Source organism: Ursus arctos, unplaced genomic scaffold (genome assembly GCF_023065955.2).
Source record: "Ursus arctos isolate Adak ecotype North America unplaced genomic scaffold, UrsArc2.0 scaffold_11, whole genome shotgun sequence".
NCBI classification, from domain to species: domain Eukaryota; kingdom Metazoa; phylum Chordata; class Mammalia; order Carnivora; family Ursidae; genus Ursus; species Ursus arctos.
Window position 1 is genome coordinate 60,009,546 of NW_026622775.1, and position 144,179 is coordinate 60,153,724.

The following is a 144,179-nucleotide window of genomic DNA, read 5'->3' on the forward strand; positions in this document are numbered from 1 at the left end:
GTGACATTATGAGACCCTTGGTTCAAGGGAGATAAAAAAGTGGACCCTTTCCAGTAATCATTGTTTATAAATATATTTATGAATCTATGTATGAATATGGGATCTATTAATTCTGCACACAATATAAACACATATGTGATGGTCCTCCCTCATGGTTGCTGATAATGCTTCTTGTACAATTTCTCTCTACTTCCAACTGGTTGTTTCTTCTGTCTACAGTGATGTCTACATCTTCCATATTGGCTTCATGCAAAATAATGATTTTCAAACTGGACTTCCAAGAAGTGAAGGACACAGAGGTGCTGGGTTGCTACTGGCCCAACTTTCAGGTTATAAATCCATCACCATCCTATCAACCAAGGCAGTTATTTTAAAATTTCTTTCACATATTGGACTTCCAAGTAAAATTCCTTTCGGAGAAGGGGTTACTACTAAATTAGAGAATAACAATTCACTCGCTACTCGCTACCTCCAGGTGGCTCTGGGCCAGTGGAGCCAAAGATAGATAAGAGACTACTGTAGTTGAAAGGGCCTTTATTAGCAACCTCCCCCCAACTATCTCTCCTTGTGACAAAGCCTCCTAGAATGTCCACTTCAGGTCCCACCTCTTTTTAAGGCATTGAAAACATCAATTTTAGGAGAACTGTAATAGACTGGACAGGAGAACACATTAAGCCATCCATTAGCACTTCCATATGAATAAGTTTATCTATCAACTCTTGGGACCTAATGGGGCCTGGAGAAAACCTAATAAGTTTTGGTGGGGGAGGGGACAGAGGAATGTTTCCTAAGTCACCACCTCAGGGAACTGTAAGTTACCCTGTGGCTGGGGAGTGGAGAGGACAAGAAGAAAAGGAATGGAATCCTGAGCAAGAGAGGACAGGGAACCCAGGCTCTCAAAATTGAGGCTCCTGAGTCAAGAAAGTAGGGGGGTTGATGTCTAATAAAGGGTGCGGGGCAGTCCTCACCTGAACCTCCCTTTGGTCAGCAGAGCTCTTACCTTCAGATCAACAGACATTTTCTTTTCTGATAGGAGTTCTTCTGATCATGTCAACGATAAGAATTTTTGTTTTAACTGAATTTTACTCTAAAAGGCTTCTGTTGTCACCAATACCGGTAATAATGCCTAACATATATTCATCCTGAGTTCTGTTTCTTTCATAAAATATGTCCATTCTTCCCCAAATTCAGATAAGAAAGTCATCAAATCTGTGCACACAATTTTTTATACACACTGACATTTTGTGCCCCTATTTTTGCATTGCAAGTTGCTGATAAAGGCTCTTCCAGGGCACTAAGGTAGAACGTAATGCCATAAGCTCCCTAATTGTATTCTCCCTCCCTGCAGCAAGGTAGAGACAGAATATTTATTTAACTTCCACGATCTGTAAAAAGTAGGGAGAAAAAAAGCCTACGGGGTCTAGTTTTTACATTCCATTAAAGTGATAAGTAAAATGGAGTCATAGCGATGATTCACTCGGCGCAAATCATTAATACACATCTTCAAACGTGCACTGGAGGAATTCCCTTAAAGCACACCTCTGCACACACGGTCATTTTGTGCTTCTGAATGGAGAGTGCTCCTTGGTGAACTCTGAAGCCAAGTTTGCAGGCACCTTAACTTTACAAAGGAAGAAGGCAACAAGACTGCACGTGATAAATACTGTGTAAGGTTCCCGTAAATGTCAACTTCAGGTGAGAGTGGGAGCTAAAGCAGAGGTGGCAGAGAATATTAATGAAATGAAACCGGAACTCTGCCAAGGATTTTGTTACAGATCGTCCCCACATTTGTATATGAAATTTTCAGATGCACACAGTGATAATGCAACCTAATCCCTTTACAGTTGAAGAGGGGCTTTCGCAGGCATTTTCCCTTTTCTGCAGGCTGTGATCCCGAACACACTCGCGGACCCATCCGAGAGTCGTCCAGGATGCTATCTGAGGCTGGAGAATAAATAACCCTGGGGACCCCCACGGTCTTCAGGCACCACCTCTCTGGGAAAAGGCCCCGCCGGCGCGCCCCTTGGGCGGGAGGTCCCAGGTCTGTAGGAGCGTTGGCGCTCCGGTGTCTACTGTACGTGGCGTGGTCCAGGCACAAGGAACAGCTGTGCAGGTAAGAGCCTTTGTTTTGCACAGCCTACTGTCTGGCACGTTCAGAAAAAGCCACACGGAAAGGCAAACACTTTTCTAAAGGTCTCAGCGCTACCTAGGATGCAGACATCAATGCCTTGCTGATTTATCCATTCCTTTGATGATCAAATCAAATTAAGCCCCGCTCCCCGGCTGTGCGATGTGCCGCTCCCTCCAGGCTCTTAGGGTTGTCCGAGCCCGGGGGCGTCCGCGACTCACCCACTCCCCGCTTCCCAGTCCCCGTGCCTCTGCGAAGGTACGACGGTCGCTGGTCACGGCAGGGTTTTCCTGCGCATTGTTTCTTGTTCTAAAGCTCTATTTACGCCAATTACTTCTTCCTTTCATTAAGTAACCAGGCTTTATTTTCTTTTCTCTGTATCAACATGCACACAGTCAGTGCTGGAGAACCAGTCAAGGTTTTGTGTTATTTATTTTTATTTCTGATGAGGCAGGTTCAAATCAAACAGCAAAGTCAGAGAAAATAATCAAACAGGTCGCGGTGCGCTTTTTGCCTTTTTTTGTACTGGAGTTTTTCTTCGAGGATCGTTTTTACTTCTCTGCTTCATCAATGGGGCAATTAAATCTATACCCTTGCGCGCAGCACGAGTGCAGGAGGCCAGGCCAAACCGCTCAGGCCCTGAAAGCTTTCCTTGTCCTGGTATTAAAAAGGCAACTTTCCTCCCCACGGAAGGAAGGGGAGGCTTTCAGCTGGGAAAGAGTGAGGGACTGAAAGACCTTCCAGCAAAATCAGTCACTGTCTGCAGAAACCTGGCAAGTTCTGGCTGCCATTGAGAAGCTGCTAATTCTTCCCCAGGCAACACCTATGTCCCCTGAGGGGAGGACGAGAGTGAGATCCCGGGTAGGGAGAGGACCCAAACACGGATGCTGATGAAGAGAGAAAATCCCCTCTTTCACTGAGGAACATGGCCTGCTTTTTTGTTTTGAGGTTGGCCTGGGGTCACTGAAGATTCATGGGGCCAAGATTCCTTAGGGGACACTAAAATTATTGAATTGTTGACTGCGTGTCTTGAATAAGGGCCAACACTAGTTGAGAGTGGTGGGGAGTACCACTCCCCCCAACACCTCACACGGGAAAATGGGCTCTGTGAGGGGAAGGAGGTGGAGAGTATTATCATTATCTGCTATTTAGTGTGTTAGGCGCATTGTAGAAAGACTGGGAAGGCGGTGTGATTGAAACCTACATAATAAAGCTCTCAGGTGACAAGAAGAGAGGTTTCAACCGAGTGGCTGGGACTGTGCCTTATGCTTTTATTTAGAACCACATTCTCTCAGGGTCCAGCCCAAAGTGAGTTCTAATGTAAACTGACCCCCCCCCCCCCGCTAGAATGGCAGCTCTAGGAAAGGTTTTTGTTCTTTTTAAATTGCTGTGTCCCCATTGCCTAGACCAGCAGGCATTCAATAACTACTTGTTAATTGAATGATAGAACCTTGGACGTCCTCCCCGCCTACACACACGCCTACACACACCATAGCCACCACCAGCAGCACCACTAGGGGACAAAGGGATTTGCAAATCAAGACTAGTTAAAGAAAGACCTGGCCACCCAGGAGAATACATTCTGACCCAACATCATCACCTCTTTATAATAAAGAGAAGCACAATCGCACGTGGGATGCGGAGGGGAGTGCGGTCTCCTAAGGATCCGTCCTTGGGTTCTTAGAAGAGATCCTGCGAACCGCGGGCTCAGATGGGAGGCGGCATAAACATTAGCTTTGTAAAATCAGATTTATAAACGCAAAACTGCAGACCTTTCAAACTACTGTCTAAGTAAAAGAAATCTATTCGTTCAAAATACAGCTGATAAATGGGTTTTGGAAACGGCTCTCGCGAAGGAATTGTTGATCTTGGACCTTCCGGTTGAGACTCGTTCGGCGGACGGAAAGGGAATGGCCCGTGGCGAACCTCCGCGCTCTCTGGGTCACTCACGGACCAGACTAGACAGCGGGCTCTCTCACCGCAGCCCCGCAGGACAGGCCGGGGTTCGGTGCCGGCGGCCCCATCCACGGCCCCCCGCACCGTCATCACACCCCCTGCCCTGGCTACTGACGGAGGCCATGTGCAGCTGCCATAATGTGTATAAAAGAATCTCTGCCAGACGTTGGTTTCCTCTGTTCCTGGAATGCTTTTGGCAGAGCGTCCACGTTTTCCAGGTCTCTTGGGAAGCTGAACATACATTTTCTTTATTTCAGACTAGATTCCAAAGTGTTAACTAGATTGTGAACTTCCTACTACCTATCCTCCTCCCAGTGCAGAGCTCGTCCTTCTCCGCCGTCGGGGAGCAAGAGCGCGCGCTCTGGCAAACGGCCGCCTGTCCATGGTCCGCGGGCCCTGCCTCTTCCAGCACGAGGGCGGTCACAAACTTGGGTTGTGTGGGCCTGACACTGAAGAGGCTGATCGGGACAAAAATTAAGAGTTGCCACGGACACCAGCTTTGACCTGTCTCCGGTTCGCAGCGCGTCCAGGCTTCCCGACTGTGGTCTCGTTTTTTTTTTGTTGTTTTTTTTTGTTTTTTGTTTTTTGTTTTTTGTTTTTTGTTTTTTTTTTGTTTGTTTGTTTTGTTTTTTTTTTTAGAGCCAACAAAAGCAGCAAAAGCATCCCATTCACTGGATTTCATCCCTTCTACCGGTGGGGAGAGGAGCGGGTGAAGCAGGGCCCGAGTTGGGGGCGGGGGCGGGATTGGGGGAAGAGGAGTTGGAAAATGGGAAAACGCGTGTGCTGACCTGGGATATTCGCCTTCGATATTAATCGGGAGAGAAGTTGGGTGGTTTCGGTCCCGCAACTCACTGGCTCGGATTGATCCTGGAGCTAGTTATGGGTGTTAAACTGATACGCGGGTGGGGCAATTCATTAGGCAAGAAATGGATTAGTTGTTTATTATCTATAAACATTCCAACCACAGCGACCAATCATAAAACCGCGGAAGGGCCTATAAAGTCAAGCGGCGGCGAAGCCTCCGTGTGGGCAGTGAGGGTTTAGCAATTGTTCCAGGTGGTAAAGGGTCGCTTAGAGAAGGAGAGAAAGAAGAAGAGGGAGAGAGAGTCAACCACAAAGCGATTTGTCGGGAAATAATTTCCCAGATTGAGAATCACGGTTTCTCAAAGTTTAATGGGGTGGGGGAAAAAACTGGGGTGGCTTGGAAGCGTTTGGTGAGAGAAAGGAAGAAATGAGGAGCAGAGGGGCAATAGTGGGTCGTTAGTGAGGTTGATACCAGCAATAAAAGCTATTGATGAAGTGCGGACAGCAATTTAGTCTTTGGTTCTTGGTGAAATAATCACCAACCATGAAAGCAGCCTAATAATATTTTACCGAGGGAAAACAAGTTTACAACTGGCATCTTTCTAGCAGGAGTTCACTTTTGAGTATGGGTGAAATGCTTTTTAAATTCTCATTTGGGATAAAACATTTTCTAACAGGAGTTAGTCTCAAACAAATACTGTTTTAAAATGTGAAGTCTGGTTGTCATTGTTGTTAACGAAATAGCTATTTTATTTCTTTATGCATATCTTAAAACAAGTCTACACTCTCACTGCTTCTTTGATATTTTATATATTAGGAACAATAGTCCAATATTTATACTGGCTGCCAAGTAACTAATTCAATACTGTTGTCAATTTGATTCAGACCTTATTGCTTAGAAATCAACTTTTTGGTAAATATATTGGCTTGAAAACTTTTTAGGAATAAGTTTTAGAAGACAGTGACCCACACACACATCAAAGGTTTCCTATTTCTCAGATTTTAAAAACGTTTTTATTGAAGTATAACAATCCCCAAGGGGACACAAATCATAAGTAACAAGCTTGGAAAATATTTTTTAAAAATACTTCTCATGTAACTGCCTAAATAAATACAAAAAAAATGTGGCAGAGGGGGCATTATCAGTACCTCAGAGGTCCCCCTCATTTAAAAAATCCATTTATCAGATTTTTATTTGGGGATATGTTGCTTTTAAATTGTTGCTTATCAAATGCCCAGCTTTCTTTTCTGTTCCAGTATTGTGGATTTTTTTTCCTGGGTATTATCTTCTGGAAAATAAAAATAACATGCTTTGAGCTTTCCTGTGTTGAGGAGGGAACAAAAACAGGCTCTAAATTCATTTTTCTCCCTCTAGCAACAGGCACCCCTTCCCCCAGCTTTTCTTATTCCTCGCTGAGAGACATAACAAACAAACGATTACATGTTGAAAAACACATCTGAAAACAGAAAGGTCACGTTACTACCGAGTCCTGGGGAACATTAATCTGGTGTTTGGAAAACAGTTGACAGTTGAAGGCTGAGGTTTCTCTCTTTTCTACTCTTGCACTGGGAGGCAGAGACAGAGACAGAGAGACAGAGAGAGAATTTGAATGAGAAGAACAAGGAAGAGACCCCTACCTTTGTGGCCTCTTCAGAAATAAATGCCTTGGGGGCTACCAACATTCTAACTGAGATTTTGAAAAATAAACTAATAAGGGAAACTAGACAAAGAGAGAATCCGAAATGGCTCGTGTTCTCCTTTACTCAAAGTGTGTGTGTGTGTGTGTGTGTGTGTGTGTGTGTGTTTTCCTAAAATAATGTGAATAGTGAAAAAATAATCACGATAACGTCAAGCCCTGAACGCCTGACGGTACCGTTTGCTGGACGAAAACCAGTCCCTTTTCTAATAGCGACGAGAAGGTGAAAGTTGATTGCCTGCCCACTTGCCTCACTACAGCAAGCCCGCGCCCACCCTCCTCGACCCTCATCTCCCCCAGGGCTCCGGCCGGCCGTGCGCGGAATTCCTTCCCGAACAGGGATGGGTGCCACTAACCCTTCGCCCAGAGGCCCAGGAGTCCGGGAGCTGCCCTGGCTGTCTAGCACCCAGATATCTGAGATTGCCTAACATCCCTCTTATCTGAATTTGTGAGGTAGAATAAGAAAAGATCTCAAGTACATTCCTGAGACGATAACTGGCGGAATCACACTGAAAATTATCCTGATAATTTGCAGTGACGGTAAATAGTGAATCCTGCTTTATAGGCATGCTTAGATCTGTCATCTCTAAAACAGAATGAACCGTAGAGGCGGGACGGTGGAGGGGGTCAGGCAGTGAGAGCGGGAATCAAGAGACTTAGGATCAAGCAGCGGTTTTACTACCCCTTTGTGTGTCCTTGAGAATGTTACTTTAACCTTGCATAAATGAGATCGGATGATGTGCTCTTGCGTGCTCTGATTGTTGAACAATAATCAGGCCATCGCGAGCAGACGCGATCTATTGCTAGAACCTTCTCCCCCAGCGCCTTTCGCGCGTCTGTGCAAAGCACGTATTTGGAGCCGAGGTGACACGGCTGGAAAGGGTCCGGGCAAATACTGCGGGTCGGGAAATTTCGCGCGGAGCCCCCGGCAGTTAACCTGCCTCGGGTCAGAGTGGCCAGGGCACGCGGGATCGCTCTGCACCCTCCATCCGGGCTGACGGTGATTTATGCGCTGGTGACACAAGTCGGCCGTAAACCTGGATCGTTAGACTGTATTTGGGAGCTGCGTCGGAGTTAACACAGGACTGCTCAGCCCAGGGGAAGGATACTTCAACCTACACACCTTTCCCCAACCTCTCCACCCGGTGCCCTACAGCTCCGGGGCGAGGAGATTGAAGCTTTTCCTGCTCGGTCGGTTTCAACTTCAAACTCCTCGGTTAACTGAAAGTATATCCATTCCTTGACCTGTCTGGCCCGCGGGCCCCTAGGGACTCTAGGCTGAGGCTGGTGGGGGGTCCTGGAGGCCGCGCGCCCGCAGAGCTCTGGGCGCAGTCGGCGGAGAAGGCGCCGCGCGTCCAAGTCCCGCACGCAGTCGGCGGGAACAAAATGCCCTAGAGTTCAACCGGCAATGCCTTGATAGCGGGGGTGGGGGACGGGCCGTTTGCCTTGGGAAAGAGTTATCCCTGATCATTTATTTTAAGACGTGAACTTCTCCAGGACCCACCAGCGACTGCGCCCATAGCCCCAGAGCCAGGCAAGCGGCCAAACTGCGCTCTCGAAGAAGGAGAGAAACTGGTTCCATCCGGTTACAAATAGACTTTTTTTTTTTTTTTTTAAGCAATCAGATCCTGAAGCCCTTCGCTCGCCATTCACAATTCTCAGCAGGCTGCCTCCCCGAAGCTTGAGCCGCTCAAGGGGACGCCTCCGCCGGGCAGGCCTCGGGTGAGGGCCAGGAGAACTCTAACATGGACAGTGAACGCTGACTTGACCTTTGCAGGTTCTTTCGCGTTTGTTTCTCAACCCAGCAGTTCAAAAATTGATTTTATAACTATCTCCAAACAAAAACACACAACTAAGAAAAATGCCAAAGCATTAAACTGGCACCAATGTTTGGGATTTTCCCCCGGAGACCGACACGGGGGGACTCTCCCCCTCTGCAGTTCACGCTGTTTCTGCCAACTTTCTGGTCGACTTGGTTCCGGAAAGCTACGCAGACAAGGCCTTGAAACGGATTGGGGCGCAACAGGTTTCTGTCATTCCTTTTAGTGTAAAGTCCCCGAACCCCATCTCCACCCCCACCCCCGCCATGGGAGCGGAGACGCGGGAAAAGCTGCCGGACTCTGGGCACCAGGCCCCGCAGTAGGAAGACCGTGAGATAAGGGATACTTTAAGTGCTACTCGGAGATAAGGTCCCAGAATCTTGGAGGAATTTAGCCCTACTTCCCTCCCTACTTTCCTCCTGTTTCTATCGCCTCGTTCCCGCCCACTTCCCGTCCCCCCACCCCGTCCTCCCCCCACACCTGTAGGCAGATCTAGTGGCCGGGAGAGGCAGCTGCCCTTGACGTGCATCCCCTTGCCACCACCCCCCCCCCCATCAGAATCTTCTAAGGCACGCAGTCTGCGTGGAGGTCAATTAAGAGGCTAAGAAGATCTATCAACGGTTCAGCACAAAAAAGATGGAAAGGCGACAAGCCTCCCTTATTCATAAATATTATTCCAATTGTGTCAAAGACTTGAAGAGATTTTTTTGTTCCGTTTGGAATCTCCGGTGGAACACTTAAGATGCAGAAAAAGATTGCCTATGGTTTGTGCTAGTCACACGCCAACACACCGTTAAAGTAAAGGAAAAAGGAAAAAATGTTTTTAGGAGGACACACATAACATTTAAGATAACCATACACAAAATGCTCACATAATTTTTATGAGTTATATGAATAGTTACAATGAAGAAATTACATTTCCAATTTAATAAAATTTATTTTAGTTGTTTGCACAGATTTCCTGCATTGAGGACGCTTGGTTATAAAACTTTATTTTGCCGAAAAAATTATTGCTTCCCTATCAAGTTATAACACTATGGCAGCAAATAGTATATTGGACTTTTAAACATACCTGGTTATTTTGAAACGAAATATTGTAACTGCCAGGCAGGTACACAAATCACTAAAAATTTGGTTATACTTTAGAAATTATTATAATACATTTGCCTCAATGAAATCAGAATTTACCCCACTTAAACTAAGAAAGAACGACTAACTCTTTGAGTTAAACAATCTTTTCTTCTTAATTCCTAGACATGAATTGTCAAGTAATAAATGAATATTTGCAAGAAATCACTAAAAATCAAGATTAAAATGCTGTATAATCTTCCTTGTAAAACGTAACTTACATACATTTCTATCCGACCATATGAAACTGTCATTTATAAATTTTATACTTTTATGGAATATAATTAACTTGTGTTGTATTTATTTTGCAGCAGAAAGGAAGACTTATTGTTTTGTTTAAGCAAATATTGTTATATCACTTCTGTTGGTTTACTTTTACTTTTAAAAGCCTCCCTCCCAAAAGAGGGATGCTTTTGTTTAAACAGCAAATTTTATATAAAAAAAATCTAAAACAATTAATTATTTGACAGTATTTTGAAAACTTTAGAGATTGTATTTGTTGGCTTTTCTCTTCTCCCTGTCTCTCATAATTTACAAGTGTGAATAATTGGGTGACCTTCACTATCTTTCCCTTGACCTTTCCAGGTTCCTTTCCATTTGTTTCTCAACCCAGCAGGTCAAAAATTCATTTTATAACTACCTCCAAACAAAAACACACAACGAAGGAAGATTGCATTTAGTTAGGAATCCTGCACATTATGCAAAAAAATTAATTTTGAAACTCCTCCTTGATTTAAAAAAATGTTACATATCATCCCTGTGAGGTGAATAAACTAAATGTAGAATTTCTTTTTAGTCACAATGGTGGAGCAAATATAAGCGGCACTATATTGTTGATGTTAAAAGGTAAAAGCTTTCAGCCTGTGAAAATCACCTACCTACCTTCTATTGATGTTTAAAAAAATGTCCATTGAATTCCTTGGACAGGCTCTCTGTACAATCTGTGTCCTCACTAGTTTTTATCATAAATATTAATATTGAAATTCTAGAGGTAGCTTTATTCCAATTAAAGAGAGATTGTAAACTGCACAACCATAAAAGGAAAAGACATTTTTCCTGCATACTCACACCCTAAACTTCCTATCCCCAATGTAGCAGGAATAATCCTTTTATTCCATTAAAATGGTCACTAACCTTATAATGATAAAAGAATGTTTTAGTCTTTTACCTGCAGGAGTCTTGTCAGTGTAACAGGAACTGAAATCGGGACCTGGCCATGTTGTCTATAACAGCCCAGGGCTCTGTACTGTTTTGTCTTCATGAAGGCTAAAGTAACAATGTCTGACTATAGCCTCCTGGGACCCTTATGAAAATAAGATAGATAGCTGGTTCAAATGCATGTTATAGACCTTGACCTGGGGTATAACTGAGAAAAGCAAACAATTCCACATACACTAAAAAATAATTAAAATGTTATTCTAAACTTTGTTTTTCTTGTGCATGTCATTTTGTATGTGCTTATGAATGCTATACTCAGTTACACAGATACGTAAGAAATGATTGTACTTATACAAATGTTACTTAAGTCCTTTTTTCTCAGAAGAGCAAAAAACCTCGGAAAGCAATTGCATTGCAACTTCCATTTTCAAAGTCTTTGAAACTTGAGTATTTTAATTCATAAATTATATCTTTATCATTCTAAAAAAAATTTAGGCTTCTTCAAAGCTGTCATTCTAAAATGTCTTGGCGGTAGACTATTTATGTAAGGTTGCGTTTCCTATTGACTGGGTCAGATTAAGTCATTGCTTTGGATATAATACTTGGATGTGTGTGCATATTCGTTTAAAACTATGAACCCTGGAGAGAGTTTTAATTCTATGCAACATAAATGAGTTTTATAAAAGGAATATAGAGTTTCAGCTAAAAAAAAGATTTGTATCTCAACAATATATTATTGTGTTAGGATACTGTCAGTCTAAGAGCAGCTTGATTTGAAAAAATGATTAAGTTCTTTTAATGAACTGCTAACATACTGCCCTGTGACATATGGACACATATTTTGCTGATTTTAGAATGGAATATAATGCTTCTGAGAAAGAAATTTGAGGTAGATTACTTAATGAATTTTTTCCAGCCCAAATGCTAAAACACTGGCATACGTTTTGCTGTTTAAAATATTTCCAAAAGATGGGGCACCCGGGTGGCTCAGTCGTTAAGCGTCTGCCTTCAGCTCAAAGCGTGATCCCGGCGTTATGGGATCGAGCCCCACATCAGGCTCCTCCGCGGGAAGCCTGCTTCTTCCTCTCCCACTCCCCTGCTTGTGTTCCCTCTTTCGCTGGCTGTCTCTATCTCTGTCAAATACATAAATAAAATCTTTAAAAAAAATATTTCCAAAAGAGAGTCTCAAAAATCAAAAAGATATTAGAGGAATACTCTATTTAAAAATTACAATCATTAAAAAAATGAATAAAAATTATGATCATTATTCTGTTTTTTAAAAGCACCAGTTTTATGCCAGGAGAAATATAGTTAAGAGTCACTAACACTTTAGGCTCATTGAAGTAGAAACATGGAATGTTATTTTGAAAAAGAAATATATGTATATTCATATGTATACATATGTACTCTTTTTAAAAAGAGAGCTAAAAGGGCTTCATAATTCGGGGCAGCGGAAAAAGGGAATAGCAAACATCACAGCCCAAAGCAAGAGGAAAGTCAGCCATGGTTTTTAGAGTAAGAAGAAAGGACATTTTCCAGGCTAGATTTAGTTTTATTTGGAGCAGTAGGGGTGAAAGAGAGGTAGGTTCTCACCATCTAAATTAAATTATCTGGATTATCTGTTTACATAGAGCAATGATGACATTTCCTGTTCCTAAAGAGCTATGTAGAGATATCTCTAACCCAAAAGCATAGAACCCACCATTTACTTTGGAAATAATTTTGAACTTTCCATTTAGTTAGGAAACACATTTAGCCAATATCATACTATAACTATATTTTCTATTATATTCTCCATAAAATAGTCTTTAAACGAAGTTACCTCCAATTACTTATTGATCATCCACCAAGTACCAGGCATTGTTCTAGGAACATCAATGAACAAAACAAACAAAATCCTTGCCCTCCACAGTTGGGCAATTCTTTCTGAAGAGTATGGAAATCAATACTTGAGGGGGACACCTTGTAGTTTTCATGTTGTCCACTAGGTGGCAAAGTGTGCAAAACTGACCACTCGATGTGGAGCAAAATTTGGTGCAAAGAATAGCTTATTTCTATGAAACTTTCCACCATATTTTGCTTTAAATGTCTCTTTTTGAGCATTGCAGGTAAGAATAGATTCTGTGTTCAGTTTACAAAGCATTCCTTGCTAGGGGCTCACCATGTCAAGGAAAGAATACAGCCAGCTGCATTCCATAGAAGTCTGTCTACAAGATCTCCTAGCTTATTTTAAGAAATTTTGCTTTTTTCTTTCCCATTTTTCTCTGTACTCTCTGGTGTGTGGATTATAGAAAATTACCTAAGGGTTTTGCATAAGGTCCCACAAAGCCTTGGGTCAATTTTATTCACATTTACAGAGATAAATTTAGGTACCACACTGCGATTTCAAATTTGGGGAGTTATCGTCCAAAACGTTAACGTAGTGGAATAACATCCATGTGGATGAATAGTCAAACACATATGCCAATATAAACATACATGCAGTCATGTATATGTTTTGTTTTCAGAGGCCCCTTAAATGAGAGTCACACTTATGAAGAAATAAAATTACTTCATGTAATCAGATCTCTTCTTTGGGATAGAATTAAGATAGTCCCAAATGAAATTGGACTTTTATTCATCTTTACATTTCCTAGAGATAAAAATAATTTTCTCATTAGAAAAAGTGGTTTATACACCACGTAGAAATACTTGCAGAATTGTTTACACAGAGTTGGAGGCTGTCCTGTGCTTCTGTGTCAGGATCTTTGTTACTGACTGCTCTTTAAATAGGAAGGCGAGATGTTGCGGTATTTGTCTGTGTGAAGATGCTCTCTCCAACACACGAGGAAAGTCTCTGTGTTCTTTTTCTAAGGACAGAATTAATGGAACGCTAACATGTGAATATGGACAACTGAAAATTTTCTCATCACATCTTTCACTTTGGCCCTGGTGATTCTCAATACATTTGAAATGCATGGATCACACTTTGGGCATGAGGCTTGACAACAGTGGCAAATAAACAAACAAAAAGAGAGAGAGAGAGAGAATATTTTAATACATAAGTTGGAAATATGGGTGAGTTTCCCAGTAGATGTAATTGTTTTAGAGTTACCTGAATTCTAGGGTAACTATTGTTTGATGCAAAGTGCAAACATTCATGTGGAACTTAGTGCTTTCAACACACATCTGGGCACCGATTTATATCTGCTCTGCTTGGCCCAGGGGGCCCTCCAGCATAGCTGAATGGTAATAACTTTATTGACTGATAACAGTGATTACTTCATACAGAAATCATTTGTATAAAATTTATTTGTAGCTCTTAATGTAGTCAAGCAAGGTGTGGCACGGAATTCCTAGTGGAAGATCGATTCTTTCTTTTAATATGTATTTTTTAAGATTTTATTTATTTCAGAGAGAGCGAGGGAGCACAGAGGGAGAGGGAGAAGGTGACGCAGGGCTCGATCCCAGGACCCTGGGATCATGACCTGAGCCGTAGGCAGATGCTTAACCGACTGAGCCACCCAGGGGCCCCAAAATGTACTTATTAATATAAGTTTAAATTGTAAAAGGATTTCTTTGTATGAACAAAAGAAGGGACAATTCCAAGGGGTTCAGGTGTATAACGTGCTCCTAAACTGAAGAGAGCAGCTGGTTGTGATCCCTACTGATAGCGAAACAGGAAAAAGCCTCAGAGTCAAGCACAGGGAGACTTGGAGACCTTATGTTCGAAAAAGGTGGAAGAATTTTAAGGAAATTAGAGTTATAAATAAAGGACTGGATTGTAATGGGAGCTCATGGGATCTCCTTCACTTCCGGTCTTTACCAGTAGAATTTTATATCAATAATCTGAGTTTGATTTTATTTATTTTTATTTTTTGGTCTCTACCTCTCTTCCTTCTCCCTCAACCCCTCATTACATCTGCTCTGAATTTTAAGTCCTGAGAATACAGCTTTTAGTGGTTTTAAAGTAATCCCATCACAAAATTCTTTAATTAATTTATTACAATGAAATTGTATTCTGGGCTGCATTCATTTTAGGCTTTTCTTATGGACTTACTGTTTGCTTTTTTTTTCAACCAGAATTTTACTTTTACAATATTATAATAAACAGAGTAAAACTTTAAACTAAAATTTTTAAAAACCACAAAATCCTCAATAAATCAAAGTTTTCATTCAACCATATTTTCTACTCATGTTTTTCAGTACACAAACACAGTTTTTTCAGAGTTGTAATTACTGTATACAATTCGTAGGGGTTTCTTTTTACTTAACATTTTATCATAAACAGTTCCCTAATTCTTAGCTGGGTTTTATATTTTCCTAATGGTTAAACTCCCTTGGATTTCTTCTCTAAACATACTCCTTCCCAATGTTCCTCATCTCAAGTGAATGACACCACCATCTACCTAGTTTTTAAAGCCAAAAACCTAGCAGCATCCAGTTCTTAAGATCCCTCCGGCCACTGTTCTTTTCCAAGCCTCCCAGGCTTTCATCTGTCCAACCTCAGAAGCCTGAGAAAACTGCCCTCCTTACTTTCATTCTTGCTCCAGCCAGTTATCCATTCCTCACACAGCAGTCACAGTATTATTTCAAAAACATAAGTCACACCACATCACTCCTCCTTTAAAATCCTTCTGTAACTATCCACAGCCCTTGAATAAGATCCAAATGCCTTACCACCACCTACCAGGCCAGACAAGATAGGACCTCTGCCTTCTTCTCAAAAACTGCCTGCTTTCCTGAACGAATTTGCTCGTTCATTCATTCGTGCATGCATTTTCCAAATATTTATTGATGTTTTTTTATGTTTCGGTGACTTTTTTAAGGTGCTTGGAATAGAGAGGTGAGTGAAAGAGTGTCTTGTTTCCTGAAGCTTACATTCTATTGTACGTGAATGTTTGTGCCTCACAGCTCTTGCACTGGCTTCTCCCTCTGCTTTGGAATATTCTTGTCCGGATCTTCTCAGGGACGGTGTGTTTAGACAGACACAGACAGGCATGTACATATCTATCACTGTAGCCAGTGTATGGTGACCTCTGAAGTCGTGTTTATCTTCTGAGTGTACTTGTGAAGGCAAATGACTTAATGAAGACGAAGCCCTTAGCAGAGTAATCATGATAGAGCGGTAAGATCAAAGTTCTCTATAATTGTGATTTTATTTTTAAATATTTCCCGAATCATCCCAGAGATTTCTGAGACTAGGTTTCCTATACTGTTGACCAAACTACAAAATGAGCTTCTCTACAAGGATCCTAAGTCACAAAATACATTTCCAAGATGCTGAAAGATTATTTCCTTCCAGAGCCCGAGCTCTGCTGTGCAGCGTGGTACAAATATCCCCAGCCTAACGGTATGGTTTTTATCATGGATGCCAATTGGAAAATAATTTAGAGATGTTCTTGATTGGAAACAAATTTTGACCCTTTGGTGCGTTACATTCACAACGTTTCCACTGAAAAGTGTTTAAACTTTTATTATTGCATTTATCACATTGTATTATAGTCATGGGTAGGGTGACCATACTTCCTAGTTTATGCCTGTTGTCTTGAAGTACCATCTGGTTTAGCATTTTAGCGCTCTCAAAAGTGTCCTGGTTCAGACAATAAACTCTGTAGTCCCCCAAGTTATGAGGCAGGTGCCTGGCTGGAGAGGCTGAGAAGCACTGGGGTGGTCTGGAGCCGAGTGTGGGCCGGCTGGAGAAATTGGTGAGGCCGGTGACGAAGAGACGTCTGGCCGATTTGCGCGCTGGGAAGGGCTTTGGGGGGAGAGTTAGCCACTGGTGGCCGAAGGCAGAAGCAGAGAAGGAGTCAGGAGGGCCTCAAAGACTGTGGCTAAGCCCTGTGAGGTGGGTACTCCGCCCCCTCCCCTCTCCCCACCACCCCGTTTCTGCCAAGAACACCCATTCTAAGACAGTGAGGACTGCAGAGAACAGAACCATTTTGGCTCTCGGAGAGCTTGCAGTTATAAATGTTAGTGGGCAGCGTCCTGGTGAAGAAATGAGGGCAATGAGACATAACCTGGAAGAAGCTTTGTAACCCTTCACCCCAGGGAGGTGTGAAAACAATTAACCAGAGTTTCTAGGCATTCTGAGAAATAGTCAGGTGGGGGCGGATTTGCATGGGTCTCAGTCACCAGGGCAAGATTTAATTTGCTTTAGGATAATTATAGTTTTGAGTATTCCAATTATAGAATCAATTATAGTCTATCAATTTACAAAGAATAGTTGATATGTAGAACACCTCACATCCGAGAGGAATTTTTGCTGAACAGACAGTGTCTTGGTTACTTAGTTCTAAAATTGTACTGGGAAAGATTTTTAAATTGAAACAGGATGAATTTTTTATATCTAAGACATGTTATTAAAGCACTTAGAGATTTTTGGAGATGTGGTTTGAGAACACTTATCAATATCAAAATGTTCACTCAATGACTATGTCTTTAGATCCTACAATGTTTCATGCACCGTGCCAAGTGATCATGACAGCATATTTATCTGCTCTGCTATTTCTTCTACATTTTTATGCTGAAGACTCTCCCAAAATGGTATCTCAGCTTTCATCTCTAATCTCTGCGTTGTTATACATGTCTAAACTAACTGCTGAATAATGATTCCCATAACTGTCCTACTTGTACTTTACATCTAACTGAGAAAAGGGAGTTCATTCTCTCCTTCCATTCACCACCCTACACCCAACCCAAGTGAACTTGCCCTTCAATTGTGTCTGTCTATTGTGTTGTAATGGCAACATCTTCTTCAGACCATTGGGAGTAATTCTTAACCCCTTCCTCTTTATATCCAACAGCTGGTAGTTTGCCAAGATGGTTTACTTCCAAAATGTCTCATAGATATGTCCTCCATTTCCACGCCCAGTACCAATGCTGAAGGTCAGCTGTCCATATTTCGCTTGTGTAAGTACAGGGGCCTCTTCATTGATCTCCTTGAATGCACTACATTCTGTTGCATTTCGACTTCATGCTTTAGATTGGCTTTAGAAAGATCTTCCTAAATCACAGATCAGAAATGACACCGTTCTTCACAAAACTTTCCAATTGCCTACAAAACTAAAGTACCAAATCCCTATTTCAGCTTATGTACTCCAATCTATAGTTTCTGGTCATCTCTTCCACTAACTCATTGCTCACACCTTATCCTCCAGGTCCAGCAGATCAGTGACCATTCCACGCTCCCCCTCGGCACTGTTGCCATGACTTGGATCACGCTGTTCCCCCCGAACCAGTAATACACCTACTGAAATACCATTCATCCTTCACACTCAGCTAGTGAGTGTGTTTTGTTTCGTTTTTTAAGATTTTATTTGTCACAGAGAGAGAGAGAGAGAGAACAAGCAGGGGGATGGGCAGGCAGAGGAGAAGCAGACTCCCTGCTGAGCAAGGAGCCCATTGCAGGGCTCCATCCCAGCACCCTGGGATCATGACTTGAGCGAAGGCAGACGCTTAACCGACTGAGCCACGCAGGCATCCCTCAACTAGGGAACGTTAATTGTTCACTCCTCTAAAATGCTAGCTTTTTCTTTCCTAAGATCTTTTAGTACATTTTCTTCTGCTGTTCGTTAAGGTTAGTAATATACAAAATGTACTTGGGAGTCAGCCTCTCTCGATTCCTGTAAATGTTCATGTGAACCTCCGAAAGTCACATAACTTCTCCAGACCTCTGCAAAATTGTGGTGTTCTATATAAAGTATTATAGAACTGTATGGACTATGGTTGTCTTCCCCCCGCTGAAGCCTTTGATGGTAAGGGACAGTTTTCTTCACTTTTGTCTCTTTCACAGTTAATTCCTTCCTCACACAAAATGAGCCATCTTTAAATGCGTATTTGAATATTTAAATTAAAACATCACTGTATTGTAAAACAGTGTCCTAAGTTTATGCCATGTTATAGGTACATGGGGGTTATAGTAAACTTGAATATGTGAGAAATGAGATTTCCCTTAAATAATGAGAAAAGCACCAAATGCATTAGAATGGCTTTTAGGGAGCAGGACATGCCTGTAATATGATCTGCTATATTAAGGTTTTAAAGAAATTAATGTAATAATAATTGAAAGTCTTACAAACTAAATTCTACACCTGCAAGTAATATTACACCGTGTGTTAACTAACTGAAATTTAAATAAAAACTTGAAAAAAAAAAGTATTAGAAACTCTTCGAGTCAATGAAAAGGGAAACCACTGAGGAGGGGAAAGGCAAAGCATTGTTCCACTTAATGGTATGAAATAAAAAGAAACATGGAGCGCCTGGGTGGTTCAGTCTGTTAAGCGTCTGCCTTCGGCTCAGGTCATGAACTCGGGGTCCTGGGATCCAGTCCTACATCGGGCTCCCTGCTTAGTGGGGAGTCTCCCTCTCCCTCTGCCCCTCCCCCTGCTCTTGCTCCTGCTCTCTCTCTCACACAAAAATAAATAAATAAATCTTTAAAAAAAAAATAAAAAGAAATATGGAGCCAAGCACTGGCCATACCTAGTGCAAAGTGACTTCAGCTATCAAACTCTAAGTGTGCAAAATTCATCTCTGTTGAGAGAATGATGTATTTGGCTATGATGTTTAATACGAAACATTAAGCGTTTGATTCTGCTAACTTCCCTTGCTCTGACTCCATGATCATCAACCAACTTTCTGGATGTTGGTAAAGAGAGAGGATGTACTGATCACATTCAGTAAGTGTCCATTGTAACACTTCCTTCAGTTCTAGATTTAAAAAATCAGTGCCATGAAAAATACATTGCTTGAGGTCTATTGATAAAACCAGATTTTGAGGCTGAGAACCAGACCCAGAACCAACAAATTCATCATGATAATAAATGCTACCCTGGGAACGCTGTTCCAAGGGCATTGGATTTCTCCTAATCTAAACTGAGCTTGGCCTCAGTCAAGAGTTTTTCATTCCTCTGGCTTATTATTGACAATGGCTATATAATCTTTTTTCGGGTTGCATTTTGGAAAATCCTATGCATTATTTTCTTTGTTCCAAGATTAACTAAGGGAAGGAGAAAAAAATATATATTTTTTTGAGTTATGTAGTAAAAACAAATATCTCCAAAGTGAAATAAAATGAATAACTGAATCCCTTCATACACATGATTACCTACATTGGATACTGAAGTCCATTTTTTGGGGGGGAAACATAACAAAGTAGCTAGATTGCAACACTAAAATTGATACTTATTAAAAATAGTGTATATAATTTGAGAGTTTTAGAGATATAATAAACTATTTGATGGCCTCAGGATGGGAAATGACATTTGCCTTGACAGAAACTCACTGTGAGGCAATGTGATGGGTGGGAGAGTGCTGGTAGATACACAGAGCTATTCTGTTTTGCTCCTTTTATTGTCCTTATGGTAAGAACAGTGGCCTCGATCAACTCTTCTAGACGTTTCCACTTCTCTGTAAATCTGCAGGCAGATTCGTTGGCAGTCAGGCCCTGGCAGAGGTCTGTCTCCTGGGGTTGCACACATTCACAATTCAGAGAGAGGACTCCTCTAAAACTGTTTAACATGAAAGCGTTCTCTGTTCACATTTTGTTTGCAAAAAAATTGGCAAATATTCATTATGTTAAACTTCCACAAAGGTAGTGTAGTCTTCAGATGTCTATCCTATCCTCAAACCTTCAACAAGATTTTGTTAGAATCAATTCCTTTTGCCTGAACTCTTTCAGACAGGCTTTTAAAGAAGATGATAAACACTGGTATTGTTTTCTTTTGCAGCTTAACACCAAAGCAAAAATACATATTGCTTTAACCATCCATAACTGACCATACTCATTAATTTGGTTTTAGCTAATCACATTGATTGTTTTTAAACTTAAGTACAAGAATGAGCATAAAAGGGTGTGTTAAGTCAGATCACAATCTTTTGGCTTAATTTAAAAACCTGATAATAAAACTGGGTCATACTGACTGCTAAGACGTGTTTTCAAAAGTGAAAAACAATTTCATTTTTAAAGAATGCTTCACCTTAATTCTTAAAAAAAAAAAAAAAAAGGAAAGCAGAAAAGTAACCTGAGATCCTAGAATCCCTTTTATTTTAATTTTTAAAATAAATTAGGGAGGAGAGACATTAGTAAAGATTTTGGCTTTACATAGTTTCCTTTGGAAAGCGTCAACAACTTACATTTTCTTCCTTTCTTTCTCTTTCTTTCTTTCTTTCTTTCTTTCTTTCTTTCTTTCTTTCTTTCTTTTACCACTGAAATATTTAAAAAGTGATTAGCTACTTGCAAAGAGAGTGAAACCATTATCTTAGGTATGTGTGTCCCCAAAATTTACATATTTCTGATTCAGACATTTAAACTGTCGATACCCAGGAGACAATGCCATTGATGTGTACCTGGCACTACTTCTGCCAGTTAATTTTTTCCCCGGAGAGTGGTTTTGGGCGACAGAGTGGCGTCCGGGCTCCCCGGGTTGTTGCACTGACAAACTGCAGTGGTGGTAAAGTCAAGGAGCCTGACAAAATCTCATTAATCATTTTAAATTAAATCCAACCTTCCTGTCCAACTGCGCCAAGAAGAAAGCCATTCTTTTTTTTTCTTTTAACAAATGAAAATTTCTTCAGTAAAGATTTGGTCTCTTTCTCTTATTGGTCTTTAATTCGATGAGACAAAAATAATATAAAACAATCCACTTTTCGAAGCTTGAAAACAAAACATTTGTCCAGAAATGATTTAACAGATCAACCAAATGTCTTTTAAAAATAAAACAAATTTTGAATAAAAATACATGGAAACATTCTGAGGGGAAACTATACTGGTTAATTTAGGGACACCATTTATCTTTATTTTCTGAATAGCTCAGGGAATTTATTTAGTTCTATCTAAAATATATGATCCTTAATAATATTCGAAGGAGGAAATAAGCTCATTATCCATATCTTGGTATATTTTACTCCAGATTTTTGTGGTGTTTTATAGTAAGTTGTAATGTGTGTGTGTGCACACATACATACATATACATATATGCATAATTTCATATCCTTTTGGTATTCATAATGATTTGTAACTGCTTTCCCATATTATTCATAAACATCATAGCTTCACGGTGATACACAATGAAGACGTATTTTGGTCTACTTGACCAGTGCCTAACGTAGTGTCTGGTACATAGCGTGTACTCAAATATCTGCTAGTTATTTGTTTGAGCAGCCCCAAGTTTTGGGCATTCCAGTTATTTCCTTTTTTTTTTTTCCCTTTGAATTAAAAACAATGACAGAACTAAAATGTAAGTACTGCCTTTTCCCTATTTTGGATTATTTCCTTGGGATGGCTTCTCACAGTGGACATATTCAGTTAGGAATGCTTAAAAAGAAACTAGGCAGTTAACAGCATGATATTTAAGAAGTTCATTTTAAACACAGGAAAACAGACTCCAATTACAATAAACAAATTGTTATCTCAAATGTTAAGACTCCTGAATGCGCTTAGTCTCATCAAGCACCATATTAATCATATTGTAAAACACGTAAAAGATCAATTTAGAGAAGTAAAAATATCAACGGCTTAAATCGAGATTAAAAAAAAGACAATCTTAAAGTAGTGATTCATCTAAATATTTAAAATCAGAAGTCCTCTAGAGATGAATTTATATCAAGAATAATACACAGGTTGAATTTGTTTTTAAATATTTTTAAGAAGTTAATTAACTCTAATATGTTCCAATTTATAAACCACATACACCTGAAAGCTCCAAATATATTTTTAAAAAATGGACATATTAAAGCCATCTTCCTATGTGCTTATGTACAAACTAAACCAGATCTAAAATAATTCAGTTGGGCAAGGTCTATGTTAGGTACTGAGGGAGATATAAGAATAAAATTTCCACCTGAAAGAATTGGAACAGTTGCCCTGGAGAGGAAAGAGTCTAAGAGGACTTTGAAGGGCAAATAACACTGCAACAGGTAAGTGTGAGGGAGAGGTTACGAGCTTTCAAAAACAAAAACAAAAAAACAAAACAAAAAAAACACCAGCAAAATTAATGGAAGGATGAAAATACAGGGTTCATTGAGATTGGAGAGTGTTAGTTTTTTTTTGTTTTTTGTTTTTAAAGATTTTATTTATTTATTTGACAGAGATAGAGATAGCCAGCAAGAGAGGGAACACAAGCAGGGGGAGTGGGAGAGGAAGAAGCAGGCTCATAGCAGAGGAGCCTGATGTGAGGCTCGATCCCAGAACGCCGGGATCACGCCCTGAGCCCAAGGCAGACGCTTAACTGCTGTGCCGCCCAGGCGCCCCGGAGAGTGTTAGTTTTAACAAATGTACTTAGGAAAAATCCTGCTGATGATAAATCTGGATGACTCAAAGTTTTTGAGCACTTTTTTCCCTTGCCTTCTTTTCTTAAAAAACAAACAAACCAACCTATATATTAGAAAACCTAACTGGTAATTATGTATATAGGAAAAATGCACTAGCAGTACAGTTGGTACGGTATGTTCTGGCCCTGAAGCAGCACAGCTCTTAGTGGGGATGGAAGGTGTAGACAGGCCTGAGTTGCGGTGGACCATAAGTACTCTTGTGGGTTTCAGCAGAGCTCAGATTACCCATTGGGGAAGAGAATATTTGGTCAGAGACAATATAAAAGCCATTAGCACTACTGTAACTAAAGAACTCAGCCTTAAGTGGAAAAGGTAGACTCAAAGAAGCCTAAGTGTGGATAGGAAAAAAACCACTTGGTTGAACTGTACCAAATACAAGTTGGCATCCATCTTGAAACACCACTTCCCTAGTTCTCCAGACACCATTCTTCCCCGGTCCTTCTATGGACTTCACAAACCCTCTTTTTCTCTACCAAAACCTAAAATGCTGTGTTTCCCAAGCATTTCTTTTTACTCAACAAACTTCCTAGAGGAGTTTTCTCCAGTGCTTCACTTAACAAAATACCTTTCAAATACGAATATGACCCCCGAACTTACATATCCAGACCTGATTTTTTTCTAGCCTTACTCTCCAGCTGCAACCAATGTTCTACTGATACTTTCAGATTCAAAATATCCAAAAGGTGGGATCGTTATCTGTTCCATATCACTCCTCTGGTTGCTTCTCTTAGTAGTTCCCTTTGATAATAGGACAACCAGATCCTTACACCAAACACCTTCCTTCAAAATCACTAAATCCCATCAATTTTCAGTTTTTGTTAGTTTTTTATTCATTCCTCCTAAGTCCTCTGTCACTTACTTAGTTCAGGCCTTATAATAGAAAGGCAGACTTTGCAAGCTTTGCTGAATAAGTTATATCCGAGGTGGATCTTAGATGATGAGTAGGGCAACTTTAGATATAGAAGGGAGAGCAGGATATCACAGAAAGACGAACTTGTAAAAGACAAAGACAGATAAATCACATTTGAGGAACGCTGGAAATGAGGCTTTAAAGAAAGATAAACTGAGGCCAGATTGTACAGCCTTTTTTGTTTGATTTTAAGGATTGATTGACTGATTGATGGATTGATTTACTTATTTCAGAGAGGGAGTGTGTGTACATGGGTGGGGGTGGGGGTGGGGAAGACTTCCCACTTGAGCATAGAGCCTGACGCAGAGCTCAATCCCAGGACCCTGAGATCATGACCCAAGCCGAAATCAAGAGTCAGATGCTCAACCAACTAAGCCACTCAGCTGCCCCCAGATAGTACAGCCTTATATGCCATGCTAAGGAGGATTAATTTTGTAGAAAGGGAGACATTGAAGACTTTAAACAGATGTGTCATACGGAGCCTGTGTTTTAGAAAGATAAATTTGTTTTATCAGAAAGAAGTTCCACTGGTTTCCAACTTCAGGCAACTGGAAACATGTGGGAACATTATTTGTATGTCACAATAACTGAGGGATGCTCCTGGCATCTGGCAGGCAAAATCCAGGCATGTTGATGTTCTCTACTGTAAGGCGCAGTTTCCCATAGTGAACATCCTTCCCCGAAAGCCAGTGGGGCCTCCACTGGAAACCACTGAATTTCTAATTGAGTTAAGTGTTCAGTAAATGTTTATTATGATGGGTTTTTAAAAAATAAACATTTAAATTTATAGTCACCTAGTTTTTAAAATACCAGGAACAAATCTCTATTCAGTAAGCATAGAAAGTAGTAAAAAGAATACTGCCCAAGGAAAGAGGGTTCTACGTCAAATGATGGCCCAGTAGCTCTTTCAGACCAATCCTTGAACAGGTAAAACCACAAACTCTGGACAAAGTATAGAAATGGAAAGCAACCCAAATAAAGGCTGATTCAATAATATTTTTCAGGCTGACATTGAAAAGAATACGTGGGAGAAGAGAAAAGCGTTGGATGAATTTCCCATTTTTTGGCTTTTGCCTGAGGGCGGCCTCCAGTCTGCATCATAGCAGCTTTCATTTTACGGACCTGAAGAACCGTGGGGCAGAGTTTGGGGCAATAGTAACTGCAAGAAAATGAAGAGATAAATAATGGCAAGTAAAGAAGAGTAAGCACCCTAATTTCTGTGTATGTACTGTGCCCCAAACTCTGGCTTCTCTCTGACATATGTACACACAGAAAAAAGATTCCAGGTCAAAGAAGTGACCTGACATTTGAGCTGCTTCAGGGGAGCAAGAGCTCGCAACTGAGTTCTGCCAGTTAACTTCCAGCTTAAAAAAGAAGGCTTTGGAGAAATGTATCATAATACAGGGTTTCTACATATTTTATTTGCCGTGTCCAGGACAAAGTCTAAATTACTAACATATGAAGAAACAGGAAAATGTGATCTATTCTTAAAAGAAGAGACAATTGAAGAAGATGAAATGAGCAGATAAAGATTTAAAGCAGCTATTTAACTATGTTCAAGGTGGTAAGGGAAAATGTGCTTGCAGTAAATGAAGATAGGAAATCTCAGCAGCACAGAAATATAAATTATAAAAACTTGCAGGAATGTCTAGAACCAAAAAGTATAGTAATTAAAAAAGTTCATTGAATGAGCTTAAAAGAAGAATGATTATAGAAGAGTCAGTGACCTAGAGCAGGGATCAAGAGAAATAATCCAGCTGAAGAAGAGAGGAAAAAAAGATTTTAAAAAATCTGTAAGCTGATATCAAAAGTTCTAGCATATGTGTAAAAGGGGAGGAAAAAATGAGACTGAAGAATATTTGACAAAAGAACTGTCAGAGGAAAATGGGATTTTTATACACACAGGGAGAAAACAATTTGGATATACCGACTTCTCACTGGAAACATTGGAGGCCAAAAGACAGCGGAGGACTATCTTTAAAGTGCAAAAGGGGGAAAGAAAGTGTCAATGCAGAATTACACACGCGGCAAAAGTATTCTTCAAAAAGGAAAACAAAACAAAGATATTTTCATGTTAAAGGAAACTAGGATAATTAATTGCCAGCAGACCTGAACTGTCATAGATGTTAATATTTTTCAGGCTGTCATGAATGATACTACAAGGAAACTCGGATTTTCAGAAAGGAATAAAATCATTAGAAATGATAATGTGGGTCAATATAAACAAACGTTTTTCCTGTTGTTTAAAGTATATATGACCACTCAAAGCATATTATTCAGTGTGGAGTTTGTAATGTATGCTATCTGTAATTCATATGACAACTATAACAAATGGAGGAAGTGGGTAAACATCCCTATCTGGTTACAAGGTTTCTATATTTTAAGTGAAGTGGTGCAAATATTAACTGTAAATAGGTTTTGTCAAGTTATATATCTTGATATGGGCTTGGTTTACTCAAGTGTATGCATTTATTAAGATTCATGGATTAGTACACTTTACATTTACGTATTTCACTGAATGTAAATTTTACCTATAAAGAAAAAAAAAATTTAGGGGCGCCTGGGTAGTGCAGTCGTTAAAGCGTCTGCCTTCGGCTCAGGGCGTGATCCTGGCGATCCGGGATCGAGTCCCACATCAGGCTCTTCCGCTATGAGCCTGCTTCTTCCTCTCCCACTCCCCCTGCTGTGTTCCCTCTCTCGCTGGCTGTCTCTCTGTCACATAAATAAATAAAATCTTTAAAAAAAAAAAAAGAAAAAAAAAAAAGAAAAAAAAAATTTAAAAAGTGGATCTCTAGCTAACAATATACAAGTTGAATTCTATATAGCAAGAAAGTGTCCTGTGATGTCCGAAACCTGTATTACCTGTATTAAAACAATGATAGGTTGACTGACGGACAGAGGGATGGAAAAATATGTGCTAAAGTGAATGCAGTAATATTTTAATTGTAAAATCTACATAGTGGTTATATATGCATTCTCTGTAAAATATTTTAATTTTTATATGTTTGAGAATTTTCATAAGAAAATGTTAAAAAAAGAATACTGCCAATCTACATTTATAATCAGGTCAGGGTGGAAAAAATAAAACAGGAAAAAGGGGAAAACTGAAATGGAGGATACAAAAAAAGAAATAGAAGGAAAGAAAAGAGAGTAAAGCTAAAACAGAGGTAGAAAGAACCTAATGGATAGAAAAAAAAGAAAAAAGAAAAGGAGACAGAGAGGGCAAGATGCCTGCCATTCATGGGAAAATAAAAATGATAAAATGTTATCATTACTGTTGGTCTTCTGAAACTTTCCAATAAATTAGTTTTGAAGTTAAAAATTACAAAGAACTACTTTGTCATGGAATTCAAAATTATGCAAATATTGGGGCGCCTGGGTAGCGCAGTCGTTAAGTGTCTGCCTTCGGCTCAGGGCGTGATCCCCACGTTCTGGGATCGAGTCCCACATTGGGCTCCTCTGCTGGGAGCCTGCTTCTTCCTCTCCCGCTCCCCCTGCTTGTGTTCCCTTTCTCACTGGCTGTCTCTCTCTGTCAAATAAATAAATAAAATCTTTAAAAAAAAAATTATGCAAATGTGAAAATTTAGGTATTTTCCTCAAGATCTGAGAACTTGTTTACGTCCAGTCTAAAGTGACTTTCAAAATTGTTTGATTATCTTATGTCTTGTCATTGAAAATTCTGTAGGACATCACTTGTAGTTGTAATATGACCAACCACTATTTACTTAGGACCAGATCTGGAAAGAAGCTGGGACTGTACACTTCCAGCAAAAGTTTCTAAACCTCCAAGTTCCACCCCCTAAACTAGCGGCGCTACTCATCACATAGCGTCTCATTTCAAAGCTGAGGCTTTTCACTTAGCAGTATTTCCAGGAGACTTCTAACTTATCATATAAATATACTGTTCTTTATCATTTCGATGCTAAGTGTTTCATAATTAAAAAATTGCTAATTAAGCTATGCTTCATACATTTGCTCTCTAAGAAGCAGTATTTTTCCTTTCGTTACCAGTCATGTAACATCTCTGAAGGCAGGGCCCATGTCTAAGTATTGCTACTACCTAGCGGAGTGTTTAGTACACGGAAGGTCCTTGGTAAATATTTGAATGAATGAATGAAGAAAATTTATTCTTTCACAATACCCCTTTCTCAACTGATTCTAAACAGAAATTATCAAGGTAAGAGAATGGTAAATTTTGACTAATTACAAGAGATATGTTTTAATAACATTCTGTTCCTATGTATGGGAATGCTAGATTTTAACACATTTTGCTATCTCAAGTAGTTTAAAGGACTTATTGAGAAATGACTAACCCAGAACTTTTTTTAAAAATGGAAAGTCAAGTGACGAGTTTATTTTATAAAAATAAGTGCCTGTTTTGCTTATTACTAGTAATAACTCGATACTCTTTTCAAAGTTCAAAGGAAAGAGAAACTGGTATTGGTTTTTATCCAAGTCAGATCCAACTTTTATGAAGACAGTAATGAGCTCAGATCAGAATCAAATAAATTTCAGAACTCGGTTTGAGAGAAAAAGGAAAGGCTTTAGTTAAAATCTTTACAATAAAATAATTATGATTATAAATCTCTTTAGTTAAATATGTACACATTACATGGTATTTTAAAAAAGAATGAAAATGAGTAGTTTTTCAAGCAAATCTAATGCACAAATACACCACCTTTTAGAGTATAATGTCAGTTTAACATTCTTAAACAGCTGTGTCAGACAATGGCTCTGCTTTGTGCAAAACATGATAAGCAAAATTAAGAAAAATTCTGCAAAATTCTTTAGTTCCCCAAGGAAATTACTAAAAAAGAAAATAGTAAAAGAAAAAAAAAGGTGTACACTCGAGCTTGATTGTATACAGAGGCTAGAATGACCAGCACTAATGTAACCCCCATATCTGCTAAATAAGTCCTTGGGTAACTTTAGTTTGAAGTTAATAGTTGAAGTCCTAGCAATTGTGCTTTTATGCAGCCACATGGCCAATAAGGTAGATGTTGTCATAAAGGTGCCCTACAAAATCTTCACTAATGTTTTGAGCAGCACGACGGGTATTTCGAATAAATTCTCTTTTTGACATTTTATTCTTCACATGAGGGCTAGTGAGGTCAATGGAAAGTAGAATCAAAGAGTAGCACAGTACATAGACAGCATCTGGAATTAAAAAGAAACACCTCAAATTATTAGGTGGTTTGAAAAATGTGGTCCCAAAGGCATTATTTAACGCAAACATTTGTATAATTTAAAGAAATCAAGATTAGATCATAAACTAAACATAGAATGGCCAACTCATCCCAGTTTGCCTAGGCCTTTTCCAGCTTTAGCACTGAAAATCCCATGTCCTGGGAAACTCTTCAGTCCTGGACAAACAGGGATGCTTGATCATCCTGAATGCACACCAGTTTAGTGAGTATTTCCTTCAATTCATAAAGCATTTTAGAATAGTTTAGGAATTTATAGTGAAAGCTCATTCTAAACTTAAAAATGTCAGAACTGGTTTTATTTTCATCTTTGTTTCAAATGTGATACTCCCATTCAACTATCCATAAAATACACCTATACTGTTAGTATATTTGTCTTCCCATTAAAAAAAAAACCCACATATTTATTTACATAGAATGTTTTTTGTAAAAATCTAATTGGAAAATATTTAATGACAAAGACATGTATTAACAGTCCTTGAAAAAAAAAAGGTAAACAACTTATAAGACAATTAAATTAATATCCTCTTTTGAGATACGTATTTTTAAGGTCCATGGAATTTACGTATTAATTTCAAAAGTAAATTTTTAGGAAAAAGATTGCTAAACCTGAGCACCATGCAACAACAACAATGAAATGTCTTTATACATGCCCAAAGCAATATTTGATGTTTACTATCAAAATAGTAACAAACCTCAGGATACTTAGTATTATATGCTACAACTACTTGTTATTACAATGGGGTTTTTATTTCAGAATCCTGCAGTCTTAATAAAGCAAAGTTAAATATTATGTTATTTTATAAAAGCATTTTCAACAAATTTCATAAGATGGGTACATGTTCTTTTAATCTCCATTTAATAAACACAATAAAATTTTTGAGATGAAGAGAAAAGTAAAGCTCTGTCAAATGAAAAAATATGTAGGATACTCAGGTTATATTGCACATATATAGATATATACTCATACTCACAAATTATAAAAATTAGTTGTATTAAAAATAAATTTTAGTAGGAAAAATTCTACGTGTTACCTATGTAATATATGGACTATGAAAAGCTTTAAAAATAATTTCTCAAGTTTTTAGTTAAATTAGTAATATTCAATTCTCAATCAAGAATAATTTTAATGAATTTATAGCTAAGTCTAACTTTCTTCCAAAAACTGTGTTTTTATAAATGACAGCTATGACAAACTATTCTAAGCTCACATAAATGTATTCTACAGAATTAGTCATTGCTATAAGTAGTAAGAGAAGTATTTCTAATCACTGAAAGCATGTTTCCCCATGGTGAGAAAAAATGTCTCATACACTACTATTTTTACCTGGAGGTGGGAAGGGGGAATGGATATATATTCTTACCAGGACTAAGGCCAAGTTCTCGCATTAAATCGGGGTTACAAGCACAGAATCTATGTGAGAACTTTGTTATGAGAGTTTCAAGATACTCCCCACGCTCCTCAGGGGCATGGATATGACGAAAAAATTCTCTCAGTGCATTGGGCAAAAACTGATTTCTAAAATTATGCAATGTTACAAGGTCATCCAAGACATCTCTCCTAGTGGAAAAAGAAAAAGATACAGCTTTAGTTAACATTTCTCTACTAAATAAATGATAAGGACTCATAAATTATGTTTTTGGATGAAAATACCTTATTATTGATTCTCAGATCAGCTAATGCTATAAAGTATACATAATCCTTAAAATTAAAAAATCCAACTCTGATTAAGACATTAAATAATTTTTAAATCTTTTGTGAATAGGTGATAACAAAGCAAGGTGAAGCTAGTAATTCTAATTATAAAATGAAGAAAAAATAAATTTTGCAATATTAAAAGGGGCAGCTTCTTTTCAAGGGTCTTTTTGGCTAAATTCAAACAGCAACAGAATTCTTTATGTTTTTAACTATGAGAATAATAAGAGTTTTCACTTTCCACAGCAATCCAAACCACCAGAGGTAACAACTATTTTTGTAGACTTTTAAAAATGTCAACATACAGTACCTATTTTTCTAGTATTTGCTTTTCTTATTCCATATGGCATATGGTGAACAGCTTTTTATGTCTTTACACACAGATCTAAGTCATTCTTTTTAATGACTCAACAGCATCCCATCTTATGGATGTAACAATTCTACTTATGTACATTTGGGATATTTACAATTATATAAATATTTGTGTAAGTATATGTGTGTGCATATGTGTACAAATATTTGTGTAAGTATATGTGTATATGTATTTTTTTTATCAATGGTGATCTAATAAATCGTCATCCTTTGTTATATTATGCTTCAATTCTTGCTGAACTCAACCATGATTATATGATTATAATCTTTAATTTCTATCAATTATTTATGGTAGGGATAAGCAAATTATATCTAGTGAGCCAAATATGGCTCACTACCTAGTTTTGTAAATAAAATTTTATTAGAACACAGCCATCCTCGTTTGTTTACATACTGTTTGTCTGCTTTCAGGCTACAATGACAGTTACGAATAGCTGTGAGAAAAATTTCTTAACTAGATGACTGCTATGTGGTATAGTTTTAAAAGTAAAGCTTAACTCATTAAAAGCATTACTTAACTCATTTCTGATGAAAACTTAAAATTTGTTTTTTACCTTTCATCAAGATAGATTCTCAGTTTTTTCCAATTTAGTGTTCTTGTACAGAAGATAAACTTTGCTATTTCCTTTGATGAATCATCTAGGATACCCTTGGACATAAAGTAGTTCACTCCCTAAAGCAGAAAGACAAGTCTACATAAATAAAGTCAGTCTTTATTTATAAATTTTAACAATTAGGCGATAGCAGAACAATAGCCATAAATTCTTTCCAGCATTAATAGACTTTTTATAGCTTTAACATGCAAAATACAAGCTAGAACTTGAGCTGAAACTATTACTTGTGGTTGATAGTTTACATGCAATGAAAAGTAGGAAATTCAAAGTTAAGACTCCTAAAGAAATCCTAATTCAATTTTTTGGCTCATGTCAGTTAAAACTAACTATACAGAAATATGGCTTATATTGTGGTGGTGGCTGGGCGGGAGGGGAAACTACTATATAGACTTTAAAATAAGCCTGTAACAAACACTTCCGCTGCCTAATAGAAAACATGATTTCTTAGACATATTCTAATACATTATTCAAGGAAAAAGCTTCTTGAGAAAAAGAGATTCTCCAAATCAAAGATCAACAACTTTATTCTGTAAAGAAAAATACTTAAATTATTTAACTTAAAGTAAAGTAGGCACAGTTCCAGGTAGGTTTATGGTGTGTATATACTTTGGTTTTAAGCATCACTATATTCCATAAGAATTTAGCTTCAATTTATAGTGAGGCAAAATATAACATTTTTCATAGGATTTATCTTTGAATTTCCTTTTCCCTGCATGCAAAGTTTTCCAGAGAAGCATTATCCACAGTTTGTACCTATTTTAGATTTAAATCAACAACAACAAAACATCAACAAAAAAACTGAACACTGAAACTAATGTTTTCTCATGTATATGGAGATCACATTCAAATAAATGCCTTATGTGGATTTGAATGCGCAGTTATTGAAATAAAAGGCAGGTGTGTTTATTTCAACTCATAGTTATCCAGATACATGCATTCCCATGAATACTTATGTCTGGATAATAGCACACTGTGTGCAGTTAATTAGTAGAGAAAATGATGTATTATATACACACAACATACTGTTTTCACACATAAATTCCTTCAGCATTTCTTCCCTTTTACAAACACATATACTACTCAGAAATATTGCACCCATTAAGAATTCAAAAAGTTGGAAGAATTTTTATGAAAGACTCTTCGAGATAAAATCTCATAAAATTTTTCTATTAAAAAAATTAAAAAGCAATTTGGTACCATGAGGTAATGCCTTTGAAAGGTTATAATCATCTGTAAATTATAATTCAAAGATAAGATTTTTTAATATAAAACTAATTTTATGAGCCATGAGGATAATATCCTAATGACAATGTTATCAGTTTCTCATGTGAATTTTAATAGTACAAAAGCAGTGCTAAGGCTCTGGATTAAAAAATGTGCCTAAGAAGAGCAGAATGTGATAACATGAAACTTTCTTGTCAACTCAATTGTAAGCAGTATTTCAGACTGCGTCCTGGATACAAGGCTAGGAAATGCCACATGGTCAAGATGGAAAGCCAAAGAATTTGTTTGGAATGAGTCTCTCAGCAATTGTCTGAGGGGGCAGGGACTAAAGAAATAGTAATGCTTGTTCCATCCTTTCCTCCATTAATTTGAATAATCGAGAGTTGACTGTATGTTTTAATTCATCTACTTAGTAAAAAATTGTCAGGTTTGATTTTTTCCAAAATTCCTCCATTTAAGAGAATAACAATATTTCAAAAGTATTTGCAGTGCTTAATTTTAATCTAAGCTATTCAAACCCCAAGGAATGTCAACTAAATATTATTTAATAGGTTCTTTATTTATACCTACTTGTTAATCAATATTTAAGAGATGTAAAACTAATTCTAATCAATTTTTAAAATTATACAAAATATTAAAAAACACTAAATGATCCATTGAATAGAATATAATTCTCTAATCATATGATATATGTCTTTTAATATCATTTGATGCTCCTTAGTTACAAATTAGCATTGGTATTTGCCTCATGTAAGTATCCTAAAAGTATGCTGTTGATAATTTCCTTTTTTAAGGAATACATGTTTTAAGAATTTAATCCCTCACCTAACTTGAAGTCTCCAAAATCAATCATATACACAGGAGTAAGCAAGAACACAAACAGCTTGAAACCCAATCCTGACAACGAGGGACACAGATCGAAATAAACCAACTCTGTTGGTTTTATGAGGAAAGGAGGCATCAGTTTTCAAGCCTGGGATTTCTCTGGAAAGGAAGAATACTTCAGAAGGGCTATCAAAGTGACGGGTCAAGGGGTGTGAAATAGGAAAAGGAATGAGATCAGATTATAATTTTCTTTAATAAGCAAGGTGGCAACCATCCGAATTCCTATCTTGTTATGTAAGCAATGAACTACAAAAGAAAACATTGTATGAGATTGGTTGAATAACTCTATATTTGTTTAGTAAGTGGTATAAGTATTTTTTTAATATTTAATGTAGTTTTAGAAGAATGGTATAGAGAGAGCCCCAGACCACAGAGCACGTTACTAATCAGGACTAGAGCTTTCAGCAGAGTGAGAGTACATGTGTGGTGTCTCACAGACAAAGGAAATCATGAACATTATTATTAGTCTATACCAACAGTTTCCAGAAAAAGGGAAGGCTATAGCTCACTACTGCCCACATAATTCACGACAAAAGTGTCAGATTCTGGATGTCACATTTTGTGGGGCTATTGACAAACCAGAATTTATCTAGATAAAGGAAATCAGGACCAGATAAGATTGTTGAAGGGTCTAGAATCCCTGTTAGATAAGGAAGAGTTAAAGAATGTACTGATATTAGGCCTAAAGAAGATACTTAGGAAAGAAGTTTAAGACTTTATGACACCTGAAAGGCTTTACCATAAGGAAAAAGAACATGCATTGTGTATGGTTTTAGTGAAGATCTTAAGCTGATGAAAGCTACAGAACTTCTTCCCAGAATAATGCACATACACATTTTTAAAATACACATTAAATGCCTGAAGCCCCTCTAAGGACTGCAGGTTAGGAATCCCTATTCTAGCTGATGTAGAAGTATGGCTACTGAATGTCAGTAGTGGGGGAGGTTAGTGCCATGTAACGAAGGCCTCACTTGCAATTACAGCCAAGTTGCTCAAGGCCAATGGTTTGTCATTTATTTGATTCTTTTTTTTTTTTTTACATTTCCAAAATAAATTTGCTTAAGCTTCACATTATTACTACTTAGTCTACTTTGATTGCTTAATCTATATACATTTTAACTCCACTATGCAAACTCTACACTGTTCAACTTGCAGGTTTATCTGAATTGTTACAGTCATAGTGTAGTTCCTTTTTTTTCACATAGGAATAATTCTAAAACATTTTTGTCATATAACTCGAAGCTAAATCATGATGGTGTCAGTCCTACAATGAATTGGCTCCATAGCATAAAGGGAAGTTTTTGTCATCTAGAAGGTATTGACCAAAATGGATTTTATTTAAAAAAAATAGTTTTAAAGGAAAGTTACAGTGGGATAAATAAAATTCCTATCATGAAAATAGATTGGATGTATACATTAAGATTCATATTTTTCTGGAAAATCATAAAATAACACTCAATTACAAATCCTAAATTCCTTACTAATGTGATTTTTTTTTTTTAAAGAGACAGAGAGCATGTGCCTGAGAATGGCTGGGGCAGAGAGAGAATCTTAAGCAAGCTCCACGCTCAGTGCATACGAGGGGCTTAATCTCACAACTCTGAGATCATGACCTGAGCCGACATCAAGAGTTGGATGCTTAACAAACTGAGCCACCCAGGTGCCCGAGAAAGAGATATTCTTATAAATAATCATAAATACTAATTTGGAAAAATAATCCAAATTTTAATATCCACTCTATAACCAGACAAATGGGTTAGTCTTTCTAGCTGCTAACAACAGGATAGGTGCCCCAGTAATGTGATTTTTAAAAGAAGTATCCATTTAACTTTAGATTTAAATGTATGATGAATACCCAAAGACTAGTTCGTAAAACAGATATACGTTTGTCTGTTTATATGTGTGTGTATATATATATATATATAGAGAGAGAGAGAGAGAGAGAGAGAGAGAGAGGAATGTTATCTGCTTTAAAAGCATTTCTGAAACATTGAATCAGAACAAACACATTAAAATTATCTACATCTTCATTTAAAATGTATTAAGCGCAAGGGATATACGCAAGTTATTCAGTGACAGACATTGAGAAGTATAAAACATTTTCGCTCTAAGAAAATCTAAAGTTTGCCTGGGGAGATGAGACAGGGACACAAATAACTAGAATATGCATACATAACAAATCAATGATATAAGGCAAACAGGGCCTAAATGAACAGGTGTGGAAAATAAGCATTTCAGTAGTTCAGTGGAAGGAAAAATCACTGTGGGACAGGACATTTAGATAAGTTTTCCTGGATATCTACTTTGAAGGAATGGTAGTGGTTTAAATAGCTCCGAATGAGGGGAACACTGGAGATGAATATTTTAGTCGATGTTGTATTAGATGAGCAAAAGCATTATAAAATAAAAAAATCAGGCAATTTTCGGGAAAATAGGGAACTATCTTGGGTTTGAGAACTAGACTTGGAACTAGACTGTAGCAGGAATAGCACTGAGTTTTAAGGGAAGTAGTTTATTTTCTCCCTTATATGTAATTGGAAGTCTCTGAAGGCGTTTTAACATGATGAAACAATGGCCTACAATATAAATTTGACAGTAATATAAAGAGAAATAATTAAAGGGAAATTAGACAGTAGGCTACTACAGTTGTGCAGGCTTAATGCAACAGAAATGCAAAGGAAATAATCTATCCTAAAAACATATGAAAAAATCCACATATGTTACGTTTGTAAATGAAAATAAGAGGTGAGAGCACATGTTACCATGCTGGCAATCAATCCAAGGAATAATGAAAAGTGAAAGATAAAGGTACTGATGTTTCTGTCTTTGATGAAAAGGGAAAAGACTGACAGGGGGAAAATCTCACAGGTTACAGAGGGTGTTGATTTAAAGAAAACAGTAATGAGTTTGGACTTCAAAATGTTGACCTTCAGGTGATGATAGATAAAACTAGAAAGGCAAAGTAGGCAGTTGACAATGTAATAAGACAAAGAAAAAAGTGTGGGTTGAAGGTACAGACTAAGGATCCTGAATAAGAACAATCAGGAAAGGAGTAGGCAGAGATGGAAGAAGGCCGAGACAGAATAATGTCCCAGAGGCTAAAAGTCTTTGAAATGTAAAGAAAAGAGTACACAATGCAATTACCTAGTACAGTTGAAAGAGCATAATTTTCAGAAGAGGGACCAAATCATGGCTCTGTGATTTTGTGAACATAATTTACTCAAACTTTCCGAACCTTAGTTTCTTAATTAGTAAAAATCTTATTTAAGTGGCTACTGTGAAGATATGAAAGTGTCTAGCATAGAACATGGCTAGTTTCCTTTTTCCTTTAGGTAGCTCAAGGAGATGAAAATGGGAAAGAAGGTAATGGATTTGGTGATTTGGAGAAAAGAAAGTAGTGCCTTTCAAGGGGTCTCTTTCTACAGAGTGATGGGGGCTCAAGTCTAAGAAGAAAGCTAAGGAATAAGCTCAAGGTAAGGAAACTGAAAGCCCAGTCATTTGAAAAATTTATTAGTACAAAGGAGGAAAAAATATTAAAGAACATTAAAGGTCAAAAAGAGACACAAAAATTTTTTTTTTTTAAGACAATTTTGACCCATGCATGTCAGAAGAGGAAAGAAAGAGAACCAACAGGGAGAGGAAAAGATTGACAAAGAAGCAATAAGAGATAATGAAAGCAGCAAGGTAGAGAAAAGGGGAGCAAGTGAAGGACTGAAAACACAAGTGGAATTAAAATTCATCACACTCTGGCCAAGGTCCAAACACTCCCACTGCAGGCAAGGAAGAAACCCTGCAGAGGACTGATCTGAGGGACAGAGCAGCCATAACACAGTGGCTGAGTGCACACAGCACACACCAGAGACGCTTCCTGAAATGCCAGGCCCTAGACAGTATATGACCTCTTCTTCATAAAGCCACTACTCTCTGGAGCAGGAAACATAACTGGCCTTCCTAACACAAAGACAGAGATCTAGACAAAATGCTAAGATGGAGAAATTCACCCCAAAAGAAGGAATAAGAAAAGGTCACGACCAGGGATCTAATCAAAATAGGTACGTAATATGCCTGATCCAGACTTTATTTTTTTAAAAAGATTTTTATTTATTTGACAGAAAGAGACAGCCAGCGAGAGAGAGAACACAAGCAGGGGGAGTGGGAGAGGAAGAAGCAGGCTCCTAGTGGAGGAACCTGATGTGGGGCTCGATCCCAGAACACTGGGATCACGCCCTGAGCCAAAGGCAGACGCTTAACGACTGAGCCTCCCAGGCACCCCCTGATCCAGACTCCAAAGCAACAATCATAATGTTACCAGCTGGGCTTGAGAAACACATACAAGACTAAGCAAGGGAGTCTTTTACTGCAGGGATAAAAGAACTTAAAACCAATCAGGCCAAAATGAAAAATGCAAAAACTGGTATTTGAAACCGACTGGATGCAATGACCACAAGGATGGAAGAAGCAGAGGAACCAATTAAGTGATATAAAAGAATTCCGGAAAGTAATGAAGCTGATTAAAAGAGGGAAAGAAAAATCCTGGATCATGAATGTAGACTTAAGGACCTGATAATGCTTCCTGAGACTGGAGGACAGGACAACGGTGCTGGTTCAGGGATAGATATATTAAGAAACTGATAAAGGCAGAAAGCAGAGCGCATATTGGTTTTCTTCTTAGGGTGCATAAACCATCTAGAAAGAATTAGAAAAGAGAGCTGAATTGGATCCCACAGTGAAGTAATAAAGATTTCAATCCACAAGGGGAATCCAGGGAATCGACTAGGAATAAGTTCCTGTTCCGTTCTTAAATTCCACATGTGATACATTGGGAATCCACTAGGAATAAACAAAAGGAGTGCAAAGCAGCAGGGAGAACCCTTGTGATGTTAATGTAAATTCATCCCATCTCATTTTAAGAACAGATGTTTGCAGTAATTCAAGAAAAAAAAGAAAGAAATTTTGTAAAGCAGACTCCATAGAGTATGTTACTAAAAACTTATATAAATGATAGCTCTAAGACTTACACAATCAAATTAGAGTGGTGAACTGTTTTGATGTAATTTGTGTAGGAGGTAACAAATAATTCAAGAAATCATGAACAGATTGTTTACACCAATATCAAGAAGGAATTTAGAATCAAGAAAAAATGTGTTGGATAAAGAAGATGTGGGGTGTGTGTGCGCATGCGTGCACGCACACACACACGCACACACACATACATACACACTGGAATATTACTTAGCCATCAAAAAGATGAAATCTTACCATCTGCAACAACATGGGTGGACCTAGAGGGTATTATGCTAAGTGAAATAAGTCATTCGGAGAAAGATAATTACCATATGATTTCACTCATATGTGGAATTTAAGAAAGAAAACAGGATCACAGAAGAAGGGAGGGAAAAATAAAATAAGATGAAATCAGAGAGGGAGACAAAACCGTAAGAGACTCTTAACTATAGGAAACAAACTGAGGGTTGCTGGAGGGGAGGGGGGGTTGGGTGATGGACGCTAAGGAGAGCATGTGATGTAATGAGACTGGTGTTATAGTCAACTGATGAATCACTAAATTACCTCTGAAACTAATAATACACTATATGTTAATTAATTGAATTTAAATTTAAAAAAGAAAAAGAAAAAATGTGTTAGGGCTTAGTCATCTATTTTTTTTTTATTATTGTAAGAATGCCTCTTTTCATACAATTCATGTTTTAAGATACATCTACTTTCATTTCTTCTATTACATCAATAAACGCATTTTCTCTTCCATTTTAATAAAGCCTTATTTTTTTTTTTTTGATTCAAATCATTATTATCCACAGTGTGCTTCAAAAGCAAAATCTACTATACATATGTTCAGGACCAGAAATTATACAGTTAACACAGTGAATTCTAAAAAACTGGGTATGCAAAACCAAATGAAAAAGAACCAACTGTTATTGCAAACCTAAAACTGACTTAAAAAATATACACTGTTAATTAAAAAACAAAAAAACCAAAACCCACTGACCACTGATACTGAAAGTATTGGCTATTGGCACTGACAGTTGGCAGAAACATTATGTAGCAGTTTGTATCAATAACAGAAATCATTACTAAAACAAAATTGGGGGTACCCTTGTTTTCCTACAGAATGGCATAATAAAGATATTTTTTAAAAAACTTGGTTTAACTAATTTTGTTCAAATTTGCCTATGTATACAATGTAAAATCCAGAACCATGGTTACTATTTTTCAGGTAATAAATCTACACTTAGGAGAATTAGATAATAGAAAGCAAATTGGATGCTACATTTCATTTTTTAAAGGACATCTGAAGACTTTTAAAATAACAATCCTTAAATTTTAACAATAAATATTTATAAAACAACACAGTTCAATCTAGATTTCTACCTTTTCTTTCAGTGAGAAGTGATACAATAATATTCAAATATGTATTTTAGCCACAGTGAAATGAACAACTGAAATGTCATCTTTTCACATTAAAAATAATAACCTTAATGTAAAAATTAAGATACAAAAAATGTTATAGATATTTATTTTCTGGATAGTAAAAAATAATTAGCACATCAGAGAGAGGGCAGCCTTCTATAGGTCAAATGGAGCATCCACATTGTCTTGTTTGAAAATAGCACTGATGGTGACACTATTTCTTCTTTCTTATAGTGTTTTCAGAATCACTTAAGCAAAATGAAAAATCTATTAATTTCTGGTCAGTCAGCAGTTCTCTCCTTACGTTTTTTTTTTAACTTCATAATAATATTTTTTATTATATTATGTTAGTCACCATACAGTACATCCCTGGTTTTTGATGTAAAGTTTGATGATTCATTAGTTGCGTATAACACCCAGTGCACCATGCAATACGTGCCCTTACTACCCATCACCAGCCTATCCCATTCCCCCACCCCCTCCCCTCTGTCTGAGAAACAAACTGAGGGCTTCACTCTCCCTACGTAATCAGAGCATATGTATTCTATAGTTAAGGGAAAAAACACATAGAACTTGAACAGGTGAAATTCATCTGGGGATATATACACTGTGCAAGTAATAAATTAACACCTTGCTTTTTAGTTGCAAAGTAAATGCAGAAGATTACTTAATGAGCAAGTTTTAAGACTAAGTATGGAAGCTTTTCTTCTGTCATTTCATTTCATTCTACCCACTAGCTTTTGCAGCCTTTTCTTCTGTAAGTTTCCATACCATTCTCCTCTGTTGTAACACTGACCTTCAGCATACTGTAGAAATGTCAGATATTGCTTTTTCATGCTAATTTAAGCTGTTTATACATAGTATAATTTTTTTTTAAGATTTTATTTATTTATTTGACAGAGAGAGAGAGAGAGGCAGTGAGAGAGGGAACACAAGCAGGGTGAGTGGGAGAGGGAGAAGCAGGCTTCCTGCTGAGCAGGGAGCCCGATGCAGGGCTTGATCCTGGAACGCTGGGATCATGACCTGAGCCAAAGGCAAGACGCTTAACGACTGAGCCACCCAGGCGCACCTACATAGTATAATTGTTATTCCTTATCTAGTCACTAGAATCCAAGACTAAAGTAAAAACTATGCCAAAGTTTTTAAAGTTGTCCCATCTGAAAAGATTATAAGAATGACAAGAAAAGTTTTCCTCTTATTGAGGTGCCTATAAGTAGTCAGTGGAAGCTTCTGTGTGACTTAGTTATAATTAAGAGGAAAGGACGTCATGACAATTGGGACAGAAATGTGAAGATGATTTTGATGTCAGTTTGAAATCTGAACTGCAGATTCCACTCGTCTCTTCCCTAGGAAGAACAGAGAGCACATACTGTCCATGCTCATGTGGGGGAAGTGACAGCTGGGGAGAGACAGTGCTAATATACTGCAGCCAATTCTTTTCTTTTCTTTTCTTTTCTTTTCTTTTCTTTTCTTTTCTTTTCTTTTCTTTTCTTTTCTTTTCATTAATAGATTTTATTTCTTAGAGCCGTTTCAGTTTTGCAGAAAGATTGAACAAAAGTGTAAAGAGTTCCCATATTGGCTCCACTCCCCCAATTTGCTCACCCCATCCAATTTCCCCTATTATAAACATTTTGCATTGGTGTATTGGTCAGCCAATTTCCTCTTATACAGTTACTGAAAGTGGCCAGAATTAAACATTCTGGAGGATAATGAAGAATCATATTATTCAGTTTTGAGTATGAAATATGGAATGAAACAGCTTATTTATAGACCTTGTTTAAAGTGGCAAGGATTTCAGCTTTCCAAAACAATATATGGAGGAATCTTCCATACAGCAGAGTGTACAATGTTGATCAACTATTAAGAATAGGCACACATACACCCTAAATCATTTCCAGCCAGAACACGTCAATGGGAAATCTCACATAAAGGAGGGATAGTTCAAAGAAGATCTAAAGAAAAATGGAAAATCTTTCTAATGGAGTCCAGGGGAAATGGAGGAGAAATGTAAGACAGATGATTGTGCTTCTTTTTTCATAGGAGAGAAAGCAATGACATCAGACAAAATCATATAAATGTCATTATCCAGGTTTTAAATAACAAAAGCTAGTTCCTATTAATTAGTTTTCATAGAGTCAAACAGAAAAAGAGTCACGCTTTGAGTTCTAATAGTCCCCAAAAGTGTTAATCTGCTGACTGGGATAGATCAATAAGATGAAGAACATGAAAGCAATTCTTAATGATAAATCACTACTACTACTATTATTGACAAGTTGCTGGTAGCTAAAGTAAACTTCTTGGAAAGGCCCCTTCTTATCTAAACTGTCTGTAAATCAGAAAAAGAAAACATTCTAGTCAAAATCTGGAAATAAAACTCTATTAGGTTAAGGTACAATTAATAATAATTCAAACTAATGAGAAAGTGACACATTTGAATATAATATTTGCTAATTTCGAATTCCTGCTTTATAAAAATCACATGCAAACAGAACTATTTAAATGATCGACTTGACTTTGATAAATAAAAATTAATTTTCTCATTCTAGATTCTAATATGTACATTTATAAATACATTTTAACAGCTCTGAAACAATTTTGAAATAAACAACACTAAGAAAAACTACAAACCTTAATGGTAGACAAGCAGAGAAGCAAGCTGGAATTTAAACAGTAGTTTCACTGCTAGCCCATGTGTATACTTATTCAGGTAATTAAAGTATCTGTTCGTCCCACCACCATATTCAGCCATGACACAGGTTTTTTGAACATAATTTTGGACACCTAATTACTGTTTAAAATGTCCTCAAAAAGATAAAAAATAAGCATCACCACTGACACAAAAGGTTACTGTATATGCAAAAGGTTGTTCATCACATGCTAGACAATGAAATTAAAAACAAAGGGTGTCATCATTTAAAGCTAGCAGATGTTGGTGTGACCGATACATGCATTATGAAGGAACATTACGCAGGTGTCAAATATTTATCTACTAGAATCTGAAAGTTCCGAGAGAGGATGAACCCCAATGCCTACAGCAGTGCTTGGCTCTTGATAGTCTAAGTTGTTATAGTTGTACTTCTAGTATAAATATAAAGCTACATTTGGGGAGCGCTTAGAGGCACTAAGCATTTAACATACACTATTTCATTTAATATTCACAGTAACATATATTGTGAATCACAAATATTATTGTCCCCATTTTATAGACGGGGAAACTGAAGCCCAGAGGTTAAATAATTTGCCAAGGTTTAAGTCATATAATTAGTAAGTGGAGAGATACTTAATAAATATTTGTTGAATTGAATGAATCTGTACAAAGCCTCCAGGTGGCTTTCAAGAGAAGCTATCGGCTTTTAAGGATTACATAATTAAACTAAGGGGTAAAAAAAGAACAGAAAATAACCACAACAAAAACCTATGAGTTGGATCAAAATTCCAGTGTACTTTGAAATACCTCAAATTATAAACTCTCCAAAGTTGGAGGTCCCAGTACAAATAATAAAAAAGCAATGGGTCACTCTGATGCTATCTTTACCTGCTAATGGCCAAAGTGATTCACAAAGATCTTAACGTTTTTATTATAAAGAAGGCATCTTAAAAATCTTTATGACATGAAAGAAAATGTTATATAATATTAGGGATAAATGTATACTATAGTTAGTTGGTAAAAAATTTGCATTTACTGTAGTGTTTCCTTCATACTTCCATATTTCAAAAGCTGCAGTTAATTTGATGGATGCTGTACAACTGATGACATCCAAGAACTGAGGAAATACTATTTAGATTTCTGATAAAGAATTCATCTTTAAGACTGACATTTACTGTGACATTGGTATTAGCAATTGCTACATTCAGACAAGATGTGTAGGACAGAAAACTGCTTTGGACATTAAAATTGAGAACTTAGGTCTAGAAAGTGCTGTCAAGTTTCATTGAAACTGTGGTCACATCAGATAATAAAGAACATGGACGTATTAAGATGGTCAGGATATGGTAAGGAAATAAAAGATAAACAGATTTTTCTTTGAAATGTACTTAAAATATTACCACAATATTGTAAACTCACCAGGTGTATTTATCTAAATTGGCAACAAAAGTAAAATTCAAACAAAGAAAAAATCTTGCTCATTTCAGCACTGCACATTTTAAAATTTGTAGTATGGGTGCTGTGGTGCTAAAATATTCTAACTTTATTCTTTCTTCTAGTTGAAAGTCCTAGATTAATACATTGTCCACTAATTTCTATTTACCCTAGATAATTCACATTAAATGAGATAACAGTATCTCCCATGACATACTGGGGAAAACAAAAGCAAAATGCATCCGGTGGTTTGACTGATCAACAAGCTATAGAATATTCTATGTCTGAATCTCTTTTTCAATTAGATTAAGACGAAAGAGGGCCTGGGAAATTTGTTTCCCTTTGAAGCTTCTAAAAGGTTTACCCCGAGTCCAAATACTTCTGTTGGGTCATTGTATACCACATACTGGAATGACTCTTGGTGACAAGGGAAGGGGAGGGTAGTCAAGATCTATTATGGTCACGGCAGGGTGTAAAATAAAGTTAACCTAAAAGACACAGGATAAAGTTACCTACTTAAACATAAAATTAACACATGATGGATCAGATTAAAAAGAGATAAGATATATCCATACACACCTATACACATACCATGTTGCCCTCAAAAAAGTGAATGGCCTCCAGTTTAGTATGACCTGACTAGTCATAACCAGACTGAAAATATTGAATTATCTAGTGAGAGGATAATATTCAGTGTCTGAGAGGCACAGTTTTTCACTTTGACTCTAATTTTAATCAAGGGAAAGGGGTTTTGACAATCAACTTGAGTATTTTTGCTCTTTTGAGTAAATAATTCCAATAGAGGAGAAAGCTTTTTAAGCTATATATAATGAGGGACTCCTTTCAGTGTCAACTAGCTCCTTTGCTCTGACTAGATTCTCATCAGCAAATTGGGGATAAAATTAATTTGTTAATGAAAATGAGCACTGTTTATTCTTATAAAAATAATTTGTGTTCAGGATTACATATCAAATTCTTAATGAGTTTGGGTAATAAATAATGATGATAGTGATGACAATGCATTAGTACGCTCTTGATTGCAAACAACAGGAACCCCTATCCAAAAAAGTAAAGGTATTTAATTTCTAATATAAAAAGAAATTTCAAAGTATTTTGGCTCCAGGGTTGTTAGGCTCATGGACCCTATTCTTCCTTCCTAATGCTCTATTTTCCCTGTGTTATTAATAGCCGTCATGGCTGCAACATGGCCGCACCTGTTCCTGTCATTATATGCTCATACATTAGTTCCAGAAGTATATACACATACAGGTGTGTACACATACACATAGATATAGTATTACCTTCTTTTGTCTCTTTTTGAGACTTAAAATTTTCTCTGCACATGTTTCCTCCAATCTTACAGGTGGATTGCAGTGGATGCCAAGCCAAAAGGAATAAAATTAGCATGATTATGTTGGAATACTCTGTGTACAACTCCTGAGGCTGGGAATGGAGCTATCTTTTCAGCTGTTTGAAGTTCTTTACCTAGTGAGTAGTCTAAGTGATGTGATTTAAACCCTGCCTGATGTACTGTATGGTGACTAACATAATATAATAAAAAATCATTAAAAAATAATAAATAATATAATATAATATAATATAATATAATATAATATAATATAATATAAAAAAATAAACCCTGCCCACATAGGGCTATGTGATTTTTTAAAAATTTATTTTTATGATAGGATATAGTGGTACTAGAAGAACCTTGAAGACAGCTCCTGAGTTCCACTTCTATCTTTCTGTTTTCCCCACATTGTGGGAAAAACTATTTTCCACTGATAACTGGGCTTTGTTACTTCAACCACAGTGTAATTATCGACCTTTATCCTTTTTTTTTTTTTTTTTGGTCATTTTTGCTCAGTGGCAGGAAGACCTAAAACTCCAAGAAGGTAGTCTCAGCAACCAATCTGAATTGTTGTGCCACTTATCAATATTCCTCCTTTTGGTAGGCTTCTAAACCAGTAGAGCCCAGAAATAATAGAAGCAGAATAACAAATTTTGTAAGTGGCTCACTAGTAAAACTACTGTTGCAGATGCTTGGGCCTGCCTCAAAGCCATTTCACTCTTTTTATTGCTTATAGCATCTCAGCCACAGTTGCTAAATCACGGTAACTCTATGTCAATCAGGTAATCCCTTCTTTTCTGTTCTCAATAGGTCTAGGGATGTTCATGTGATTCAGTCTGTGGATTAGAAATCAGCAGAAGTACACTGAAGGCTCCTGAAAAGATATTTTTCTTCCTATTAAGCATAAGGAATTAGAGGAGAGTTTCTTTGTTTTGCCCCATCTTTGTGCTGAGGATACTTTCATACGAGGATGTGATATTTTGGGTGGCGGTGGCCAACTTATTACCAAAAGAAGGCAGAAGTCAACACACCTTGAGAGTCTGTGATGAGATCAGTCTATCACTGAAATAACTCTGGGATACCCACCTCTGGGTCTCTTTGGAGTAAATAAATATATACGGTTAAGCCACTATTAAACTGTCTGTTCGTTCCAGCCAAAATACCCTAGGTGATACATAAAGGGAAAAGTGGGCAGTACACTTGCCAAACTTAAAAGCATCTTAGTGGCCTGTCAGTCTTCGCTGAAAATATCTGTGTTGCAAGAGATAACAGAGTTAGTATAGAGAATGAAATATCAAGGATGTAATGATAAATGATCTGTATAAATTACTTAATACGAATACTTGTATCAATGTCTAAAGGTAATTATTTGAATTCAATATCTCTATAAGGTTTTATTTTACAAAGTAACATTTTCCTTAACATATTAGATGATAATCAAAATATAGAACATGGATAAATCTCTCAGTCTTTCAAGGCACAACTCTCAGTTTTAATTTATTTTTTATAATACTATCAGACAAAAGGAAAGAAAACAAATATAAATTCATAGACTTTCAAAAGAAAAAAGATTACTGGTAAAATAGGCATCAGATAACTGTCAGTGAACACGAAGGTATTCAAGCTAGGTGTTTATCCATTTAGGAACTCATATTTATTTACACATAGTAAGATACGGATAATCTATACTAACATATCACAGAATGTGTCTGCTGGAATGTTACTTTACCAAAGGAAAAAAAAGGACACTGTCAAATAAATTTAACGCTATGTCAAATAAATTTGAATAATACTGCACACAACACGTATTCACAATGTGCATCAATGTATTAAAGACTTTGAAAGTTATTTTTTAAATAAGCCAACTAATCATAACCTATCATGGTCAAATTTATTAGACTTGAGGACTCCTTTGACTATGTCCATTATCCTGTGGAATAATTATTCCACAGAATATATTTGGAAAATGCTTATCTGTATATTCTGATGATACCAATCAGGGTTTTCTAGCCCCAGGAATAAAAATAAAAATTATTTTTCATCACTGTTGCTATGCTATGAAGTAATGGTAATGAACATTTTACTGCTGTATACTGGAGCAAAAAGTCAGTAAGATTTAATGTCTGAGGATAAACTCCTGAGTTCCTTTTTAAAATGGAGAACTACAAATTCCCCGTTTATATTTTAGCTGGTCCAACAGCAAAAAGAATACATTATCATGAACATAAATTGCTTATGCACGTCCATCTAAAATGTGTGCACAGGTCCAATTTAAAATATTTCTCATAATAGAGTCTATCCCAGATCATTCTAATAATTATGCATAAATTGTATGCATGCATGTGGGTCTTCCTTTATGAAGGCAAGAAAATTGTGCTTATATAGTTAAAAGACTGTTTTTACCTGACCCCAATGGGAATTTTTTTTTTTTTTAAGATTTATTTGAGAGAGAGAGGGGCACGGGTGTGGGGGCAGAGGAAGACTCTCTAGCAGACTTCCCGCTGAGGGGCTCCATCCCACAGAGCCTGAGATCATGACCTGTGCTGAAACCAAGAGTCCAATGTTCAACTGACTGAGCCACCCAGGCCTCCCAAGAATATTATTTAAAAAATTTTTTTAAAAAACATATTTACACAAACAAAAATAAAACCTATAACATACTGAAATTAAACCATGTTTGCTCCCAATTTTTCAGATTCCAAATTTAAAAATAACTAAGTCAAGAAACTGTTTCATACTAAATGGAGATCAAGGAATATAGCTAGTTGGTTGAGAAGTTGAATTACTTTATTATAATACTGCTAGCAGAATAAAATCAACACACGTAACTTGTACATGCAGGGGAAATACAGCCTAATGTAAACAGATGGTTTTTAGCACATTCCTTTACTAGAATGTGGTCACCTGCCACAAAGTACACAAGCTCATGCACAAGATCAAGACTTTACATACAGCTGAGATCACAACATCATGCAGATAACAACAGCGTGCTAGATAATCGTACCACAAATTGTGCGGATGTTCTCCCCCACCCCATGAGCCACTGCCAGCAGTTGCTGTGGAGTTTGGTTACCCATATCCGTGACATGAACGATGTCCTTTGGAGAATCTTGTTCCCTGTGGCTGTAAGTATTCTTATTTTTATAATATTTTAATGATGCTTGCTATCAAAATGATAAGTACAGAACTAGAAATTACGGAAAAGTAGACTTTTTATAATACTGAACAATTATACACATCTTACCTCAGGTACTTACAATAAACAACACTTATATTTACACATATCATCAAAACTAATTTACTTCTCAGGCTTAAAAGAACCCAAAATAACACATCTGATGATAGTGCCCCAATAAGGGGGGGAAATCAACCTCCAAAAAGTACTTCCTGATTTCTAGCACTCAAAAAACTTGGTAAGAGTCATTCTAAGACCTGGCTAAAGTATGACTCATACAGATAAGTTCTATATAAAAACATCTATTAGGATAACTCTTTCAATTACATGATTTTAATTCTGAAGGCTTGACTTGGATAAACAACCAAGCTGATTTTATTTATATTAGTCAATGAAATAAAGTACAGAATATAGTTATTAAAATGCTTTTCCTCATTCTCAGCATCTACAGGTGTATTTATTTCAATGTCCTTCTTTGCCTATTTATAACACAGGTACATTCTGGTAAAGATAGATTCTATTTTGTTATCAGGTAACACCTGTGAAGCTACTGATGTTCATAAAAGCATAGAATCAGAATTCTGGAACCACAAGTCACTCTGAAAGGTTCAGCTGTATGCCTCTTGACAGCACTATGCCCCTTTCAGAATAGTGAATTCAACGCTTTTGGAATGCTCCAGGATATCTTTTAAGTCAGGCAAGGGGGTGAAGAAAAAGAAAATACAGCCAACTCTCAATAACAATGGAAGGTAGGATGGATAAGTATAATCTGAAGATCTAAAAATCTTATTTTAATTAATAACTTCAATCCTCTCTCTTAGCAAACATTCAACTTAAAAAAAATTTTTTTTAAGTTTTGTTAAAGAGAGGTCTTTTAATTTTACCTTTTTTCTCTGCCCACCCCTCCAAACACAGTAGAGGAGGTGTAACAAGAACTCTATAGTCTGATATGTGCAGCTGCAAAGATGGAAACATATTTTGACATCTAGCTTTTCCTATTTAGATATTTAAAACTATCCATATCATATCCTGGTATATGAGGGCCTATCTATGGTTTCATCTTTGCATAAAAATGATGACTTTATAATTTGTTTTAAAAATTGGTACTCCTTTAGCAAGGAATGACTACTTACCATAATCAATATCAGCAGTTACATCCAACTTTTCTGACTTTGTAAATCTACAACTCAGTACTTACCAAGTTATACTTTCCTTAGAATGTAACATTTGCAAGTGATATGAATTAAACATGACAGTTTTACTCATTATCAGTATAATTCATGACAGGAACCAGAATCCCTTGATAAATTGGGCATAATAAGACTGGGGCTTGTAATAGCTGCCTTTCCTGATTCTTATGTATCTGAAGTAAAATACTGTACTATTCTGCCAAGGTTCTCCAGTAATCATCATTTGACTAACTTAAGAGACTAATGCAAAATATGTATCTTATTATAAAGTTTGTCATATGAACTATTTTAATTAGCTACAAGTAATGTCAAATTCTAATAAACAGAATAATGAAGTCTTTGAAACCATGCCATTCTTCAAATATGTAGGTGTAAAAGAATCCCTTGTACAGAGTAGCTATGCCACAGTACAAGATCAAAAAGTGACATGCTTACTGTTGTCATATATTTAGAAGGAACGGAACTTGGATTTGACCAAAAATAAAGTAAAAAGAAGTGGATTTTATGACAAAATGCATCAGAAAAAATTTCCAATCAAGTGATAAGTTACAAAACCTAAATTTATGAGTTTATCCATTCATTTGCCTTCTAAATTAAGTATCAGTCCTCTATTCAATCGGAACATCAAAACTCTTAAACAGCAGTGAGAGAACAGATTTCTTAAATATTTATATCAGGCTTTATAATATATATATATTATATATATATATTTATATATATAAAATAGAAGCAATTTATCACTAAGAAACTATATATATATATATATATATTTACATTTGTGGGGCTAAGACTTAACTGATAATGTATGGTGTATCAGTAAAGCTTTGCAATGGTGTTATATTTTTTTATTTGTATACAAGGGAAATTTAAGAAATCATATGTAATAAGTAAAAATCAACCTAATTTTTAAAATGTCATTTGTATTATATGCATATTTATAAAATCAGTATTTTTGTTTAATATTCAAATATTTTGCATGGGGGAAACAGATTTCTAATTATGACACAGCAAAAGTTAAGATATTTTTAAAAAATATTCGACTGCCTAATTTAAATAGTCCTTAATACCGCTACAACAAATGAAAAAAAGTTGGGTTTTTGAAAATTAAATTAAAATAACTGCCAGTTAAATTTTTCCACAGAAAAGAATTCACCTAGAAGTAGTAGTTCTGAGTGCTGTATAATTTCTGTTAGATTTCTAAGAATAAGTCTAGTAGGCATTTAAACATTTCTGAGGAAAAAAGAAAAACATTTCTGAGAATCTGAACCTTTCCAGAATATATATTAAAATGAGAATGGGGGGAAAAATCAGTGAAAGAATGGTCTTCACATTTTGATCATTCTTACATTATAGTAAGAAATAATTAGTTAATACAAAATTGTTCAATTTTATGACAATCTATAAGCAGTTTCTATGGCAACATGGACTGTTAAAGGCATTAAGAAGACAACATTTTGATGTGTCACAAATGAACAATGTTCTTTGTGACTGTCTCTGATAAAAGTAGCATCATTACTAAACAGAAAAATAAAACAGGAAGAAAATGCTGCAGATAAAATTTGATGAACATATTGTGCTCTCCACATATACTGTAGTCACATTTTAATCATTTTCGATAGAGGACCGCATATATGTCATGGAAGCTGCCACACAACATGAGCAGGTAGAAAGATTTAAAATGTGAGTTGGTAAGGTAAAGAGAAATGACTATGTTATACAGCATTAACTTTACTTAGTGGTCTTCTCAGTGATTTCCTCCTTGAAAGGGAATATTCAATGACTTGTTACTTTACTTGCAAGTTTACTATATTGGAAAGCTGCAGTAAGGTGGTAATAAAGTTCAACTATTACAAATATTCAAGTTCTTCACTTACCTCCTCTGGGTTAGCATTAAAGGTGAGGCTGCCTTCATCCAGCTGCATATACAATTTTCTGAAAGAAAATCCTAGAGGTGGGTTCTTATTATATATGGAACAGTGACCCCAAGTGGATTTACACAACCTATAAAAGATAAAATCAAACAAGAAAACGTTACTATATTTAATTTCCTAAGTTAAACATGTATACACATGATAAAATAGTAACATGAAATTTATAGCTCTAAAGTTGAAAATGTTTAATTCTGTGCTTATTTGTTTACTAGAGTATGATCGACAAATGCCTTCAATTTAGCAATTCTGACAGTACTTAATAAACATGAGTTAAAGATTAATAATATTCATGAGTACTATCTGAAGTTAAATAGAAACTATTACTAATAATGGCAATGACAGCTATTTGTAACATTTACCCAGCGTTTACTAGACGTCAGGCACTATTTAAAACATTATACTAGTATTAACCTGCTTAATCTTTCCAACAACACTATGATGTTGGTGCTAAAGATAAAGAAACACAGACACGATAAAAGATAAAAAAATTGACTTGAACCCAAGGAGTCTTACTCCAGAGCTAGAAATCCTAACCAAGAAGCTAAACAGGATTAAGTAACTATGCTCTATTGCAAAGTAGATTTGAATGGGGGTAAAGATTGCTAGGTAGAGGGAGACCTTTATTTTTTTTAACAATATTTATATTGTTAACAGGCAATATAAACATAGAAATTATAATGCTATCACTTCAGTACATACATCAAAAGCTGGATATAACATGAAGCATAGCTGCTTTTAAGATGCTGCTTCAAACCACTGTTTTTTTTTTTTTACCATCACAGTATACACGATTGTTTTAAAATTCTATGAAACCTAAAATGCTAATAGTTCATATCAAAACATATTATTTTTTCAGCTTGGGATGGTTGTGTCCAACTCCATACAAAGGCATTAGCTACTGGTTATTATTCAAAAGCTAAAGTTTTATCTCATTTTATCTTATTACAATGCCTAGAAATTCTGGATCATTAGATCATAGATATTAAATATAAGTGCATTACTCTAGAGACACAGAGAATACTGCAATTATATTTTAGTGCACTTTTAATGACTCTATCTCAAAATTACCTGATTTTTGTGTGTTCAAAAACACCTACTTGTAGTGATAGATATTAAAATAGTTTCATTTTCTGATATTCATTATTGATTGACTCAAATTTCTTGTCACACACATACAATGCATAGGGTAACAAGAAAAAGTTACTGTCTCAGCCTGTAACTTCAAAAATTGTGAGGGTAGTGAGTAAAATATGTGATTTAATGAGAATATCTTCTTAATAGTTATTTATATCCATGCATTATTTTTACCAACCAAATGAAATTCCTGATTCTAAAATAGTGAGTGTAGGAGCTTGTTTAGAAAATTATCAGTATTTTAGCAGAACCTTTAGTCTTATAGCTTTTGACTTTTATTACCGAGCTATGTGAAAGTAACAGAACCTCGCAACATTAATAAGTATTCGACACATCCAAAGTTAAAATAAAAACTAAGCTGGCCTTCAATTTAAAATAGAAGCAATTTATCACTAAGAAAAAAAAAAACACAAAAGTCATAAAAATAGGCATATTATGTGGTAACAATAAAGGAAGCATTTCTTTTGAAATGAACATGCAGATTTAAATCCCAGATAAAGAGGACATTCTGATTGAGTTCAGATAAGCTTAGAAATTAACTTTTTTTTTCCAGAGTTCAAATATAGGATTACAAATTAAGTTTTCTGGGAATACTAAAATGCAGACAAGAAATTCTAAATAAAGAATGAACCAGTTTTAAAGTATTTTTATTTCTTTTACTGATTAAGAAATTAATAACCATAAACACCACTAGTTAATAGAATTTCCTCTCACTTCCACAGCACCTTCACTATAACAAGACAATGAGAGAGTAACAGGGTGATACTGATGATTTTTATCTATTTAGAGGTTGATAAATTAACTATATAATTAATACTATAATTCTGTAGCATCAGAAAGCCTGAGTTAGAAATGTCATTGTTGGTAATGCATTTTTACTAAAGTTTGGTTATTTGGATAATTTATTAATTCTATCAATTAGATTTTCATTTAGAAATTATTTAAAGTCACAAAAAGACCTTTGTTTTTAGACATGTTTTACATCACTAGAAATAATGAGATTTAAAAAAACCTTATATACTAGAAAGCTCAAGATCCAAAGATTCTTCTAAGTTTGCTAACATATTTACAACTCAAGTATATGATGCTATTTAAGGAGTAATTGAAGTTATGTATAAAATAGATTTTATTCCAAACATTCTTAAATTTGTAGGTTAAATTTAAACTGATATAATCACTACTATAATTTCTATAGTCTACTTTCACTTCCGTAAGCAGATTATCTCCTTGGATTCTACTATTTTCCTACTTCATTGATGAAATGTTGGTTAGAAAAAATAAAAAGTAGATGAAACATTCACCACAGTTTATGTTAACAAGCACCTCCGTGATAGAAAGAAGTATATCAATTAGTAAACAATCTTCATACGGGAAGCAAAAACTATACCAGGGGTGTGAACACTGTAAGTTTTGGATTATAAACTCTCACTTAACTTGTATGTTTGTTTAGATAGTTTATTATTTTTTTAAAGTAATCTCTACATCCAATGTGGGGCTCGAACTTACAACCCTGAGATCAAGAGTTAGTTGCATGCTCTACCCTCTACCGAGGCGGGCAGGCACCCCAACAACTTGCATTTTTAGAATAAACTGACACCTCTTCATTGGTAACTTCTAACTATAAAGTCATTTTCTTTTATACTGTCCTCCTTTCCCCAATATCAAATTTGATTGTGAGGATGACTCATTATCTTTCCGGGTTTTAACAAAAAGCAAGTCAAAATACAAACAGAGGTTAAAAACAAATATTTAAGCATGATCGTGTTTAGAGATATCTGAATCAAACATGTCAGGTTGAACTTACCCTTGCCAGAGAAGTTCATCATTCGCAAGGTCCTGCCAAACACATGAAGCTAAGCAGAGGTCAGTCGCATTCAGGTAGGACAAGATGGTAAAGCTTAGCTCAGGGGGCAACATTTCCAAATTAATGAATCCTTCCTGTTCTTTAGATTTCCGTGCCTTCAAAAGATGATATATATCAATGCCTCCTTGGACTTGTTTACGATGACTGGTGTTAGAAATGTTGTTGGCAGCCATCCTCCTGCTCTGCTCTCTGCTGAGGTAGCCTTGCTCACTATAACCTTCTTGCTGTAGCTGCTGGTTTCTGGCCACTCTCCACAGCCCCTGACCCATCTGCAAGCCTGGGAGAAAGCCAGAATGTAGTAAGAAGGTTAACTGTGACACGAAGCATTAGTCTACCACAATTAACATTCCTCATTAAAGCACATTAAAAGGAGTGGTATATTACAAAGAATAGCTGGAACATCCTAAGTACAAAACTTGGACAGAGAAAGTTGCAGAAATATTTGATTTGATTTGATCATCACCTTTATCCCAATTTGCTAGCTACTTTTAAAGTCCATAGGTGACATAATCATTTTTCACATGGTAAGATTTAAAAGTTACTGATGTCCTAAAGACTCTTACAAATTATAATTATGTGGACTTATGGGCCAGTATTAAATACAGCTCTGATCAGAGCACAGGACTTTAGTTAAAAGGCCTCTAGACCCTGCTTTTTATCACAACTCAGGCAAAGCTAAGCTAGCCCCTTTTAACCAAACTCCCAGATGCATAACAGCTGTGAAACAGGCTTTTCCTTTAATTCTTGCCAGTCTACACTTAAGTTGTAGACTGTAATAAAATGTAACATAGGCCCTGAAGTCTAATTCAGAAACCTTATAAATTAGACACCTAGAACTCCATGATAAATAGCTTAGTAATGACTATTTGGTTTTGTTGTTTCTTTAAATAAAAATCATAATTTAGACTAATTTTCCAGTTCTTCTCCATATAGCCCTGTGGATTCCTCTGAGGTACCTGGGAAAAGGTAGAAGAGAGTATACTCTAGCCTCCTCTACCTTCATTTGACCTCCAACCAGAGTGGCCCTACATTTATCTGTTTCTGTTAAGAAATATTGGCCTGTCTAGTATACAAATATTAGGAAACTACAGGCCTAGACTTCCTATTTGATCTTGGCTTTAAACTAAGTAACTTTTCCTAGGCAAATAAATTCATAGAGAAACTTGAAATCAGGAAGAGCTTTTAACTAATATAGATAGCTCCATGATTTCTTTTCCAAACAAAATGTTCTTGTTTTATAAATCTGAGTTGACTGACTACTAAGTGTGTGCATGTAATTTAAAAATTGGGAGGGACTGATTTTCATATAAAATCATTAAAATAAATTTCACAGCATAGCCTATCTTTAAAGTAGCTTTAATTAGCTGTTTATAATGAGAACTAACAAAAAAAGAAAGAAAGAAAAAAAACCCAGGGGTGACTAGAAATTTTAAAAATTATTAGGAATTTCAAAGAATGTCAAAGATACTATTTTTCCTGTATTTAAAAAGGCATTCTCCACATGTATATTTACTGAGTTACTGGCTATTATTTCGATAATGACCACTGTAATGGGTTACTTATTGATCAGAACAGAAAAACAGTTCAGGATAATTTTTCACTTTTCTCCTTTATAGTGAACTGCTTGGAATCCCAAGAGCTTAAGGTATAAAGTGATGGCGGGGGGGGGCGGGGGTCAAAGAGAAGGAACATACTAATAATTTGTAAATGTGGGGAAATTTATTTTTACAAAGAAACCATAAAAAATTATCTTTCATCCCTAAAATACATACCACAATAATGGCAGCAGTTCTTAAATTAGTGATTACGCTATAATAATTAAATTTGTATTTTTAATATAGGATATTAAAAGACTGAAAAAACAAGCCACAGAGCCAGAGAAAAAAATTCAAAACATTATCTGACAAAGGACTGGTATCTAAAATATACAAAGAACTCTTAAAATTCAACAATAAGAAAACAACCCACTTAAAAATTTGCAAAAGATCAACAGATGTCTCACCTAAAAAGATACATAGGTAGTAAATAAGCATAGGAAAAGACACTCCACATCATGTGTTATTCTACAATCTCAAATCAAAACGACGAGAGAAATACTACACATATATTAGAATGCTTGAAATCCAAAACACTGACAACCCCAAATGAAGGCAAAGGTGTGGGAATGCAAAATGGTACAGTCACTTTGGAAAACAGTTTGGCAGTATCTTTTACCATGTGATCCGGCATCTGTGATCCTTGGTATTTACCCGAATAAATTGAAACTTTTGTCCACATAAAAATCTGTACACAAATGTTTGTAACATCTTTAGTCTAATTACCAAAACTTTTAAGCAACCAAGATTTCCTTTAATAGGTCAATGGATAAAGCGTGGTACGTTCATACAATGAAATACTCAGAACTAAAAGAAATGAGCTATGAAGCCATGAAAAGACACGGAGGAAACTTAAATGCACATTACTAAGAGAAAGAAAATGATCTGAAACGGCTACATAATGTATGATTCCAATTATCTGACATTCTGGAAAAGGCAAACGACACAAAGAATAAAAATGATTAACAGAAAAAATAAGGAATATCAACAAAAATTTGTAAGAATTTTAAACTTGCTGAATGTTTAACATGCCATGTCACATTACAACTTAAGTATAATTTAATTGACACAAATTTAACATTTTAAGATTCAAAATCATAAAGAAAGGTATTTATTTCCATCATGGCTATTTCCCTGTTTATCAGAGCAAGAAAATACCTAGAAGCACATTGCTTGCTAAGGACATTTAGCATATCTTGTCCTCTTTCTTTGATGATTACACGTATTTTTCTCTTTTGTTTTTGTACCACTAAGGTAAATAATACAACATGGTAACTATAATGTTTGAAGTTTCAAGATTTAAAGCATTTAATATCAATTTCTGTGTATTTCCCCTGCAGCATCTTTCTGGTTAAGCAGCTGTTAAGCAGCTGTTGTTATTCTCAGGGATGTTGCTAGGGAACACAGAATCAGGGTGATTTCCCTAGGCTCTGGACTTTAATGGGGATCACTTAAATTGAGCACTGGATAATGTGATTCAGAAAGCATCCGGCAGGTAGAAAGAGGTAAAGCTAGCAGCTGGCTCTTGGAGGGGGAAAAAAACTTGATGGGGAGGGTGGAAGTTCGAGGTTCATGTACACATAATTCAGACAAAGGAAACTGCATTTTCTATTTTCCTACTGATGAATAATACCACAAATTGCCCTTTTGGAATGTTCCATTCCCTTTAAAGCAGTTGTTCATACTGGGCAAACCACTTGAGGAAGATTAATATCATAAATTTATGCTTTGGGGAAAGGAAAGGGTGTTTATAGAGTTCCATCCCCATCCTTCTTGGGGTAACAGGGATGTGGAATGTGGGTGGAACTGTCAGAAAAGTGATAAAACTCTCAAAACGACATGATATCCACTGCAGAAGCTGTATAGTAAGTCAGAGTGAGCACAATGTTGTGGACTCTGAAATTGAACAGACTTGAGTTTAAGTCCTGACTCCACTGGTTATTATTTACAGGATCTTGGGAAATTCAAGTGTTAAAAGCTTTAGTTTCTTCATCTGTAATGTGATAATTTGCATATTACATAATTATAATATCTATAGTTCAAAACGTTGTTGTATTGAATGAGATAATGCATATAAAGTTCATTCTACAGCTACGAAAATGTTAGCTATTTGTTTGTTGTGACAAGATCATATTTTCATAAAATGAAAATAAGAACTTTAGTACAACTTAATGATACTTCAGTTGTCCAGATCTTATGCCTGCTGAATAAACTCATTTGTTCATATTGATACACACAATTCTTCATCTCCTTTAGTTACATGATATTTCAGCCATTTACCAGCATTTGCTCATAAATGCAATTCTTTTATATTGATGACCAAACCAACCAACCAACCAACCAACCAACTAAACCCCAACCTGAAAAACAAAAGCGCCTGTATTATGTTCCACGAAAAATTTCAAACCTCAGCAAGTCTTATAATAGTGCCAGTAACAATGGCATGAAACAGCTCCTTGTGTTATTATTAGTAATGTGTCAACATCTGGCTCTAAAAGATATAAAATATGATAGAATTTCATACTGGGGTCTTACATGATTTCAAAATTCTTGAAAATATGTGTCTGAACTGAGTCAATCAAAATCTGACTTCAAACTATAAAATCTTCAGATTTCTTATCAAAGTTTTAATAAAATCTTAGTATAAAGATTTTCAACATTAAAACATAACATTATAAAAGATACGGTACTCTGTGATTTGTGCCAGGAATTCAGTCCAAAAAATATCAAGCTCAATAGTGTAATCACTGAATATACAGAGTTTCAAATTGAAAAAAATTAAACACAAAACAGTTTTTTTTGTATTTAAATAGTTTTGTTGTAAATATGGCTTTTGTGATGAAATCACTGCTGATAATTTGTTCATTCAAAACAGGTTGACGAATATAGATACTTCTAGGAAACAATACTCTTATAAGAGCACAGTTAGTCTAGTTAATGTACAAATAAAAGAAATACGGTCAATTCTTGTAATTCCTGGTAGTTATGTTCTATAGTCACTACAGTGAATTAGCCAATACTGAACCATCATTCCTAGGAGATACATGGGGTTAGGTTCCTGCAAGCTTCTGGCCACATTTTTGCCAACTAATCAATACATAATCTTGTTTTATGTGTGTTTCTGTTTAAGTACACCTTGTTTAATATACACTGTTGAGTCATTAACATTGAACTCACCAAACCTGATCAGAGCTCATCTATCAGGCATTTTCTCTCTAAAGCATCATCACAGCCTTCTTGCACTTAGGATGCTACACAGTACTTCAGCAGTGAGAGTGGGGCCATTTTAAACATTGAAATCAACAACAAAAAAGCACAAAAATGTAAAAAATGTGCCACTAAATAGATTACAAGAAGGACACTTGTTTACAATATGAGAGCTAAAACAAGAAAGCAGAGCACTGCCCTCCTTGACCTTACATGAGAACAGCTCGTCAGAGACACAAATTTTCTACAGGCCTGTACGTGTCTGAGAATGACTGTGAAAGTGCCAGGAATATTGATTTGGGGGATAAAAACATAAATTTTAGTGAGGAGACTTCACAAATACAAAATCTGCAAATACGGAAGTTCGACTGTAATTAATACTATTTAAAATGTCCCATGTCTTTTCCTCCAAATTTGAATTTATTTTGTTTAAAGTTTATCAAGTTCAAAGAATTTATAAAATTCTAAGGACCTTCAAAATGAAACCAAAGATATTTTCTCTTGGTTTCCAAAGTCAGAAACAGTGCTTTATTATTTCTCATTCGATGGAAATAAAATTTCATAATTATGTAGGTTACAGAGGAGAAATTATTCTAACAAAAATTCCATGCAAGATTTCAAAGTTGAAATTCTTCCCCCCAGAGAAGAGAAAAAATTATGGGGAAAAAATCAAGGCAATTAGGATGTTATATTTTCTTATTTTTCAGAATGATAATGATAATTATAAACAAAGATTTAGATACTATTTAGTAAGTTTAAATTTACATTTTACAGAGAATGATTAATGCAAAATAAAATAAATCTCAAAACTCCTTTTTAAATGGTACAAAGAATCTCAAATAAAGCAACAGCCAAACATGCAAATGAATATTATTCAAGAATTTCTATTTTCCTGGAGTTATGCAAACAAGCCTATCAATTTAGATAATTTTGATCATTTTAATACAGTAGGCAAGCAATGCTCCCTATTATCTCAGAGCTATTATATTCTGTTTTCATGTAAGGGCCAAATATTTATGTTCGATTCTGTACTACTTGCAAATGTACTCATACATAAGTATGTGTATATGCAAATGTCTCATGTGGGTAGAAGACTCAAAAACCTGGCACTACTGGTTATGGGATGGGTAACCCAACTGAACAGCTTTGAATACTCAGTGGTAATGTGGATAAATACGTTACATTAGCTAAAAGAGACAGCTATTTTATTAATTTGATGTCATGCATAAGGAATTTTGTATTTTTGTTTATTATCTTACATCTCAAATTTAACTTTGTGGTCCTAAAGTCCTATGCTACCATGGCACAATATCTGGGATAACATAAATGGAAATTTACATGACTTTAGGAAGATTCCAGCAATTTTCAAAAATAAACAAAGTCTTTGAAAAATATTTATCAATAAGAGTGCATAAAGCTTCTTGCTTAGGTAAAGGTCCATTTATGGAGCAAACAGACACTATTACCTCTAAATGATCTGTCTCACCTCTACCTGACAATATTTTAGGCATGTTACATCCAGGGTTATTATGCATATATGGTGCTTTTCCTTCTGAAAAGCTCTTTCAGTATTAGATAGCTTGATTTTAATAGTCTAAACTCTAAAATTATTTTGATTCATGCTAACATGATTTCAGGGCCAGGTCTTAAGCTAGGACTGGGATAAATACAAATGGTAAGGTACCATCCCATTAATATGAATCGTGAGATGTCAATTAGACAGTAATAGATAAAAGAAGTATTCTAACTTAGTTTTGGAAAAATCTTTTATAGTCAACTCCTAGCTTCTTGTTAAAATTTTAAGATTGAATATATATCTTTAATCACCTTTCTTTCCTATTAAAATGAGAGAAAAGAAATTTTTTAAAAAGGGAAAACTTAAGCCTAAAAGAGGGACAATAGGCTGGTGAGTAGATAAAACATTTCAACAGATTCCTGTAACAAAAAATTGGAAGGAGTAGTAGTTACTAACGAAGCCATGAAGAGGAAGGAGAAAGATAGTATGGAATAGTGCAGAGAATTAAGCTGAGCCCTCAAAAGGCTTTTGGGAGTCCAAAACAGAGTGTTAAGTATGGAAATAATTGAGAGTAAAATAAGAAACAAAAATCAAGGGATTACTGAGTCACTGTTTCCATCTTTATACAATAATGAAAAAGATTAGCCTCTTTACAATATTTATGAAAATTAAATAATATGGGATGACAGACCATAAGCTATTCCTCAACATACATGCATCAAGTGTCTAGAATGATTAGGCATATACTCTAACCCTTTTCCCTTATCCAGGTTGAATGAAGAAGCGTTTCCTGTAAAGAAACTGAACCCTAGAGAAAAGACTCCCCTTCTCTTCTAACATTTGTAAGTGGCCCAGCATAATGGCTATCAACCCAACCATCCCAAAGCAAGGGCCACCAGCTCTATACAGATGCATACACCTACAAATCAACATGTTATTGTCTCAAAGATCCAGTGTTCAATCACTAAAGTGTGGCTAAAGCATTTGCACAAAGATTGCTTGGCTTATTTACTGCTGATTTCATCCAGTGACTCTTTGGCAAAAGTTAACAAATTAATTTTAATCTTAATCTACTAAACAAAATCATAAACTCTACATATCATATATTTTTGAGAGTTTGCTTAGAGAAGGAACCAACTGAAGCTCTGTAACATATAAATATGGCAAAAAGATACATCTTTCTACCAACTTTAACCTTTCCAATCTCCTTGGGACCCTCTGAAGGGCTAACTAGAAAATCCTAAGGCAGTGTTTCTTAAATGCATATTATGAATGGCCAGTGAGCTAAAAAAAAATCAAAACAAAACAAAAGCAATTAGATAATGTCAAAAGGGATGTTAGGAGCTATTATGAAAAAGCTCCTATTGGTCAAACCTAGGACAATTTGAGCATCAAAATAAAAATAAGGACAGTAATAGATTATAATTCATCGCAAAAAAAAAAAAAAGGATTCATGAGTTTACACTGAGGATCAATAAATACATAAATAAAGGAGAAAAGAAAGGTCTCCTTTACAGTAAAATGTTAACTAATAAAGATAAAAGGAATAAAGGGTTAGAAGAATCATTTTATAATCATTGTGGGAAAAATAATTTGGGCAAAAATTATGAATGGAAGCTGGATCTGGAATCTGATTTAGAATGGAATATTCACAGCATCTCCAAGTATCTTCTCACGTATTACTCATTAATTACCAAAAATTATGAAGATAGTTTTTAACCACATGATCAAAACATTTATCAGTTACAGATGAATGGACTACATATGCCTCTGGCCATGATACCCTGAGAAGGGCACACCATCAATTATGCAGTACTCCAGCCAAACATGTGTATGTAAGTTGAATCTAAACATGAGGAATATCAGAGGAATGAACCCAAATGGAGTCTGTAAAATGACAGAATTTTTTATCTTCAAAAATACTGTGAAGCCAAAGAAAAGCTAAGGAATAGTTCAAGGACATTTTTGGGATATCTGAAAAACTAGACATCTGGGCTGAAGATTGGATAAAATATTATATCAATGTTAAATTTCCTGAATTTGGTAACTGTATAGTGGCTGTATCACAGTATATTCTTGTTCTTAGGAAACACACTGAAGTGTTAAGGCATAGTATATGCAACCTAGTCTCAAATGGTTCAGAAGAATAGTAATATCTATCTCTATATAAAGAGAGTGATAAAGCAATGTTGGAAACATTTTCAAATTGATGTATCTGGGTAAAGAGTATATACTAGTTATTTTTATTATTCTTACAACTTTTCTGTAAACAGATATCTGGTGTGGAATCCAAGCATGTAAATTGGAAAAAAATTCTTTGTTAGATGTGCGTGCAGTTTAAAAATTATCGCTTGAGAGTTTAGTGTAATACACACTGAAAATCATCACTAAGGAAATAAATGCCCAGCATTATGCCTTAAGAGAAGTAGGAGACTCCTGTCAAAGAAAATATCAAAATAGCAAGAATCATTTTTGCCATTTTTGATAGGAATTTTTAAAGGATGGAGGAAATTTCTTTAAAGAAAGTTGGAAAAAAAATACCCCCTTTAACTCTTTTTGTGTTCATATTTAAGGCTTGGAATTCCCGGCTGTGTTCCCTCCTTCTGTACATAATATTATATATGTAATATTAATAAAAATATTAAACAATAATATTGTTTTTGTACTATAAACCACCATTTAATACTTTCTCTGTGCTAAGCACTCTTTAAATATGTGATCTTTATATATGATCTCGTTTTAATACTCATTAACAATCCTAATAGGTAGAAATTATTATTCTAATTCTATACCTGAGGAAACTGTGACCCAGTAGAGGTTAAGCGACTTTGCCTGAGATCTCCTAGCTCGCAAATGTAAAATTTAGGATTCAAACTTAGGTCTGAGCCCAAAGACTTTATTCTTAACCACCAAACCTTATGCCCAAACTGTTAGAGCCCACAGATGGCAAAGGCAATCTACCATCTGTTTTTTCATCACTGGCTCTCATCTCTTCTTTCTCTGTCACTGCTTATTACCTCCATTGTTGTTCCCAGCTGCAGATTCTCTTCTCACGGGCTTTGATGTGAAAAAAGATCTGGCTCAAACTCCAACACAGAATCTGATTCACCTATAGTCTGTGGTCTTCATTTTCCTCATCAGTAAAATAATGGATAATTCTTTTTTAAAAGATTTATTTATGTGTGTGGGAGGGTGCAGAGGGAGAGTGAGAATCTCATGCCCAGCACAGAACCCCACATGGGGCTGGATCTCACGACCAGTGAGATCATGACCTGAGCCAAAACCAAGAGTTGGATGCTTAATTGACTGAGCCACCCAGGTGTCCCAATAATGGATAATTCTTATCCCGCGGGACTTAGAGGGGCTAACATTTAGAGAACCTAGCCCACAGCAGGTAATATACAATAACAGGTAGTTCTGTATTCATCTCTCAACCCTCTTTAAATCATAATCTTATGTTGCCTTTTCCATTTCAGAGTACACCCAATTATTTTGGATTTAATTACCTGAGTTGTTATAGTCTTGCTTCTAAATTTCATTAATTTAGGATCTGTGACATTTGGGGAAATGCCATTTACCTCTGCTAGGAGAAAAAAAAGCTAGTAAATATATAAAGTAAGAAGCAGCAGCTGACTTGGCCTAGATTTTTATATATATAAAAACAAAATTTGGCAAGTAAGGTCAAGTACTTAGTCATCAGTCAGGGAGAACACAGATACCTTTTTAGCACTTAAGTACTACCATCATCTTTAATCACGATCAATGTTTCCAGAAATGAAAACTTCAAGACTTCATGGGAAGATTCAACATGTCAAAGTTTCTTTTGGCAGTATCACAAAATAAATGTCAATTAATAAGAGGAAATTTCTACTATAGATCTTTAGAACACCAGTAATTTAAATCTTAAAGTGTTTTATGAATAGGTTAATTTTTTAGATCTTTAAAATCAGTATTATAATTGTTGAGATTCATATTTTAAGCATATTGATTATAGAATACTAATATTTACTCAAACATGTTCATTACAACAATACTTTTGGAACTCACCTATCATGTCGTGCTTTTTTAAGTTTATTATTTAATTTATTAAAAAATAAAAATTTTAAAAAGGTATATACACACAGACCTTGCTTTACTACACTTCACAGAATAGTTTAACGAATTAAAGGTCTGAGGCAAGCTTGCATCAAGCAAGTATATCAGTGCCATTTTCCCAACAGTATTTGTTCACTTTGTGTCTGTGTCACATTTTGGCAATTCTCGCAATACAAACTTTTTCATTTCGTATTTGTGATGGTGGTCTGTGATCAGTGATCATGACTTACCAAAAGCTCAGATGATGGTTAGCATCTTTTATCAATAAAGTATTTTCTAATTAAGGTATGTACACTTTTTAGATATAATACTATTGCACACTTAATAGACTATAGTATAAACAACTTTTATATGCATTGGGAAACCGAAAAATTCATTTGATTTACTTTACTGTGGTGTTCAGTTTATTGTGATGGTCTGGAACCAAACCCTCAATATCTCCTAGGTATGGTTGAATAGGGGCAGTCCTTGCTTTGTACAGTATTGTGCTAACTATTAATAGTGACCATGGGGCTGTGCAAGGCAAGGGTGCATCTCTAATATGCTTATTTCAGTTAACATGGTACCATGCAAAGTACGAACTGACTATAAGTACTAAGATGAGGAACTGATTCCACACAATAGGCTACATGGATAAATCCAGTACCAAACGGCACCTTAGATCTATAAAGAGCTCCGTAAATGTTTGTTGAGTGAACAAATGGATGAATGGTAAGCAATGATTAAAAAAAAAACTGATTTAGATGAACCTTGACCTAAACTTCACGTATCTTTTAAAAATTAATTCAAATTGCATCATGAACTTAAATGTAAAGCATAAAATTGTAAAACTTTTTCTAAAATTCATAGAAGGAAATCTAAGGCTTTAGCACTGGGCAAAGAGTTCTCAATCTTGACATCAAAAGTATGATCCATAAAAGAAAAAACTGATAAGGTGTACCTCTATAATCAAAAACTCACTCATGTGAAGAAGATGAAAACACAAGTTATGTACAGACTGACAGAAAATATTTGAAAATCTCATATCTGGCAAAGAACTAGTATCTAGAATACATAAACAACTCTCAAAACTCAACAGGAAAGAAATAAAAAAATTCAATTAAAAAGAGGACAAAAGACATGAACAGACATTTCACCAAAGAGGATATAACAAATGGCACATAAGCATGTGGTGACATATTCACCATCATTACCCAGGAGGGAAGTGGGTATAATCATAAAAGGGTAGCATGAGGGATCCCTGTGGTGTCTGAGCTGTTCAGTATCTTGACTGTGGTGCCAGATACGTGAACCTGTGTAGAATTTCATATACCTATTTATATATGGGAGTAAAAAAAAACAAAACTAAACAAAACTGGGGGAATATGAATAAAAAAGATGGACTGTATTAATGTCAATGTCAATGAGTTGTGATAGTATATTAGTTTTGCAAAATGTTACCATCCATGGAAACTAGGTAGAGAGTACAAGAGATCTCTCTGTGTATTTCTTCAAACTGCATGTGCATCCACACTTACCCCAAGAAAGGGGGGACAAAATTGTACACTTAAAATGGGTGAATTTTATGGTATGTGAATCATACCTCAATACACAGCTATAAAAAATTATCAGGGGTGCCTGGATGGCTCAGTAGGTTGAGTGCTGACTCTTGATTTTGGCTCAGGTCATGATCTCAGGGTCCTGAGAGTTAAATAGGGCTCTGAGGCTCAGCAGGGAGTCTACTTGAGGTTCTCTCTCCTTCTGCCCCTCCCCTTGCTTGTGCTCGCTCGCTCTCAAATAAATAAACCTTTAAAAATTTTTTAAAAATTAAAAAATTAAAAAAAAAATAAAAACCTAGGAATCCTTTCTGACTTCATGGAATTTACCATATAGGTCAAAAGAAGAATGATCAAGGAATACAAACCCTTAAAGATGCAAATCCTATATTTTAACTATTTACACAGGCTGTATCAATAATTGGTAAAGGTATAAATGTTAAAGAATTGGTATTAGTGTGCCTCCTCCTTGATTTAAAAAAAATGTAAATGCAAAATACATTAAAGAGAAAATTGGTATAATTACCTCATTAAAAATCAAAGTACATAAACTAATGTAAATTAATTTAGATTGCTTCAACTAATATTGTTTTTAATGTATAGAAATAATGACTCATTAAAAATTTAAAAAATCAGAGTAAGTTTTATCTAAATCTCCTAAATTCTTATATATCCTCATTTCTATTAAAATAACAGCAACATTAATAATAATATTTTTATTGTGCATCAATGTAATAATTATTTGGAAGAGCCTATTTTTAAAGTATTCAGGCGTCTTTGGTTTTTAGAATTTATCTCTAGTTTTACTATGCTGAGATTAGAGAAATGTAGGCTATATGATGTCTGCTTGAGAAAAATGTTTAAGTTTTTTTGACACTGCTACTCTGGAGGGTGAATTTAAAGTTATAGCTCCAAATATGCCATTTGCTGTGTGACCTAGATATTTCAAACAAGCTTCTGTTTCCTATAAAGTGGGGGAAATCACTACTGTCTATTTTACAGGATTGCTGTAAGCCTTAACTGAGATAACATATATAAAAGCATCTTTTCTTTTTTTTCAAGATTTTATTTATTTATTCGACAGAGATAGAGAAGCCAGTGAGAGAGGGAACACAAGCCGGGGGAGTGGGAGAGGAAGAAGCAGGCTCATAGCGGAGGAGCCTGACGTGGGGCTCGATCCCATAACACCGGGATCACGCCCTGAGCCGAAGGTAGGCGCTTAACCGCTGTGCCACCCAGGCGCCCCTATAAAAGCATCTTTTAATTGATAAAACAGTATGTAGGTCCTGACTCACTTTTTCTTCTTATGCAAAAATCCAAGAAACAGCAATACTTTTCTGACATGATTTTAGAGGTAGTTTTCTCATTTTTAAAAAGTGAAATACAGTTTTAGACAAAATGAATCTGGTATAACATAGCACAATGACACTTTCATCTAAAGGCAGTGTACATTAATTACCAACAACTATATTAGTCACCAATTTATTAAAGTTTCTAAGAACCATAACACTTTTCTATCCAGTAGATGGCTATGTTTCTAAAATAGTATTTTTGACTGTATTTGTAATGTCTTGTTCTCTTTTCAAGAATAGAATATTTCCACAAATGCATGAGATAGGATTTATTAATAGCTGTTGGTATGTCTAATATAAAGCTTATCTGTAAAATGTTAAGCAACTTCAATCAAAATGTCTCTAGGTAACAAATTAAACATCAAATAAAATACTATTCTATAAGAGAAAGGTAACTGCACTAGTGCTTTTAGTAATTCCTTGGCACCAAGCATTCAAATAGCGCATGCTGTGGAGACAACTCTACATAATGAAGAATGGCTTACATACCATTTAAGTAGAAAATACACACAGAAGATGGGAAGAACAGAAATGAGTCTGGGGATCAAAAGCAAACCAACTACCTAAGTCTCTTCCTGACCAAACATGTTAAATCACCAGTATGGGAGGATTGACATATAAGTAATCTAATTAAAATAACTCATTATAAAATTCTTCAGTAATTCTTAAACATCTGAATAGTGGAATTTTGAGTTAAGATATTTGTTATCTCAGATAAAGAGCTAAAATGTGTGCCAGAAGTGTTCTCTAAAATGTTAATTTTATTAAGACTTAAAGATGAGGAAATTCACTTACTTTTATCTTTTTAGAGATTTTCAATATTTTTCAATTAGAAAGTAGCAACTAGATTTTGATTATTTTAGGTTTTAAAAATCTTTAAATGATGTGATATTACTCAATGGCATAAGAACATGAGAAATTCTGTGAGAAAATATTTTCTACGATACATTTAGAATCAAATGGGCAGCCCAGCATTTATTTCCCTACTTCCAAAAGAACAGACCACCAAAGTAGTTTAGAACACACTAGGTGGAGAATTTAAAAAAAAAGAAAAAAAAAAAGAGAGAGAAGAAAAAACCATGATAACCAATCACACCCTTAAAACTGAATGGCAACAATTGTAGAAAAAGAAGGAAGGGTAAGCCCACAAGGAGGTCTTTCTAAGGAGAAAAGGGAAATAGCTAAGTACTAAAGGGTCACAAGGTATGTTAAACACATAAAAAAAACCCCACTCATTAAATTTAAAGATCTGGTCCTGCAAGAGGCAGTTTGTGTTACTAAAAAGCATACCATTTGTAGGGTGGTTTTCTTTTTTTAATTCAAAAGATTTACAATATTACTTTCTGAAGCTTTTTTTTTTCCAGTTCTTTAATTTGATTCTATAATGAGTGTTACCAAACGGCATTTAAACAAATGCAAAAATTAAAATGTGTTATTTAAATGTAACCAAAAAAGCTGAGAATTTTAGCCTTATTTAATTTTTTTGGCTTGTTTTGCAAGAAATGTTCCACTGTTTTAATCTTTAAATAAAATAAATTTATCATGCTTCTCACCTGTTTTAACTTTTAAAGTAAAAACATTTATACTTCTCGCCAGCATTATTGTTAATCACACTGGTTCTTACTTAACTGCACTATTTACTCGAACCCCGTGTAATCAGCAACTGCCACAGCAGCATATCCCAACCCACCTCCTCGGGGCACACCACACTCAATGCTTACTAACCAAAATGGCCATTCCTTTGAGATTTGAGGAATTAAAAAACAAAGCAAAACGAAAAGTGTAATTCTCACTGAATAGCTTTTAGACAAATAAAACAAGATATTAAAATATTGAGGGCAGCCTGAATATAAGGAAAATCAGAAATGAGATGAGAAAATTTCTAGTAATGACAAGAGACAGACACAAAACCTAGATTTGATTCAGGCTCCTTCTCTTTACTAACTGTATTGGGAAAGTCACTTAAATTCTATGTCTCAGTTTTCTCACCTGTAAAACAAGGGTTTTGAACCTGATGTTCAATCCCTAAGGTCTCTTTTAGCTGTAAAATTCTATGATTCTATAAAAATTAAATGAGAAAAAAATCCTAAAAAAAAATAAATAAAATGAAGAGGTGATGGAGGGCTGTATGTGTGTATATAAGCATCTGTTCTTTCCAACTCTTTTCCCCTATGCTTATGACTAAACCTAATGCCTAAACTTGAAACCACAGATATCTTTTATCACCTCTATGTCACTAAAGTATTTGTCCCAAATACAATGTAAACTTATCCAAATCGGGATGTTTTAGTTTTATTATAGAATATATATCAATAAGTTTGTCAGAAAAAACAAAATGATGAGAAAGAAACGGAATACAAATTCCTAAAAGTGGATGTATTTCATCAAAGTTGTTTTAAAATAGTAAAATAATTCAATGAGAAAGCAACATGAGTTAGATGTATATTTCATAGACTTCAGGATTAATGATTTTGATGCATTAATCACAGGCCAGCCAAAGGATTAGCCTCAGTTTCCAAATTTGAGTCAAAATGTAGAAAAAATAGTTGTACATAGCACTTGGATAACTAGTAAATTGTAAAATCATAAATTTGAATGACTAACTTCAATGCACTGTGATCAAAGAAGATAATCTCTTGGGAAATCAATGGTTTTATATTGTGAAAAGAGGAAAATGGCTCTTTTAATCTACACAAAAGCACAGTAAACACACAGAAATTGCCTATTAAACTGATCATATATAATAATTTATAATGCATGTTTAAGCTTATTTAGCAGTTATTATTGCAAGGTATTTTGTGGATGGAAGTGTTTCAACTGTGTTATTTTCTCAAGCATCTGTTTAAAATTTTGCAAATATATAAGGCCCAAAGTCACATTCGTTAATTGGCATAATGTACTATAAATGAAATATATAAACCTGACAGGGAATCTCAATTTAAAAGCCAAACTTATAATTTGAGAATTGACACATTTAAGTTGGTGTTAAGCACTTAGTTATAAAAGATAAACCTGAATAGTACTTTACTAACAGGTAAGGCTTTACAGCATCTTTCAAACCTGAAAGAAGCATATGCAGTTTTACCGTAGATCATAGTGTGACAACAAGCCCTGAAAGCCTGTACCGTTAATTTGTAAGAAGCCTATGTGATTCAATGGCAAAAGCTGTGCTGGGGATGGACAGCCAGGTAATGCTGATAGGTGGTACCTGCCACCTAAAAATAATCCTGAAAACAGACATGAAAAACACACTTCTAAGATTCACCTCTCCCATTCTTATTTGATCTCACACCAACACAAAGACTGCCAATGACTTGCATTCTTTCTATTCTAGAAAAGCATTACCTCTAGCTTTTCTAACCTCTTTCCTTCTTAAGAGCTATCCTTGCTCATGTTTATTTTGGTAGTGTCAACCATATAAAATGGTAATGGGTAAAGAATACACAATCATCAGTTGTGATATGCTTTGCTCATGCAGACCCTAAAAATACAAACACTCCTCTCACACACATCATCCCTCATGAGGCATAATTTTCCAAGAAAAACAGTAAACCCCTCTTCAGATAATTAGTAGGGGGAAAAAAGACAAAAAATAAAACCAACTTTTTTCCAAGAGAGATAATGCTTGCACAAATTTATTTCTTTACAAGTTGACATTGCTCCTTGTCTGACTACATTTCTCTTGGATGCATTTTTGCTCAGTTATTCCTATCTAGTAACTCTTAAAAGTTATCCGCCAGGCTGGGTTAGGCAGTCTAGAGGATAGCCCCCAAAGACTTCTGGTTGGATTTACTACTCACTTCTAATACAATGGCAGTTAGTGGTGAGATACCACTTCTTGAGATTAGGTTATAAGAGACCATGGACAGTCTTGGATACTCTCTATTGCTCACCCTATGGGAAAGCAGCTACCACATTGTGTGAAAACCCCATGTGCTGGAGAACCTAGGCCTACCAACAATCATGTGAGTGCCCTTGGAAGTTGATCCTCCTATCCCTCAGGGAAGCCTTCAGATGAGATCACAGTCCCTAACTGTGGCTTGACTACAAACTCATGAAAGACCTTGGGTCAGAAGCTCTTTGCTAAGCCATAACCAAACTTCTGACCCACAGAAACTGTGAGATAATAAATGTTTGTTGTTTTAAGCTGCTAAATTTTGGAATAATTTGTTACCCAGCAACAGATAACTAATACAGTATCTCAGACAAATTACCAATTTAATTGGCTAAAAACGGGAAGTTTCCTACTCAACTTGAAAAACAGAATAAAATTTTTCCTTCATTTTCAGATCTGCTCAATTTTGTAAACCATTTTCTTAGGGGGATAAAAACCCTCCTATCTCATAAATATGGTTTCCATACTATAATATTAAAAGGAGAAGGAAAGTGGAAATGAAAAACATAAATTAGCTTCACTTTGCAGTAATAAAATCATGATACATTGATTCGGAGAGAAACATCTAGGATCCTTGAAAATAAAAATTCAATTTGTTAAAACAAGTAGACTCAGTTATTAAATTACTAAATACATACAGAACCTAAAAATTAAAACAAAAAACTTCAGTGAGGATTGGAATTTATGTAACTTCATCTAATAATATTTAATAGGAACACCTGACATACAAGAGAGTAGAGACCAGTTCCAAAGAAACAAACAAGAGACAAATTAAGAAGTTGCCACATTTGTAACACAAGTCTGATGGCTGAAGCACCTGTCAAAGCCATTATGACCTTAAGTAAAAGTGTTTGCATGCATATTACCGAAAAGTAAGTAAAGAACCGAAAACTGCCTATGCATCAAGAAAACACTCTACCTGAAAAGCAACACTTGGGCTAGAAAAGAATAATCTTTGCCATTTCTAGGCTTTATTTCATAATGAGCCTGGGACACCACCTGAGGTCCCAACTTAACCTATACTCCAGTGGCCTAGAAACACAAGGAACACACCTACTCCCGCCTCCTGATACAGATTCCACATTTTAATAAGCCATTACGGCTGTCACTCAAAATGCCCTGCACTGCCATTGGTCCCAAAGTCTTGCTGGTTGGCAAGTTTCTGCCAACTGGCAAACACTGGTTGTCTTTATTTTCGAGAAGAAAAGTAAGGGTATGCAGAGTAAAGAGGCACGAGCTCTGAAATATCTTGTACCTGAGCGACCTGCGATCCCCACCGCCGCCGCGACGAATCGGCCTCTGGGCGGGGGCTTTTAGTCAAGGAGAAAATGGCTCAGCCGGGAACTGGTGCCCAGGCCATGGAGAAGCCGGTTCAAACTTTACTTGTTCACGCCGGTGGAGGTATCAGCGGTGAGAATACCAGAAGCAGCACAGGATCCCTTGAACTCAGCGTACCTCAAGCTGCAGCAGCCAGAGCTGCCGACTGTACGACTTTTGACGTTTCCTATTGTTGCCGGAAGTGACGTTAGGGTTCTGAGCCTTAGAGAAGAAGCATTTTTATTCCCGGTGCTTACGATTCGCTATAGATTCCCCGTTTCTCACATCCCACCCCGAGCCACTCTAAGCATCAACACTAGACAGACTTTTAAGCTGTAACTTGGGATCGGACTGGCCGATGAAAAGCCTCTCCGCGGAGTCAGTCTCCTCAGTGGTCTGGACAAACGTGGTGTGGAATCTGCAGCGAGGAATCGTGAAACACCGAGGAGCCGGCAGCTTTGAAGGTCTTCCCGCGGCGCGTGGCGGGCTTCGACCCACTGTTTAAATACAAACGGTCGACTCGAGGGGTGCGCGGAGGTGGAAGCGTCCGGCCGCAGCGACTAGCTGCTGGAGGCTGTGCTACGGTGGCTATCTCTGGTCGCATATGCTACCTCCCCTTCTCCCTGCTGTGTGGGGCCAGAGGCCTTCGGGGCCCTCTTCTTTGCTCGGCGGCTGCTGGGGAGGCTGGCGAGAGTGTGCCCCAGGTTAAGCAGGGGAAGCCTCTTTCTGCTGCGCTTACCGAAACCGCGGGCGGGAGCGAATGATCAGGTCTGCCTTCTCATCCTTTTAAATCAAATGGAGGGAGGGAATCCCTAGGTACGCCATGCCTGTGTACCCAGCTGGTATAGCCTAATGATAAACAGCGAAATGGGAAGAATCGTGGCAGCTAATTCTCTCAGTTTAGGGTTAGCGTTGGGAACTTACAGACTGATTCCTTCAGTTGGAACCTATGAGCTGAGGAAAGATCCTACTCCTCCGAAACGCTGACTAGAAGGAAGAGGTGAAAGTAGTGAGTTTTCCTTGCTTGCATTTCCCTGGGTTGCCGTATTTCTCTACCTTCTAGACAACTTACGTTTTTTTTCCCCTTTCTGCAAAAAAATCGATCTTGGCATTTTGATTCCGAAATTATGGGTACACAAGACTATTTTTCTAAAATTATACACAATTATTTTATATTCGTGAGCAGTTTTATATGTGAACATAGCAGTCCTACTGAGCTCTATTCTTGTCCCGTACCCGCTTTGTTTTTCTCCCAATTTTCTGTTTTCCCTTTTCCAGACCTTTCTACCTGTTAGATCAGTATTTCCCCTAATATCTTTTGAGAAAATTTCATAAACTTAATTTTACCTCATATCTACTCTATTTTTGATACACGGGTTTTCGATAATATCTTAGTGTTGTAAGGTATGTCGCAAACTCTTAGCCATGAACCATAATCATTAAAGTCAGCATACTTGCTTCATTCTGAAAAATCACTCTGAGTTCAATGGCATTTCATTGGGAGGCATCATTTAAGACCTCTAATCGCAAAGAGATTGAGCTAGATTAAAAATCGTAAACTGCTATTGTATACTCTTTTCACAAAGTCTCCCCAGGATAAGTTCAGTGTAGCAGGTCTGACTTGCAGAGAGACCTCTCTGGAGGATGCTAGGAAGCAATCCTGAGTCCATCTTAATAGTTGAATCTGTGCTACAAGCGGAGTAATGGCTCCTTTCTCTTAATTTCTTTTGATAAGGGTTGTAAGTGAAAACGTTAATCAGTTTTTTAAAAAATAAGTTATTTTTCATTTCTGAAAGTACTGTGCTAAAATGTGCATAACTTGTAGATTGTCTTCTTTTACTATCTTAGTTTTAGTGTTTTCCAATTTTATAGTAGATTTAGCAAAGGCTTTCATGAAAATGTAGAACAGTAGCTGTCATTTTTTGTATAATACTCACTTTTTTAAAATCCCTTTATTTTTTCTATCCTGTTTTATTACTTATCTCCTTCACCTACAGATCCAACCTGTACTTGTATCTTACTCTTCTTCAAAATATTTATTCTGCTGGTACTGAAGAGGATGTGTTCCAAGGACATACTTTGTTGTCAGAAAGTCCATTATCAGAGGTAGAAATAATATGAGACATTGATATATGTTCCAGGAGTTCAGAGAAAGGAAAGATACCATAAAGTGTTAAATAAAACAAAATTACATGTACTAGAGACATGGAATATACATTTGGAAGAATTAAAGTCTGTGGAGGGAGATAGAATTTATATTAAAGTTTTAGAATGTCTTAGGAGGAAAAGGTACCCTTAGAAGAATCATCTTAAGATAGGTGGGTCTGGAACTTAATACAATGCTACATTGGCCAGTGGCAGTACCCAAGAATATATATATATATATTTTTTTTGCAGTTACAACCAGATTAGTTCCCACTTTATCTTTCCCAGGAAAGTAAAGGCTGGTCTTGGGAAGTCCTTTCTTACTGCATCCCCATTTCTATCTATTCCCTAGTCATCCTAAAAGTTGTTAAATAAGGCTTATTTTCTTGGCCAATATTTTGTATAATGTTATTTCAGGATCACTTCTTTTTCTTATTATCTCCCATTGGCAGTACGTGAAATTCCCTCTGCCTAAAAATGTAAATATTTAGAAGTAATTGATTAACTGAAAAATACTGAAATCCATGCATGAGTATATAAATTATACTCAGTAACCTGTTCTTTACCATGTTGCTAAAGGAGAGGAGTCTTGGAACAGGAAGATGCTGTGTTCCTAAAGAGGGGGGAAAGCAGAATTTGGTGGCTAGGGCCTTAAAACAGAAAGCCTACTAAATTTAAGATTTGCAAATTGCTGACCTTATTACCTCTAGTTATGTATAAATACAGAGAAAGTGTTTAAGGAGGTATTTTGTGTCCTGGGTAACTGCTAGAATGTTGACTGGGGGAAAAGATTATACTAACCCTACCTGATTTATGAATTGTTCTGTTTTGTTTTTAATGTCAATGACTTCATTTTAAAGGAGCTTCATTCCCAGAGGATTCATTATTCAAGGTATTGTTATATATTTTCCTTCTATGAAGTGTCCATGGACAATTACAAATAGATCTTTTTAAGTGTGTTACTGAGTGTTGCCTTACTGATTGACTAGACTTACAGTTCAGAAGCCTTTTAGCTCTTTCTGGCGAAGATTCTTAACCATTTATTTACCTATCAATATTTATTCATTATATGAATCTCTTTTGGGAATGATCTTTGAGAATCTAATGAAAGCCCTACACCATACAGTGAATCATTTAAAAATATAATTCCATGGTATTTTCTTTGGGATTTAAAAAATGAACTATTTTATTTAAAATTTCAAATATCATTCCTGTCTTTTGGTGCACAAATACATACCATACTGTTTCGTACATATATTCTCTGGAGTTGTATTCCCATTTCATAGGCCCTGTATGTGTCAGCTTTAGTAGATATCACCATAAAGTTTTCTAAAATAATTGTACAAATTTACCCTTCCAGAGCATTGTGTGAGTTTCAGATGTTCTACAGTTTCACATTTTGGATTTACTTTGGAATATCCTAATGATAAATAAGACTGAATGTCTTTTCACATGTTTATTCTTTTGTTAAGTTCTTGTTCAGGTCTCTTTCCCGTTTTCTATTGTCTTTCCTTTTCTTATTGCTTTGAAGGAAATTCTTTACATATTCTAGATATGAGTCTTTTTGTTGGTTTGATACATCGGCAGCATCGTTTTCTCTCAGTGGTTTATCTTTTTACTCTTTTGAAGGTGTCTTTTGATGAACAGAGTTGCTAATTTTAATGTGGCTCATTTTAACAGTCATAAGATAAGAAATCTTTCTCTATCTGAAGATCAAAGATATTCTCCTCTATGATCTCTGGCAACCCTGGTTGTCTTACATTTTATGTTTAGATCTTCAACAAACCTGGAATTAATTTGGTAAAAGATGTGAGGTACCATTTACATCAAGGGGTCAAGATTTATTTATTCTATCTGGATATTAAGTTGACACAGTACCATTTATTGAAAAAGACCATCCTTTCTCCAAGGCTAGTCAGCATCACCTTTGTCATAAATCTAGTGTCAATATATGCATGGTCTTTTTCTGGACTCTTCTGTTCCATTTTTCTATTTGTACATATTTTCACTAATTCCAAATGTAACTTTATTTTTTTCTTATAATAATAATATTTTTTATTATATTATGTTAGTCACCATACAGTACATCCCTGGTTTTTGATGTAAAGTTCAATGATTCATTAGTTGCGTATAACACCCAGTGCACCATGCAATACGTGCCCTCCTTACTACCCATCACCAGCCTATCCCACTCCCCCACCCCCCTCCCCGCTGAAGCCCTCAGTTTGTTTCTCTGAGGAACCAAATGTAACTTTATGAGTCTTGACGTCCAGTGGTTAAGTCCTCCAATTTTGATTTTTATCAAGATTGTGTTAGTTATCCTTTATCTTTTGCATTTCTAGATACATTTTTGAATCAGCTTGTCAATCTCCATTAAAAAAAAAAAGCCTTGAGAGATTTTTTTTGGGTGGGTGGGTGGAATTCATTGAATCTGTGGATCAAGTTTTTTGAGTCTTCCAATCCATAAAAAAGTTGTATACTTTTTCTACTTAGGGTTTCTTTAATACATCTCAGTAATCTTTTAGGGTTTTTTGTTTTGAGGTCTTATACATCTTTACTACATTTATTCACGTTTATGATACTTTTAGGCTAATTGGTTTATACATAGAAAATTTGTTTTGAAAGTTATATAATTACTTGAGGGATACAGAGAAATACAACTGGTTTTTATGGACTGGCCTTCTACCTTGCTAAATTCACTTATTTCTTTTGGACCCTTTTATATACAATTATGTCATCTGTGAATAAGGACAATTTTATTTCTTCCTTTTAAGTGTTTACTCCTTTTATTTCTTCTTGCATTTTTGTACTGTCTATGACCTCTAGTACAATGTTGAAGAGAAATGATGAGAGGGAACAAGATTCATTCCCAGTCTCAGGAAGAAAGCTTCCATTATTTCACTGTGAAGTATGATGTTTGCAGTAGGATGTTGTTTTTTGTTTTTTGTTTTTGTTTTGTAGATATTCTTTATCAAAGGCACACCATTCCCTTCTATTTCTAGTGTCCTAAGAATTACATTACGAATGAATGTTGAATTTTATGAAATGTATTCAAATGATAACATTTTCTCCTTGATTTGTTAATGCACTGAACTATAGTAATTCATTTTTTGTTTTGCTTATACTTTGGATTATAATCCAATAGTATTAAATTAATTTTGTCATTCAGATAGTTTCACCTTTGATCATTGGGAACTGTTTCATTTGTCTCCTGTGTCCTAATGACATACCCCATTACTTTGGGATTGGTTTGTTTTGTGTATACTTTCTCACTTTCTGGAACTATGTAATACTTCAGGCTCATCTTGTATATCGTCTATCCCAGTCTTAGAATAACCATTTCTACAGTGAGTCCTTGTTCCTTTTATGGGAGAACATTATACACACTAAGATCTGAATGTGAGGTTTACTCTTTACTGCTGGGGTGTTGTTGCTTTTAATCACTTTCAGCTGGCAGAGAAAGGAAATGTGTGTACACTAGCTGTCTACACATATCTAGAAGTACTTCAGTATATAACTATCTGTATCTATATTATCTGAACATGAGTTCATACTGGAATTTTCTAACTCTACTTGATTAGGCAGGGATGCTCATTCTAGTCTCCTCTCCTTACTGATCTGTAAATTCCCACTCTAGCAGTAGGATACTTGATTTCCGTTCTGCCATATGTTTACTTAATTGTTCAATTCCAGTGTGTATGCATAGAAGTTTCAGAATTCATAAGTACATGGGAAACAACTTTATAAACTAGGGTACAGTGTTTATATGCAAGTGGTTTTGTCTTTAACCTTGCACTCATTTCCAAAGTTACTTAGTTAGCACCTTTTCCACCCGTCCCCTTCTATGAGGTTGTTTCACACATTGGTAATATAGTTAGATTCTGTTGTCACAGTCTGCGTTCTGTCCTGGGGTTTACCAACTTCTAAATGGTGTTTTAAAGGTTGCATACATTAGGGTTCTGTTCTCTTTGTGCTATCCAGTTTTATAGGTTTTGACAAATGCATACTGTCATGTGTCTACCACCGCAGTATCATACAGAATAGTTTCTCTACCCTAAAAATTTCCCTACATTTAGTTATTTAACCCTCTCTTCTCCTTCCCTCTGAATCCTTGTTTAACCATGGTCTCTCTTGTTTTCACTGTCACTACAGTTTTGCCTTTTCCAGAATGTCATATATTTAAAATCATAAAGTATGTAGCCTTTTCAGACTGGTTTCTTTCACTTAGGAAGATGCAGTAAGGTCCATCCATGTCTTTTTGTTGCTGCTTATTTCCTTATTGCTGACTAAATATCCTGTTTTATGTATGTACCACGATTTTTTTTTCATCCATTCACCTGTTGAAGGACATTTTGGTTGCTTTCACTTTTTGACGATTATGAATAGAGCTGCTATAAACATTTGCGTGCAGGATGTTATATGTACATACTTTTCCAGTTCGATTTGGTTAATACCTTGTTAGCATGATTGCTGATTGTATGGTAAGACTGTTTAGCTTGGTATCTGCTAAACTGTCCTCCAAAATGACTACACCATTTACGTTTCTTCCAGCAATAAGTGAGAGTTTCTGTTGTTCCATATTCCTTATGCATTTGGTATCATCAGTTTTTTGGATTCTAGCCATTATAATAGGTCTGTAGTGGTATTACTCTCTCTTTTTTTAAATTCACATCACCTAATGATATGTAATACTGAGCATCTTATGTGATTGGCATCTGTATGTCTTATTTGGTGAGATGTATGTTCAGATATTTTCCCTATTTTTTAGTTGGCTGGCTTTTTTTTCTTCCTTACTCTTATAAGAGTTCTTTGTATATTTTGGGAGCAAGTCTTTTATTCAGTATGTGTATGTAAATATTCTCTGCCAGTCTGTGAACTATCTTTTCATTCTCTTAAGTCTTTTTAGAAAAGAAGTTTTAAATTTTAATGACATACAACTGATTTTTAAAAAATTTATTAATTCTGCTCTGATATTATCTAAAATCTCATTGGTAAACCTGGGAAGCAGAGAGGTAGTTGCCTAGCTGAACAAAATATGTGGGAGGGGGTAAAGCGGGAAGGAGAGTAAAAATCTAGGGTTTAGCAGCTCCTTACACGGACTTTCAAATAATCATCCTTATTTCAGCCCCCTTGGCCTTACCCCTTAGCCTTTCCTAAGCATTAGGGGCCCCTCATTTCTGAACTTATCTTGCTGCTCACTGTTTGTTTCCTCTTAAATGGGCAGATAGGATTAGACTGTCTCTGCTCTGCTAGGTTGGTTTTCACTTATTCATCTGCTTTCCATCTTCCAAAATTTTGTTGATACTTCTCCTGTCATGTGGAATCCCCTCTAATTCATTTTGCCCTGGTGAGTATATATGGTTTTTAATCATTTACTTTCATTTTAGGGATGTTTAAACAAAAGAAATAAAGATAACATGCACTTAATCTACCATATTTTACAAGCCAAATCTTAAATTTTTTTTAACTCATCTATCTTTATTTTTTAAGTAAAGCATCTTATTGGCAACTATATGAGGTCAAAGCCCTGAGAATAATGACTAAATCTGTAATAAATTCCTTTGTCTCCATTTTTTTACTGATTTTATTATGTAATCATAAATAAGCATCTACAATAGTTATTGATGGAGATTATTTTGGGTTGATGTCTCTTCCCAAATGGTACTTTGTTCAAAATAAAATATTTGGGAGAGTATCATGAGGCACATTGTAAGAATATGAACATAAGGCAAACCTATTTTTTTGTAAGGAAAAAGCATATCTTATATACTGTAGATAGACGAGAGCACTGGACCAGTAGGGTAGATAAGTTAGCTGAGAAATAGCTAAGATAAGATAAATATGGTAAGTGCCTGTAAGAGATGTGAGCAAAATAGAGAAGATTCAGAAATAGACTTAACCAGTGTTTTGTTGATTTATTTTTAGGTGAAAAATTAGATTATTTTAAAAGCTGGAGCTGAATGTAATGTTACATAATGGCAACAGGTGACCTAAAAAGAAGCTTACGGAACCTAGAGCAAGTGCTTCGCTCACTAAATTATCCTCAAGAGGTGGATTGTGTTGGGTAAGCTATGTATCAAACTTTTTTGTGTTCTTTTTGATAATGACTTGAGGTAAGATTTGACATTGATGGTGTATCTAAGTAGAGAATGGTTTTACCTGGGTTGTTTTAAAATTCTATTTGAAATGATTAAAATATTTTAGAAGGCAAGGAATTACAGGTTTTTTTCTAAGTATGAATCAATGAAAAATTCTAACTCAAGAGGTTTAAAACACCTTTTAGAAGTAGAACCACAATATTACAACGTATGGTTTCTATACAACTTCTAAACTCATTAAAGTATACTGGATCTCATTAATTATATAATTTGCTATCCTCTCACACTCAGTTAGATGGTATTTTTGATTTGGAAGATTCTACTTAATGGATTTTGTATGACAACTTACACTGCGCAAAGATTGTTATTAACTCATTTAATAGACCGCACTTGAACCTTTCACTGTAGTTTTCACTTTCCAAATATGATTTATTTGGTTTTGTAGTATGTAGCAACATGCATTTCTTCTATATTCATGCTAATCTAAATATGGTACTCTTGTCATCTTCTATCCCTTAATACTTCTTTCTTCTTATCTGGGATTATTGATTAAAAGTATTCCCCACTAGAATATAAGCTGAAGACTGGTACTTTGTTTTGTTCACTGCACTATCCCCACATCTAGAATTGTGCCTGGCACATGTTAGTAGCTAACTAGACATTTATTCAATGAGTAAGTGTCAAGGGACAAGTCCAGATTAGCTATGTGTTCAAGTAGTAGAGTAAAACTTGGTTAAAACAGTAAAAAAAGAGAATCCTGGAATAATGTGCTTTACATGTAAGAGGGGATGTTCTAGGGATGTGCTTTACATATGTGCGTGGATGGACCGTAGGGAGAACTAACCCCAAGAGATGGCAAAATGAAAGGATAGTGAGGACCGTGGGAGAAAGCTGAGCTCTAATGACCGATTCCAGGCCGTCTGTGTGAGAATCAGAAGGTGCTCCACAGCATTTGGCAGTCGGATCCTGCTTCGTTAAAACAGGGACAGCTCTCCTTTCTTGTCTCACTGGGACTTACCCAGTTTGAATAGCCACATTTTCTTCTTACTACTTGAAACATCATTTTAAGATACATTCTGGTAGGAATACTTGGAAAATATAACGATTATTCTCTTGTCCTTTGAGTTTGGAATCTAAACATTTGATTTTCTAACTGACTCAAGAGTATCATTAAGAACAATAATTTAGACTATTTCACAACATGGTACTCTTCAGGGTTTATTGAGATAGGTAACACTACTTGCTGCTGCTTATTCGGGTTACCCCCCTCACCCACCTATACACTCCCCCCCACACGTATTTTGATTCTTATATTTCTTATCCATTTTTTTAATTATGATATGTTAGTCACCATACAGTACATCATTAGTTTTTCATGTAGTGTTCCATGATTCCTTATCCATTTTTAACCTTTTTCTCAGCATCTCCTGTTTGTGTCAGTGTGCCAGTTTATGATATCTGTTTTATTACTATTTCTAATCAAAGTCCCTAGAAACTAGATAATCAAGATTTTTTAATTAAAACAAGAGGTATTAAATGTAGACCCCGGCTGTCTTCTAGTCATAATGTGCATAAAATGGGCAGATTTTGCTGCTCAAAACATTGTTTTCATTTCCTGTTTTGAACTAGTGGACAAGGTTGCCAGAGCAGTTTTCTCATTGGGTAGAGTATTATCGTACCCATAAATATAAAATAAATAATTTATATCAGTACTGAAAAATAAAATGTAATTTTATTATATACTTAGTTCCTGCCTTTTTAAAAAAATTTGGGTGAGGATGCGGAAATTTATGGATGTCTTGAATTTTGTGGAAAACAAATGTTTTCTGTAAGTGCATTTGTGCTTCCGTTGAACACATAGAACTGGCTAATTGAACAAATACCTCCTTGCTTTGTTGTGGGAGAACCAGTGAAGGTACTTCACATTGAGAAAATAAGGTCCTTTTGTAAAGACAAGTACAAGACAAAGCAGGAGGCATCAGACACTAAATGCCCTGGGATTCATTCTGTGAGAGATCATTGTGGATCAGAAAATTGAGGATGGCTTCCTGGAAGGCTTGAGATTTGCCAAATAATTCATAAGAGTGAATAACAGACAGAAAAGAATGGGATGCCTTTCTAGACTGGAGGAATTAGCATACTGTATGTACTAAGGCACAGATTTCTACTCTGCTTGATACGAGTGGAAGATTGCAAACTGATCAGCCCAGTTATAGTAGATGTCCTTTCCAGCCCTGTTTTCCCCTCTGCAATGTAGCATTCATAATATTTTATCTTTGCAGGTTTATTGTAAAGAGCAAATGAGGTAATGTAACAAGTGTTTGGAAAACCATAAAGTGTACTCAAGCACTAAAGGTGGTACATTTGTTTAATTAGGGAAAATGGACTGATCGAGTAAGGCTAAGCTTTGGAAACTCAAACACTATGGTGAATAGACTGTATTAGTACTAAAGAGATAGCTGTTTAAGTAAATAAACTTACTATTTCATAGTGATTTGTCTATACTGAGTTAGAGTAGGGGATGGAATCTAAAGGGTTTTGTGTATCTCCTAATTATTTGGCTGTAAGTGTTAATTTATAAATTATTGACACCATATTTTAAACTTCTTTCCTTATCTAACTTTGTGGAATTATGCTCATTAAATATCTTTTTCTTTTTCTCCCGAACAGTTTGGTAAAGGGAGATACAGCAGCATCTTTGCCCATCATCAGCTATTCCCTTACCTCATATTCACCTTATGTAGCAGAACTTCTGATGGAATCCAACATAGAGCTCATAGCAAAGAATGACTTGCGCTTTATAGATACTGTCTATAAGGTATTTGAGTTTATGAAATAATTATTTCAGAAGCCATTGAATCATTTTTTAAGAGTAATGTTTTATAGTAACCTCTTAAATATATGTGTACCACATACAGTTGACAATATTTTCATATGCATGTTTTCATTTAGATGCTGTCCCTATTATAATAAAGATAATTAAATTCCCTCCGTGTTTTATAATCTAATAAGTGGCAGTTGGTAAAAATTTGTCATTGGTTACCATTTTTTATATCAATTTTTTATATCAAATTTTAGTAAAATTTGGCATACTGGCGCAAGCTAGAAATGTGACTTTATTAAGTGAAGTTTGTGGTTTATAGAATTATGATTAATTTAGTTATTAGTAAGAGGGAACTACCACTTTGAGATTTTATGTTCCTTGAGGTCTGGAACCATGTCTTATATCTACTCCAGTATCTACATTTGTACTCTATGTACACTGAACTTAATCTCATATGATTAAAAAATACCTCCAGATTATCATTAATTTTTACTCAAGCACTGGTTTTCTCATTCTTGTTAAAAGAGTAAAACCCATTTATCAAACCAGATTTTTTTTAAAGTAGTGAATTGCATTTGATGAAATGGAAGCTTTTATGTGTAGAGTCTCTGTTTAGTCTTCCCTATCTTTGCCTCTAACCCCAGCAAGCTTTCATGGAAACCTAAGAGGTACTTCTAAGAAATCTTAGGGTTCTATAATGTAGGCTTTGAAAATTGCTGGTCTAGTTAATCTCTTTCTCTCACTTTACAAATGAGACATTGAAACCCAGAGGCCTACTGACTTGTCTAATAAGTCATGCCATGGAAGAATGAACCAAATTATGATTTTTCTGACATCTGGTATGGTATTCTTTATTATCTAGTAAGTTACAGAGTTTTTCTAGTACTCATGAGGATATTTGAACTTTTTGATCATTGGCTATATTTTTTCATCTCCCTACATAGCCATCTAGTCTCTGCTACTTCCTAGCTACTTGTTTTCTACATGGATACCTCTCCTACCTCATGACTCACACCACCCCTGCAAATCTCTTTAATACCCTTAATCTAATGGCTTGATCTTCCTTCTCCTCTCAAAGATGGTATTACGTTCCTGACCAGGTGGCCGTTTATCATTTTGGATTTTGGTCTTTACCCTTTTTACAGCTTCTTCGTGATCAATTTAATTATAAACCAATCTTGACAAAAAAGCAGTTTCTCCAATGTGGATTTGCAGAATGGAAAATCCAAATTATTTGTGATATTTTGAATTGTGTGATGAAAAAGCACAAGGAATTGAGTAGTCTTGAGAAGGTAATTTTATTAATTTATTTTAACTTATTCCAAGTGGCCCAGTATTTTAATGTATGAAGTCAATACCCTACATAGCAAACTAACACAGAAGTATAATTACTGCATTGTTCACAGATTTGGGTGGCTGTATACCTGATGTTTGCTTTAAATACTGGTCACTTGTTTTTATACTTTTGTGACAGATCTACTAGTCCTAAGCTAACAGTTCAAGCATAACACATTTTCCTCACTTAGTTTTCAAGACATGTCTCTAATTACAGTCTTATCATTTGGCAGTTGTATTTCATATATGAACATTTAAATAATATAATTTAAATATATGTCAGCTTTCACATAAAATTAGTCTTAATACTTTTTTTTTTTTTTTTTTTAAGATTCCATCACAACAAAGAAAGAAAATCAGTTCTGTTAAGTCAGAACCTTCTTCAAGCACTGAGAAGACATCTACAGAACCTGTTGGCATTGACATCACGGGCAGGTTTATGACTTCAGGAAAGGTAGGAATATACAAAGAAAATGTGTAAGTGCTAAGAATTATCTACCTAATTAATCAATGTACAAGTTTCACTTTCTGACTAGTAGCTAGTAAAACATTTTAGTCAGATATAGTATACCATGTTCTTTAGAAGATGGTCTTCACATTGTAAGAGGATAGAAATGTAAAATTAAAAAGTGTTTCTCTTTATGTTTCTAATTCCTACTTCTGCCTCATTTCCCCCAATAGAATAGCAGTGATTTGGGAAGGTTGTATTATGTGGTCTAGACATGTATTCTTTTTTTTTTTTTATGTTTTTTTATTATATTATGTTAGTCACCATACAGTACATCCCTGGTTTCTGATGTAAAGTTCGATGATTCATTAGTTGCGTATAACACCCAGTGCACCATGCAATACTTGCCATCCTTACTACCCATCACCAGCCTATCCCATTCCCCCACCCCCTCCCCTCTGAAGCCCTCAGTTTGTTTCTCAGAGTCCATAGTCTCTCATGCTTCATTCCCCCTTCTGATTACCCCCCTTTCTTTATCCCTTTCTTCCCCTACCAATTTTCCTAGTTGTTATGTTCCATAGATGAGAGAAATGAGAGAAATATGATAATTGTCTTTCTCTGCATGACTTATTTCACTTAGCATTATCTCCTCCAGTGCCATCCATGTTGCAGCAAATGTTGAGAACTCGTTCTTTCTGATAGCTGAGTAATATTCCATTGTATATATGGACCACAACTTCTTAATCCAGTCATCTGTTGAAGGGCATCTTGGCTCCTTCCACAATTTAGCTATTGTGTACAATGCTGCTATGAACATTGGGGTGCATATGGCCCTTCTCTTCACTATGTCTGTATTTTTGGGGTAGATACCCAGTAGTGCAATGGCTGGGTCATAGGGTACCTCAATTTTTAACTTTTTAAGGGACCTCCACACTGTTTTCCAGAGTGGCTGTACCAACTTGCATTCCCACCAGCAATGTAGGAGGGATCGCCTTTCTCCACATCCTCTCCAACAATTGTTGTTTCTTGCCTTGTCAATTTTTGCCATTCTAACTGGTGTAAGGTGGTATCTTAGTGTGGTTTTGATTTGAATTTCCCTGATGGCTAATGATTTTGAACATTTTTTCGTGTGTCTGTTAGCCATTTGTATGTCATCATTGGAAAAGTGTCTGTTCATATCTTCTGCCCATTTTATGATTTGTTTATTTGTTTCTCATGTATTGAGTTTGAGAAGTTCTTTGTAGATCTTGGATACCAGTCTTTTATCTGTAGCATCATTTGAAAATATATTCTCCCATTCCGTGGGCTGCCTCTTAGTTTTTTTGACTGTTTCCTTGGCTGTGCAGAAGCTTTTTATCTTGATGAAGTCCCACAAGTTCATTTTATCTTTTGTTTCTCTTGCCTTTGGAGATGTGTCATGAAAAAGGTTGCTTTGGCCGATGTCTTATAGGTTGCTGCCTATGTTCTCCTCTAGGATTTTGATGGATTCCTGTCTCACATCGAGGTCTTTCATCCATTTAGAGTTTATCTTTGTGTATGGTGTGAGAGATTGGTCAAGTTTCATTCTTTTGCATGTAGCTGTCCAATTTTCCCAGCACCATTTATTGAAGAGACTGTCTTTTTTCCACCGGATGTTTTTTCCTGCTTTATCAAAGATTAGTTGCCCAAAGAGCCGAGGGTCCATTTCTGGGTTCTCTATTCTGTTCCATTGGTCTATGTGTCTGTTTTTGTGCCAGTACCATGCTGTCTTTGTGATCACAGCTTTGTAGTACAGCTCGAAATCCGGCATTGTGATGCCCCCAGCTTTGTTTTTCCTTTTCAAGAGTTCCTTGGTGATTCGGGGCCTTTTCTGGTTCCATATAAATTTAAGGACTATTTGTTCCAGTTCTTTGAAAAATGTCATCGGTATTTTGATCGGGATGGCATTGAAAGTGTAGGTTGCTCTGGGTAGCATGGACATTTTAACTGTGTTAATTCTTCCGATCCATGAGCATGGAATATTTTTCCATCTTTTTGTGTCTTCCTCAATGTCTTTCAAGAGTGATTTATAATTTCTAGAATATAGATCCTTTATGTCTCTGGTTAATTCCAAGGTAACATATGGTTTTTGGTGCTATTGTAAATGGGATGGATTCCCTAATTTCTCTTTCTTCAGTCTCATTATTCGTGTATAGAAATGCAACTGATTTCTGAGCATTGATTTTGTATCCCACCGCATTACTGAATTGCTCTATAACTTCTTTGGGAGTGGATTCTTTTGGGTTTTCCATATAGAGTATCATGTCATCTGCGAAGAGAGACATTTTGACTTTTTCTTTGCCAATTTGGATACCTTTTATCCCTTTTTGTTGTCTGATTGCTGTTGCAAGGACTTCTAGTACTATGTTGAATAATAGTGGCGAGAGTGGGCATCCTTGTCGTGTTCCTGATTTTAAGGGAAAGGCTTCCAGCTTTTCCCCATTGAGAATGATATTTGCTGTAGGCTTTTCATAGATGGTTTTTATGAGATTGAGGAATGTACCCTCTATCTACACTCTGAAGGGTTTTAATCAGGAAAGGATGCTGTATTTTGTCAAATGCTTTTTCTGCATCTATTGAGAGAATCATATGATTTTTGAATTTTTCTTTCTGGATAAAATCTAAGACACTGATAGATTTGTGAATGTTGAACCATCCTTGCATCCCAGCGATGAATCCCACTTGGTCATGATGGATAATCCTTTTAATGTACTGTTGGATTCTATTAGCAAGGATCTTGTTGAGGATTTTGGCGTCCATGTTCATTAGGGAAATTGGTCTGTAATTCTCTTTTTTGATGGGGTCTTTGCCTGGTTTGGGGATCAAGGTAATATTGGCCTCATAGAATGAGTTTGGTAGCTTTCCTTCTGTTTCTATTTTTTGAAATAGCTTTAGGAAAATAGGTATTATTTCTTCTTTGAATGTTTGGTAGAATTCCCCAGGAAAACCATCCGGGCCTGGAGTTTTGTTTTTTGGAAGGTTGTTTATCACTGACTCAATCTCTTCATAATTAATTGGCCTGTTTAAAAAATCAATTTCTTCCTGTTTCAGTCTTGGTAGTTCATAGGTTTCCAGGAAAGCCTCCATCTCTTCCAGATTGCTTAATTTATTGGCATAAAGCTGTTGATAAAAGTTTCTAATAATCCTTCCAATTTCATTGGTGTTGGTTGTTACCTCTCCTTTTTCATTCATAATTTTATTAGTTTGGGTCTTTTCTCTATTCTTTTGGATAAGTCTTGCCAGTGGTCTGTCAATTTTATTGATTCTCTCAAAGAACCAGCTTCTAGTTCTGTTGATCTGCTCTACTGTACTCCTGGTTTCTAATTCATTGACTTCTGCTCTAATCTTGGTCAACTGCTTCCTCGTGCGTGGATTAAGTCTGTCCCTCTATTGCTGTTCCAGCTTCTTGAAGTGAGAATATAAAAACTGCATTTTAGATTTTTCTGTTCTTTTGAGTGAGGCTTGGATGGCTATGTATTTCCCCCTTAGGACTGCCTTTGCATTATCCCGTAGGTTTTGGACCATTGTGTTTACATTCTCGTTGGTCTCCATAAATTGTTTAAATTGATTTTTGATTTCCTGGTTTATCGAATCATTCCTGAGCAGGATGGTTCTTAGTCTCCAAGTGTTTGAGTTTCTTCCAAATTTTTCCTTGTGGTTGAGTTCCAATTTCAAAGCGCTGTGGTCTGAGAATATGCAGGGAATAATTTCAGTCTTTTGGTATCGGTTGAGACCTGTTTTGTGTCCCAGAACATGGTCTATTCTTGAGAATGTTCCATGGGCATTAGAATAGAATGAGTATTCTTTGGTTCTGGGGTGTAGTGTTCTATATATATATGAGGTCCAACTCGTCAAGTATGGCATTTAAAGCCCTTGTTTCTTTGTCAATTTTTTGCATGGGTGTTCTGTCTATTTCTGATAGTGGAGTGTGGAGGTCCCCTACTATTAATGTATTTTTATCTATATGTCTCTTTATTCTGGTTAAGAGTTGGCTTGTGTATCTTGCTGATCCCCTGTTGGGGGCATATATATTTAATTGTCATATCCACTTGTTGGATCCATCCTTTAAGAATGATATAGTGCCCTTCTGTGTCTCTAACTATAGTCTTTAGTTTAAAATCCAATCTGTCTGATATGAGAATTGCTACCCCAGCTTTCTTTTGAGGTCCATTGGTGTGAAAGATGGTATTCCATTCCTTTACTTTCAGTCTGAATGTATCTTTAGGTTCAAAATGAGTCTCTTGTAGACAGCAAATGGATGGGTCATGTCTTTTTATCCAATCTGCAACCCTGTGGCATTTATGGGAGCATTTAGGCCATTTACATTGAGACTGAATATTGAGAGAGATGATTTTAATGATGCCATGTTGCCAGTAAAGTCTTTGTTTCTATAGATTGTGACTTTCTGTTCTGTATCCCTCTTGGGGCCTTTTTACCTTTATAGAACCCCCCCTTAATATCTCCTCTAGGGCTGCTTTCGTGGTTATGAAATTGGTCAATGACTGGTGATTCTGGAAGGTCTTTATTTCTCCATCCATTCTGAATGACAGCCTTGCTGGATAAAGGATCCTTGGCTGCATGTTTTTCTCTGAAAGAGCTTTAGAAATGCCCCCCCAACCCTTTCTCTCATTCCAGGTCTGTGTAGACAGGTCTGATGTAATTCTGATACCTTTGCCTTGGTGTGTGAGAAATTTCGTTGCCCTGGCTGCTTTCAATACTGTATCCTTGGATCTAATATTTGCGAATTGCACTATGATGTGACGTGGCGTAGGTTTGTCATGGTTGAGCCTGGGAGGGGTCCTCTCTGCCTCTTGGACACGAATGTTTGTTTCCCTTGCTAGATTAGGGAAGTTTTCAGCTACAATTTGTTCAAATATCTCTTCTAGACCTCTGTTTTTCTCCACCCCCTCGGGGATGCCGATGATTCTGACATTGGAACGTTTCATTGAGTTGGTGATCTCCCGTAACCTACATACATGAGCATGGATTTTTTTAAGTCCAGATTCTGTTTTAGCTTTCTCTTCTACTAACCCATCCTCCAATTCGCTGATATGTTCTTTTGCCTCTTTCACCCTGGCTGTCAGAGCCTCTAGTTTTGACTGCATTTGGCTCATAGAATTTTTAATTTCTGCCAGATTCGCTCTCATTTCAGCCCTTAGCGATTCTATATTCTCATTAACATTTTTGTTAATACTCTTTTCAAGTCTACACATCATCTTGACCATTGTTACTCTGAATTCCATTTCTGATAATTTGGTTATATCCATATCCATTAGTTCCGTGGCAGAGGCCACAGACTCATTGTCTTTTCTTTGCTTGGGGGGGATTTCTCCTTCTCATCATTCTGATGAGGAGAGGTTGCGGGGTTGTCCAGAGCCCAAATTATTGACCGGGACCCAGGCCGTGCGCCCTTGTTTTATAGGGATCTTAGGGATGTGGGCTTCTTGATTTTTCAGCCTGCCTTCTGGGGGAGGGGCCTGCCATGCCAATACCCAGGCATCTATGTTTGGGTAGAGTCTCTGTCCCCTGTGAGGGCGGATGGGGGTGGGCACACTGTGAGCCGGTATTTCCAGGCTTTTGTTCTCTGGCGGCTTTCCCTGGCAGTTTGCTGTGCCTCTTCTGAGAGTCAGAGCAGCAGTGGCCGAATCTCAGCCTCTGTCTCAGAACAGAGGGATCATGGACCGTTCTCCACTGATGTTCTGGCCACTTTAACTCTGTTACTGTTGGTGCTGCTCAACCCTGCAGCGTCCCGGGATGTGCGCCCCACACCCGGCATCCCAGCCCTCACTTCCAGGGCCGGCGCGTCTCTGTCCTTTGTGTCCGACACCGCCAGCCACCCCCGTGCGCTCCCGGAGCTCCCGGTCTCAGGCTGGTTCCAGTGAGCACACCGGAGCTCCGTTTCAGTCTGGTGGCGCGCGTTCCCCGGCTCACGGTCTCAGTCTGCTCTCTCACTGCTCTCTCAGGGGTGCCGGTCCGCGAGTCTGCCCACTCCCCCGTGCAGGTGGCTACCACTTCCCAGTGCCCGATCGCGGCGGCTCCCTCCCCCTTCCGTTTATCTTCCAATATCTGTGTGCGGTTTCACGGCTCCCCGCTTCGTACCTCAATACTCAGCGCTGGAGATGTTCATTTGTAGAGATCCAGATGTATCTTCCTGCATCTCAGGCTGATTCCGTGGGTGTTCAGGCTGGTCTGGTACCTATCCAACTCGACTCAGGGGACCGGCTGAAAAAGGGGTCCCCTACTCCTCCGCCATCTTAACTCCTCCCCCCTAGACATGTATTCTTAATTATGTATCTAGTCTTTCTAAAACATGGGAATGTATGAAGAGCATACCATTAGTTTGTGATAGGTTATGATGATTCATTTGCATACGTTCATATTTTTATACCAGGAGTGTATATTATCCAGTGATTGATAGTCCCTAAACCTATAATCTGGTTTTGGGTTAGGTTTTTGAATATTTTCTCTTTGTTAGTAAATATCTTACCTACCCTCTTCTCCTTTGAGCACTAGTGGCTGAATGAGTCCAATGCATTTCAAGAGCCATTAAGGCCAAAATATTACTTTATACCAATTAGTATATTTTCAGCTGTCTTCCACTTTGGGCAGACCATTTCTGAGATTGAAGGATAGACTATCAGATAAATAATTAAGGTGTAATTAGGTAAAAGATATGAATAGTTTCTGGCTGAAGTAAAATCTAGAGAATTATTTCTCCCCAATCCAAACTGCATGAGTTATATTAATAGAATCTATTAAAAAGATACTTTTATGCCTTTATAATAAAGAGACATTTTACTGGAGGAAAAATGTTCTTAATTACTTTTTTTTTTAAATATACCTGTTTTGCTGCAGGTAATAACAGCAATAAGAAAAAGAATTAAAAGATACATGTTTCTGAATAAGTGCCCATACTTCTCGTACACTTGAATCTTTAACTTATCCAACTCTTGTTAGTTTTATACAAATTTATTTTTTAATTTCTAAATGGTTTATATATAATATCCTTCCCTAACTAGAATTTATATGAACAGGAAGTTTCTTATACTGTTTTTTTCGTAACCTTCCTGTACTTAGCACAGGCACTGTAAGCACTTACTAAATATGAGCTACTATAACTAAATATATTTTTCAATCTTCTATTTCAGTTTTGGGGCTGAGTAATAATCTAAATTGTCCTAATAAGGTGCAACATTTCAAGGCATTAAACTTGTTTTTAGTTTTCTTGAAACAAAGTATTCTTTGTTATTAATCAAAATTTCATCATTGACACCAGATCTTTATTTATCAGAAATTTGAGTAAATTTTAAAAGTAATCCAACTTAGAAAAGTTGGAATCAGTACTTTTATAGGCAGAGATTGAGTCAATACTAAAGCAAATGGTCTCTTTTCCCAGTACCTTGTATGGAGTGTGATTCGTGCATTCTATCTTATATTATATGACATCTTTGTAGTGCATATGCAGTCTGTCAATAGTAAAGGGAGTAGGCAGAAGAGTCTTGTGTGAATGCATAGTATGACCTCATGCCTTACTCTTAGAACTTTCCCTTTGTCACTAAGTTTGAATTACTAGCTGAAGGTCTAATATCTTCTGGCTTGTTTATTAGAAAAAAAATATAATGGATCCTCCTCATGGAGCCAGTTCTTGATTATTTATATGTGAATTATGTGGCAACCTATTATGGAATGTTTCAAACATTTATAAAAGTACTCATTCCCAGGGCGCCTGGGTGGCTCAGTTGGTTAAGCATCTGCCTTGGGCTCAGGTCCTGATCTCCTGGGATTGAGCCCCATATCGGGCTTCCTGCTCAGCAGGGAGCCTGCTTCTTCCTCTCCCTCTGCCTGCTGCTCCCCCTGCTTGTGCTTGCTGTCTGCCTCTCTCTTTCTCTCTCTCTTTCTCTGTCAAATAAATAAATAATCTTTTTAAAAAAGTACTCATTCCCACTATCAGCAGTGTATCAAGCCCTCCTTAATCTTGTTTCATCTTTATTGTAACCACTTTTCTAGCATCTTTCCCCCCAGATCTGAAACAGTATGAATCAAATACCAGACATCATTGAATAGGTATTTCAATTTTTCTAGTACATAAGAATGCTTTAAAAATCAGGACCACAATTTCATCACACAAAATATTAGTAATAGTAATTAATAGTGTTTAATATATAATCATAGTTTAATCAAGTGTTTGATATATACCTTAATATGTTATTTAAACTGGTAAATCTTAAAGGAAAGATGAATATTTCTTCTGCAAAATTACTATGTCTATGTTTAAAATAATCGTATGAAGAAACCACTGAAGCAGCTCTGACATATTTTTCTCTATGCAGAAAAAAGCTGTGGTGATCCGTCACCTGTATAATGAAGATGGTGTTAACATTCCTGAAGACACGATAAGTACTGTAACAGATGTCAGTGAAGCATTTGATGTGTGTGCCGTAAAGACTACTGCAGTAACGGTTCCTGAAGTAACGTTCCCTGAAATCAAGTCTGAACAAAAAGTAAGAGTTTTGGACTTCTTTAACAGATGCCAGTATTATTTACTTTGATGTACATGATTACTTCAGCATCTAAACTTTGGAATGTCTCTAGCTTTTCGAATTATTAATCATAATATAACACCTTTGTTACCATTATTTAAGAATAAGTAAGCGTACTCTATATGATTCAGTGGATATTTGCTGCTTATGTTTAGGGTACTGGGCCAGGTGTTATGGGTAAGAAAAAGATAGGTAAGGGATAGTACTTTACTTCAGGAAATTTAGTCCGGTGAGAGACAGAGAAATACTACTTTGAACAGTAAGGGTTCTCTACTGTCTGTTCGGTTCATTAATGAATGGAAAAACTGGTACACTCCTGCCATTTCATTTTCCTTCCTGGGCCCTTGCCGTCCTTTTGTCTCACTCTTAGAATCGTTTCTCTATTACTTTATTGCCACAGCCCCTATTATAGCATCTAATCTGTACTGCTCCTGCTAAACTTCTTTTTCTATCTTTCTTTTGTTTCTTGTGACTTCTCTACATCACAGTATACAGTTGTCCCTTATAAAAACTACCACATGGTAATGAAGTTTATTTCCTTTTTATAGCAAACTGAACAGTCTCAATGCACTGTCATTTGTCACTCCCTCTTAGCTTTGTGCTAGGGGCTGTTACAAAAAAGCTAGTTAGTGACAGTTTTCTCATACCACTAGGTGTTGTTCTGAGAGCTTTATGCAAATGATTTAATTTTCACAGGAACCGCATAAAGTAGATACTGGTTTTGTGTGTGTGTGTGTGTGTGTGTGTGTGTGTGTGTTTAGTATATATAAGGAAATTGAGACACCAAGGTCATATACCTCAGATGAGGTAGTTTCCGTGTCCAAGCATTCCGCCTCTACAGATCACTCAACTCTCATGCTATACTGCCTGTTGTCACTACTGAAATGACACCGTGCAATGAAAATGGGGATACGTGGATTTTTAAAGGAATTACGGTTTGTGTAATACAATTTTTAACCTCTCTATTCTCTATTCATTTTAGGATGTTAAAATTAGTCCTGAGATTACTGCATTACAGACTATGCTTGCTGAATGCCAAGAAAAGCTTCAGAAACTGACTTTGGTAGAGAGTAGATTAGACTCTTTGGAAGAAAAAATGAAAGGAAAAGTGATGGTAAATGAAAAAACCTGGACTAATCTTCTAAGTCGTGTCACTCTTCTTGAAACAGAAATGCTTTTGTCTAAAAAGGTATTTTCTTTCCTTAACATTTATATATTTAGAAAAGCTGATTAAGATAATATTAAGGCAGTGGGGAAATGTTTAGTTGAAATGAGGTCCTGTTTAGCTACAGCCTATTTTGTTGTTGTTGTGGTTATTGTTTTTCTCTTTATCAACTAAGATAACCTGGCAAAACTCTCTAGGGTCAGCTTTTAGAGCTGTTAATACTTGAACAGCTCTAAGCATTTAAAATAAGGTAAGGTAATGTTTGATTTTTATGAGAACCTTGAAATTATATTCTTTAATAGCATAAATGGCCTATTTTTACTGGTAAAAGAAAAAATGGCTAGGAAAAAATAAAATTATGACTTCCCGTTTTCACTCATTTACTTTGATCAAATTTAAATTTCATAGAAACAGTCAACTAAATTTGCCATGGCCACGTCAAATCTAAGAAATTCGTTTTTTTATTTATGCAGGATTTCGATTTCTGGTTCAATTAAAAATGCTTAAACATTCATCATGTCATCTTTGTATTTATGTTTAATAGTAAGAATATAAAATGAGTACGTTTTTCTTTTCATTTTATTCTAAATACTAATCTGTATTATTCCAGAATAATGAATATGTAAACTTTAGTGAAATGAATGAAGACTATGAATCTAGTAATGACATGGATATTCTGAATCCTGGTAAGTTTTAATCTTATGGCAGTGGTGTTGGTGGTATGGTAAGGAGTTTGCAGGAGGATGATTTATATAGATATTTGATAATTTTAATATTCCCAAGCCTTACTTTTTAAAAATTGTAGAGCCCCTAGAACAAAGACAGTATTGAACTTACAGACTACTGAAGGCAAGGATTGCTTCAAAAGCCAGCTTACATATCTTACATGACATAGTGGTTCGGGCACTAAATTTATTAAACTACACATTTCAGATTTGGTAAAATGTTTCCTCTTTGCATTTTTCATTCATTCATTTGTTTAACAAATTCCAAATCTTAACTCTGAGATCCTTGAGGTCAAGATCTTACCTTGTCTAGCAGACAGAAATTAGGTCTGTATTTCTATCTCCAATATCTGTATATAATAGAGCTCAATTTTTTATATAGCAAAAGAATACTGAATGCCTGCTATTTGCAAATTTTGCGTTTTCCTGGGACTCCCGGGTGGCTCAGTCAGTTAAGCATCTAACTTCGGCTCAGGTCATGATCCCTGGGTTGTGGGATCGAGCCCCATGTCAGGCTCCCTGCTCAGAGTGGAACCTGCTTCTTCCTCTGCCTCTGCTTGCTGCTCTGCCTGATTGTGTGCACACTCATTCTTTCTCGCTCTCCCGCCCTCCCTCCCTCTGTTAGATAAATAAATAAAATCTTAAAAAAAAACCAAACCCTTGCCTTTCCAACTTCGCTTTTGCATTTTCATGGTTATAATTTTATTAACATTATGACAGAACATACCTTTAACCCATTCAGTTAACATATGTATATATAAGTTTAAGCTGCTATGCTGTGACTTAGACTGATGAGCAGACAGGCAACCATCTGAAATGGGTTATAGATTATGAAGAAGGTAAATATCTGGTCTCAAAAAGTTTATAATCCAACTGTCATCAATTAAAAGAGTCAAGTCTATATATAAATTCTTACACTTTGCACCTTACATATACATGCTACATGGAAGCAGAGTTTGATCTCACCTGGTAGTTGATAGCAATAATTCTCCAACCTGATTTTAGGATTATGTTAAGTTGGGAATGGTTTTTGTGAAGTACCTGATTTGTTTTCCTTTAATCAGAAAGTGTTTCCTTGGGGAGCTGTAACGTGTCTCTGTGTCTTGGTAAAAATCAGTGAGAAGAGGCTTTTATTATAAGGATTGGACTTATGTTGGGTGATTTTGGAGACAGTTTAAAGAAGCAAGGGTTCTTCTAGTTTGGGTGATAGCAGAAGCAGGAAACAGTTTGATGACTGATGATAAGAATGAAGAAGGGGCTGAAATTGTTAGTGGAAAAGAAGAAGCACTCATGTTAGTTGGGAGAGGACTATATCTGGTCATTTGTGTGTTTACTGCTTACGTGGTATCCTTGTCTATATTCATGCATGACAGAGCCGTCTTATTTTGTTTCGTCACAGTAATGAAGGGACCTTCATTTTCTATAAAATTTTTTATGTTCAGTAGGGGATAGAGTGATCTAGTTGTTAATTACTAGATAGGCCATGACTGTTGAGGCTTTGTTTTTGCTTTGGTTCTTTTTGTGCCTTTCTTCTCCCAAGAAAAATGTTAATAAAGCTATGGTATCACAAGAGTGTGGTTCCAGTATGACTAGAAGGAAGGGTACATGTGGGCATATGAAGAAAATTGAAGCAGAAGAGTGGAAAGACAAAATCATGGAGTTTATGTGGGGTCATAGGCAGATTTTTAGCAAAGCTGATATGATCAGATTTGTTTCATAGAGGTCATCTTAAAACAGTGATTCATTATAGGAAAGTAACACAGGGAAGGACAGTAATTTGAAGGGTTCCTCAGTGATCTTTATTTCACAATAATGGGCGTGTCTACTAAGGCTATGATAGTGAGGATAAAGAGGAAGTAATTTATTTAGCTGTTAGAATTGATAGGCCTTGATTGCTGATAGAAGTAGACGTGGTGAAGGAGAGGGAAAAAGTCAAGACTGATCACTTGTGTTTGACTTATGTGACTGGATACATAATTGTTACCCTTTAATAAAATAGAGAATTAAGGAGAAGGTTTGGGAAAAAATAATGAGTTCACTTTTGAAAATATTAAATTATGTATGATATACAGAATACAAAATATCCAGAAACCAGTTGGACATAAATTTTTCCCTAATTGGCAAGTACTGGCTTACAAATTACAGGTTTCCCCACTATCAGAAGAGCATTACTATGAAACCTTTCATATGCCTAAATGGTGTAAAGCAGAGAAGCAATTACCACTAATTTATACTGAAATTTTTTCGAGCATTTCCAGACCCAAAAAACAATGTTTTTCTTAGGCTTTTCTGATACCTAAGGACACATCTTTCTAATGGATGCACAGTTAAATTGTGATAAAGCACAGTTGCTCACAGAAACAGTTCAAAGCTGTGGAGGCCTGGTGCCGAGCCGCTGAGTGTAGCTCCCAGGGAAGGTGCTTGGCAGGGCCATTCTCACCTCTCAGGGTGTGTGAGGCCTCTATAATGACTCACTGCAAAACAAATGCTGAACACTATTTTCATTTTTCACCTTTATTCATAAAAGTCAACATCCTCCTTGATTTCTTTGGTTAGCAAAAACAGATACTAATGTGGGTCTTTTGTAAAAACAAAGCGGCGTAATGCGAAAAACTTTCAAAAAGTGGGAGATAACCTGCGTAGTTAAATGGCAAAGGACCCAACTAGTGTCTTAATGCAATCAGGTCATAATTCTCCAAAGTTGGCAGTGGAAGATTAATGGTCATATGGAGAGAGTTGACTAGAAAATCTAGATCCTAGAGATACCCTTTCTTCGCAGAGATCTATTAGCAGTGACTCTGAAACTCCAAAACAACAGTGGAATTAGGGGCCACTACTCTCAGGGCCCTTTCCTTTCCAACCTGAGCTTAGTTACCAATTCTTTTCTCAAATCTCCCTTAGTCCAGCTAAGAAGCCATTATGTTTAAACAAGGAAGACTATATTAAAGGCTCAGGAAAACAATAGGAAAAATTGTCACAGAAAGTAATACACACTTACCTGCTCTGGGTATCAAATATGGCTGGTGTTCAGTATATGCCCCATTCTGTAATCTCTGGAATACCCTCTATGGGAATAGCCCCCTATCCTGCCTGATACCAGGTTTTTCCCATCATGAGGTACACCCTTGAAGGCTAGATAGATACCTCCAAGTCTAGGCCCCAGAAAGCAAAACACAGAGAAGCATTCCTTCACCTTTCCATTCTGTCTTCCCACTCTTTATTTCCTGTCCTAGGACTCAGCCCTCCCTCCCCCCATTTTTCAACAGCTTAGTTCAGAGGACACTTCTCTCTATCCATAGAAAATAACCCAAGATTAGGGAATGGTAGATGTAGTCCCTGCCTAGTTTCAAATTATTCCTTGAAATTATCTGTTGCCAACAGTCCCTGCTAAAGGATCTGGGTGTAGCTAATCACCATGTGATCTTGACCCAACTGGATCAAAAGTAGACACCTAACCCAGGAGATACTAATCCAAAGCCAGATCATTTTCTCTCTCTTGGGAATTTGGAATTAGGGTACAAAGTCAGTCAAATGATGTTGAGCCTGGGCTGGCTGGCCATTTTGTTCAAATTCATGCCGATAAGCAAGCAGAGGAATGGAGTAAATAGGGAAGAGAAGTAGACAAAAGAGCCTGGCTCTGTGTGAGATGAAAGTAAAAGTCTAGTTGTTTCAGTCCTCAGGTGGCAATACTTTTTACCTAATTGAGGTTGTCTGTATAGGCTTACAATAAAACTGTCCTATGTTTACCAGTTTAAATGGGTGTCTGCTTTTGGGGGGCCTTGATTTTGCAGCCATATGTATCCTGACTAAAACATACGGCTTATGTGATTGATTTAATAGCAGCATGTCTTATCTGTGATGTTTTATAATTGGTTTAGTTGTAGGAAAAAATTGCCATCATTTTGTTGAATAAATGGTATCAGCATACCGAAAGTGGAAAGTTGTTCAATTCTTTGAAAAAGAAATCTGTAAACCCTGAATTTTAAGCGTCGTTTTTTCCATACATGTTAACTTAGGATAGAATGTTTCTCGATTTTTAAAAAGTATAGTCAGTGTTAGTGATAGTTAACCACCGCTTTAAGAATATACCTGAGTCAGTAGCTTATACTTAAAAATTGTGAACTTGCCTATTTTTTCAATTGATTTCTGTCATGAAGGTAACAGTACCTTTTGTCATTTTTATTGGCCTATTTTAAACATCTAAATCTCTATGTCTAGGTCGCTATCTTAAAAGAATAATAAAAATTTATCTGGGTCTATAACAGCAGCCACTTCGTATTAAATGTCTGTTTTTCTTCAGTTTATACATAAAATTTTTTTAAAAAGATTTTATTTATTTATTCGACAGAGATAGAGACAGCCAGCAAGAGAGGGAACACAAGCAGGGGGAGTGGGAGAGGAAGAAGCAGGCTCATAGCAGAGGAGCCTGATGTGGGGCTCGATCCCATAACGCCAGGATCACGCCCTGAGCCGAAGGCAGACGCTTAACCGCTGTGCCACCCAGGCGCCCTGTGTACATAAAATTTTTATACATAAAATTTTTAGATATGACTCCACTGTGAAAGGAAAAGGTAACCCAAAAATGAATTTCTCCACAGGTAGAGAGAGCAAAGCGGAGAGGCAAACAAGTGTTCCTCTATCCTCCGGCTATAGTACAGTGTCATCGGATTCAACTCCCAGAACCTCAACTGGTAGTTACTGTGGTTTGAAAGAGAATTCAGAGGTAAGAAAAGCTGGCAGCTGCGTAGATGATTCCTTTCTAAGGTCGGGAGAACAAGCAAGCATTAGATTTAGTTGTAGATGCCGTTGGCAAGAAAAATAGTGAAACTGTAAATCTTCATCTCTCGTAAAAATTCTTTATGATAAGTAAATAGTACTTAATGCAATGTTTTAGAGTGTGTTTTATATGTTCATGGTCCATCTTTGATGATGGTTTACTTTGAGAAATCGCCTAAATTTGTTGCTTTTTAAATTAAAGGAAACAACAATCCAGAAAATGGAAAGGATGAAAAAAATGTAAGTAACAGAAAGGGGCAACAGAAATTCATTTCTCTATAGGGAATTGTATTGGATTACAGTATATATAGAAAGTGCATATGTGTTTCAAACCTTAAAGGTCTCTCAATCAGGTGTGGAATTTCCTTCAGGACTCCAGTGGATAATAAATCTACCTACAGTTATGTGTTTGTGAGATGAGTCACTGTTTTGGTTTCCAACAAGTGATGTAAAACATTGTTAATGGAATTAATTGTGGGATTAAACAGTACAGAGATATTTTTGGTTGAAAGTTAAGAGTATTATCTACTTTTGATAACTGATTTAGCAAAATATTTAATATATGTCAGTGGATGGTTTGGAGACATTTTAAGTATTATTAGAGTATTGCCAGTCTTTCAGTTATTGGTAAGCACTACTAAAAATGATACTTGTATCTTATACAAATGTGAAACTACAAATGGTTATTAAAGAGCAATTAAAAAGAAATATGAAATGAACTTATATAAGATTATTATGCATCCTACTACTTTAATGAACTATATTGTTTTGAAATTTGATAAATATTAAAATAACTTATGCTCTAAGAATTAAAGAGTCATAATTGACTTTGGTTGCTATTTCTCCCCTCTGGCCATAGTATATACTTAATTTATTATTTATACCTATAGATAAGAAAAACACTGTAATTTATTTTAGGTTCAAAAGCATAATTTCAGCCATTTAAATCCTATGCCTCATTATGAATTTTTTTTTACTTAATATTATTTATTTGTTGTATTGCAGGTTTGAAGAAACCGCAGAGTTACTGAAATGTCCAAATCACTAATTATAGAATTTTCTGCGTGAACTTCTCTAGGACTTTGGCTACTGTACATGTTGTATATTTTAAGAATTCTCTATAAATTTTAATATACTGCAATATTTTTATGAAGAATTTGAATTCTATTTGGTATGAGTTGTTTCAATATTGAATAAATACTTACTTTTATGCTATGATTACATTTCTTTACTCTGATTTACTTTTTTAAGGAAAACTTACGTGCCAGTACATTTCTTTTACAGAGTGAAGTCATTACAGCACTGTATTTTTGTGTTGACATTTGTTGGCAGTGTGCTAAGTAATATGTTTTTTAAAGTACAGGCTTGTGGACCGTGGTTTACATCCTGTTGGAAACATTCCAATTGGGACTTGCGTATTGTACCCAGGAGGCTCTCGTGCATACCATCTTGCCATCTGTACTAGCTAATATGTTGTAATGAAAAGTTAAAAATGCTCATTGAAAATTGAATAAAAATACGATTTTATGCTTAATCAAAAAGTAGTAATACATTTTCAGTTAACACTGAAAGAGTGAGGATATGATTCTCTTTTTGTATTTGGCAACAGGTCAGAAAGTTCAACATGAAAAATGTGTTGAGTATTTTAGTGCTGTGTTCCATAACACATTTTAAGACCAGCAGCACAGACACAGATGGTGGCCATCCAATATTACAAGATACACAGTATGGTTTTTTGTTTTCTTTTAAGTGATGGGAAGTTATATATTTTTCTAGAGAGAGAAAAGGTCTTAGATGAAGTTAAATCAAGAGAAAAATGAAATGCACTTTAAATTACTAGATACATTACTAGACAAATGATCTTTTTTAAACTTTATACGTAAAAAATGTAATAATAGCCCTGGGTAATCTTTAAGAAAATTGATTCCATTATTTGGAAGGAAAAAAGGAGGTTTTTTTTTCTTTTTTTATTATTATTTAATAGATCATATGATTGTATTATATTTATTTATTATTTGTTTATATTCTGTATGCAATGTGATATTGTCATATGAGACTAACATTAAAAGTTAATTTTATTAACATTAAATTCTGTGTAGAAATAACTTGAGGCATTTTTAGTATTGTAATGTTTTTAGTCATAAGACTTCAACATTTACAAATTTTTAAAGTTAGCATACAAGCTTAAATTTAGTAGAATTTCAGTAAATATTTCTAGAATTAATGAACCCACTTTGATTTTTTCCATTAAAAAATAGAATATCAAGATTACAGTTATAAAAGAAAAAATCTATTAATGTCTAAAATACCAGTACCAGCATGGAATTATAGCACCACCTTGTGGTTTATATACCAGTATTTTACTTTTTATTAAAACAAGTGATTTTCCATAAAACTTATTTTATATTTCCTTTTTTGAAAAACTCAATTTAAAAAAAGAAACATTTTTCAGGTTTTCTTGTGCAACACAGAAGAAAAAGTAAGTCTCCTATTCTCTCTGTGTCTTTCTTCCCTTCCTTTCTTTGTTTTATATAGCATACATATACAGTTGACCCTTGTACAACACATAGGGGTGAACAGCCAAGAACTGCGCAGGTCCACTGGTACGTGGATTTTTTTCCAACACAGTACTGTAAATGTATTTTCTCTTCCTTATGATTCTTTCTCTCTCTTTTTTTTAAGATTTTATTTATTTGAGAGAGAGGGAGAGAGCACAGAGAGTGGGAGTGAGAAGCAGACTCCCCGCTGAGCAGGGAGCCCAGTGCGAGACTCCTATCTATCAGAGGATCCTGGGACCATGACCTGAGCTGAAGGCAAATGCTTAAGGGACTGAGCCACCTAGGCACCCTCTTCCTTATGATTTTCTTAATATTTTCTTTTCTCTAGCTTACTTAATTGTAAGAATACAGTATGTATGGGGTACCTACTGACTCAGTCGGTTAAGCGTCTGCTTTAAGCTCAGGTCATAATCCCAGGGTCATGGGATGGAGGCCCCGTGGAGGCCCACACTGGGCTCCCTGCTCAGTTGGGAGGTCTGCTTCTTCCTCTTCCCCTGCCTCCTCCTGCTCTGTCTGTCTCTCAATTAAATAAATAAAATCTTTAAAAAAAGATGTGTTACATCAACTTTATGTCATCGGAAAGGATTCTGGTCAACAGTAGGCTATTAGTAGTTAGGTTTTTGGGGAGTCCAAAGTTATATGCAAATTTGACTGCGTGGACAGTAGGCTCCCCAACACCTGTGTTGTTCAGGGGTCAATTGTATGTACAATTAGATGATTTGAAACTTCTTTAATCCTAATTTACAGATAGTATGCAAAATATAAGTAGCTATTGAAAATATAGTAAAAGATGTCTTATTATCAAGTGGAAATTTGGAATCCAGTTTTTAAAATATTTTTATGTAGGGGCGCCTGGGTGGCGCAGCCGTTAAGCGTCTGCCTTCGGCTCAGGGCGTGATCCCGGAGTTATGGGATCGAGCCCCACATCAGGCTCCTCCGCTATGAGCCTGCTTCTTCCTCTCCCACTCCCCCTGCTTGTGTTCCCTCTCTCGCTGGCTGTCTATCTCTGTCAAATAAATAAATAAAATCTTAAAAAATAATAATAATAAATAAATAAAATATTTTTATGTAAAAACTTAAGAACTAATAAATCAACTCATAATAACACTATACATTTACACTTACGACAACATAATCTTTGCAGAAAACAAGGCTATTCTGACTTTGTTGAAGTTATTGAAGAAAGAGCCAAATTATTTCTTAACTCTTTTAGAAATTTTCTCAGATAACTTGGTAAGTAGCTTGTAATAGTAAACCCCTTTGGATTTAACTTGAGGATCTTTAGAAAGTGAGAGAGGAGAATTCTGAAGAGATTATTTAGAGCTACATTATTAAACCCTTAATTAATTGAAATTTTCACTAACTCCATTCACTTAATTCTCCCATAACCTGGATAAAAGGTGTTTATTATACTACCAACAAAGGCATCTGCAGCTTGTGCTGCCCTACCTGTACTATACTTTGTGAATAGGTCTGGATAAAGATTATACAGGAACACTATGAAGAATGTGTAAGGTAAAATACTAGTTAGAACAGATTAAAGAAAAGTAACATCAACAATATGAAAATCCTAGACAATCCATAAGGATTAGTAAGTTAGAAAAAGTAGCTCTGTATTTTTGTATTCTAGTATTCTTAATGTAATGTACATGGAATAAATATATTCACTAAAAAATAAAAACTTAAAGACTTTGGAACAGCATTTTATACCATTCATTACGCACAGCTTTATATAATTGACAGGCACTTGGGGAAGCATTAAAAATTAAAGGACCTTGTCAATTTTACAAACTACAACACTTTTGGAGCTCAAGTAACAACATTATAGATTTAATTTTTACTTTTTAACAATCCCCAGGTTCATCTGTCCTCTTTCCTTTCAAGCTGAAAGTTGTAGAGAAGGTGAAAAGGTGGAGTAGTGTGAAACTTTAAAGTTAAACTACAAAATTAAAACTTTAATTGTTGTGTCACTTGAGTTTTAATGTTTCTAGTGAAAATGGCAGGTTTCTTACACTATTCACAGAGTGAAGGAAGCTGGAAAACCAGTACTGACAGCAGTAGCAGCACTGAGAACATGCAAATTTCGGGTGTTGGTGGTGAAAATTTATATTAATTTTATAATGATTTTTATTATAGCCAATAGTTGTAGGAATGGGGACTATATATTGTGTCCGCCTTATTTTTCTCTCTGAAGCCAACTAAATCACTCATAGAATATTGTAATTTGATTTTATTAAAAAAGGGTTTTAAATGCAGAATGTTCAACTCAACATTTTAAAATTAAGAGGACTTACTCAAGTATCTCAAATGTGTAAATTATTTGAATTTTATATTATGGATAGGTGGTAAGAAAAAGCAAAGAATCAGTATTAATTACCCAAGAAAGTTGAACAGTGGGACTCAGATGGGAAAGCTGAATACCGTGGAGTAAGTCCTAATTTGTACCCAATCATTCAGTTCACTGAAGTTGAGCTGTACTACTTGGACAGCAGTCAGTTTATGAAATCATTGGGTATAGCTCTTCAATTTCTTTGGTGTTGAAATCGTCAAACACACTACTGGGTATGCACTAAAATTATTCTATACCTGTTTTTTAAATGTCTTTTGATCATCCCTGTGGATAGAACCGCAGGTCTCTCATCTACTACTGCTTTTCACTTTTCGGTATATCAGTAAAATTTACCCTGACTTGGTTCCTTCTTTCTGGGTCCTCACTAGACAGTGTTTCTACTTCTTTAGTTATCTTGATGCCTCTGAAACTAACTTCTGAGATTCTCTAAGAATGTATCCCTGTTAGGATATTTATGAAAAAGTTTTAAAATAAAATACGGACTGGTTAATGATTGTTATAAATGTAACACTACTCCTTTGAATTCAAATGGTACCAGGATTGATCATTTTTAGGTACATTACTACTGACTCACTTTCTGTTTCTCTCATCCCCCACTTTGGAGAAGAAATATGTATTAACCTTCTCCAAATCCTAATTCAGGTTGTTGGTTTTTGTTTTACAAAGTGACAGTTGCTATCAAGAACACAATACAGAATGTCACTCAGCCAGAGATTACTACTCCTAATCCCACTGCAAGTCCTACCCTTTATACTGTTTTATCCGTTAATCTCCTTTCCCATTGCCACTGCATTCCCACTTCTATTCTTTGTCTGCACTGTTCACTGATCTCTCTGCTTATAGTCTTGCCTCCTTTAATAGAGCCACACTACCAGGAAATTGTGTTTTTTGAAATGTTCCTTTGATTATGCTATGCTGCTGGTTAAAATGTCTTTTAAGTTTCCCTTATTCCTACTGAGCAAAGCCCAAACTTCTGGACAGTGAGGATCTTTTTCATTTCCCGTCTGTATTTCCAGAGTCGTCACCTACGATTCTACTGTCGGTGTGCATAGTGCTCGCTTCAGGTGTGCTTTTGCACAGTCTCTTTTTTTTTTTTATTATTATTATATTTTTTTATTATGTTAGTCACCGTACAGTACATCCCTGGTTTCTGATGTAAAGTTCGATGATTCATTAGTTGCGTATAACACCTAGTGCACCATGCAATACGTGCCCTCCTTACTACCCATCACCAGCCTATCCCATTCCCCCACCCCCCGCCCCTCTAAAGCCCTCAGTTTGTTTCTCAGAGTTTCTTTTGCTGAGAATGATTTTCCCTCCATTTGGCTTATCTTCTAAGACACTGTACCTTCCTTAAAAAGGCTTTTCTCAACTCAGAAGCCAAATTATATGCTCCTATCTCTTTGTTGCTTTAGTGCCATGTTTATACTTTTGATTTTTACACCAATTTCATAGTTATTATTTGTTTATGACTTTAATCTCCATTGGCTCTGTCTTTTGGTTTTCAGCCTTTCTTCCAATGTTTATTTCCCCTAGTGCCTAGCCTTTGATTATTCGTTTCCTTGTTTATTCATTACAAATTAGTCATTTGTTGACTGAATGAATATCAAATTATAATGAAATTATAATCTAGGTTTCCAGATAAGTAAGATTTTATCAAGTTGAAAGTTGGAGTCTGGTCAGTCATGCTATATCCTTTCAATGGAATGTATTGAGGGAAGAAAGATCTAATCAGCATGTGTTCTAGAAAAGGGTCAGCGTACTTTGTTGGTATGTTAATGAATGATTTAAACTCACAGTTGATAGAAGTGTTTCCTGGGTCTCAAACGGTGCACCTAGACACTGGCCATAGGCAGAGAACAAGATAAACATTGGTTCCTGTTCTCACTGAGCTAAAAGCTGAGCAGGAAAAGACAAATAAGTAATAACGTCTTGTAAGTACTGACAAGGAAGTATGATACATCTGACTAATCTGGGGAGAGAGAAGGCAGAATTCTAAGAAGTGCTATTAATCTGTGCTGTTAACGTAAATCCTAAAGGATGAATGAGGGATAGCCAGGGAAGGTTTAAGAAAAGGGCTAGTTTAAGCCAGGTCTTGAGAGGAAGGTCATTTGAAGGAAATTCACTAGGACTAGCATGCATTGTGTGTAGGTGGGAGGAGGATAGTGAGAGTTCCCTTCATCCAGGCCCCAGGGACAGTCTGTATTTAGTGGAAAAGGTAAGCAGCAGAATATCTAACCAGATTTGAGTTTTTGAAGCATTTTTGTGCTACATTCTGGAGAATGAGTAAGAGGTGGCAAGGCTAGAGGCAGAGAAACTGTTTAGAGGCCGTTACAGTAATCTACCAAAGCGATGGTAAGGATGACTCGGTTTATGATGGCAGTGGAGATGGAGGGAAATAATGGGATTGAGAAAATGTAGTTCTTCTCATTTAAGACTCCTCGTAAATTGCATTTAAATTGATCTTGTTTAAGGACTATCTTCAATTTAGTATCTGCATGGGGAGTGATATTACATTAATAATTGGTCTGCTGTTTTGCCTAATTGGTCCTGAACTGGGATCTTAATTAAATACACAAAATCTTCAGCCATTCACACCATCTACGAATCAGATTTGCACTGTACCAAGAACCCAAGGTAATTTGTAGCTACCTAGTTTGAGGAGCACTAATTTCCACTTAACATACCTCTTGCTTTGTTATCATAATCAACTTTTGAATTTAAGCTTTCAAATTCTGATTCTTTTGAATTGCTTTCATCTAAATGCGACTTTTTATAACCCATGTTCAGTATCTTGGGTTTCTTCCCCTTTCAAATGGATAGTTTAGGGTTTTGAATGCATTTAATTTTTTTTCCTTTACTCAGTTAAATTATGTGTAAGAGTTAAAACATTCTTTTTCCAAAATGAGGTGTAAACTTTGTACAAATCAATGTTTGGTGTCTCATCAGAAATGATTCCTCACTAAACATGTGTAGGTCATACCAATGTCTTCTGTCTTTGAAATATCTGTGTGTATGCTGAGAAATTTCCCAGTTTTTTACCTTAATTATATCCCAAAGGGTTACGAGCAATCCTCCTCTGCATACATATTAACTTTTCAGTATCATGTCCCAGAGTCACCTTCTTGACTATATGGAAAGTGATTTTGGGAGTCCATATTTTACATTTAAATTAAAATTCAGTGATAAAAAGTCTCATTAACTCTTCAAAAAAAACCATTTTTTATGTACAATCCAATTTGAGAAGTGTTAAAATGGGAGAGGAAAAAAATGCATCTTATATTTAAGAAGATATATTTAGGAAGCGGTATCAATAGATGGATTGGGTTTGAGTAGAGAGGAAAGGAAGGCAGGAACCGTTAAGCATTCATCAACTTACCCAATCAGTATTGTCATCTTCTCAGTAAGTGATTCTTACTAGTTTAGAATCACTTGTGTTTTTAAATTCTGATTATTGTTAGTCTGTTGACATTCAAACTAGAAAACTAAAAAATGCCACCACTGTTGAATGCTTGAATGAAGATTAAAAAAAATCAAAGTGTTAAAATGTGAAAGCATTTCAGTATTCCATTTATCCTTTTCTCAATTTTGCAACATTTTTTGAAGCATGTTCTGTTCCATTTTCCCTCACCCTTTGGGTTAGGATTAGGTTTTCACCCTTTATATACTGTGCTTTTTCAATGTTTGAATATGCTGGACTTGCCGTGACCTTATACTGTTCCATCTACCTGAAATGCTTCCTAGTTCCCAGTCTTTGTTTCTTTTTCTTTCTTTTTTCCTCGAAGATTTTGAGAGAGAGAGACAGAGAGAGACATGGAGAGCACAAGCAGGAGGAGGGGGAAGCAGAAGGGGAGAGGCAGAGGGACAGGAAGACTCCCTGCTGAGCATGGAGCATGACGTGGGGCTCAATGCCCAGACCCTGAGATCATGACCTGAGCTGAAGTCAGACGCTTAACTGATGGAGCCACCCAAGCACAGCAACCCAAGTCTTTGTTTCCTATCGTCTCCACCACGTCTAGGGAACTTCTACTTACCCCATGGTTTCAGATTAAACATAACTTCTTTCAGGTAACATTCCCTAAGTACCTAGCATGCTTTAGGGTTCCCATTACATACTATTAAAGCACCCTGTAATTTTTCTTCGTTTTAATTTGTACATTATTAAAGCCATTATTCACAATCGTTGCATAAGGTCTGTCCTCCCTGCTATACTATAAGCTCTGTGTGAGAAACAACCTGAGTTTTGTTTACTGATGTGCCCTCCACACTTAGACCATGCCTGCTACCTAGGACATTTTCAGTTCATTTTATGGTTTGATAAATGAACGCTTTGGTAAATGAACACTAACCCCATGTTACTATATGATTCAAATTTTATGGACAACTTTTACTGATTTCTAAATTCAACTTGAACTAATTTCAATTTAAAATCAGCTGTTTATTTAGCTATTATATTTCTATATCTGGTAATGTATTTAAATGCGAAATATAGTATGTAGCATTAATTTTCAAGTTGTTAACTTTTAAAATCATTCTCCATATTTTAAGCATTGATATATTTTTAGCCCTAGTACAAGTTTCTCCCATTTAAAAAGGTGAGGAAATTTTACACAAAAGTAGATAGGTCTCATTTAAAGTACTATAAGCCAGTGAATTTTGAGAGAAAATGAAATTTCTGCTTGTAGCAATATGGTAGACAAGATATTTTAAAAATTAAAAAAATCCTGCAACAAATCATCAAATATTCAATAGAAAATACAATAAATATGGCAGGAAATGAGAAGAAATTCCTACAGGACAAGAGAAAACAAATTTAGAGTCTCGAACTTGCCTAAAACAGCACCTGCCCTAAGATAATTTGCTGATAGTAGAATCCTAAGGCCTTGAGGGCTTTTTCCCCCTCATGTGTTTTCATCAGTCTTATTATGGAATAATTTAAATACAATCACGTTCACTAATTTAGGCTTTAACAAGTGTATACATTCTTGCAACCATCACCCTAATCAACATACAGAAGAGGCAACTTTGTAATTACTCCTCTCCCTCCAATTTTGGTCCCTAGCAACCACTAATTTGCATTTTGTCATTTTAATTTTATAATTTCTAGAATTTCATGTAAATGTAACCCTACAGTATTTGGCTTTTGAGAATCATCCATATTGTGTGTATTAGTAGTTCATTCCTTTAATATTGCTGAGTAGTTATTTTATTATGTAGAAATACCACAATTTCTGTATTGTGCCATTAGTTGATGGTTATTTCCAGTTTGGGGATACTATGAATGAGGCTGTTCAAACATTTGAATACAAGTCTTTGCTTGAATACACATTTTCATTTTTCTTGGATAAATACCTAAGAATGATAGCTGAGTCACATGATAAAGTTATATTTAACTTTCTGAGAAACTGCTAAGCTGTTTTCCAAAATGGCTGTACCATTTTACTTCCCCCACCAGCAATTTATTATTTCCATTTCTCTGCATCCTCACCAACACTTGGTTTTATCAACGTTTCATGCCAGACAGAGTTATTCAGAGAAGGCAATCACATCCCTACGCAGCAACCAGGGGGCACCTCATAATGCTATGAAGTGTACCTCCCACAGCCCCTACCTGTTCCCTGTTTCCCGGTGTTACTCCCGTGTGGCCCTGCATGGCATGCAGTGTCTTCCTCCCACAGGCTGTGAGTACATGGAGCTTAAACTGTTGTTGAGCTCATCTGTCCTGTATTAGGTGTCCTATGTTGGGCCATCTCCATAGGGCGGTAATCTTTCCCTCAACGGTGCAGTGAATAGACCTGATTGAAGCCATGCATAATGGTGTCTCATGGCAATTTTAGTTTCCATTTCTCTAAGATGTTGAGCATCACATACTTATTTGCTATCTGTGTGTATCTTCTTTGGTGAAGTTTGGTTCAGAGCTGTTCCCTATATTTTATTTTTTAAAGATTTATTTATTTATTTTAGAGAGAGAGAGCACAACCAGGAGGGGCAGGGGGGTGGAGAGAGAATCTGAAGTCAACTCTGCTGAGTGCAGAGCTCCCACACGACCCTGGGATCCCCACGTGAGCCAAACCATGAGCCGGACACTTAGTCCACTGCACCACCCAAGTGCCCCATGTTCCCTATATTTTAATTAGGGTCGTCTTCCTAGTGAGCTGTAAGAGTCTTTTGTCAGGTACATGTTTTGTGAAGACTTCTCCCAATCTAGCTTCTCATTTATTTCCTTAACAGTGTATTTTAAAGAGCAGAAATTTTAATAACATCCAATTGATCTATGTATTAGTTATTGAGAGAAGGGTGGTTGGAATCTCCAACTATACCTGTAGTTGGTGGCTACAAAAACATTTAGTTCCCTCATGTATTGGGAGTCTGTTATTATAGACATATAAACATTTTGACTATTTCCTCATGACAAATTGACTATCATTATGAAATGGCCCTGCTTGTCTAGTAATAGCCTCTCCTCTGAAATCTACTTTGACATTACTATAGCCACTCCAGCCTTCTTTTAGAAAGTATTATTACAGTAATTATTTCCCATCTTTAAAGTTATCTGTGGGTGTAATTACAATGGACTTTCTGAAGGTAATCTATAATTTGGTCTTGCTCTTTCATCTAATCTGAAAATCTCTGGAGTGTTTGGGTCATTTACATTTCATTTGATTATGGATATGGTTGGGTTTAAAATCTACCACCTTATTTGTTTTCTGTTTCCCGTTTGGTCTTAGTTCCTTTTGTTGTTGTTCTGGCTGCTTTTCCTACATTATTTTACACTAATTGAATTTTTTAATGTTTCTATTTTATTTCTTTTTTTTGGTTTTGGTTTTGGTGGTTGCCGTAAGGGTTGCTGTATAAATCTTTGACTTGTTACGGGCTACCTCCAAATAATATTATACTAATTCAGGTAGTTCAACAAGAATATTATAACATACTTCCATTCCCTCTCAAGACTTTTGTTACGGATTTTACCTCTACATGTGGTATAAACTCCACAAAACATTGTCGTTAAATTCGCTTCAATAATTCCTTCTTTTTTAAAGAGGTTTACATAATTTTTTAAAAAATCACGTGTGCCCACGTATTTGCCATTTCTGGTGCTATTTATTCCTTTATGTAGAGCCATATTTTCTCCTGGTATCATTTTCCTTCTGCCTGAAGGGGCTTCTTTAACTTTTCTCACTAGTTTGCTAGTGATGAATTCTGAAAAAGTCTTTCGTTTTCAAAAGATGTTAAAAAAAAAAAGACGTTTTTGCTGGATAGACAATTTTAGGTGAACAGCTTTGTTCTTCTTCCTTTCTGCCATTTAAAGATGCCTCTCCACTGTTTTTTGGTTTGCATTATTTCTGATGAGAAGTCTCATTTTTATCTTTGTTCCTTTACAGATTCTTTTTACTCTGCTTTTTTACTTAAGATTTCTCTTTATCACTGACTTTTAGCCATGAGAAGGGCTATGTAGAAAAACCAAAATCAGTTAGACAAATTTTTGTAGGTAATAGAATTTGGTCAATTTGGGGGTATTAAATCTATATACAAAAATCACTTTTATTTCTATAGAGGAGCCATGAATGGAGATTTTCATATATATATATGTATATATGTACATAAAATATGTACATATATACATATATGTACATACATATGAAAGGAATAGATAATGAATGTACATAGTTACAAATGTAATAAAAAGATGTTGTGATCTTCATGTAGAAAATTATAAAACTTATGTAAAATAAAAACAAAGAAAATCCAAATTAATGGAGAGACCTACCATCGTCATGCTAGGAATTGTCAATGAGGATGGTCCATCCTCACCCAGTTTATAATGTCATCACGATTAATTCCAACCAAATTCTTCAGTATTTTCCTCCAGAATTTAAGATCATAGAGATTAAGAAAGAAAAAGTCCCCAAAGATAACTAAGACAATTTTGAGGGGGAATGGGGTGTGGCTTTTCTAAAACTGTAGTAATTTTAACAGTAATTAGAGTTCTTCCACAGTTGTAGTAGTGCAGGGAAGTCAGGCTATTAGAGCAGAGAGACCCCAAATAGACTGTATAGAATAAGATATAGAAAAATATTGCATTACTGATTAATGGGGAAAGGATGGATTATTCAGTAAACAGTTGTAGGAACACGTGGCTGTCAGTATAAGGGAAAATGCAGTTAGAACCTCTTTTTACACCATCCACAATCATTTTCACGCAGATCAAAGATATAAATATGAAAATAGAAAAGTAAGGTCTGTAAACACCAGTATCAACATCGCCTTTGAGCTATATATGCATTTTAAAATATGCCTATTAAAGTTGAATAAGCACTGATAAAAAAAGATTATCTTCATGACACTGGGGTAGGGAAATAGTTCTTGATACACAAAATGCACAATCCATAAAAGACAGAAAATAAATTTGACATAATACTAAATACTTGAATTACTGTCTGGAAAGATGGGGGCTTACTGAAGAATTGGCAGTTCACACAGAGGGTAGCCCTGCAAATATGTCAGATTGGAAGCTACTTGACCATATTTTCAGCATCCTGCATCTATGGCACAAATAGCTTAACTTATACGGCCTTAAGTATATAAAGGGAATTTATGACCTCATTGATGAGTAGAGGAAACCATATATGCACAGAGGCCCAGAAATCTCACCAAGGAGGGGAAAACAACTAAGTTGTAGCCGTGTGGGAATTCCAGTCCTGAAGGCTGAGAACTGGGCACTGGAGCTAAGGCCAGTGTGCACACCTATCGTATGTGTGAAGAAGATGCAGCTTGTGACTGCCCCACCCCCACCCCCACCATTCCAAAGTCCAGGTGTGTATACCGAGGGATAACTCTCTGGACTGTTTGAGAAAATGCCAATGTTAGGATGGTTTAACAGCTCTAAGACCAACACCCTTGTATCTCTCAAATACTTTAGATGTTCATATGGACAAAACACAGGGTCAACAAGAGGCACGTGCTAGCGGTTATGGCTTGGCTGGCAAGCCGAACCAACTGTAAGAACTGGAGATGGTCTCCCTTTACACATGCAACCTGGAAAGACTTTCAGCCTCAACTGGCAAAAGACTTCAAACTGCCAGCCATGGGGAAAGACCAGATCATTCCACACCCATGTTTCCTACACTGTCCTTATCCAACCTTTCTGCTCTGCCAGCCATGGTTTTCCCCAATAGAGCCATTTAGAAAGTGGTGCCAGTGCTCAAATTCCTCCTTTGATGTTACTCATATCCTCAGTGAAACCAGTGAGATTGAGAAGGGGAGCTGGCAGTCTGGATGCCAAGGGTACAGGATCAGGTGTGATGTCACACTGGCTGAAGCCCTCAATTTGCACACCTGTGGGGCTGAACCATTTCAGTGGCCTTGTTGGAGGCAGACAAAGCCTGAGATCAAGGCCACCATCTGAGCATTCATCCCACTCCAGAATATTTCCCCACCTTTTCCTTCCTGATGGCATAGATCAACCTCTGAGCCTTGGTTTCTTCCCCCAGACAGGGAAATTTACCTCAGGGCCCTAAATCTCAAACTGCGTACCGTGGAACTTTGGGAGGTTCCAGAAGTTACTGAAGGGATTTGGTAGAAAACAAAAAAGTTCCAAGAGGAACCCCAGGGTCTCTAAGCACTTATCCCCCATGACTCTCAGCTGATACTTATTCATAGTAGCATTGCATGAAATTGCCAAAAAAAAAAAAAAAGTTAGTAATCTTGATGAGAAGTGAGAGTAGAGAGGTAGAATTCTGTATATCACCCTAAGGACCTTTACCTTGTTAAACAAGGGGAAGCCATGAAGACTAGAATTTTCATTTTACAAAGATTCCCCAGGGTGGTGGGTGAGTTTCAGAAGGGGAATTAGAAGATGACAAAGGTAGAGGCATAAGGACTGGTTAGGGAGCTGATACACTGTCCCAGAGAGACGGCCTTACAGCAAAGAAATACTATTGGAGACAAAAGGGAGACAGAAAAGAGAAATACTGAGGAAATAGAATCAAAGAATGGTTGACAAGCGGGATAAGGAAAAGAAAGGATGTTTCTGTCTCGCCTGGATGATAGTCACCAAACAATGTTGATATTTGTCCTGTGGAAGTCACTTTTAAAGAGCCATGTCTTCAAATGGGATAGGATAAATAATGTTCCATCTGTAATTCCAGATAATTAAATATATTGATTTGTTGGTCTTGCTTTTATACAATTGATCTAAATTTAGTGCAATGTCTGCCCCAAATAATGATTCAGTTTCTGCATAAATCATAATTTTTCTGGTAGTCGTTTCATACAGTTCTCCTAAGGGACACAAATACTGTGTGTTTCCTTCGTACTACCTAAGACAGTTTCTGATACATCATGGGACTATCCCTGTCTTCTCTGCTCTTCCAATCATGGGAAAACACAGTCTTTGTGGATTTGTCCATCTGGGACTTATTTTCAAGTCAAAAAACATGTTACATTGTTCGTTTTGGTCATGGAATTAAAGACCATAGAAACAGTTTTTTGTTTTGGTTGTTTTCTCTGAAAAGTGAGGAAGTCTAACAATTATTAATATAAAATAATCTATGTAATTGTGATAGATATAGTAGACACTTATTTGCTGTGCACTGTCATACTTCTCTTCCTTTGGGGATTTCACCCAAATTTCTTAATGGGCAACAATGCCTTCCCTTTCTGAGGTGCACGGTTTTATTGTTGTTGTTAACGTATAATATCTTACTTGTTTTAGGGGTACAGGTCTGTGATTCATCATTTGCAATTCACAGCACTCACCATACCACATACCCTCCCCAATGTCCATCACCCAGCCACCCCGTCCCTCCCACTCCCCTCCCCTCCAGCAACCCTCAGTTTGTTTCCTGAGTTAGAGAGTCTCTTATGGTTTGTCTCCCTCTCTGGTTTCATCTTGTTTCATTTTTTCCTCTCTTCCCCTATGCTCCCCTGCCTTGTTTCTCAAATTCCACATATCAGTGAGATCATATCATTGTCTTTCTCTGATTGACTTATTTTGCTTAGCATAATACCCTCTAGTTCCATCCATGTCATTGCAAATGGCAAGATTTCAGATTTTTGATGGCTGCATAATATTCCATTGTATATATATATATATATATATATATATATATATATATATATATACACACACCACATCTTCTTTATCCATTCATCTGTCGACGGACATCTGGGCTCTTTCCATAGTTTGGCTAGTATGGACATTGCTGCTATAAACATTGGGGTGCATACTCTCCTTTGGATCACTACATTTCTATCTTTGGGGTAAATACCCAGTAGTGCAATTGCTGGGGGAATGCAAGCTGGTGCAGGCTCTCTGGAAAACAATATGGAGGTTCCTCAAAAAGTTGAAGATAGAGCTACCCTATGAGGTGTGTAGTTTTAAGTGACTTGAATTCAGGTGTGAGCCCACTTACATTATAACTCATTCTAGGTATTCTCAGATACTGACTGACAGGTGAGCAGGTCACCCAACTGTGGACAAGGAGTTTGGTTTTTTTGTTTTGTTTTATTTTGTTTTTAAGGTGTTTGGTCTTTTTGAGAAAGAAAAACCTTTCCTTTTCCGTGTTATCTACCAGGAGAGACTCTCTTACTCTGTACAATGCAGTATGAGGATTCGACTCTGGAGCTGATAGTTATTTGTGCCTGAGTGAAAAGCTGCCATGTGAACCTAAAGAGGAAGCCAGTATCTTAAACGGCACAATGGTAAAAACAGTATCAGAATTGCTGGAGGAAGGTTCTTCCAAAACCAAATCTACCTACGGACTTTTCATTTGCATGAACCAAAATACTACCATAATTACTAGAGACCGTATGGGTATCATGATGTATCCAGAAACTTGTGTGTAATTTTTAGGGAAAATCACCCTTATTTCTTTAATGTTTTTCTCATGGCAAAGAAGAACTACCCAGCTACTATGATTTTTAACCATAATACTTTGGTCATGCAAAAGTTATCATACCGTGTTATTATTATACAACTGAAGCCAGTTGAATTCAACATAGATGGTATCAATTGCTCTTTTTTTATAATGATATTTTTTTTATTATATTATGTTAGTCACCATACAGTACATCCCTGGTTTTTGATGTAAAGTTCCATGATTCATTAGTGGTATCAATTGCTCTTGACTTCCTTGGACCAAAGTATCATTTAACAGCATAAATGAAAGTGGCTTTTCAAATCTGAAGTTACGTAGGAAAATTTATGACAAACCACTAGCATTTAAGACTGGAATGTGAAGAGTAATGGCCATTATATACTTCCCGGATTTCATTAGGAAGGTGAATCAGGATGAATAGGAAAATACCCAGCAAAGCACTTTGCTCAAACATACAAAAATTACACATTTTAACAAGGGTTAATCATAAGAATGTTCAAAAAAGCCGTTAGCCTTTTCCCTCGTGGTACAGTTGTAGTTGATTGTTTTAAGTTGTAACAGCTGAAGTTGAAGGAGACCGGTTTTTTAATTGTCTTGGTATATCTTCAAAGTTATGAAATGGTCAATGTTAAAATATATTTGGTGGTTTAACAACAACATTTTGCTTCCAGGATAATGTTCTCACACTTTATAGCTTTAAGAATGTACTTTACTCATGGGAACTAAAAATGTTACACTGTGAGAAACTGAAGGGAAAAAGTTCAAAAGGTATTTCATGAGGTTTTTTTAAATTTTATTTTTATCTTTAATTTTATTATTTTATTTATTTTTGTTTCTAGGTTTAAAAAAAGGATAAGACTGTTTGGATTACGTTGTTCTGATTTTGTAAAAAAAAAAGCTAATGAATATATGTTAACCTTCAGGTTATCAACATTCTTGCTTAAGATAGATTTATGGTAAAAATAGACTACTGAACTGTCCTGTTAAATTTTTAAAGATGAGTTTGGAGAAGTTACAAATAACATCCTCTACCCTTAGGTCAAAAAGAATATGTAAACTTGAATTTTTTAGATAAGAGTATTTATTTTAGCTTCAAATTTCATACTTCCTATAAAATGACTATATAAGAATATACAAGCTTTTCTGTTCTTATTCTGAATATATACCACATGTTCATTTTTCAACATATTAAAAAGACCATTTTCATTTTGACAATTTTTAAAAGTACAAAGAGCAAATTTGTACTAAATGCATAACAAAGAAACAACCTTTGTTAATATTTTGGTGTATCTATTTTTTAACTTTTTTCTACCTATGTGTATTTATGTGATTGTATGGATTATTAAAAATAAATGTTATATTTTAGACGTAATTTTTACTTTCATGAAACCCAAGAGCTTTTCCCACATCATTAAATATGTTTTCAAATGCGCAATCTGGATTTTAATAGCTGCAAAATATTCATGAAAAAGTTGAACATTTGACCTTTAACATGCCACGCACGACACCATAATCTTCTAAATAATTTTCTCTTGGTGTATTTTGCTGATTTATAAAGTTCCTAAAAACAATAAGTGCCATGATATACACTTCTGCATGGAACTCTTTGATGATATGTATTATTATTCCTTTAGGAAGTAGTTTCAAGGTAACAGTGATTCAGGTAATTGATACTTATTTCTGACTTTATGTCTGTAAGTTATACTCGTCTATGGGAGTTTCTGTTTAAGTGCAAATTCACCATGCATTATGGAACTTTCCTTGGCCTTCTTCCTGTGTTTAATCTTTATTTCTTGGATCCCATGTCTTTCTTTCCTTGCCACACTCTCATGTTTATGTGGAGCTCATTTACTAAGTCTAGAGGTTCTCCAGAATTGTGCCTGAAAAGGGGCTCCCTTCACAGCTCCAGCTCTTTGAATGGGTACACCCCATCCTATGGCTTTGTTCTTCCTCCTGCACAGATAACACTGTTCATCTGATTTCCACTTGCCAGATATTTGTTAAAACCTCTGCTGATAACCCTTCACCCATTCTCTTCATGTGGGTTTATAGCTTTCATATTTCTTTATTGTCATGGTAAATGGGAGCCATGGAGGGTAGAAAAGTACATGACTTCTTAAAATAGAAGACCTGCTTCATTAATTTAAATATTTGTATCAACGTTAGGAAAAAATATATACAAAAATTGGCACAAGGTAACTAGAGAAAAATCCAAACATTACAGAGGAACCAAAGTAGCCCATCCTTACTTTCCTCTCACTGCTTGTGAGGTCCTCACGTAAGTATTATGTATACTTAACCAGAATAGCAAAAGGGGCAAAAACATTGGCTAAGCAAGGTGGGAATGAATACACAGCTTAACAATGAAAGCAGCAGAGAGAGGGCTGGGCAGGGAAAATCGGTTTGTTGTAAGACTGGTAGTCACACTAAGGTCAGAATGTTCCATGTAAGCTGGAGTGATGAGAAAATAAATTAAGTCCTTTGTATCTAAGATCTCTACTCCCGTGTTGATTATACATTCTAAACTGAACCACGCCATTCATTTCAGCGAGCAACAAAAAGCTGTGGCAGTGGAAAGAAAGGAAGATAATGGGGACAGCATTTGCTTTCTCTTTGAACGTGCATCACCGGCAACACTTTAGACTCATTGCACTAATTGCATCGACCACATCTTATAAACCAATTCCATAGGCCGGCCTTTTTCTTATAGGCCTTGGCGCCTTTCATTGTATTTATTGACACCTCAAATTGCTAACATACACTTTTTTCACATCATTTCAATCAAACAAAATTCACTTTTATTTTTATGACCATATTTAAGACAAAATATCTCCCCAAGTGGTCCGGGTCTCAAAGTGACAGAAATTTTATGTGCTTTACATTTGAACGACCAAAGATTGCAAGCAATGTATGTATGCATTAATCACAACTACTTACTGTTCAGGTCCAGATGTTTGTTCAATCCATAGGGCTAGAAGCAGAGTGTGCCTTAGTTTAAAGAGAAAATTATTCAGGGTGAACATATCCATAAATTCTGGCTCAAGCAATCTATTTTTGGAGGAATAAATGCCATTTTGTTTCTAATTGGAGGGAAATAATGCTTAGGGTTGAACCTACTGCCTTCTTGGAATTGAAGTCTAGAACACATGGAGACATTCCTCTCTAAATAATGCATTTGCTAATAGAAACAATCCACCAGGATGTTGAGCCAACACTTCTTGTGGAGGGTAGAGTTCTTTGGAATTTACTGAAAATGGAAAATTGATTACATTGGGCACAAAGGACATTCATATTTATAGAAACACTTTAGATAAGACAAGACTTTTAAAAGCCAGAAGACATCACATTTAGGAGTGTCTCAGAAAAACATTGTAATATATTTTCTTATTTTTAATAGGCATAAAAAAGATTACCATATTGATATTGACAGAAGTTAGGTGGTTAATTGAAGATTTAACTTAAAAGGATGAGTTGCTCTATAGCATTGGTTTAGAATTTTTCTTTGCGACGTAGAGTTTAACTTTGTGGTCTGGCAAATGTCCAATAGTCATTTATCTAGTATGCATACCTTTCCACAGCTGGATTTTCAAATATGCTTGTAAAGTTCATATGACAGAACTATCCTAAAAATAAATATGTCAGCAGGCTTTGCTTTATTGTATGCATTTCTTCTGGATGTAACATAACTAGATACAAACAGAAGACACTCTAAGACGTTCTGCCAGAGCTATTCAAGCATAGCATGGTTTGAGATTGTGGAAGGTGATTTAGAAACACCTGGGTTGAATATTTATATCTATGCCTTAAATCCTAAACGCCTTGCAGTTTTATAGTCCTTTCGGGAAAAGACAGGAACTACATTAACACTTGTTAGTGTAACAGTTAATGCACTCGCTGCTGAGAAAGACTGTAAAAATTGGAAAATTATGCAAAAAAATATAAGGAAGACTAAAAAGGATTACTGTTTGATTAGCATTTACAGTTTTAAGACTCTATTAAAGAAATATATTTTATAGTTTTGGGCTTGGGGGCATGAAAAGACGCATTGGAATAAAATTTTGAATATTATATTCAGATGAGCATCATTGTTCGCAATAACATTTAATGCAGCTAAAAGTCCTAACTAATGTTGAAACAACAATCCAGAAATCTGCTCAAGCTTACTTCATGTAGTCCTCTTGGAAACTGTCTTTTTAACCATATTAATTTCACATTCTCCTTCCCCTGCTCCCTCCCGAACTTCTGTTTGATTCAACTTGATGCCACAAGAGACAAAAAGCTTCATTTAATAGAAGAATGTGAGCTGTTAGATCAGTAGGGAGAACAGCCATAAAGTTTCTTCCTCTCTGCACCAACAATGCATTTACATTTAACAGACATCATCTAGAAGTGTCTCCACCTTTCTGTCAGGAAGTCATTTTCAGCCTATACAGCTCAATGTATTTTTTCAAAATGGAAACTTTTATAGATTATCAGATAATATCATGGCCCTATGAAGTCCCAGCATTTTGAAAAAGGCTCCTCCCCCACAAAACAATCATTATCAAAAATTACAATTGCACTAATCTTTGCTAACGTACTTGAGTACTTCCTTACTCTGACAGACTACATTATCTCATTTAAATCTCAACAATCCAGTTTGGTAGATTCGTGTGTTATCCCATCTCACTGATGAGACATCCATTATCAGTTATCCATTGTGATTAACAAACTACCCCCCAAGTTCACGGCTTGAAACCTCAACCCTGACTTTAACTCATGGTTCTGTGGATAGGAATTTGGACGGGGCTTTGCTAGCTGGTCATTGTGAGTTAGAGCCTGACTGGTCTGTGAAGGCCTTAGCTTAGACACGAGAGCCTCTCTACAATGTTTCTCAGTCTCCCTATAAGCTGGGGCTTGTACCTGGGTAGTCTTGGGGTTCTAAAAGCTCCAGAGTAGAAGCTGCATGATCTCTTGAGGCCCAGGCTTGGAGCTAGCACAACTTCATTTCTAGTGTATTCTGTTGGTCAAAGCAAGTCACCACTCCTACCAGGTTTCAAATATGGTGGTGGGGTGTGCAGTGGGGGGTGATGGACTCCGCTTCTTGGAAAGAGATTCATTGTGACTATTTTGCATTCTACCATCGTTTCTGAGACAGAGTTGTCATTACGTGCCAAAGATCACACAGTTAATAGGTAACTAGACTCTCATACACTGTTGGCAGGTATTTTATAACCATCTTGGCAAACAGTTTGACTTTTTTTTTTTTAGTTACTTGTCTTATTATTAAATTGTAAACATTCTTTATATATTCTGGATATAAGTCTTTCATCTGGCATATGTGTTGTGAATATTTTCTCCCAGTTTTTGGCTTGCCTTTCCATTTCTTAATAGCATTTTTTAAAGAGCAAATGTTTTTCATTTTAATGAAGTCCAATTTACCAGTGATTTTCTTTTATGTCTTGTGCTTTTGGTGTTCTGTTTACGAATGAACGAGTGAATGAAACGTGGCTTGAAGAGTCAAAGTGTAGTCATAGAGGCGGAAAGGTATATAGCCTGATGTGATCCAAGTGTTCTGTTTCAAAACAAATTTTGAATTCTATTTAATAAAATACTTGCCTTCACATAAAAATAATGCCTTACATATGAGTGAGTCTATCTGATGCTCCGGGATAAAGGCCCACATTTATTCCCCGGCACAGGGCTGGACACCTTCTGAACACAGGAGTTCTAGCTCGTGAATCAGAGAACTGAATGGTCCACTTGCCTCAGAACCACATTATTCATAATGTTTGCTCTAGTGCAAATAAAAGCGATAAGGCTACAAGTAAAAGAATTGCTATTGTAATGTGTGTGCGTGTGTGTGTGTGTGTGTGTATAATGAATTCTGCCTTAATCTTCCCTGACCATTATCTGTATTCTTAGCTTTCTGTGTAGATTCAGCTAGTCAACTGCTTAAATATGTCTAAGCTACTAATAAGCCCTCCTGAATGAATAGCAGATGAACAACTGAATATAAATGAAAACAGATGCCGCAAAAAAGAGGATCCCGAATTGTCATCAACTCTTCAGTGATCACTACATGTGTTCTCTAACAAGCTCATGTGCCCAGAGCACATTGCCAAAGTTTATTGACTTCTTCCAAAATCTCTGTATGAAATTATGGTGATGGCCTCATAGAGTTCAGGGTTGCTGACTAAAGAGCACATCTCCCCAGGGTATTTTTGCAAAGAAGCTGGTGCCCCCAGCGGCACTGGGGGAGGGAGGCTCACAGATGCATTTGACGACATGGCTAGCCTAAATTTGCTGTAGGATCTCAAAATCTTCCAGAAGTCTGACTCTTTTCGAATCGGAAAATCTGGAGTCACTCCATGACCCAGAGACAGAAGGCAGGCAAAAAAAGGATACCCACTGACCCTTTATTTGGAATCCACATTCTCATGCCTTTTATATACATATATGCAAATATATGATCTATACAATTTTAAAATATAAAAATTATATATATAATTTTATATTTGACCTATTAGAATATCACTATTCTTCTTATTATAAACACATACTTGCACAATAAGTGTATTCATGATAGAGAGGGTGGGTACTTACGCAACATAAAACACACATGAAATCACATAAAACAATGGGTTCCACTCTAGAGGAATCTGCTTTAGATTTCATGTCTGTTTAAATGTACGTATAAAACATGCTTAAGAAGTGATAATAGGTTAGATGGTAGACAACTGAATATGGCAGCTAGGACTAAAGTATGTTACTGAGTTTTTAATCCTCATTGGACAAATCCTAGAACAAGGAACATTCATTTTATACCTTGTTTCTATACACACATCAGATGGATTTAACTACTTAAATAATCTCATGGGTCTATTGCTCTGATCCCACCTATGTCTCTTTGTCCCTTTTCCCCACAGTTTTTCTGACAAAAACTGTGGATTTTTTTTTTTAACTGTTCATTTCCAAAGACAGCTTAAGAGAGGGAGACATATTGAAATACATGTGCAGGGAGCTGTTGGAACCCACACAGATGGGCTTGTGAGCAGCATTGGTAATATTAGTGCAGAGAAACCAATGTAAGTGTTAAGATTTGGGCCTATTATAACAACTGCTAAAATTATGGCTCGTTTTGATAGAAACTTGTCCAGCTCAAAATCTAATTTCAGGCAACTCTTCACTAAGCAGAATCATACTATCTTATCTGTGCTTTCTGTGTACTTTGCTTTTTTCTGACTATTCTAATTGATCAAGGCACAAGACTTCTTTGAAAAATCACCAATGAATTTAAAAGCAGTACTTTTAAAATTATGAATACTTGGAAATGTCCTTAATTCTAAAGGAATGTGCAGCTTTACATAAATGGCCAGCTTTTTTTAAAAAGATTAATATTTACCTTTTCTTTCCAGTTTAAAATACAATAAATAAGTCCATCTCCCAAAGACAACTTCTTCTAATACAAGTCCCCTTCTAGGTTTTTTTTTTTTTTTTTTTTTTTGGATGCATTTTTACATAACCCTGACCATCCTCCATATAGTTTTTATCCTGCATTTCAAACATTAATGTTTTTCCATAGTACCAAAATTTCATGCATGTAACTTTAAAACCCATCCAGTGACTGTACCATCATTACCTTAATCTCATAATACCGCACACTTAAATTTCCTATTATAAAAATGCTCTAGTGAGCGTCTTACTTTTATTTCTTTTATTGAAGAATATCAATCAGGGTTCACAACCAGAGAAGCAGAACCAGTAGGAGATATACATTAAAGACTTTAAGAAACTGGCTCACGTGATTGTGGAGGGAGCTAGGCAAGTGGGGAATCCGGAGGGCAGGCTGTCAGGAAAGGCAGGCTGGAACTCTCTGGAATGGGCTAAAACTGCAGTCCGCAAGCAAAATTTCACCTTCTGGGAAGCTCCTCTGCTTTTGGTTCCTTTTAACTGAATAAGGCCCACTCAAACCATCTTACCGTCTCCTTTACTTACAGGCAGTTGATAAGGGTTTTCAATCACATCTAAAAAATACCTTCAGAGCAACACCTGGATAAGTGGTTCTGAGAAACTGAGAACTGTAGCTTAGCCAAGCTGATGCAACCAAAGACCATCGGATTCAGTTTTCAAAAGTAGAATTACTGAGTAAAGGGGATTAAAATAATAATAATAAAAAAGAAGATATATATAGATCTATCTATCATCTATCTATCTATCTATCTATCTATCTATCTATCTATCTATCTATCTATCATCTATTCATTTTTTTCCCCTAAGGGGTCATCATGATGTTTCTATGCTTTCCAATTCTATTCCCGCCTTTTTTGGAGGTAGGTAACCAGATTGCTGACCCTACTACACGATGAATCAGTAACATACTCGGGAGTGCTCCTAAAATAAAAAAGTACTAGTGTCTCAAGATAAGCACATCATTTCCTGGCAGCAAGTAATGAAGGACCCTGCTTTCCCAGGACATTTTGTCTGCCTTCTCCATGTCAACATGCAGCCCCCTGAGCACTGAGTGAACCTTCCTGAGTAAGAGCCCAGATATATTTATGGGTGGGAATATAAATTACTAAATACTATTTACTCTTTATAGGAAATGTCTTAGCCATTTGGGGTGGGGGGACATAGAAAAGTATTAATCCTGTCCTCAAAAAGCCTAAAGACAGTAATTTTCAAATACTTGATATTATATTCATAGCAAGGTTCATTTTTATATATTTCTCTGGGAAACGAAGTTAACCCATGTCTTTAAAATCTACATAACCATAAATAAAAGGCAGACTTTCTGAGACCCTCGCTGTTTCAGTAGATATGTGTGAAGGTCCACATTATTTTATCTTTTGAAAATAAAGGCAGAGGTTTAGTGCAGTGATTAGTTGGAGGGATTTGGGGGTGAGAATTTATTTAGCTGAATTCTCAGTTCTACCATGCACTACTTTTTTTTTTCTTTTTTTCTTTTTAGATTTTATTCATTTATTTGCCAGAGAGAGAGCGAGAGAGCAAAGCAGGGGGAGAGGCAGGCAGAGGGAGAAGAAGGCTCCCTACTGAGCAAGGAGCCTGACGCGGACCCCATCCCAGGATCCAGGGACCCTGACCCCAGCCGAAGGCAGACGCTTAATCGCTTAATAGCTTAATTGACTGAGCCACCCAGGCATCCCCATGCACTACTTTTTAAAAGCTGGACAAATAATCTCCCTAAGCCTCAATTTTACCATTTATAAAAGGAAGATAATCTTGTCTTTCTTGTGCGGTTGTAGGAGTATTAAAGGAGCCAATAAAGGTAAAATGTGTGGTGTACAGGCTGGCACGTGACGTGTAGGCATATGTATGAGTAATCCCCGCCCCCAACCCCCGCCCCATACTGTCTGTTTGCTTTCTGTCCTCCGCCCCTCATCCCAATGTCTCAAGCAGTTTAGGAGCGGGACAGAAAAATGAAACTGGCTTGCAAATCATTCTCTTAGTTCTTCAAAGCCTCAAACTTTCTGAGAATTTACGTTTTGCAGGAAGCAGGAAAAGAGTGGGGTGTCATTTGAAGACAGAGAGAGAGTGCCTTGAGAAAACCATAAAGGAGCAAATGCTCACCCAGAGTACACAGAGGGTCCCCAAAGCTGAGAGAGGAAAGGAGGGGGCTTGTGGACCCTGAGAGCAGAGGGGTCTGCATCCTTCTCCATGCCAGTGCCTGGAAAGCTGGCAAGACTCCCCAAAGCGGTGGGCACTGCAGGGCTTCTCAGGGGGTTGGGGGATGAGCTTAAGCAGGCTCCCAGTAAGTTTTTACCGTGTAAGAGTAGCTAAGGTCTGCCAAAGCTGTAGGGGCCACACTGATAGGGACAAGAGATAACTCTGGTAATTGCAAGGATGGTTGCAGGTGCCAGAAGCCCGGATGTCATTTCATGTGATCCCAGAACCAGAGCACAACTCAGGCCTGGGCAGGGACAGAGTCTCAGGAGGACTAAGTTTCGCAGCAGCCCAGTGGGATAGGGCCGAGAAACTGAAAGGAAGTTGATTTATAAAAAATAAAGAGATCAGGTGTAACTGAACTTAAATCCAGGTTCACATTCAACACTTACTCAAAAAGTGTTGATAATGATGATTGTTCAGCTATTACTAATATGGAAGAAAGCAGAAAAAGGAACATTCTTTGGCAGACATCTCTTAATACTTCCTGTCTACTTATGGGCTTTGCTGGATCAGTAATACCTAATTTTAAGAATTTTGGATCTTTTCTTTCCACTGGCGTTTGCCTCCAGATATGCTTAAATCCCTTTCCTACCCTCAAACCAGCAACCACCAATTTCTCTTGATCCGACCATTCCATCAAGTTCCTCTATCCTCCCTTTTTTTTGATGTCAAAGTTCTTAAGAGTGCAGTCACATTTGGTGTGTTCATTTTCTTAACTCCTACATACTCCCCAACTGATTCTAGTTTGGCTTATCTTTTCTTCTTTGAGGAAAACTATTTTTTTTCTGGAAGACAATGGCCTCTGACCGAATCCGAAGGCTTTTTTTGCCCTGCATCCTATTTAACCTCTGAGTAGCATCTGACACTGTATGTCACTCCCATATGTCACAAATTTTGATTTTTTAAAGGCTTTTTTAAAAACAGTTTTGGGTTTACAACAAAATTGAGAGGGAAGTACAGAGATTTCCACATATTCCCTGCCCTCCCCCCCCCCACCTACCCTAATACCCAAATCACTCATTGGAATGGTACATTTTTTTTACTAAGTATGGACCTACATTAACTCATCACAATCACCCAAAGTCCATAGTTTACCTTAACTTTCATTCTTGGTGTTGTACATTCTATGGGTCGGACAAAAGCGTAGTGACATATAATCATCATTTACAGTGTCATCGTGCTTTCGGTGCACTAAAGAGGATTTGTATTTTAATCCAGCACTGTACACAGATGTTTTTAAAAGTAACCACAAAGCAATATTTCTAGAAATAGAGGTCGCACTACCCCTCCTTCTTGAGACCTGCTCCAGTGTCTTATGTTGAATCCTTCAGGTGATGTCCCTCTTAAGGGCCTATTCTCCTGAGCCAATGCTTGCTTTGTCCTTCCTCATTACTTTCTTTCCCTCAACTCTCAAATCCAAGAAGTTGCCAAATCCCGTTCCTTCTACCTAAGACATATTTCTTAGCCATTTTTCTTCCTTCCGGTTTCTACCAGGTAGAAAGCTCTCACTTATCGCTCAGTTAGAGTATTTGATAATCCTTAGTTTATTTTCCTGTTACCAGACTTCCATACACTAGTGGTATCTCCTACTATAAACCAAAGCCAATGATTTCCATGTCTTCCCCATAAAGTTCTCCATTGTCTCTCATTTCTGCCTCTCAACTGCCCTCTGGATGAAATCAGATTCTCTCCCTCTATCTCACAGGGTGGTCCTGGATCCACAGAATTAGCACTCCAGGGAACTTGTTAGTAAGGCAAAGTGTGAGGCCTCACCCCAGACCAACGGAAGGCACAACCCTTTAGTCCAGAGAGCTGTGATGTAGCAAGCTGTCCTCCAGGTAATTCTGATTCTGAACCACTGCCTCAGATGGCGGGGAGAAGAACCTTTTTGTTCTGGTGGCTACTAGGCTTTGAAGCCTGTCCCGCATTTGTATTTCTCACGCACTCCGTGCTCTTCTTTCATTGATGTTCTTGCTCATCCTGCAAATGCCAGACTTCAGGACTGTTCTTTCTTTCTTTTTTAAGATTTTGTTTTATTTATTTGAGAGAGAGAGAGGGGGCAAGTGAGAGAGAGAGAGAACAGAAGCATGGGAGGGAGAAAGAGAAGCAGACTCCCCACCAAGCAGGAAGCCTGATGAGGGGCTCGATCCCAGGACTCTGGTATCATGACCTGAGCTGAAGGCAGACACTTAACAGACTGAGCCACTCAGGTGCCCCCACCGCCCCCCCAACTTGCATTATCATTTTTTTTTCTTGGCAAATTGTTGTTATTTCTTCAATATCTTCATCTCAAATACTGTGCGAACCCTGACTTCCCTCAAGGAACGTACTTGCCCTGTCCTCCATGAGCATTCTGTTCCCATCTCCATGATAGAATTTACCAGGCTACATTTTAATCGATCCATCTGTTTCCCTATCTATAACATTTTCCTCCAAAGACTGAATTCCTCATGTATGCAGACTAAGTTCTGTACATCTTTGTACCCCTATGGCTTAGCATGCTGTTTTCTGTTTTTCTCTTCTTCTTCTTCTTCTTCTTCTTCTTCTTTTTTTTTTTTTTGCTTCCTCTCTCCACAGTGGATTTAAGACAGTTGGAAAAATATTTTTGAAATGAAATATTTATACTCAGCACCATGGCGGTAATTGAGAAGCTTGGCAACTATTACAACTGTGTAAAGGTCTTCATCGTGTCTCAGACTAACCGGTTGCCTGTTGCTCTTTTGTCCACCTGCGTGCATAAAATGACTAATTATTTGAGAGGTAGACTGATTCCTCTCACGCTCTTACCATATGTTATTTCTATTCCTACTTTATCCATGGGTCCCAGTGGGCCTCTTTATACAACTTCCTATGTGACCCCAAGATTCCGACAACAAGGCTCTAATATTTCCCAGGTGATTTCTCTCCACTGTCCAAAATCCTATTGCTTCAGGCTCAGTAATTTCAATTCCCTCCCCTGTTTGTTTGTAAAATCTGCTTACCCTTCTCAAGTAAAAGAACGCTGTGTGGATGAAGAGAAGGAATTGAGCAAACGAGACCTCCGTGCTACCCCCTCAGGGTCTGGACTTGGTTTGATGGCCTCTTTCACTAAAATAGAGCCCTCTGTTCTCATATTCATTTGATGAAGATGGACTTTTTTTTTTTTTTTAAGGCAATGTTACTCAAGGTGTGAAAATATATTAGTTTACAAAACACGGGAGCTATTTGCTACTTGCAGACAAGTTGAGGTAACTTTGCTATTGTCATGGACTCACTACAGTCTTCAAGTTCCCATAGCTTGGCGTTAAACTGTTTAGTAAATTACTGCATCAAAGCACCAAGTTCAATTCAATAGCTTAAAAACCTAATGCGGTTTCGACTGGGAATTGTGCAAATGAGAATCATGCGCCTTGTTTCTGAGAAATGAAATTAAAAAGTTAAGTCAATAGAGGATTTTAATTACCACTAAAACAAGTTGGAACTTTTTTGATGAATACCTAAGAAAACAAAATCAACCAATACTTCCTAAGTAACCTTTTTATTTCATCAGTGAGCATTTGACTTTCCTTGATTACTTCCACAGATTCACTGTATATGAGACGGAGGAAACCGCATCTGCAAAGCCAGAAGCAGCGTGACTTCTTAAATGTAATTTTCATTGTCATTGAAAGTGACAGAATTTTGACAAAACTCAGTGTTCGCTCTGAACTATTATAGCAGTTCATTTTCCAACAGCAAGTAATTCCAACTCGACACGGTGCTTAATGTAGACATTGAGTTCATGTGCTAAATCTCGTAAACCCCTAACTGTTCAATTTACTTCATATGGGGAAAACTCAGGGTCAACCTGGAGCAGTTTCTCACAGAAAAGAACCAGAGCTGCTACAATACTTTGAACTCCAGGTAAGCGAAAGACATAAAATTGATGTGTTTCTGATGTTCCATTTCAAGATAATAACAATGGATCTATTCTTAAAGAAATGCATAAAACTAAAGCTCTTTTGAGTCAGAGGGTCTAGGAGGAGGCTACATTTGGAGACCAGTTGCTTGAGGTGCGATACGCTGCCCATATGTCTCAATCTGCCATAATGGCGCACTCGAGGCCATAGGTATGACGCTTTTTTTTTTCCTGCAGGCTCTGAGGGATCCTCTTCATTCCTGTGTCAAAAGCACAGAACCCCATCCTTTTTTTTTTTTTTTTTAAGATTTTATTTATTTATTCAACAGAGATAGAGACAGCCAGTGAGAGAGGGAACACAAGCGGGGCAGTGGGAGAGGAAGAAACAGGCTCATAGCGGAGGAGCCTGATGTGGGGCTCGATCCCAGAACACTGGGATCACGCCCTGAGCCGAAGGCAGATGCTTAACCGCTGTGCCACCCAGGCGCCCCACAGAACCCCGTCCTACAACACATCTCTTCACTTGAACTCCTCAGCTTTTCCCAAGGGCCAGAAGTCGTTAACCACTTACTACGGATTTGTCTCCACTAAGCGTATCCAAGTGTTTATTCCCAACTTTGCCTACCATGTTGGTGTATCTGTTATGTTTATTCAGGGAGATTGATCAGCCTTTCTACACTTTAAAAAATAGTGGTAGGAATTGGACTGACTGTAAAATTGTCTGTGTGCAAGGAAAAGGTGTAGAACTTTGTCTTCTACCAGAGAAGTCCTAAGAAGGAGAATTTAGCCTCATATCGTGTTGTCTTTTCCAGCCCTGGAAAGAGGCCATCAAACTCAATGATAAATCCAACATCAGAATCTTGTTCTGATTTGTTTCTTCCCAGTTGTCTTCTCAGAGGGGTTCCCTGAATACCCAGGGAAGTGCTGGCTGAGCCTCCTGGGAAGCAGTGATGTTTGGAGGGTGAGCTCTCTGTGTGTGCTGTGACAAGCTATGTGAAAGTTCTAACCAATAGCCTTTCTGTTTTCATCACCTCTCTGCAGTCCTTGTGATGTAGCTCAGAAAACTAGGTAGATAAGAGAGCTGCTTGGGATCGTGTTTGTAGGGAATGTCACAGTGCATCTGAATGGCCAAGGTGTTGCCAGGCGCCCTGTGGATTGATGGAGAAAGTACCCTGTCTTCTCTAAAGGGACTTAATAGCCACAGTCTCCCGCATGGGACCAACTACTTTGACTGAATATTAGGATAAATTATGAAGGGAAACTGAGGAACTTCCTTCCATATTGGTAATTGTTCATTCGTTATTTCACAAAATATTTTTGAAAAAACTGTTACCTGTGCTGAAGACTGCAGTCTGGTAGAGGAAGATGTCTAAACCTGTTGGGGGCACTAAAAAATATAAATTCTGAAATAGAAGGCTTTAAGCCTCCGTGGGGGAAGGGAGGCATAAAAGACATAATAAAAGCCAAAGAATGTTCTAGTTAACTGGTGATAACTAGTTTCCCTTCCCTTTTCCCAGCCAGAGAGAGAAAGAGAGAGAGAGAAGATAAATAAAAGAAACAGCATCAGATACACCATGAGTAGTTAGACATTTATAGCTGTTATCTTAAACCTGTTTTCTTTCTTTCTTTTTCCTTTTCTTTTTCTTTCTTTCTTTTTCCTTTTCTCTTTCTTTCTTTCTTTCTTTCTTTCTTTCTTTCTTTCTTTCTTTCTTTCTTTCTTTCTTTCTTCTCTTTCTTTCTTTCTTTCTTTCTTTCTTTCTTTCTTTCTCCTTCCTCCCTTCCTCCCTTCCTCCCTCCCTCCCTTCCTTCCTTCCTTCCTTCCTTCCTTCCTTCCTTCCTTCCTTCCTTCCTTCCTTCCTCTTAATCCTGTTCAACTAAATGGTTTTATTTGACTAACATCTCAGAAGGATAGGTGGAGGGAGGTGTCATGATGCCTCTAGGCTCCTGAAAGAAGGACCAGAGTAGGTAGCCTTGGAGAAAGGAACTCCTCAGAATGTCCCAAAAAAAACCAGTAAGGGGAAAATGGGATTTTCTGGTTTATGTATGTAAAACTGCATTTCATAGCATTTTACTAAAGGTTAATCCTGAGTGATGATGCTTCCAAATAATTTGCTGAAATGTTTATTCATATCATTTCAGTCCGGTTCCTGGTAGTTTAAAGATAACCAATAAAACCACCTTTATTCTAAAATCTGTATGAGATGGTTTATCCTATGGTACACAGAAGGGTGAAATTAGCATAAGGGAATTTAAAAGTGCTTATTAAATATGGTGACTGGTTCTTAATCTTGGGGATAGGAGGGGAGAAGTTCACTAATTAGTGCTGGTCTTAGAAAAACTTCCTGTCTTGTCAGGGAGAAAAGGCTCACAAGAAATACTACAAAATAGTAGAGTCAAGTTTCAAAATGTGTATTATAGATGTTCAGAGAATTGTGTTGATTGTTGGTTTCCATATAAAAAAGCATCGTGAAACTTGTGAGTAGGAGCCCCCAGAACAGAGTATTTTTATAGGCCTCCCACTTACTCCAGAGTCATGTTGGGGAGGTTTCCTAGCATTACCTTAGAGCCCTCCTCTGTAAAGTGGGGAGAAAGATGCCTCACTTGTTTGTGAAAGAGATCAGGATATCTTTGCTACCCCTAAATATGCCACTGTGGCATATTGATTATTTTGAGCTGGAGGCAATTGAGAAACAAGGAATGTAAGAAGAACCCTCTGCCCTTCCTGCAAAGCAGGGCATAAATCTTCCCCTCTCCTGTAGCACGATGAGGAGAGCAACCCTTAGCAAGCCAGAGATAGAGAGCGGCACCAAGATCGGACCACATAGACAAACCTTATTAAAAATGTCCTTTATGTGCCACTAGTTCCCCCCGTATATTTTCTAGTCACTTCCACACGGTTTATCTGCCCTAGAAGCCCAAGCTCCCTTTCCTTTATCTGACCACTTTTCCACAATTTATTGGTCCTTGTTAAAATGATATATAAACCCCTGAGTCTAACTGCTTCTTTGGGTTTCTCAGTTCTTTTCTGTGAAGCCTCATGTATGTAAAAAATATGAACGTCAATAAAAACTGTTTGCTTTTTTTCCTTGTTAATCTGTTTTTTGTTACAGCAACTCACAGGTCCCCAGCCATTGAGCCTAAGAGGGTAGAGGAAAAGTTTTTCCTCCCCTGCATTTGCTAAAAATTCAATGAAGTAAACTTGTGAGAAGTTGTTGGTTCCATCTTAATTATTTTTTTAAGACTTTATTTATTTATTTGAGAGAAAGAGAGGGGGATTGAGAGAACGAGTGGGAGGAGGGGCAGAGGGAGAAACAGACTCCCTGAGGAGCTGATGCTGGATTTGATCCCACAACCCTGGGATCATGACCTGAGCCAAAGGCAGATGTTTAACAAACTGAGCCACCCAGGCGCCCCATCCTAATGATTTTCAACATGATCACACCAAATTTGTCTTATTCAAATACAGACATAATGTAATAGAGTTAGAAAATATTGTCCTAACCGTCAGTCCAGAATTCTTCTCTGTGAACAGTTTCTGTTCAGAAAACACGTTCATAAATGCTGGGAGGTATCAGCTAGTCACTTCAGAAGAAGGAGGAAGCTTCTATGCATGAAATAAGGGGAGGAATGTGTTGTTTTGCTGCTGAGAGGCGTGGGAGGTGGGGTTGGGGTGAAGGAGAAGTGTGGAGTAAAAGAGGTGGGGCCAAGAGAAGAGACAAGCCAGCAAAACAGAAAAGCAGAGAAAAAGAGCCAGGAGAAAAACTTCTGGTAAGTGGTAAAAATGGACCTAGGGGAGAGGACAGTATCATAATTGATGTGTTTTTGTCCCCCACCTCTCCAGTCATCAGTAAAATCACGCATGCTTACAATACAATAAAGGAGCTGTTCTACACCCAGGTCGAGATGAGGCAGCACTTCTTCAGCATGTATGGAACAAGAACCCAAGAAGCAGAGGAAGTCATGAGGTAGTAAGCTGTCCAGAAAGTAGCCAACAATCAAGGAATGGTTTTGGACTTCTGTAGCAAATGGAAATATGGGGTTCAATCCAGTCGTATCTAAACCACCAAGGGTCAGATGAACTCCCATAAAGCACATGACTTACACCAATATGTAAAGACACAGGAAAGAGTCCACATTGTTTCAAAGTTCATTCTATGAGTGGGTGGTTATTTTTAACCTGTAGTAAAATTCAGTTTAATCCTTCAGTTTAAATCAAGAATGTTCCAGATCTTGTTTATCTGTACTCAGTCTTGCCTTTTCCTGAGTCAAATATATCCTTATGCCTCAATACTCAATTACTCTCACCTACCAGAGATCATGATGACATAAGAGTCTTTTTTTAAATGGAGTTGCCTTATAAAACTATTTGTTTAAAAGATTTTATTTATTTATTTGACAGAGATAGAGACAGCCAGCGAGAGAGGGAACACAAGCAGGGGGAGTGGGAGAGGAAGAAGCAGGCTCATAGCGGAGGAGCCTGATGTGGGGCTCGATCCCAGAACACCGGGATCATGCCCTGAGCCGAAGGCAGATGCTCAACCGCTGTGGCACCCAGGCGCCCCTATAAAACTATTTTGAACCATTCTTCTCACACGGGTATTTCGAAAGTAGCCTCAGTGTCATCTGAAGGCTCCAGGACACTCTCAGAAGATGCTTTAATGGAGACAGACAGCAGATCCCTGGCTGATTCATGCTCATATTAGACGGGCTTCGGGCAGGGAGGAGTCCTTATAGAGCAAATATTTGAGCAGCTGCTGTTAAACACTCTAAGATCGCAGCCTATACAATGGATTCTTATATGTTGGTAAAAATATACAACTCATTTCCTGTCAGCGCCATTTCTGTCCGAGGTTCTAGCTTAATTTTTGTTGTGTCTCATATCAGATCAGTAAAGTTTTGAACATGGTATGAAGGAAAAGTCCCAGGTTTTTTCCATTCTGTGACACCGATGCAACATTCACAAATAAACGTATAGATGGGAAAATGATTTTGTGTTCACGTTCTTCAGGAATCTCTCCTATTGTATCCTAATATAAACTGTCAATCAATTTGGCAATTAGATTAAATAAGATGTGAGAGTGTTACTGGGAGTATATTTGTTCTTTGTTTAAAAATAAAAGTCTACATTGCACATGTGACCAAGACATAATAAAAAAAAAATCGTCAGACCTCTAAAAGTCCCTCAATATCATTAATTTCTTCTTTTACAATGTGTCAGTAAAATAAAAGGCAGCTTATTTCATCATTTTTCCGGGGACCAGGCACTAGAGTAGTATTCTTAAATAGAGCAGACTTTATTTATTTATTTATTTATTTATTTATTTATATTTTTAAGATTCTATTTATTTATTTGAGAGAGAGAGAGAGTGAGAGAGCATGAGAGCAGGGTGAGGGGCAGAGGGAGAAGCAGGCTCTCTGCTGATCGGGGAGCCCGATGCAGAGCTCAATTCTGGGACTCCGGGATCATGACCCGAGCCAAAGGCAGCCACCTAACCAACTGAGCCACCCAGGTGCCCCTTCAGCAGACTTTATTCCAAAGCCATCATAATGATCGAGCTTTTAAATTTTTAAATCTGAAAGAATTATTTAAAATATACATTATTTTTATCAGAGAATTTATTTTGTCAGTAAACCTTTAAGGAAATTGTTTTTTCTCATGATTTACGCATCTCACAAACCACAGGTAAATGTGAACTGATTACTGGAGACAGAATTTCCTTTCCTTTTATTATAGGCACATTTCTCTGTAACCGATTTGCTCACTCCAATTTTATAGAAACTTCATTTAGCCCTTCAATTAATTCCATGTATTAATTTTAACAGTTTCTGTTGTCTGATAAATATACTAATTTCCGTGGCTAGAAATTCATAGTTCCATGAACACTGTGTGGGTAACATGAGTTTGCTGGCTCTTTTCTATTTCAATTCTATTCTTTCACTGTGGTGAGAATAATCCATTGCTATTAGAGCTCAAATTGCCCACCCAATTGAGTGTTTGAAGGGAGATATATAAGATGTGTGGTTTAAGTTTAAATGGGGAAAGAAATGCACTTACATTGTTTTCACCCTTACATCTTAAGGAATCCAGCGTGGTGCACCGTCTTTATGGCTAATGAGACGAGCAACATTGATTTTCACAGAGGCCGATGCCTCTTTATGATAACGGAAGTCAGAAAAACGCTCCTGTTGATATATGGATTTATAATGATAAATCAAATGTTGGATGAGGAAATCTCAGAAGACATTTTAGTATTCAGAAGTGCTTATAGCAAAATAAGTATAAAACAGTGGAGATAGTTCATTAATACCAGCCACACTCTTTTTCCTTTTTCTTTTCCACTAAGTAAAAATAAACTCATCTCCAGATAGCAAGGTGGTGGTGTATACTGGAAAGAATCTAGGGCGTAATTGACCAGATGGTAATTTTGTTCAGATCACTGTAACGAACCAGCTTGACCTTGGATGAGCTGCTTGCATTCCCAAGGCTTCGCTTTCTTATTAGTGAAAGAGGCATATGATAGAAGTCTGTGTACCCTGAATGTAAATGAGGAGAGCCAACGTCTGAACACCAAAATGTCGAAATTCTGCCATCTAGAAGTCTCTGTGGATTTCTTCTTTCAATATATTTACAATAAAATGTTTACTATGATTTTTTTTTTTTTTTTTAATTTCTAGGAAGCATTTCTTTGAGCAGTTCAGAAGGGACCAGCCTCAACAGAGGGAGTCGGGCAGCATAGTTTCCCAAGAATTTTGAGTTCTGTCTGGAATTTGCTCACAGGCCAGGCTAAATACCCCGGTGATCAAAGAAAGCGTATTTCTTTCCTCCTTGACCTTTCCTCGAGCTTCTCTGGTAGAGGCAATTGTACAGAGGGCGTATTCAATGTCATATACTTATCACACACTTGGTACATTGGCCTTGGGCAGTTTGCTTAGTGTCCACCTCACAGGGCTGTTTAAGAGGATCAGAGGGAGCTCTGGGCAGGGCCGGCACGTTGTGAGTGTTCGGTGCTGGTCAGGATCAGCATCCTGCCTTCCTGCTCCCACTCCCTCTGCTGATGGTCAGACAATCTACAGGGAGACTTGTTGCTGTAGTCTCTTAGCTAGTCCTCCCGCCTCTGGCTTCACTCTTCCCTAATTCAGACTGCATACCAGTATCGGGTTAATTTTCCCAAACAATACCTTTAATTATGTCATTTTCCTATTAAAAGCCATCAATGACTTCCCATTTTCAAAAGGATAAATTTTTTAAAATTTTGAATTTAATTAATAATTCATTAAATTGAACTTAATTAATAATAAGTAAACAATACATAATAAATAAAATTTTAAGTCCTTAACCTTTGTCCAGGACCCTGTGGTTCCCTCAGCTTGTCTAGCCTCAACTACCTTTATGCCTGTTTGTCCATAATGTGACCATTCTACACCATGCAAACTGCTTTGCTAGCTGTGTCCCAGACTTGCTTTCCCCTTTACTTGAAACATCTTGCTTGTTCCTCCATTTGACTATCCAAATTTTACCCATTTCTCAATATAAAGTTTAAGTACTACATTCTCCTGAACCTTTTTTTTAAAAATTAATGAATTAATTATTTTAAATTCCAGTATAATTGGGACGCCTGGGTGGCTCAGCCTGTTAAGTGTTTGCCTTCGGCTCAGGTCATGATCCTAGGGTCCTGGGATTGAGCCCCACATAGGGCTCCTTGCTCAGCGGGGAGCCTGCTTCTCCCTCTGTCTGCCCCTCCCCCGCTTGTGCTCTCTCTCTCTGACAAATAAATAAATAAATAAAATCTTAAAAAAAAAAACAAATTCTACTGTAATTAACGTGTAGTGTTGTATTAGTTGCAGGTGTACAATATAGTGATTCAACAGTTCTCTACGTCACTCGGTGTTCATCAAGGTAAGTGTACTAGTAATCCCCTTCGCCTGCCTATTTCACCCATCCCCTAACCCACCTCTCCTGAACCTTCTCGACATTTGCCCATGCTCCTTGTTGTTTTCCTTTCTTAAGACTTCTCATACTTTATTTCTCACTCACTGGACTGGACTTTACTTTTTACTTTATCGCAGAGATATGTGCTATTGATCTTTACCTAGAGGAAAGTGTTAATAAGAACTAAATTCTTCAGGCAATGTAACCTTTCCTTTTTCTTCAGGAAAGTGGAACTATTTAATTTAGCACATCAAGAATATAGGTTTATGGGGCACCTGGGTGGCACAGCGGTAAGGCGTCTGCCTTTGGCTCAGGGCGTGATCCCGGCGTTATGGGATCGAGCCCCACATCAGGCTCCTCCGCTATGAGCCTGCTTCTTCCTCTCCCACTCTCCCTGCTTGTGTTCCCTCTCTCGCTGGCTGTCTCTATCTCTGTTGAATAAATAAATAAAATCTTAAAAAAAAAAAGAATATAGGTTTATCTATTGTTTGCCTAACATTTTAGTGCTACCTATGAGTCGTGGGATTTGCCAGTGAAGTTTACTTTGTTTTGCTGGTTGCTATTTGCATGTAAGTGGATCTGTTTGGTTAACTCTGATATAATTCTCCACCTTTTTAAAAAATTTCTTTGCATGCATAAAATCATTTCTTATGTTATCTGAGAGAATGACAATTCTGTTTCAAAGATTATTCAAAGCTTCCTAGCAAGCAAAATGAAACCCAAATTCCTGCTATATATTTTATTGTACTGATTCAATTATATCTTTGCTATTTACATCTCGGTGGTGAAATTTAAATAATATACACGAGAATATTTTGATATCCATAAAGCTGTGTACAGATACTCTTGTTTTAGGAGTTATTTTCAAAATGCCAAAAACCAACAATACCCCTTCATTTCCACAGGTTAACAGCAATCTTGGACTCAATCCCTATGTCCACTCTCCCTCCAAACTGGTTATGATTACACTTCCTCGGGTTTGTGAACCTTATTTACACGGGAGGAAAAAGAGAGACAGGTCGTCACTGGTTAAAAGAAGCATACATGCATGTTTGGGACCACTCCCAGAAAATTTCAGAGGAGGCGGGAGTTTGCCCTGTCCCAGTGAGCAAGTTCTCTTTCCCACCCCCGTGCCAGAGATGGTCCAGCTTCAGCTAACCATTCAGATCTTGGCTATGCTGTTAAGACTCTTTCTTTTGAAAAGACGTGGACAGAATCCTGAAAAGAAATACATATATATTTCCCCATTCTAAGATGTACTGTCTTCAAAATACTAAATATACAACAAAGCAATACACAGGAAAAAGAGTACAATGTTATTATTTTTCAAAAATGGGTAAGAATAGGATGGAAAAAGTAATGAAGTCAAGAGGAGACTTTGAGTTTCTTTTTTTTTTTTTTTCCATTTTTTAAATTTAAATGCAATTAGTTAACATATAATGTGTTACTGGTTTCAGAGGTAGAGGTCAGTGATTCACCAGTTGTGTGCAACACCCAGTGCTCATTAGGTCACGTGCCCTCCTTAATGCCCATCACCCAGTTACCCCATCCCCACCACCCCTCCCCTCCAGCAACCCTCAGTTTGTTTCCTATGATTAAGAGAGACTTTGAGTTTCAAGCATGAATATGAATAACTTTTTTTTTTTAAATCTTGAACTTGCTCTAGTTTGTTTGTTTTCTTTTGTTTTTTTTCTTTCGCAGCAACTACTCCCCTGTGCAGCCTTTGGCTTTGCCTGTAGCCCGTACAGTTGGCCTCCCTGAGTCATCTTGCTTCTCTGCTTCTACGAGGTATTTGCTGTCAGTGAAGGGCTGAAGTGTCACTCTCTACATGCCACAAACTGGTGAGTTGACAGGAGGTGGCAGAGGTGTGGGGCCAGTGATGTGGCTCACCCTGGGATGTTAATAGGGGACTCCAGGAACTCAGTAGACAAGTAGCCTACTCTACCTTGGTCTCGAAATAGTGATCTATTTTAAAAAAAATAACACTATCAGTATTTACCAATAAATATCAATAATTATCAATAAATTATGAATTAAATCATTATCTTCATAAGAGATAAGTAACCACAGTGCTTTAATGTCCCATATGGAATTTTCTTTGTTGGTAATCAATTCTTACGTATGCTAAGTCGATCAAACTGCTGTTCTTCTGCGGCAGATTTCCTTAATCTGTGTTTCTTTCTCTTAGGATATCAGAGAAATTTAATTTTCATGAGTTTGCTAAACGTTGGCCCTGTCTTTACACACCGGGTCAAGAGACGGGGCACCTGGGTGGCTCAGTCGGGTAGGCGTCTGCCTTCAGGTTCAGGTCGTGATCCCTGAGTCCCAGAATCTATCAGCCTGCACCACATCCGGGCTCCCCACTCAGCGGGGAGTCTGCCTCTCCCTCTGCTCCTCCCCCGTCTCATGCTGTCACTTCTCTCTCTCTTGAATAAATAAATAAATAAATAATTAAATAAATAAATAAATAAAATCTTTAAAAAAATAATATAAACCTGGGTCAGTAGAGTCGTTGGTGTTGGAGTTCTCCAGCACTCAAACTATGTTTAGGCATGATGGATATTGAACCTGGTTAGTCTCATAAGCCACAGGAGCAATAGCTTCCCTCCCTTTTCTATTTTGTTTGCCCTAGTTTTTGCCTGTAGACTAGAAGATGCAATCTAGCATAAGGACCACCTTTATTGCTTTTTAATCCTCTTAGCTAACAATACTTTACATATACATTAGGGCTTCAGAAACGTTTGATCTTATTGATAATGGTAAAAAATGACAGTATTTTACACTTTAGAAAGGTAGTCTTTGCTACAGGACTACATACTTTATAACTGAGCACTGTGATACATTCTCCTAATGCCTGAGCTTGTCTGTTCCTCATAATAATCTCATTTTACAGTGAGGAAATGGACTTGGGAACTTGCTTAAGATTTAGGATGAATATATTTTATGCTAAAAGATAAGTTTGATTCAAGCTGTCTCTGGAATTATTAGACATATTTTATCAGATTTGATTAATGAGAGCTGGCATTTACTGCATTCTTAATATGTCAAGCATAGTCCTAAGTAAGTGTTTTACATCTATGAACTTAGCCTAACAGCAACACAAGGAGATAGTTGACTATTTATGCTTTGGAAATGCAAAATGCACACGTGAAAAGTTTTAGTAGCTAGGGCCCCGAGCTCCTGTAGCTGATAAAAGCCCAACTGGAATTTAAACCATGGAAGTCATTTCAAAGACCCTGCTCTCTACTGATCTGTTATACAGCTTTTCATTTAAAATTAGGCTGTAACCTAGTAGGTGATTATTACTTGGAATAATTTTCTGTGTTTTCCTAGCTAAGCCATTTAATTTTATTGAGCTTTCCTTTTCATTTTTATAAAATGATCTCTTATTGATGTTTCTTTTTTTTTTTTTTTTTAAGATTTTACTTATCTATTTGGCAGAGAGAGAGAGAGCAAGAGAGGGAACACAAGCAGGGGGAGTGGGAGAGGAGAAGCAGGGTCTCTCTGCTGAGCAGGGAGCCTGATGTGGGGCTCGATCCCAGGACCCCGGGATCATGACCCGAGCCCAGGCAGATGCTTAACGACCGAGCCACCCGGACGCCCCATCTTACTGATGTTTCTATATTAGCTTCATAAAAAATTGTTGTTGGGATTCATCATGCGATGTGTTCAATATAAAGCAAGATAAAAATCATCGGTTATACACAAACACACCCAACTGATTTTTGACAAAGGTACAGAGATAATTCAATGGAAGAATTTTCAACAGATGGTGCTGCAGCAATGGGCATCCTGAAAAATGCACTTCAGAGTATTGATTTAAATGCAAAAGGTAAGACTATAAAGCATTTAGGAAAAAAGCAAAAGAGACTATCTCTAGGACTGAGGACTTGGACATGACAACAAAAACATGATCCATCAAAAATGTTTTTGATAAATTGAATGTCAGCAAAATAATAAGCTTTTGCTCTGTGAAAGACCGTATTAAGAGAATAAAAAACACAAGTCACACACTAGGGGACAGTATTTTCAAACCCCATATCTGACAAAGGAGTTATAGCTAAAATGTACAAAGAATTCGCAAAAGTCAACAATAAAAAAAATTTAGAAAATAGACAAAGACGTAAATAAACATTACCCAAGGAGAAGATGCTTAAGGCAAATAAACACATGAAAGGCTATTCGGCCTCATTTATGAATGTGTATTAAGAAAATGCACATCAAAACGACAACGAGATATCACTCTACACCTATGAGAACAGCTAAAATTAAAAAT

The 144,179-nt window shown here is 36.7% G+C and overlaps 2 protein-coding genes across 8 annotated transcripts; one reads left to right on the forward strand and one right to left on the reverse strand.

Annotated features, from left to right (window-relative positions):
* Window positions 1-28,432: 28,432 nt before the first annotated feature.
* On the reverse strand, window positions 28,433-73,596 carry FBXO8 (F-box protein 8). The gene is made up of 6 exons (XM_026518877.4): window positions 73,508-73,596; window positions 54,998-55,334; window positions 52,003-52,129; window positions 31,737-31,855; window positions 30,479-30,675; window positions 28,433-29,067 (listed from the first exon to the last, which is right to left on the reverse strand). Exons 2-6 carry the CDS (start codon window positions 55,324-55,326, stop codon window positions 28,880-28,882), a joined length of 960 nt encoding a protein of 319 aa, XP_026374662.1. The 5' UTR covers window positions 55,327-55,334; window positions 73,508-73,596; the 3' UTR covers window positions 28,433-28,879.
* Window positions 73,597-73,750: 154 nt separating this feature from the next.
* On the forward strand, window positions 73,751-102,859 carry CEP44 (centrosomal protein 44). Of its 7 annotated transcripts, XM_026518871.4 has the most exons (13): window positions 73,751-74,337; window positions 75,567-75,675; window positions 76,575-76,606; window positions 81,640-81,778; window positions 84,483-84,630; window positions 85,782-85,928; window positions 86,303-86,425; window positions 94,768-94,938; window positions 95,960-96,166; window positions 96,753-96,828; window positions 101,466-101,590; window positions 101,846-101,883; window positions 102,649-102,859. In XM_026518871.4, exons 4-13 carry the CDS (start codon window positions 81,690-81,692, stop codon window positions 102,689-102,691), a joined length of 1,167 nt encoding a protein of 388 aa, XP_026374656.3. In that variant the 5' UTR covers window positions 73,751-74,337; window positions 75,567-75,675; window positions 76,575-76,606; window positions 81,640-81,689; the 3' UTR covers window positions 102,692-102,859. The 7 variants fall into 7 exon arrangements, with proteins under 7 accessions (XP_026374656.3, XP_048068187.2, XP_057166165.1 ...); XM_048212230.2 differs by lacking the exon at window positions 75,567-75,675; XM_057310182.1 differs by lacking the exons at window positions 75,567-75,675; window positions 101,846-101,883.
* Window positions 102,860-144,179: the final 41,320 nt, after the last annotated feature.

Bases quoted from the DNA above. Each gene is read 5' to 3' on its own strand.
- CEP44 (XM_044391202.3), top strand. From the start codon at position 81,690: ATGGCAACAGGTGACCTAAAAAGAAGCTTACGGAACCTAGAGCAAGTG. The intron at 86,426-94,767 runs GTAGGAATATAC...TTCTCTATGCAG, and splicing joins GGTTTATGACTTCAGGAAAG to AAAAAAGCTGTGGTGATCCG. The intron at 96,167-96,752 runs GTATTTTCTTTC...GTATTATTCCAG, and splicing joins AAATGCTTTTGTCTAAAAAG to AATAATGAATATGTAAACTT.
- FBXO8 (XM_026518877.4), bottom strand. From the start codon at position 55,326: ATGGGTCAGGGGCTGTGGAGAGTGGCCAGAAACCAGCAGCTACAGCAA. The intron at 30,676-31,736 runs GTAAAAAACAAA...TTTTTCCACTAG, and splicing joins AGAATCTATCTTGATGAAAG to GAGAGATGTCTTGGATGACC. The intron at 29,068-30,478 runs GTAAGAATATAT...TTTTAATTCCAG, and splicing joins AGAACTTGGCCTTAGTCCTG to ATGCTGTCTATGTACTGTGC.